Source organism: Phyllostomus hastatus, unplaced genomic scaffold (genome assembly GCF_019186645.2).
Source record: "Phyllostomus hastatus isolate PE091 unplaced genomic scaffold, TTU_PhHast_1.1 phas_scaffold_1066, whole genome shotgun sequence".
NCBI classification, from domain to species: domain Eukaryota; kingdom Metazoa; phylum Chordata; class Mammalia; order Chiroptera; family Phyllostomidae; genus Phyllostomus; species Phyllostomus hastatus.
In genome coordinates, this window is record NW_025334004.1 from 2028810 (window position 1) to 2163158 (window position 134349).

General features: G+C 37.9%; 1 protein-coding gene and 2 pseudogenes across 3 annotated transcripts; all 3 read left to right on the plus strand.

Annotated features, from left to right (window-relative positions):
* The first annotated feature begins 34914 nt into the window (after positions 1-34914).
* Positions 34915-118379, plus strand: A1CF (APOBEC1 complementation factor). 3 transcript variants are annotated; one of them, XM_045854292.1, is made up of 12 exons: positions 34915-35003; positions 62993-63136; positions 80335-80469; positions 82255-82385; positions 87890-88128; positions 93668-93832; positions 97878-97975; positions 101239-101509; positions 103455-103660; positions 107149-107285; positions 108004-108155; positions 113893-118379. In XM_045854292.1, the coding sequence occupies exons 2-12, from the start codon at positions 63038-63040 to the stop codon at positions 114042-114044; spliced, it is 1785 nt and encodes a 594-aa protein (XP_045710248.1). In that variant the 5' UTR covers positions 34915-35003; positions 62993-63037; the 3' UTR covers positions 114045-118379. The 3 variants fall into 3 exon arrangements, with proteins under 3 accessions (XP_045710248.1, XP_045710249.1, XP_045710250.1); XM_045854293.1 differs by having other exon boundaries at positions 103479-103660; XM_045854294.1 differs by lacking the exon at positions 62993-63136 and having other exon boundaries at positions 34920-35003.
* Positions 108200-109395, plus strand: LOC123828987 (annotated as a pseudogene).
* A 10032-nt stretch (positions 118380-128411) lies between the features above and the next one.
* On the plus strand, positions 128412-130314 carry LOC123829003 (annotated as a pseudogene).
* Positions 130315-134349: the final 4035 nt, after the last annotated feature.

Below are 134349 nucleotides of genomic sequence, written 5' to 3' on the forward strand. Positions count from 1 at the left end.
TTCTATTTATGACCATGTGTTAAGTACCTTAAAATTTTTCTACCCTATGACAGATAACTTTGATTTCTGGGAGTTTACACTAAACAAAAAAAATACAAGAAACTCATCTCAGTAATATAGCATAGTGACAAATTAGAAATTACCTAAATTACCAAAAATAGAAGGTTGGTTATGAACCATTCATGCAATGGAATACTATGCAGCCATTTAAAATGATGTAGCAAAAGATTTATTTAATTTTTATTGTATTTTCTTCCATTACCATTTATCCCTCTTCTACCCCCTCCTCCCCCCCTCACAATCACCACACTGTTGTCCATGTCCATGAGTCCTTTTTTCCTTTTTGTTCAATCTCTCCATTCCCTTTGGCAAATAGCTATAATGTCAAATTAATGGGAAATTCTTTTGACAATTCTAATTGCTTCCAGAAAGATAATGTTATATTTTAATGCAGAATATTGTCTATGTGGCCAAAAATTCTATATTTCATAGTGAAAGTATCTAAAAACCATAAGATCTATTGCTTCCCTATATAATTGCTTTCAACTTACTAGGAATTTGTCTTTATAAACATTTTTGTTTCATTTTCATGCCTTAAATGTAGAGTGAGTTTGACCAATCCTATAAAGTCAACTTCCTTTCTGTGAAACCCATTTCACATCATTTCACCTTAGGGTAAATTGCTACCCTGTGAAGAAACTACCATATTTAAACAGATCAACATTTCAACAACGTGAGTATTCTTTTAAGGGAAAAGATACACATTATTCCTTCAAATGATCTCAATAATGTCAGGAGAAAAATTAACTTATTATTGGGTGATCAGTGTGAACGTTAACTGCAGCAGTTTAATAAATTCTGGAGTCCATAATACATACTTATTAAACTAGACTTTGTATAGACAGTGAAAACATTTCTGGAGAATTTAATTGCAGGATGAAAAATAAAAATCTAAATTGAAATGCTAGGAGAAAAATACAGAGACATAACTACTACTTAAAAAAGAATTCGATAGCCTAAATGTCTGTACTGTAAAGTCCAAGTTTAAATCATTTTGAAAAAATTTATAATAAAAATTGTTTTAATTTCTTTAAATATTAATTTTATGCTATCTATAATACTCACTTAATTATTAAATATATAAATATATAATTTTAAATCTGTTTAAGTGTATTAATATATAAATATGTGCATAACTTATTAATATATCTAAATATATTACATTATATCTGTAATGGAATATTACTCAGTCTTAAAAAAAGAAAATTCTGCCATTTGCAACAACACGGATATACCTGGAGAACATTATGCAGTATAATCAGCCAGACAGAAAAAGACAAATACTGCTTGGCTGCTGAAGGCTATCACATGTGGAATCTTAAAAAAATAATTAAAAATCACAGAAACAGAGAGCAGAATGGTGGTTGCCAGGGTTGGTTGCATAGAGAGAGACTGGTAAAAGGGGAAAGACTCTCAGTTATAAAACTAACAAAATATCAGGATCTAATGCATTATATGGGGGTTATTGTTAATATTGTATTATACAATTGAAATTTCCCAAGAAAGTAGAGCTTAAGTGTCTTCACAAAAAAAAGGGTAAATATGTCAGCTGATGGATGTGTTAATTAACTCAGTGGTGGGAATCGTTTTACTGTTTATATGTATCAAATCCTTACATTGTACCCTTTAAATATATTACAGTTTTGTCAATTATAACCCAATAAATGTGAAAAAAATGTAAAAGGGTTAAATACTACTAAGACTTATTCAACTTCTCTGTGGAGAACCATTTTAAGTCTCAATTTTAAAATCATATTTAATCTTCAAATGTGTATTGCAAATTAGTAATGATTATTTTGAGAAGAAATAACAGTCTATTTAAAAGTTTCTATCAAAAGTTGTAAGCTAAGTTGAGAAAGTCACAGAGGAAAAAAATGATTGAGCCCACATTTTTGGTAAATTTTCTTAAGAAAACATCCAAAATATTTTTAAAGTTTCATTATAAGCCATATAAAAATACTTTCCCAGGCCACAAATAACCTTTTGTGGAAGACTTGAAGCTACCCATTAAGAAAATTCTAGTTGCAGATAACAGTCTCCAAAAACTCTGCACAGATGATGACAACGTAAAAAGTAGGTGGCACCCTTGGCTGGTGTGGCTCTGAGGATTGAATCCTGGCCTTTGAATGGGAAGGGCCCCCAGCCAGGGTACCTGCATGGGGTGCAGAGGCATCTCTCACATAGCGATGTTTCTCTCCCTCTCTCCCTACCTCCTTTCCCCTCTCTCTAAAAATAATTAATCTTTTCTAAAAAGTACGTGGCTTTGCTATTCAGTATAATAATAACAGCAAAGTTTTTATACTTTGAAATATAATTTTACAAAACAGTTTAAAAGAACTGATGTGCTGCTATCTCAACAATTTGCCACGGCTCTATCAGCACACTAAAATACACTAAGAGACAGCCTTTTGCTGCAATACTACACATGCTATATTACTTCTTGCTACTAAGGTTGAACAAGTATTTACCTCTGTTCATGACTCTGCCTATCAAGATATCTTTTAGTTTTTAACTTTAAAAAAATCACTATTAGCAAACTGAAAAGAACTTGATAGAGAGTTACAGAAAGCAGAGGAGTCTAAATCATGGGTTATTTTCTGTTGCTGCTGCTGTTGCTACTATTTGAGAATTGAGTTCACTTTTTAAAAAAGTATCCATTCTCCTATGTTTTATAGAGGGATTAACAAAATTCAAAATATATTAGCTACACCACTAAAAACAAATAGTTAAAAAGGAAAATAAAGTGAAAAATATGAACAGACAATTCACACACAGAAAAAACATAACAATCAACAAAATGTCAATCAATTTTAGCCTCATTCATAATTAGGAAAACATGATTCTAACCAACTGCTTGCATACCAATAGGCAAACATTTAAGCTGCATAATATAGAGGATATAGCAAACCAGCACTCTCATACACTATTGATAAGAATATACAATTAGGGGAATCATTTTGGACGACACATTCTTGGATCGGGTAATTCCATGATATTAGAAATTTCCTTTTGGAAATACCCACAAAACTATTCCAGGATATATATGTACAAGAATATTTACCAAAGCACTGCATGTGCTAGGAAAACTAGCTATATCCTGAAAGCTCCATAAGAGGGAACTGGCTATCCAGGTTAGTGTCCACCCAACCAATGTACTAGTTTATGGCCATGTCGTTGATGTCCCTGGGAAAAGTCATCCTTTTAAGGGATGTAGCCACTTCAAACAAATGCCTACTTTATAACAAGTCTTTCTGACTTTGGTCAACAGGCTACTCCAATACTAGTGAGTCTTTTGGAAGAAATTGAAATTCAGGCGGAAGTCAGTGATACTTAATTTATTTAAATATTCATGCAAATGATATACTCAAAATGTCTTCTTATGGAACTAAACATGTAAAGATAGTTGGTTAATTGTTCTAAGGTCATGAAAGTGAAAAAAAGGATGAGAAATTTCCAATCACCATTTTTTACTATGATTGGGTTTACTTTTTCTATTTCATCTGAATAGAGAGGAATTGAGAAAAATCAAACAGTACTGGGGGTAGGTTTGCCATTGCTTTAAAAAAAAAAGAAGCCATAATTGTTAATTGCCTTGGTCAAAATAAACACTCTCTTGATTGGTGGGTCACTACATCTGATTGAATGGTGGTGACAGTGATGGTAAAACTATCTCCAGAGGAGCTGCTTCCTGGAAGATGTAGTCTGTGTCTACGTGTTTCTAACCTAACTGTTAAATTTATCTTTGAAATTGAGTAGGTTGAATTCAAAATAGACAACACTAAGAGACCAATTGTGAAGTTTTCTTTTTAGACTCAATTTGGGACCCCCTGGTTCCAGTTCCTTTGAACTTCGATCTTCACTCCCAATATCCACGTCCATCCATTTTCCATGTGCAACATGGCAGCATGTAGGGTGACCAATTTTTCCATCATCCCAGACACAGGACTTTCAGTATGAAAACCAGGATAATTCCAGGCAAACCAGGAGAGTCGGTCATACTCCCTGTTTACTGTTCATTGAGGAAAAGGCTGGGAGTAATGTGGCCACAGACAAGGGTCTGCTCCCCAGGAAGCTGGATGCACTTAGGTTGGTCTCATTGCTGAGTACTGGGTAGACCTGCAGTGAAAAGCTGTGATCGGAAAAGGACAAAAAAAAACAACTGCCTGGCTCCCTGTTGGTTTCCTGATTCCAGACTGCAGTGGTAAACAAGGACCAGCTGCAATCTATACTTTTAGTTACATAAAAATACTCTTGTATAACAAATTGCTTGGGTTTTATTAATTTATTTATTGTTTTGGTTTAAATTAGTGGTGGTAGGTTCCCATTACTCAGAAACAAAGTAACTTGATTAATATAATATCCATCACCAGCACTATCCAAACAATTAAAACCTTTTTTTAATCTCATGCCCTACTCATGGTGGGTCAGTAGTATCATATTTGAGCACCAAAGGGAGAATTATTAATAGTTTCTGGAGCTGGAGCAAGGTCTGTCCATTAATGCTTCAGAAGGCAGAGCACTAATGGAAAAGTGCTGCCTGGTTTCCCATTTTCTTTGTTAATGAGCACATTTCATTCTCAGGCCAACAATGACTCGTTCAGATTCCCTGGTGCCGGGAAAGTTCTAATCTAAGTGCTATCTTGGTCAGCTTTGAAATCACACTGCAGAAAAAGGCTTAGATGTCCAGGGTTGAAAACAGATTTGGAAATGAAAACTACAAAAAAAATGAAATGTTTAAAAAGTATTATCTGCTCAAGTTTCAAATCCAGGGTACAGTGATATCTGATGTGAGATAAGATGACAATTTATGAAAATGTCAAGTCTGCTTGGGCCCTGAGTTGCCTCATACTCAAGAGGGATGAGGAAAGTTTTCATCCTCGTCCCTGTTCCCTGCGTTGGACCGGTTGGTCTCCTGCTTTGGTCTTTCCCACGAGGTCTGAGGACAGAAGAGCATGAGTCACAAGAAGACAAAGAGAAGGCCGGAAGTGAGAGCTTCCCCCTTCCTGGAATAATAAAATAATGAAAGCAACACAGTTTTACAGTAATGATCGATCATGAGTCTCACCACTTTTCATCACTTTCCCAATACCAACCTAGTTTACACCACTATCATGCCTAATTTTTACAGCCATGTGCCTCCTAGCGAGTCCTCCATTTTCTCTTTGGTTTCTCTAAAGTCAGCTCCTTACCACTTGCCTGAATATGATTGTTGACACCAGAAGTCAGACTGTGTCACTCTATGCTTGCTTTCCTATCGTACTCAGAATAAAATCCAAACTCCTTACAGTAATTTATAAAGTTCTACATACTCTGGTCCCTGCTTCCCTCTCCTCACCCCATCTCTGACCACTTTCCTCCTGGCTCATTCTGCTTTAACACCAGCTTTGACTGTACTTTAACACACTATACTCATTTTCTTTAGGACCTTTGCAGGAGCTGTCTCTTCTGCCTAAAATGCTCTTACTTCAAATCTTTGCAAAAATCTTCAGAGAGGGCTCAACTCAGCTGTCACTTCCTCAGAGAGAACTTTCCTGCCCTCCTATCTAAAACAGCACATGGGCCCTGACCCAGTCACTCTATTCCCTGTACGCTTATATTTTTATATATAGCATGTGTTTTCTGACTACCTACATGTATACATGTGCATATGTACCATCTATGACTCTCTCTCTCTCTCTCTCTCTCTCCAGATCTGACAAGATCAGTCACTATTCTATGTCATGGGGAAAAAGCAGAGTGTCAAAAAGATGTCTGTTTGAATTTAAGTTTTTGCTGACATTGTCTGTTTCCTTCACTAGAATATAAAGTCCATGAGGGCAAAGCTTTGTTTTCTCAAACACTGCTGTACTTCCAGTTCCTGGCACACAGCGAGTCAGTAAGTCAGTAGGTAAATGAATGAGTGAACAGATGAATGAGGCAAGAAAGAAAGCAGACCTAGGTTTAATTCCCAGCTCTTCCACTTCCAGGAAGTGTTACCTTCAGCAATTGCCTAATTCCCTGAACCCTGATTTTGTTCATCTCTAAAGTGAGCATGTTTACTACCTCCTCCAAAAGTTGTCATGAGGAGTAATTAAAATAATTTATGTAAATCTGCTGGAGAGAAGGCTAGAACTTAGTAGGTCTTCGACAAAGTTTCTTTTCCCCTCAGTCATTCCTCCACCTTCCAGGGATACCTAAAAAAGTGTAAAGTGGAGCTTTACAAGTCAGCAGGGAAGCCACTGGGTTATGTGCCATGAATTCACAAGTCCAGAGCACTGAAATCCTACCATGTATTCAGTTAGAGTTCTCTGTCTCTGTATAGTCCTGAAGATGCAAATATTCCTGGAAGAAAATATTCATAGTCATCTTTGTCTTTTAAAAAATCACTTTCAGTGACTTTTTCTCTATGACTAAAAGTCCTATAAAAGACATAGAAATCAAAAACCAACAATGCCAAAGATCAACTTCCCAGATGTCAGAGAGTTTGTTTAATCTAAAATCATAACTTGAAACCAGAGTCAGAGCTAAACTATCAGAGATAAAACAACTGGTTCTTGAAAAGGAATGACTTAGGAGATTTGTCTGAAGCATGGGTATTGCTCAAGGTTGGCGGGTGTGTTGCTACCAGACCAGTGGGTACTCATGGGAGAAAATTCCCGAGTGGCTGAGCCAGAAGCAAACTGTGCACTGTCTCACTGGCTAGAAGAAAGATCACGTTAAATGAAGCTAGTGATATGATGGTTCACAAAGACCTTAAGATTTCTTTATGATTTAGCTAAGATAGTCCTAGCCTCACTATGATTCAACCTAATACCTATGCCTTTCATTCTTCTTTTACTCCTAGAGGTAGAAGGGAGAGGAACTGGCCACAATCGGCTACTCTCTTCTCCTTTCCAATATCCCTTCCACAAGGATGCATGGAAACAAGCTCATCTAAGCTGCTCATAATACCAACATAGCCTCTGATGTAGTCTGAGTCTCTGGTGTAGGTACCCTCTCATTTAACAACTCTTTACTGGTGCTGAAATACCTCAGCAACCCTGTCTCTCCTGGCCTTAGAGAGTCTGTAGCTCAAAAACACCAGGGCTGCCATGATCACAGAGAATTTAGAATCAGGAAAAAGTCCCTGGAAGCCTATTAGCTTGTGGATCTGTAACATTGGAGAATTTCAAAGACTTTCCTTTTATTCATTTAATCTTCCTCAATGATATGCTTCCCTTCCTCATCTCCATCTGCCACCCCCAGCCCAGACAAGCTTTTGAAGTTTAAAGCCCTTTTGAGAATAAATAAAATTCTATCCTTTTATAAAATGTATTCTCTCCTATTAAAAAATATATGCCAACATACATTTTTTAAGAAGCTATCATACCCAAGTGTTTGTAATTATGGGTAGATTTTTGCTAATCAACCTGGTTTGGCTGAGATATTGTAGCTTTTATTTCCTCACACATTCCCTAGTGCAGTTTTGAACCCACATTCCTAAAGTGAATGGCTCTTGATTCAATAAACAGGCATAAATATGACTGATCTCTAGATAAACATAAGCTATTATTTTTAGAGAGAGTGGCACTCATTTTTCACACACCCACACCTGAAGTCCAGCCAAAACTGTCTTCTTTCTTACAGAAATCGGTGCTGCTAATATTTCCTAGAGAAAGAATTCTCAATCAGGGAGGGAGGAATGACCTAAAATCACATCAGTGTCCTAAATTCTGTACTAGTAATTTTAGAACCATAATTTTAGAGTATGAGATTGCACTGAGGAGCTAATAATACTACTAAAACTTGTTGCTATCTTTTCTAAACCTAGATCAAAGGTTTTATAAGCAAAGAACATCAGAGCTCTAAAAAAAAATCCTAATCATTACTATGCCATCTGCAGGACAACCCAAATTAATCTTTTGTTTTTAGGGACTACCTTGCCCTCTCTATATACTAAAAGTAGAAGTGGCAACAAATGACAAAGTCTTATTTAATCAGCTTACTTCAGTGGTTTACAGAATGATTTTCAAGTAAAAAGTACCTGACCTGTAGCTTAACATTTTATAAATATCTCCCCTGCTATTTAAACTTTGCTGATGATGAAGAGGAGGAGAAAAACATCAGACAGCTTCTGGAGTCATTGTTCACTTAAAGATCTTCCTGGGGACTCGTATGATGCATCAGAGACAACTAACTCTGCCCCATGCATTGTCTTCTCCAGTTTCAATTAATGTTTTTAAACTATTGAGTATTTGCTAAAGGCCAAGCACTTTGCTAGAATCTGAGAGTAAAAAAGTTGACTCCATTCCTATTTTCAAGACAATAGCTCAGTGTGAATGCTCACTTGTCCCCAGTAAGTGCCCCTACTTAGAATAATGAAGTTATCCTTCTTTGTTTCTGGAAGCCTCAACCCTTTTTTTCACTTTCAGTGGTTTGCTCTCTCCCAAAATTCTGCTCTATAATGGCGCTTGAAAAATAATTCGAATTGATGTGAGTAAATAATATCCAACCCCTCTTTCCTTCTCTTTATCTTTACCTACAATCTGTCTACCTTAAAACACTAAGAATGTACCATTACAGAAGATACACAATTACATATGTAAGTGTTGGCTTTCAAGATACAATATTTTTTAAAGAGGATGGGAAAGGATAACTTTTATCTCAACATAGAAAGCCTCCAGCCATGAAGTATCATGCTATCAGGCATCTTAGCTACCTAGTGTCTTATATTTCTTTTGTTTACAGAAGCAGAAGTATACTAACATCATCAATAAAAAAGAGTAGGGTTAATGATGTGAGTACAGATATTTCCTGGACCAGGACAGGAATTGAGACTAGAAAGTGTTCAGTGGCATTTGAACTGGAAACCAGAATGCTCAAAGAGAGTTATTATTCTCCATGCCTTCCTCTTCAGGCACTATAAGATTTTTAACTTCCGTTCCTTTATCTGAGTTTGGTCCATCTTCCTTTCTCAACCAGTGCCTTCTCCTACTTAACCTTGCACATGGTTCAGTGTGGCCAGCAGTCCCAACTCTATACTGGAGTGTCAGCCCTCTACCAACTAGTACCAGTCCTAGTTCCTCAGTTCAAATATGAGGAAGGGAAATAGGGAGAGAGGTTATGAGTCAGATTCTGATCAGCTCAGTTCACCTTTTTAAAGCTAAACCAACAAATTTGCTGACAAATCAGTACACAGGCAGGTACTGGGTAAGGTATTCACTCCTGGCCCAATTATTTGGGTCCAGAGAGTGTCAAAATTTCAGAGTATATAGGGCTGTCAACATAGGGTCTGGATAAGACAGAATGTTTCAGAATGACTGTGGATAGGGGCAGCAAGGAAACATTTTTAGTAGACCTGGCCTCTGTATACTTACCATGCAATATCTGTAGATTTTATGATCAGCCCCTTCTCTCTTCCTTCTCTTAGTTCAAATGCATTTCACTTTCTGCTTGCCTCCCACATCATGTTTATTCTCTTTCACTTTAAGCCCTCAATATTCAGAACCCAGTTAGTATTGAAACAAAATAAAATACACATGGATTGTCCAGTGACTATGATTGCCCACTTCTATAGCAATCATGATAAGAGGGTGCTCAATTTCCATCTGCCATGGCACACCGTGACCGAGACACTGAGTACCATAGAGACAAGAGGGCAAAGAGGATGGAATGTTCATAAACACCCTTCACAACAGATCCAGAGAGGAGCCAAGGGGCCTCTACACTGCCCTCTTTTCAACTCATAAGATCCGACTGGCCTCAGCTCATAAAAATATAATTTGGTTTCTTTTCTACACCTACCTGGTCTCTTTAAAATCTCTGTCTCCCTTTGTCTTTCTCTCCATCTCCCTCTTCCCAGTATGTTAGCCCTAATCTTGGCTATAGGCCAAAAAAAATTTGTCAACTTTTGCACAACAGACAGTGTTCCAAGAAACTATGCTAATGGAAGATAGAAACAAAAATCTTCCCTGATATAAAATTCCCTTATAAATTACCCCACTATGCCACAAATTCAACTATCCTGTGCAACTTTTTGAAGAATAGAAACCTATTGCATGTTAGAGAAATGGTAAACAGGAGTAGGAGTATTATTCAACTAAATCTGCTGGCTCTATTATTGGGTTTGTGATTGACTGATCTCGTGACTTGGGACAAATTGTTTAACCCTGCTGGGACACAGTTTCCTCAAAAGTTAAGTGCTGAGTTAGATGCCTAAGCAATCCCTTTTGGTTTCCAGGAGTCATTATCTCCCCTCCTTCCTTACTTGTAGAGCTTATTTCCCAGGATAGAAGCTAAAATTGACCATTCTCACTCCTCCAACCCCCTATGCAGCTAGCACATGGGCCCCTACTAGTGTTGGCCTATGGGAACTGCCTCAGGTCTCAGGTCTCAGGGAAATGTGTTCCTTGTTATTGAAAATAAGATTCCCTCCAACATACCTTTGGAGCTGTGGTAGCCATCACGCAACTGTGACATGGAAGGAAGCTAAGAGGACTCTACAGAATCTGACCCAGAGCCCTGCCACTTTTAAGCTATTGAAGTACCAACCTTAGAAGTCATTAAACAATTTTTCATTCTATAATCAATTTTTATTTGAGTAGTCCATCATTGGTAGTCAAAAACTTCCTTATTGAATAAATGTCATGATCTCTAAGATTTCTTCCAGCTTTAAGAATATATGATCCAATAAGAAGGAAAAGAAGAAGAAAGTTGTCCCCTTGATAAATTAATTGCAAATCTTGATTTAAAGGATCAGTAGCTAAGAGACTTCAAAAAAGAGATGCTCCAGTAAGTCAGACTTATAGTGAGAGTAGAGAGCTTCTGATACAACAATGTGACTTGAAAAGCACAGAAAAGAACCTACTCCAAACATCTCCTACTGCCTTTATTCTTGATGAGGAAAAAGAGTATCTATAGTACATATCTGTAATATTTTGACTGCCCATCATTGGAACAACCTTCCTATTTTAGGAATCTGCTTCCCACTTTACAAGTCAAAAGGAGATTTGACCTCTTCCTATCTATGGCAACCAGAGTAAGTCCTGACCAGTTGAATGTTTCTCCACAGGTTTTGAAATCTTGGGAGGGGAAATAAGGAACACTAAGGACACTCTGAAGTTGTTGGTAGCAGAATCCTTGACCTTGACAGGGCTGTGAAGATATGACTAGTGGTTGCTCCCCATTCAGACTGCTTCTCAGTTACGAACATGCCTAATAATTCCTGACCCCCACTCAGCCTCGGTGCTGCCTTTGTTTTGAGCCTGGTTCTCCTACCTTCCAAAAGATTCTGGGAGCTATCCCCAACACATTTCAAATAAATTATTTTCTGGTTTTGGTTAATCAAAGCCTGTTTTTGTTTATCACACTCACAAAACCTGACTGACACAAAGCCAACGTCATAAATGTGAAGAAGTGTATTCTCAAAAGTCTAGATTTAAAATTTGGAAGAACAGCAACCCTAAGCATCTCCACTTTTCACCCTCCTGAGAACAGCTATCCCCAAAGATTTTCAAACTAGTGGTCATTCAGGACATCTGCAAACACCTTCATTTCTCACTTCCATCTTTCAGGGAGAGCCATGATTGCCCTTTGGAAGTGTTCCTGACATATACTTAGAGCGATGAGTGTTTGAGAAACAACACTGAGTAGAATATGACTTTTATTAAAAGTAACACTTGCAAAATTGGCTGGAAAGAAAGAGACCTACAAATTTCCATTTGTAGTGGAGTTGTTTCCCTGTCCTCCAAAGACCAGACTTCCTGTCACAGTTATAAAAACAACAAAATTAAAATAAATAAAATTAAAGGACAACATAAATGAGAGCAATATCAAAACAAAGATAATATGTTCAGTGTTGCCTAAAAACACACATGAAATGAATGAAACAAGAGGAAAATATCATTAAAAAGAAAACAGGAATCAGGAAAGTTAAATAATAATACAGTGAAAAATACAAGATTCAAAGAGATAAAGGATAAAAAGAAAACAAAAGATCCAATTGAAATGGTAGGAAAATTTCAGATATTCCATGCAACAATATTTTTACCAATATGTCCGCTAGAGTAAGGGGTATAAAGGAAAGAATAAACAAATGGGACTACATTAAATTAAAAATCTGCACAGCTAAAGAAAACATCAGCAAAATGAAAAGGGAACCAACCATATGGGAAAATATATTTGCCAGTGATACCTCAGACAAGGGTTTGATCTCTAAAATAGATAAAAACTCATGCAACTCCAAACCAGGAAGACAAACAATCCAATTAAAAAATAGGCAAAGGACCTGAAAAGATACTTCTCTGAGGAGGACATACAGAGGGCCCAGAGACATATGAAAGGATGCTCAGCATCACTACCCATCAGAGAGATGCAAATTAAAACCAAAATGAGATACCACTTCTCACCAGTCAGAATGGCCATCATAACCAAATCAACAAAAACAAGTGCTGGGGAGATTGTGGAGAAAAGGAAACCCTAGTGCACTGTAGGGGGGAATGCATATTGGCGTAGCTGCTGTGGAAAACAGAATGGAATTTCTTTAAAAAACTAAAAATGGAACTGCCTTTTGACCCAGTGATTCCACTTCTGGGATTATGCCCTAAGAATCTTGACACACCAAATTCAAAAGAACATATGCACCCCAATGTTCATAGCAGCAAAATTTACAATAGCCAAGTACTGGAAACAGCCTAAGTACCCATCAGTAAATGAGTGGATCAAAAAACTATGGTACATTTACACGATGGAATACTACACAGCAGAAGGAAAGAAGGAACTCCTACTCATTGCAACAGCATGGATGGATCTGGAGAGCATTATGCTAAGTGAAATAAGCCAGGTGGTGAAAGACAAATACTGTATGATCTCACCTATAAGTGGAACCTATTCAATAAGACAAGCAAGCAAAATTGAACCAGAGACTTGGAAATAAGGAGCAAACTGACAGTGACCAGAGGGGAGGGGCGGATAATGGGGGAAAGAAGAGGAAGGTTCAAGTCCAGGAACACGTATAAAGGACCCATGGACAAAGACAACTCAGGGTGGGGGGAGGATTGAATGTGGGAGGTAGGGGATGGGTAAGGCAGGGGAGAGTAATGGAAAAATGGAGACAACTGTAACTGAACAACAATTAAAAAAAGAAATGAATAATGAAAATAAAAAGAAACTCACAAATAAAAATTGAAAAGATAATATGAATCCAAAAAGAAACACTATTTTGAAAAACTCCAATTCAAAATAAGAAAGTCTACTCACTACTGCAAAGTTCTAAATGGTGTGTTTATGTGTATGTATGTGTTTTAAATAAAATTCCACTCTCAGTAAAGATAAGGAAAACATGAACAACTGAAGCAGGCAGCAACAATCAAACCAGTCATAAACAGAGGACAAAGCAACAGAAAGCAAAGCAACAATGATCTATAACTTCCCATGATAATTATCTTCTTTTAATGTTACCGAATTAAAATTATATTCTGTCTCAGAAAACATACACTCAACAATTAGCAAGCATATAACTGTCTTGATGTTTGCTTTGGTTGTGTCTGGTAACCAAATGTCCTTTAGTGAGGCTCTCCCCTATGAATGTCACTGTGAAGCCAGTCACTTTCATATTAGTTATCTTATTTCATTCTCTCAACAACGCTGGTGAGAGGTCCAGTGATTCTCAAACACTATCCATACACTGTGCTAGTTCCCTATGGCTTCTGGAATGAGTTATCTCAAACTTAGTGGCTCAAAATAGTACAAATTTATTCTTATAGTTTTGAAGACCAGAAATCCAAAATGAGTCTTACAAGGGTAAAATCAAGGTGTTGAGGCAGGCTGGTTCTTTCTGGAGGATCTGGGGGGGAATCCATTTCCTTGCCATTACAGATTTTGGAAGGAATTTAAAAATAGCCCCCCAAAAGAAAGAATTTTCTCCCACTGGCCTCAAGAAGAGTAGTTAATAGAGAGCCTGTGGAGTGGGAGTTGTGAGCAGCGCTCACTTGCTAGGGAGCACAAGTGGATGAGAACACCAGAGCCACTTACACACTCTGCCCCACCTGTGGATCCCATGTAAGTGATAAACTACAAACCAAACCTGGGTTATATTTTTCTGGACTCGGGTGTGCAGGACCAGCTGTTAGTAAGGATGTCTAATGATGAGCTGAGCCCTTATCCTATCCACAGGTCCACAGGCAAAGGTAGAACTCTGAGTGAACATGGGAGTGGGGTTAAAGGCCTGAAGGAAGTTTAGTGGGAGGAGAAAATCAACTTCACATAAGCCTAAGAGGGCTCAAAAGGTGAGCTCAAACCCACCACGTGGGCCTCGGGGCCAGGCCATCCTTGCTCCAGATGCCAGAAGTTGCCTCTGTGTTTTCTCTGTGAGGCTCATCTACCTCCTGCTCCAAGCACTTCCAAATACTAAGGATCCTACAAGGCTTGCTTATTTCAGATCCACATTTTTCCAGCCAATTAGCTTTTGAAGGGACAAAGGTGAGAAAAATAAATCAGAAATCGCTCTGGGCCCTCATTGCCTCTGGTTCAACAACTTCTATCATAACCACTAACATCCTGATTGGAATTAATTTTAAAGTGCTTTGTAAAGCACTCAAGTACTCAGCAGCTCTTGTTGAGAAATGCAGGCTAAAAGCCTGCACCAGACTGCTAGGAAGGGAGAAACATGCTCCATCCGCTATCTGAGCTGTCCTGACATGCTGGCTGCCTTCCAGACTACCTGATTACATCAGGACCTAAATTTGTCAGTGACCTGTTTTAGAATCTCTGGTATAGGCAGTGAGTGTAAGCCCAGAGTTCTGAAATTCAGTGTGAAACTTAGCTTTAACCTATTCTGTTTTTCATATCTGAATTTCATAAAAATTAGCATGTCTTCCTAGGTATTGTCAGAAGTGGGTAATGGTGTGGGGGCAAGAGAAGTTTGGGAAAATCTGACCAAGGAAGACAAAATACACCTCCATGAATGAACTCACACACATGCATGCTACTACCAGACTCCTGCTGAAGGCACACAGCAAGGGGAAATCAGAAATCATTGAAATGACCTTATTTCAATCACAACACTTTTGAAAGCCATAGCTCTGCACTGATAGTGAGAACAATATCATCCTGCCCCCACCCTGTGGTTGAGAAGCTCTTCAGTGAGGTATTCAATGGCTAGAATTCTAGAGTAGGGCATACAAAAATAAAATACACAGCACCTGGGCCCAAAGAATACACAGTCTAGTGGAGGAAAGACAAGCAAGAATATTTACAAGAGAGTGTGATAAGTGCTATGATAAAACTATATCCTGGTGTTGGAGCAAAGAAGTTAGGCAGCTGATACAGAATGATATGGTGGAAGAGCTGGGGAGAAGGTCAGGGATAGAAGGATATTTCAAAAAAGTAGAGAGGAGAGTGGGAGGGAGACGAGGAGGGAAAAAAAAGGAGAGAAATTCTACATTATTAAGGCACTGACTCCCAAACTTTGTGACCAGAAGAATCACCAGCACTTTTGTTACAATGCACACTCCCAGGCCACTCCTCTTCACCTGTCCCTGCCTGAGTTTATTTGTACCTGGGGCCTAGGTGGATGCCAGGAATCTGATTTTTCACAAGGATTCACAGATCATTCTGTTTCACGTGATCCTAAACCCCATTTTGAGAAACACTTCACCCAAGTCAACCCAAAATCATCCTTGCTTTCTTGAGTGTGCTATCCCTGGCCTGAAGAAGGCAGTATTGCCATGTCAGAGGAGTGATAGCTACTTTGTCCATCTTTTCTGCGCCCTTTCAACTGCAGTCAGCTCAGATCTCGCTCCTCCTCCCCGTGGCCACTCATGTGCCCTCCTCTGCAGACACATGTCCTCTGGGAAGTGTACCTTTTGCATTCCGATGTGAAGTGGGGGTCTTGGATTACCGTGACCAGGATGAATTTGCTTTTTGATCCTGACCTCTGAAAAACAAAAAGCTTTGTCTTAATTGAAGGAAAGTGAAGCATCCTCAGGGAGGTAGAATTATTTGTGGAAGTGCCAGGGAACCTTTCCTAGTGACCACTTTGAAAGTGGCCATTTTTTCAGCTTATGGGAAGAGGAAACCCTGAGCTCAGGACAGACCTACCCTTTGGACTGCCCACTCCATCCACGCTTCCTGTCTCTTACATGGGATGCACAATGAATGAGTCTTCACTTTTTTGTGGTGGTCCAATGAGTTTTATCCTTTACTCTGTATTTTCAGATGCCAAGCACTGAGAATAACCTCTGATAATGCCCCAGATGTCCCACCAAATCCATGGTCTTGAGAAGGCCTATCCTACCCTGAGGCAATAAGAGGAAAAAAGAGCTTTAAAGGGATGCTGGCAATAGGAGCTTCCCCAAAGGAATGGAATTTTGCAAGACAATTTACACTTATCTCCAAATACCAAAGGAAAAACGACTTGAAGCACACAACCAGGCACTACTTTTCCTAACTGAATAATCCTATTTCTTCAGAGCCTCCAGTGGCCCTTTTCTTTATTGCTTCCCTCTGTACCCTAAAGTATCCTCTGGCCCTAATGTGTTCATCTTTCCAATTGCTCCCATTCCCATCTTTTTCCTTCTGCTCTTTCTTGCGTTAACACCACCCAGGTCCTCATTCTAGCTCTCCTGGCGGTCCAAAGTAACTGACTCAGGACTAGCCTACCGACCCCAATCCATCCCAACAATGATTTCTGCAAAACGTTGCTCTGTCAGGTGGGTCCTCTGCTCAGCAGCTCCCCAACACCTGCACAAGAAAGCTTCTTCAACGTTGGGACCCACCTTCACTGTCTGCAGTAGTCAAACAAATCTCCATGTTGTTTTAAGGCCTGACTCAGATGTTCTTCTTTGATTGGTTGCTATTGCTTTTGACATTATTTTCAAAACTGTTATAAGTGTTCATGGTAAATATTCAAACAGTACAAAAAATATCAGGTAAAAAATGCTTCTTTTACTGCTGATTCTCCACCTCATAGCCTTTTGGAGAAGCAACAGTGCTACTGATGGCATTTATAAGCATATCTCTGGGTATAAACGTCCCCCTTTTTTAAATAAATAGTAGAATACTATGCCATTTTGCACATGGCTTTTGTCACCTATCTCTGAGGTTGTTCTGTATCAGTACATAGAGGTCGCCTTCATCCTTTTTAGCAGCTGTATGATATCCCATTATAAAATGCATCAACTTATTTAACCAGTACTCTCCTAACAAACAGTTGAATTAGTCCAGACTTTTGCCACTAAAATGAGGCTACATTATACTAGCTCTAGTCAGAGATCAATTTATGATGGCACTAATAAAGTTCATCATTGTCCCTCATTTCAGTGTCCCTCATTTGTATGAGTCCTTCAGCATATTTTTCCCATAAAAAGGAAACCAAAATGTTATATATTCTTCAAGAGCCACAGAACCAGAATCAGAACCTGGAGGTAGTATATATTTGCTAGGACAGCACAAAGTGTGTAAGTACTTTAGGTTTTGAGTATTGTGGCTGAATTCCCAAATCAAGTCTGTAATCCATGCTGATGGCACTTCCTACCACCTTCTTACCATCCCCATGCGCTTCATTGGCACTTCTGGTGAGATGTATCCCTTTGTACTTTGCTTCTGTTATTCAGGTAATTGTCTTTTCTCCTTCCTAAAGCTGTAAGCACCTTGAAGTCATCACTGAAGAGTCTTCTGTGTCTGTTGTGCCCAGACCCTAGCACAGGGCTTCCTCCACTCAGCAGCACTCAAAAAAGTTGATTCTATTTGAAGTCTGTTTTGGATGCGATGTGTATATAATCAGTCAGTCAAAAAAATACTTATCGAGTGAATAATAAAATGCTTCTTCAGCATCTTAAATACAATTTGAGTTTAGATTCCATTCATGAGATACGAGCTCTGCCAGCTTTGCAGATCTAATGACTATGTTCTCCTTTCCATGATTAAAGTCAGGTAACAAATAGTATATGGAGGTATCCTGAGGCCAAAGACTTACACCACATGACTTAATACATTCTTGCCCCCTCTTTAATATCAGTGTAAAGCCACTGGTATCACAGTCTAAATAAAACCTTGCAAATAAAATTAACTCACAAATATAAAGTTTATTAAAGCTGAGACATATACTGGATACTGTTTCTTATTCTTTTCAATAAGGGTTCTACTACTTTGCCATAGAGGCAAATTGCATTTGTTAGACATAGTTGGTTCTTCATAAAACAGCACCAGGTTCTGGAAAAGTTTTCTGTTTCTTTGCAGTGCTTGACAAACAGTTCAGAGGCATTCGAGTTAAGATGACCAGAGAGTATGTAGGCATTAAATTGGATGGGGTCTATAATTTCTCATTGTAAGCAATATGAAGTTTGGCAATGTTGGAATCAGTGCTAAAGGCATCGTTTTTTTCTTCTTCTAATGAAAACTTAAAATAGAGGATCCCAGAACTCCATTTAAACATTACCATACATTAATCTTAGCCTCTTGGACTGTCAATTAGATATTCATTTGCTCCCAACTTGGCTAGTCCCTCCATGCTTCCTAAAATCTCTTTTTCTTCTTTCATTAACCTCAATAGTTCTCCAACTTTGATATGCATCTTAATCACTGGGAAGTTTATGCGAAGCCCAGTTCTTTAGTCCCATCTCTGTAGTGTCTGACTCAAAAATTTCTCTAGGCCTTACTCCTCAAAGTTTAGTCCCTACAACACAGTCTTGATATTACCTGTGAGCTCCTTAGAGATGCAGAATCTCAGACCCTAGCTCAGCCCTACTGAATTTGAATCTGCATTTTTACCAAGATCCCTAGGATGTTCATACACACATTGAAGTTGGAGAAGCACTGAGCTGTACCTCTCTTCCTTCCAGTCATTCCCAAGTTTATCTCCTTGACTCCATCCCCTCTTGTCTATTCAAAGACACATAGCAGTGGATGAGTCAAAGTTCCTGCCACCATGGAGCTGATGTTATCTCCTGGAAGACAGACAATAAATAAGCCAACAAATGAAATAAAATAAGTAATGACTGAGATAGGTTAAGAAAAAAATAAACGCAGTAGAAGGACAATGAGGGAGGCCAATGAGGTATTCTTATCCTTGTTTTACAGATGAGGAAACTGAGGTTGTAGGTTACCCAGCTAGGTGAGGGTCATATAGTTAGCAAATGGCAGAGCCTACTGTCTTAGCCACTCTGGTAAATTCCCCCACTGAAAGCCCAGATGGGGTTTATCCACACACCCCTTCTGGTCACCTATGAGAACTTTGCTCTTCTTTTCCCAGGATTTCTGACCCCTCTGCACCCAATTCCAGACTCTTGCTCAGATACATTTGGACATATTTTTCAAGTTCTAACCCTGACAATCCATCCTCTCACTTCTAATACTAAAACGTGGAGAACACAATCCAACATTTTATTCCAACCCTAAAAGGCCCAATTGCCCCTCCCTTGCTAAGGAAAGGACACCACTGGTCATTTTTTCCCCATAATTTAAGAATTTTTTAAATGACCTGCTTCTCTGTACCTACAAATCACCAATATTTAATGTCTTCTTGATTCTTTTCTCAAAGTAAAACAGGTAAGTTAAAACACAAACCTACGGTGTAGAAGAGACCTCATTTCTTTTTTCAAACCCAGATAATGGCAATCCCTCTTCCTCCCAGACCCCAGGTTACTGACACTAAGCTGATACCAGTCAACTTTAGGCAAATACCTTCCCAAAGAACAGTGCTTAATTTTCACATGTACTATGCTAAAATATCCACACCCAACATTCTCTGACATATTGAAACCATTTATGATTCAGTAGAAATAGTTAAGTGCAAGAATATTCTGACAACTATTCTGAAATACAATACATGTTTGTTCCAAGAAGATATTTTACAACTCTGCACATATTTAAATATGACAACTGCAAATATATTGCAGTTTGTGCAAATAGGTGCCAGGAAATTTGATGCTGATTGAATCAGGTAAATTTGTGTTGAAACACAAATCTCTCTTTTTAAGCTATAAAAGTATATCTTGGCAGGGGGTGGGGGATAGTTCCTTGACACTATTAGTTTAAGCAAAAAGAAAAAAAGCTTTGTAATGCATAGTGTGTGGTTGCCTTTCAACAATCTTCCCACCTTTCCCTACTATGTGCCAGCCCATGTGGTTTTCATATTTGACCCCGATTAATCTTAATCATGAAAATGCAACTTTCCTTTGCCAATATATGGCTTAGGGAAAAACAAGAAATGTATATAGCTCTTCTCCTGCAGATATAGGTTAATTGAAAAATGGGCTTGTGCAGATTTTTCTCTTTCTCTGGATTTTTCTGTGTGAAGATGAGAGGCCTGAGCCAACCTATGCATAAGGCTGACATATTAAACCAAGAATGTTATCTGGGAAATGAAGCCAAAAGCTCTAGAACAAACCTAAAGCCTGTGTTACCTGAGGACATCCAGTTGCCATATTTTATCAAATCTAATATGCCATCCATTGCAACATACAACATTATTTTAGGTACCATTCAGAAAAGAAAAATACAGTCCCTATGATATAATGCTTTCTTATCACTTGGATTTTCTTCAAAAATTTCTAATTTGAAGTAGCACTTTTAGACTTATTTTGGGCATGCAGTTTTTATTCTACCTCCTCTTTACTCGTAATGCTAAGGGATGCATGGAAAACAAATCTAGGTTCATCTCAAAACTTCATCACACTCAGTCTAGCTGAGTCACATCAATGGGTTGGTCTAGGTTTTCCATACACTATCCTTCTCTGTGCAGTTAAGACCACCAGTGATACATTTTTTTAAAATAATGATCAACTACTATCTTCAGGACTTCCTTCCAACCCAATGACATCCTTCTTCAAATATTGATATGCATGTGGAGGCAATGACAATATCATACCCTCTGTCTGGCCGACAGTGATTGTAAGACATAATGAGTTATTTTTTTCTATTTGAATCATTTATAACTTTTTAACTTTTGCTATTGTTCAAGTACAGTTGTCTCCATTCCCCCTTCACTGCTCCCCCCATCCCAGCCATCCCCACTTCCCACCCTTGAGTTATTAAAACAGGGACAATGTGCACCTTAGAATCACTAAAGTACAGTATGTGTGCCAACTAATGTCCTTGCTGCTACTGGGGACCCTAATGTCGACATGAGAACATGTCTCCTGAGAGGCCACCCCACCTCCTGCTATCACTGACTGCTAATTTGAACTCTAGAATCAGGTCAAACCACTGAAAAGGTGCAGCCAAGAAGAGGGTTCAGGCTGAAGGATTCTGTAAGTCAACAAGTGATTTACTGGAAGAATGACGAATCATTGGTGAAACTCTGCACAGTATTAGAAAGCAGTTCTTAAAGGGCATTGAGGCTGGCTGGTGGTATTAGAACCTCATTACAATTCATTGCCCAACACATCCAACCTGAGTGGTGTTTGACATTGTTTCTCATAACACGAAGGGGAATTTAGCGTCAGTGGTTTAGAAAAAGACGATGTTCTATGTAAGTTCAATAAGTGATGATGGTCTGTCCACGCTTAGGTCATTCAAGGGGAAGGGAGTGGGCATGTTTTTTCAGAGTAAGACACATGGCAATTGAACAGAGCCTGGGAGCTACCTTTATAAATTAGGATACAATTTAAGAGTAAATATATTCACGTCAATTATATTTGTGTAAGAAAAATAGAGCCTTCCTCTTAACATTAAATACCACAGTCTCCACAATCAAGCATCTGCAGTTAACGAGTTCCCAGACATGTCTCCATGTATTCCATGTCAGTCCCCCATCCGCCCAAAACCATTTAAAAACTTCAAATACATTTTGATCTACAGAAAAGAAACAGAATAACAGCAATAATGAAAACAAAACAATACCTATCGTGTATTGAGTTATTTGTATATGGTGGGCAAAATATACACAATTATATTATACACACTTAACACATAATGCCTCATTTTATCTTCACTTATGGAGTGGATACTTTTAATATCATCATTTTTTCCTAGGAGAAAACTGAGGCTTGGAAGTGCAGGAAACTTGACTGAGGACCCCAGCTGCAAAATGCCAGAGCCATGAGTCAAACCTGGTCTTTTTTTTTTCAAGATTTTATTTATTTATTTTTAGAGAGAGGGAAAGGGAGGGAGAAAGAGAGGGAGAGAAGCATCAGTGTGTGGTTCCCTCTCACATACCCCCTACTGAAGACCTGGCCTGCAACCCAGGCATGTGCCCTGACTGGGAATCAAACCAGGGACCCTTTGGTTCACAAGCCAGCGCTCAGTCCACTGAGGCACATCAGCCACAGCAAACCTGGTCTTTTGATTGACCCCCCCCCCCCACCTAAATCTATTGCTTTCCATTATACCTCACTGCCCCGCCACCACAAATTTCTAAGATGATAAAATAAAACCAGGAGTTTCTTCTGAGAATTTCCACACAGATCAGAATGGTCCTTTATTCAATTTTCATCGGTGTGTTGGATTGACCTACATTAATTTAAATATATAGCCTACAATTTTGGAATTATTCTTGCAAACTGGGATGTGAGAAGTGGTTAGAAGATGTATAATTTAGACATTGAGTAAAGGAGTGGGAGATTTTAAATATTTTCTTCAAATTTATACTGAATTTTTAAATTTAATTTTCAAAAATAGATAATATCTGGTTGCATATAAGTAGGGATAAAGAGAAAGAAACAAATAGTAATTCTGGTGATTATACACACATGGATATAACCTTACAACTAGACTTTTGAGGACCTTTAACATGTCTCACAATAGCAATATTCAAGGCTGCCTATGTGCATAAAGTCAGGCAATTTAGGGTTCAAGTTGTCACTATGTGACCTTGGTCACATAATTTACCTTCTCTAACTCCTCCATCTATAAAACAGGAGAATAATGCCTTCCCTTCAGTATTGTTTTGAAGATTAGAAATCATATATGTGCTGTGCCTTATACAGTACCTAAGTCATCCTGTTATTTATTCATATATTTATGCACTCAATATTCATTGAGCCCTACTATAGGAGTGGGGATCCAAAAAATCTGGAATTATCTTCTGAAGGGCAGATCCCTTGTAGTACAGACTTCCCTCACTAGATGAGGGTTTTAGGAACCAATCTGTAGGAGTGTACCAGCTGATGTTGTTGTGTGAGGCTCTATTCAAGCTCAGTGAATTTTTTTAAGACACTTGTGACATGTTTGCCCATTTCATGATGGGTGAATTACAAGTGCACTTGCCCTCACTATGCTGAGTGTTCAGCAGTTTTTGACCAAAAAAACATGCCCCCTCCCTTTGACCCGTGCCCCACCCTGCCTATTCTCCGGATCTCTCCCTGAGAAACTTTTTTTTGTTTCTCCGTATTAGGAAAGTCCTCAAAAGGAAACATTTTGGCAATGTGGAAGAGGTTAAACAAAAAATGATAGAACCACTAAAAGGCATCAAAACCTACCAGTTCAAAAACTGTTTTAAGCAGTTTTTAAGCAGTGGAAAAAGTCTTGATATGTGGATTGCATCGAACAGAGAGAGTACTTTGAAGGCAAATGAAGTTTAAACATGTGAGAATACACAATTTTTCATAAATAAATTCCAGTGTTTTGGTCCCCCTCACGTTTCTAAGTATTAAGGATACAGTAGTAAACAATAAAATAAAATAAGACACATACCCTGCTCCCACAAAGTACATAATTTTATGAGGGAAATTAAATAAAATCAAAAATCATAGAAATATCTGTAAACTTACAACTGAAAGTGTGCTTGGACAGAGCAACTAACTGACAGAACTCCCAGCAGCCAAAGCTAGATCAAGATGAGAAAAAAAAGTCATATTGTATTTTAACCCAATATAAGAATAAATACCCATGGATCCTTAGTGATTCAAACAGAAGATTAAAAAATAAATAATTAACTAGGGGAGAAGAGACAAATTTGCCCTGTAGAATTCCACATTTATTATGTGTGGGCTGTGCACAGTAACTTCCTTCCAAAAGGTGCAGCATGGTAAGAGAAAAATAAAGAGTAACTTTACAGTAGAGAAACCTTATAAACACTACTTACTTCAGCCAGAGGATCAAGGCCAACATCAACAGTCTTAAATCATATTGATAGTATGCACCCTTGTATGATGTGATCAAAATAGCACTTTACCTCTGTTATCTTCATAAAAATCCACAACCCCAACCTAATCATGAGGAAAATATCAGATAAATCACAATTAAGGGACATTTTACAGAACACTTGATCAGTACTCCTCAAGACTATTAAGGTCATCAAAACAAGCAAAACCTGAAAAACTACCACAGCCAAGAGTAACCTAAGGAGACATAATGACTAAATATAATATGGCATCCTAGATAAGATCCTGTAATAGAGAGAGAATACTAGGTAAAATTTAAGGAAATCTGAATGAAGTATGTAAGTTAGAAATAATATACTGATTTTTGTTCATTAATTGCAACCAATGTATCATGCCAATATGAGACATTAATTATAAGGGAAATGTGGTGTTGGATATGTGGGAACTCTATGTATTTGTCTTCACAATTTTTCTATAAATTTAAAACTATTATAAAAATAAAGTTTATTTTAAAGGAACATTTATAAAATAATGTACAATAAATTTATTGTAAATATTGATAAATATTTACAAAAGCATTTTAAAAATGCTTCTAAAGAACAGCATATGGAATGAGTAGAACAGGCAATTGCTAGATTTGACTTGAACTCCGTACATATATAAATTATTTTCTTGAAGAAGGACTAGAGGCACTAAATTTAGACTCATTAAAGAGTAGCTAATGTTTCTATTCTGATAAAGTGTGCTTGGTTTTAGGAAAGAAAAAAAAAGGATCCCAATCCTCAGCCAGAAATCTATACTACTGGATGAACTAATTTGAGTTAGACTGGCCAAGGACCATTAGCCCTTTGGAGGACACTAATAGGTATTAAACGCTGGTGCTCTCAGCACAGTAGCAAGCTCTTTAAGCAGAGAATCCATCTCACCCTTCATAGAATTTCTGAAGATAAGTTATGGAACTCCCATTTTGTAGATGATGACACTAAAGTTCAGAAATTGTGTGGCAGACCTACCAGAGCTCAGATTTAAACTGAAAGCTGACTCCCTGCTTTTTCCATCTAACCTGGAATAATTGCGTATTTTTGGATGATAGCCATGATAAGATGAAATCATTTAGAGGGTCTGTCCTAGCCACAGTTATACGAGAAGACATAAAGTTTACAGAATGGTGAAAACGTCAATCTACCTCCCTGCTAAACATTTTTTAAAAAGAAAAACAACTTCTCTGGCATAAAGTCAGCAGTCAGATGTTTGAACTCAAAGGAACTCAGCAAAGTAGGTCTTGTGAATTAAATGCGTCTTTAATTGATGTTTTGGTTGAATGTCCCCTTGGCAATAAACAAATCCACAATAACTGCCATTAACATGGAACTCGTTTTCCAACTGAGTGAACAGAATTGGGTGAGGTTGTAAAGTCTGGTTGTTTTAAAAAAAAAAATCAGTGGTGCTCTGTTGTGTGAAGGTAATGAGTTAAAAGTAATTTCTGTGGACAGGCCAGACTATTTCCAGAAACAAAATCCAGAAATATTTTAGTTGGCCAAAGCAAACACAACCTGGGATGCATTTTATATCGAGCTGCCTTCCCCTCCAATTCTCTCACCCCACGACTCAGGGATAATAGTTCAAAACCTGAGTGCCAAGTACACGTTTCAGTTCATGTTTTGACACAAACTGAATATACTATGGGCCCTTACACTCTCGCCTTTATATTTCTGTCAAATAGCAATATGAAGAAGCTCTTCTCTCCTCCTTTACTAGTAAATCTTCTGGATATGGAACTCATCATATCATTGGAACTCAGGATTACTTCAGAAGTCTATCGCTAAGGTTTACTGAGTACTTAGGGTACACCAAACAACGGGCTAAGCACTTTTAAAACATTCCATTACAGAGATCTAGGCAAGGCCATATGACCAACTTTTGGCCAATGAATTGTAAGCAGAAGTGTTGAGTGGGATTTGGGAGTTTCCATAAAAAGAGGAGCACAACTTTAAAGCCATTTCTGTATTGTGCAGTCTGGATTTTACATGTGATATTGAGATCAGTCAGGTTCCAAGTATACAAAGATGAAGCTAACATCCTAGCTGAGAGCAGGTCCCTGATATTAAGTCGGCCAAAAAGTTCATAGAGTGTTTTTTCTGTATGGCTCTAGCACTGTTTAATTGTCTTTAACTTCATTTGAAACAATTTTGTTAGATTGTATTTTGACAGCTGTCATATCAGTGTACCTTTTAAAAAAACTTACCAAAATTGGTGAATTTTTGTGCAGCCATTTTAATATTGAAGATGGAAGAAATATGTGACTTTTTTGGCATATTATGCTTTATTATTTCAAGAAAGGTAAAAATGCAACTGAAACACAAAAAAAGATTTGTGCAGTGTATGGACAAGGTGCTGTGACTGAATGTGGTAAAAATGGTATGTGAAGTTTCTTGGTACTATCGACATTTTGGTCAAATAATTCTTTGCTGTGGGGCTGTCTTATGCATTGGAAGATGTTTAGCAGCACCCTGGCCTCTATCCGTTAAAAACCAATAGCAGGAGCTAGCCAACATACTCAAAATACCCAAATCAATAAACTTATTGGTGAAAATAAAAAAAAAGTCTTTCATTTTATGGAAAAAATGTAACAGACTTTTTGGCTCCACTAAATAAAATCCTATAGCTAGCCAGCCAGCTCTTACTGCCTCCTTTGGAATTATTTTATATAAGAAAGAAATAAACTTCTATCTTGTTTAAATCATTGCTATTTTGGGTTTCATATTGTATAATACAAAACTAATTCAAATGTATATGATGTCCACAAAAAGACCTAGAAATGTGCACAGAACATAGCACATTAGTATAAAAGCATAGCTGATCTCACAAGAAGGAATGGAAATCCAAAGCAGGTAAAAATAATAAGGAAAACAGAAACTGGCAGGAGCTGATATTAGTAACCAAGTAGAATGGATCTGAGAAACCATGTGGGGACCTTGGCCCTAAAAGAAACATGGTATTGCTATTGCTATTGCTGTTGGTATTGGTATTGGTATTGAGCCCCTTCACAAAGTCAGGTCTCTTAAATGGAACTGCACCACCCAAAATGAAATGCAGGATAGAAAATATTTGCTCACTGGCAAAGGAAAATGAAAATGAAATTTGTCTTAACCTTTGATCTAGATAACACAAAATTTCTCCTGATATTTATAACCACTGATCTATACCTTATATGATGCATATACCTTATATGTGTATATATATGTATGTGTATATATGCATACATATATGTGTGTGTATATGTGTGTATATATGATGTCTGTCTGAAAACAGTTCAGCCATTGTTAATAGAATGAGAACAGTTTGAGTGACATCCATGTAACCTGGCAGCCAAGGACAGTGGACTGAAATGTGCATGTGTGAACAATGATGACTTCACTGTACTAGTCAGTGGGGGTGGTAGACACTGTTAAGTGAGCATGAGTACTGTGTGGCCTTCACATTCAAAATGACTGAGTGAGTAGAGCAACAAATCTGCATCAAATTTTGCATTAAGCTTGAACATTTCTCTGCAGAAATTATTTGGATGATTCAGAAGGCCACAGCTATAGGTAACTGGTGACTGGAAGCTTCATCATGACAATGCATCTGCTCATGCATCACATCTTATGCAGAGATTTTTGGCAAAACATTAAATCACCCAGGTGACTCAACCACCCTTTAGCCCAAATTTGGCACCTTGGACTTCAGGCTTTTCTCAACACTAAAATCACCTTTGAAAAGGAAGAGACTTCAGACTGTCAGTATGATTCAGGAAACTATGACGGGGCAGCTGATGGCAACTGGGAGAACTGTGTGAGGTCCCAAGGTGCCTACTCTGAAGGGGACTGAACATCATTGTCTTATGTACAATGTTTCTTATATCTTGTACCTTCTTCAATAAGTGTGTCTGTTTTCCATATTATATGGCTGGATACCCTCTGGATAGACCTCATACATATAAACAAAAGATTGTGTGTGTATGTATGTATAAAAAATCTCCTACATAGTCTTATAAATCCCAACATACGAAATTATATAGAAATGTGTCCTGAAAACGCAAATTTAAAACCTCTCTGGAGGTGTACTCCCTCAACCCAATTAGCAAACTCAGGTGGTCTAGGATCCCCACATATAAAAACATTATTAAATATAACCTCACAGCCTAAAAAGATAAAGCTGCAAGGTCATAAAACATCTAAAAAGAGAGTTGACAAAAAATGAAAAGAAGAATTTGACCACTAATTACTGTATATATAGTGATTGTCATATACGTACTATAAAAGTGTTTATTATGATTCATGAATTAAAAGATAAAACCTAAAACAAAGAAAAATAAGCAAGAATGTACAGTTCTGTTAAAAATAGAACTTCTAATACATACATGCACATATACATATATACACATACATGTGTGTATGCATATGCATATAAATATATATATATTTGGTGAAATTTAAAAGCTTAATAGATGGCTTAAAATGGATTGACCAGCAGATTACATAGTATGAGAAGGAAATTAGTGAACTGAATGGTGTATCTGAAGAAATTATCAAAATGTATGTAATCAGAGGTAAAGAGATTAAAGAGAATGGATTCAGGGACAACATTTGAAGAAACAATGACAAGAATTTTATAGAACTGAAGACAGATTCACGTCCTTAGATTGCAGAAGCAGAAGGTGTATTAAAAAGACAGATGTGTTAGTGGAAGAAGCAGGATAAGAACCCTGGTCTGTTTACTGTGAATGGATCATGATGTAATAGAAACCTAGAGATGAGACAGAAATTTATGGTGTGTTAGGCACAATACAAACATATACTTTATTTAATCATAACAAAATATGATAAATCAGAAATTATCAGTCCTAATTTACAGAGAAGAAAATTGATGTTCAAAGACATTACAAAACCTTCTAAAGTCGCTCAGGAAATAAATGGCAAAAGCCTGCTTTCTTTGCTGCGCCTCAATGCTGTTTCCTGCCGTAAGACCACTTGCACAAACATTTAATCTATTACCTCATCTTCTCTTCAATTGTTAATCCTATAGTGATCTATGATCCTCCAAGCACGTTCACATTGTTTACCCCCCAATGTAAATACATGGTGTTGTTAAGAAAACCATGCAGGTGATCTTGGTTGACCTTCTCACAGGACACACTGATTTTCAGAGCAGTACATTTTACAGCACATGGAATGGGTGTTCTGTCTGCTGAGATACTGGAAGAAGGAAAATTAATCCTCAGGACTCCTTTGAAGCCTGATTAATGTGAAATTAATATAGACAAATATTTACTAAGAATTGGGCTAAGCACTGTCCATGCCTTCTCTCCTTTGTGTCTCCTAGGGACTGTGTGGGGTGGGCGTTGTCATCATCTTCATCTCCAGATGTGGTCAGAGAGGGTAAAAGACTTGCTGAGGTTAGGTAGTGACTGAGTGGTTAGCTGAGGTTTCAATCCAAGCAACAGAACTGCAAACCCATGCATTTAGCATTATACTCTACCAACTCCTAATACCAGTACAGTTGTTGTGAAGACCCAACAAAAGTGTTTTGGAAACTGCAAAGCACATTTGAAAGGTAAATTCCCATTGTGTCTAAGTCACAATGAACAGATTAGGAATTAGGCCCAGCAAACAGCAGCCTCAGTTTTATATCAAAAGTTAACACTCTCTTCACAAAAATCTTGCCATTAATTTCAACTTTCTTTTTTCATTTTCATTTAAAAATGTATTCATGCATATGCAATTAGCATTTTATTATTCTATTTCTGTTATTCTTAACCCCTGAGTTATTTTAGCATTTATTAAGAGAATTTTTAAAAGTACCCTTTTTAGTGCATTAATCAATGGTTTCTTACCTGGATGTAGAAAGTCTAGATTTGCTAAATTAAAACTGATTTAATTGCAGGCTATTACAATGGCCAGATCTAGTTTTACTGGAAAAAAAATTAAGATGCTGCCTAATTTGCTAGAAATTGCTGACTTCTCAGATTCTTCATTAACCTGAAGGATTTAAGATATCGGCTGGACACGAAGAGTGGTCCAATTGTGTGAAAGGGGGAAAAGATTATGGCGATTTCATATCCGTGTCTGGTGTGCTTGTGTGTATGGTATGGTACACACATGTGTATATGCATGTATGTGTTTTAACTTTGGTTCCAAAATGCTTACCTTCAAAAAAGAACATACTTTTGTCAAAACTTAGTAACATGACCTCAAGGAAACAGGTTGTGATATGATCAGTAAAAGAAATTATATGATAACAATCTCAAGCAGTTATCTGAAAGTTAGTGGAAATTTGTCTGTGAGAATTCTTTTCTTCATGCAATAGAGCACAGTGCAAATTAAAGACCTACTGATATGTATTTTCTAGTATTTATAAAGGAAAAAACTAGATTTGGTAAGTTTTTCTAAAATTGTTCTTTTTCAAAAATCAATGTTTGTTTCGGGGATGGCTGAGCTAAATAACATTGCTTTTAAAATACAAGAAGATATTCAATAACTCTGACCGCAGGAACCTTCAGGAAACATGGGCATGACTATGAAAAAGAGGGCAGGAGAAGTGAGAGACACATCTTGCCTTTGAAGGGCAGGCCCAGAGTGGCATCCCGCTGGCTGTCATGGTTTTTAGTCTAGACTTTAGATAAATTCTCAAGTACTCATTTAATCCTGCAATTGCATGATATGGAAAATGTCATGCAGGAGACCCAAGTGCAATTTCCTGGAACACCAAGCAAAAGGTGTGTGTGTGTGTATATGTGTGTGTGTGTGTGTGTGTGTGTGTGTGTGTGTGTGTATGTATCAGTTCAACACTAGATGGCTCTAGTTACAAAACCAATCCTTTTTTAAAAGTCTAAAATCCTGGGATATGACATTCCAAGAACAGATGGATTTTAACCCACTGAATCACATTCTGCTATCTTTCAGAGTCTTATAGGCATTAAGAATAGCATTCAGCTTTTAGCTTTGAAATGCTATGAATCTCTAAAAGAGCAGGCATAAATCCTAGAAGTCCTTGTTTCATGGTTTAAAACAAAAACTGGCACTCATGCAGGCTGAAGCATGCAGATTTAATTTGCTCTATAATTACTCCACACTGTACTCTTACGGTACTCCATTATTTTCAAATTACTGTCACATATACCAACTCATTTGACCCTCTCAATTGTCAATGAGGTAGATGAGGGAGGAAGATGTTTTCCTTATTAAAGGCAAAGACACTGAGACACAGACAAGAAGCAGGAGCTTGCTCAAGCTCACATAGCTCATAAGTGAGGTCTTCAAGACTAGATTCCTGAGTGCCAGGTTCGGAATCAAAGCTCTTTCTACCCAATTAGCAAAAAAAAGGGAATTGGGCTTTTGTCCTATATGGTGTGTCTGACATGGCTCTTTCATTCTTTAGAATATTCCCTTCAAGTTAACTAAATACCTCTACCCAACCACCCAACATCTAAAATGAATTTTGAATTCCTAGGAAACTGAAAACAGTAAATAAATCTTTTCTTGAGATAGAAAGAGGAGGATGATGGCTGGGAGGTTACACTTAGTAACCTCTGGCTTTGAATTATATTTTAGTTTAAGTTTTATGTTTTCCCTAAGCCAGCAATAACCAATGATTTTTGCCTAAATATGCCAGCTCTGCTGGGTGGCAATGTCAGTCTGATATTAAAGACAAGATTAAAATCCATCAGCCAAAAATAGTTCACATGCAAATGATTTGTGATAGCTACCATTTAATGAGCACCTATTATGCACCTGCATATGGTCCACTTTGCAAACTTCTTCTTTTGACCCTTTTTCCTTGCGCTAATGCCACCACCCTAATCTCAACCACCATCACCTGCCACCTCCTCTCTAACTGGTCTGTCATATGCTTTGCCCCTCTCAAATACAAATCACTAACTCTTAATACATACATGAATTAAGTAATTCTAACACAAGCATATTTTGATTTTAAAAAGGAGTAACTAATATAATGTTACATGTGAATTATAATTCAGTAAAAAAGGAGAGAGACAGACAATGTCATCTATGACAATCTACTCTCAACTCTACACCCAGAAAATATTGAAGTAGATTGTGTTGCTCTCCTTAAAGCCCTTTAGGGACTTCCCACTATGCCAGGACAACATTGGGAACCTGTATGAGTAGACCTCCATGCTTTCCCCCACATCTCCCTCTTACCCCTCAACTGGACTTCTCAACCGCTTCTTTGAATGTGCCAAACTCATTCAACCTCAGGGCATCCACATGTGCTATGTCCACCTACTAAAATGCCCACCCCACTACCCCATGCATCCCTCAGTCCTCAGTTTAAATGTCTGATGTTCTAGAAGACTTTCCTCAACTCACCCCTAGTCCCACACTAGATTAGGTCCATGCATCTTAGCATCCTGTACTCTCCTTAGTAGTATTTGTTATGACATCACTCTTTGGGGGCAGTATTTGGTTAATGCATATACCCTGTATCTGGCTTGTTAACCATTAAATTCCTAGAGACTAACACAGGATTTTGCAACCTTTTCAAATTGTGCTTCCCAATTAAAAAAAATTAAAATTACATCATAACCAGTACACATATACAGGTAACTGAAAGAGAAGTTTCATGAACACTTCATACACATGGTAGGGGCAATTCACTTGATATTTTCTATTCTGTTGTATTCAACCTGGTTTATGGATTTTTACAACCTGCTAATAGATTCTACTTTCACTTTAAATCATCACCCATCTAACACAATGCTTAGCAGACAGAAGGTCCTCGGTAATTGCTTGTAGAACAAACAAATGAAAAAATATTTACCAGTCACTCTTTAAACCAGGTTTATTTGTTTATTGCTTTGTCCCTTCCAGGAGGAGGAGGCCCCAGGAGGACGAAACCGGGTGTATTTTTACAAAATAAAAGCAAGCCTTGCCATTCTAGACACAGCTATTTCCCTTGATTAGACTGATGAGATCAAGGTCATGAATTTGATCTCATTATCAGTTGGTTTCTCTTTGTTCTGAGGCGGAAAGCTGTCTCCTGAGTAACCTTCAGAAAGAGGGTTGATCCGGTATTGTTTCTTTTTATTGCTGATCAACATATCCCTATTGTTCCAACAAAATATGGCTAAGAAATAAAAAGGAACAAAGCTTTGTGGTAATAGCCTAATAATACCACAACTGCCAATGTGCTTTTACGAGTAATACATGAATTTTCCTGCTTGAATTGCCAGATTTTAGGACTGCTTTAACTGATTTCCAAACACTTTGGTTTAACGTAATTGTAGGCCTGTTCTCTTGAATGCCAGGCCCCATAAAATACTGATATAATTTTTATGAACTAGTAAATATAATTCATTCTTAGAACTGTTGTATGTTGTTGTCATCACCAGCTACCTAGAAAACACTGGCTTTCCTTTCTTCATCTGCACTCCTCCCCATCCAGGCACCTTCCACACAAAATAATTAAGGAAACCCTTTTAAGACTGACTGTCTTACATCAACAATTCTTTGTAGGACCAGGCAGACTCAAGGTGAGAATTCCTCACTTATTTGGGAACCAGAAGCCAGGACTGAGTTTTCACAGAGAAAACCTGATTAACACTGCTTGACGCGGGGAGGGGGCGGTATCCATTTCCAGGGAGGTTGTAGAAGCGCTTGCCCCTCCCACAGCTGTCTGGCTCAGTGGGACATAAATGCTTCCCTTATGTCCCACTGCAGGAGGACAATTCCAGGGCAAAACAATTGTTCCTGGGGTGTTTTATTAAAACCTTGCTGCACATTGCTTTAGGGGGGGTTGCAGGCGGGCCTACAAATCTGACAGTGTTGTGTTTGTTTGGTTGGTTGGTTTTGCCTGTTTTACATCCCCAGATGTGTTTTATTGATTTATCTTCCTCTATGTCTATATTATGGAATCACAGCTCACTCTGTGCTTTTCTATAGCCAAAGTACTTCTGTGAATAGTTAGGTCCTGGAAAATTAAGACTTCTCTTCATAGCACTGAAGCCAAGTGAGTGTCCTCTAATTCTAGTTTGGGGGCCTGTGGTTTTATCAACCCTTAAAATTTACTCCAAATTAGAAGGGTTTTAGTTTGTCTGTATGTTTATTTGTTTAAGTGGGCTCTATTACCCTTAGGAATTTCCTCCATAGACTAGAGCTCTTCCTAGTAAATTTAGAATGTAGAATTTATAACCTTAAAAATACTATTTCTCGATTCTTCAAGAAAAACAGTTGCCACTGGGATTTCAAGCAATCAACAACAGCCTTGCCTCTCATATAACCTGCTAAATAGCTGATTACTGTGCTTTCACAGTGATGGCCTTCTCCTAAAATCTGAATGAGCATCTTGTATAAAAAGCACACTTACCCCAACCTGATCTGACCCTATTTACTTGCTTATATAAATGTTTTGTATATTTTGATTTTGTAAGCTAGCATTTAGCTACATACTTCACCTAAACTCCACTCTGTACTCCATGCAATACAGTGATATGAAAAGTGCAAACAAATATTCTCCTAAATTATCTTAGGCTTAATTTCATTTTGGCATAAGTAGAAAACAGGGAGCTAATGTAAAAAAAAAAAAATTTGGTTTACACAAATTGCCCTGAGTTCTGCTTTGAAATATATGTGGCTGAAACAGTTTCAAAATAATATTAATGTCAATATTTTAATGCAAAAATTCATTTTCCTCTTGCAAACAAATGACAACAGTAGTTTTGTAGATTCTCTTTGGGCTCTAGTGACCCAATTGTCTGGTCAAAGGGCTGCATGGATGCAAGAGACAGGGTGAGTTAAAGTTTAACTCCCAGGAATTGTAAACCAAACCTAAAGCCACTGAACCTTTGGAGTTTGATATGATGATTAGCGCATAACCAGAGTGACACGTTGAATTCGCCATAATCAAGGAAACCTTTTCCGGGTGGGGATCTCTGAAATCACTCAGGTATGGTCCATGTGTTTTGCTTTTTCTCTTTCAAATCTGTCAAATCGTGCAGTGTGGATCCGTGGAAATGCAGTGAAAACAGCGTCTACCCTCTTCTGTTCTAGATCCTAAGTCAGGGATTTTTCTGGTTTGTTTTTACACTGTGAAGCAACCTGAAAAACCAAGAAAATGTTGGAATGATCATACAAAAGATGATCATCTTTTGTTCCTTGATATAATCATTTCCTGAGATTTCAAAAAGTGCAGACTTATCATTTCGGGGTCAAGAGCAAGTTTCTGAAATGGTTATTTAGCAGTAGCTAGACAACAGGGAGAGTTGTGGGTTTGCCACCTGTCCTGGTCCCAGGACACTGGGAAACAAAAAAATGTATGGACAAGAGAAGGAGTATCACCATCACTGGTAGACTCTGAGTTCTCTGTATGGGCCATAATGCCTATCATATTTAAACTTCATATATTCAATTATCTTTTTCTCTCCTTCAACCTGAAAATAACCCCCCAAAACCACAACAAAAATACCAGCTTGGTGAATTCTTGCTATTTCCTCTGCCATTACTGTACTAACCAAAGGAGTTCCCTAAGCTATTCACCTTTCATTCTAGAAGAAAAAAAACAGTCATAGAAAATGGTTGGCTTTGAGTGTGTTAAATTTCCTTGTGATGGCTAATTATTAGATCTTTCCCTTTCAGAATGGGTTGGGCAATTGTGCTGCAGTGGATACATTTTCACATAATCTTTTTGTTCACTCCAAAAAGATGATTTGCAATGAGAATATGCTAGTACTTTAATTAAAGAAATAAATTAATCAGGGCGCTTGTCAGTAATATCCCATTCCTAGCAGAAAGCCCTGTATGTTTATTTTACACAAAAGACTTTTGTTCCATGATTGTCAAAGTCAGTCCCAAAGAGAATGGGTTTCAGCTAAATATGTTGATTTACCATAGAACTTTTCAGATGTGTGTTGTGTGTCTCCAAGAAGATGAAGAACATTTTATTTGTGCTGGATTAGTGTTTTGCAAAATATACATTGACAAATTCTACTCTAATTATATTGTAATTTAGGAGCAAAGATGTGTTGGTCTGGTCTGAAACATTCTTTATAGTAGGTGCCAAGACACATACTATAGGTCTGAAAATAAAAGTGAAATCACATATTTGCCAAGGCACTGAGGCCCTGCCCTACTAAATACAGAGTAATAAACAAATGATTTATAGGTTCATTTGTAAGAGCCATATTTTCTGGAATCATGTTGATACTGCCCATTTGAGATAACTTCTCAATTTTACTGTTCTAATTTATTACTTATCAAGTGTAAGCACACAGGAAAGATAGTTGGAAAGAAAAAAAATTAGTTGTTATAGGCAAATATAAAATGACACAATGGATATAAAAACACTGAGTAGTCAGTTATTTCCAACTGGGTTAATACCACATTGGTTTTGTGTCATTTCAGATATATTTTCTATATTGTATTCAGTACAGATTAATAAATGTGACTCCAAAAGTGACTCTATTATCAACTAAGTTGAGGAAATGGTGGCTACCTAGGTCTTGTTACTACATGAGTATTTTGAGTAATAATAACAACAGGCACACATTAGAACTATAAGCACTATATTGCCAAGTACATTTCTTAGCACCTTCCACGCATTTATTTCATGTTATTCTTAGAACAGGTATATATAAGGTAGATACTATTATAACATTTTACAAGTGAGAAAACTAAGTCTCAAATAAGTAACCTATCAGGCTCAACAATGCCCAGCTGAAAAGTGGCAGAACCAGGTTTCTCAGACAGGGGCTGGGACTCCAGAGCCCAGGCGTGTCGCCATCACACTGCACTCACGACTGAGGATTTACACTGCATATAAATATGTTCATTTGTTGTGAATGTCTAGGTGAGTAGGCAATGTTTTGTTTTCTAAGCTTAATTTACAACAGAACATCTTCCAGGAACACCTATAAACATCTCTGAGAAATGGTATTCCTCAAAACACAGGTTAGAAAAGGACAAGTCATTTTTATAGCCCATCTCCAACATTCATAATAACAATTGGCTGAAATCATCACTACTGGAATCATGACAACTGAATAGGGACCTCACAAATCCAGCCATCTCCCATCACACAGGACCATCCCTGTGTCTATTACAGACTTACGGTCCTGTGTGTTCTGGATTAATTATAGAATGAACACTGGACTTTTTTCCGGACAGAGCTGGGTTGGAATGCCTGCACCAAAACTCCCTAGGTTTGTGACCTTGGGCATAATATTTAACTTCTCTGAATCTCAGATTCCTCAAATACAAAACAGGGGTAAAATCTACCCCATAGAATTTAGTGAAGATTGAATGAGAGGATGTAGTGAACAGTTAAGCACAGTTCCTAGCACACAAGGAGTTCAGCAAAATTATCTTCCCTTTTCATTCTCCCATGTGTCACAACCTCCAGAAAAGTTTCCTAAACTTTCTGAACCCATCCACTAGCACCTGTTTGTCAAAACATTACCAACATAATTTAAATTAAAAATTATACAAAAATAATGAAGTTTTAATAAGACACAAAGAGTAACCCTATTCCATTTATTCAGAGAAAGAGACAACCTATACCCTTTTATTATAAACAACAACAACAAAAAACAGTATATTTTAGAGAATGTTGCTCAAGAAAACTCTTAGTTAAAAACCCAACTCCCCTTCCACAGAAACACACAGGACATCTGTCACAGTCTGTGTTCATTTCGTCACATGGCTGGTTGATATTAAAAATGTTTCAGCAATATCTAAAATATTGCCACCTCTCAGAAAGTGGAGTAGCACGTTGGGTACTATTGCACAATGGCTGTCATTGCCTTATGTGTCTCCAAATGACTCAATAAGTTCAAACAAGACAATATTGATCAACAGAGGATAAACACCATTTTATCTTACTCATAGAAACAGTAACCAGACTCCCCTAAAGTGCAGTTCTAGCAGCCCAACCAACGCCCCACCCCCCAGGAAAAGCATCTGCAAAAGGACCAACGCTACTGCCAGGCATTCTATATTAAAAATCTCTGTTCCTTCTGCTCCTGGGCCCACTGTTTGCTATACAATCCAGGCCTCTCTTAACAAATGTTTATTGCTGTTTGGACCAGGAAAGCTGGTTTATCAGTTTAGTCCATCAAACCTAGTTCAACTAGATTATCAGCATTTAAAAACTATTTAGAATTTTCAGTGAAAATTTTGTGTTTAATATTTTTGTATATCTTTTTTATTGTTTATGCAATTGCAGTTATTCTCGATTTTTCTCCCCTTCCCCACCTCCATCCATCCCCACACTCTCCCCTCCCTCAGTCAATCCCCATATCCAGTCTGTGTCCATGGGTTGTACATAAGTGTTCTTTGGTTAATCCCTTCACCATCTTTCATCTAGTTTCCCCCTACTTCCCCTTTGGACACACAGTCTGTTCTATGTACTTATGCTTCTGTTTCTATTCTGTTAGTTTATTATGTTCATTAGATTCCACATATAAGCAAGATCATGTGGTATTTATCTTTCACTGACTGAACTATCAGTAAGAAGAATTGGGAACTCAGTGCATGGGAGAACATTTTTGCCAAGGATACATCTGATAAGGGTTTAATCTCCAAAATGTACAAAGAACTAATACAATGCAATGCCAGGAAGATAGACAGCCCAATTAAGACAGGGGCAAAGGACCTGAATAGACAATTATTTAAAGAGGACATACAATGGCCCATAGGCAAATTTAAAAATCCTCATTATCACTAATCATCAAAGAGATGCAGATTAAAACCACAATGAGATAACATCTTATACCTGTCAGAATGGCTACCATCAATAAATCAACAAACAAGTGTTGACGAGGATGTGAAGAACAGGGAACCCAGTTCACTGTCGATGGGAATGCAGTCTGGTCCAGCCACTGTGGAAAACAATATGGAGCTACCTCAAAAAATTAAAAATGGAAGTCCTTTTTGACCTAGCAGTTCCACTCCTGGGAATATATACTAAGTATCCCAAAACACCAACACAAAAAAATACATGTACCCCTGTGTTCACAGAAGCATTATTTGTAATAGCCAAGATCTGGAAACAGCCTAAGTGCCCATCAGTAGATGAGTAGATTAAAAAGCTGTGTACTTTTACACAATGGAATACTACACAGCAGTAAAAAAGTAGAAACTCTTACCTTTTGTGACAGCATGGATGGACCTGGAGAATTATTGTGCTAAATGAAATAAGCCATGTCAGTGAAAGATAAATACTACAAATATTAAATATTTTTGATGGACTCAAACCAAAAATTAAAATATTTTCTTTTATAAAAATGGTTGTCTTGACTAAAATATGCTGGTATCTTAAGCTCCCTGATTTGATTTTTTAAAGATATATAAGCCGTTTTGTTTCTTCATACAGATATGTACATGTCATTCTTTTATATAAAGGTGTTAACGGTCATATGAAAAACATTTCTCAGGTTTTGCTTATTTCAATAGGGTTTGGTCCCTGGTAACATTAAGAGGGAAATAATAACAAGGATTAAGATAACTCCCTCTAGTTTGCAAGGTTATGTATGATATTCTGTGCACTGGTCAATAACATAGCTAAAGGGAACAAGTACATTGTAATTTGGCCAGATGAAATGACTAAGTGAACAAATTGGTTTGCAAAATACCACCTTCAGTGATGTAGTAATGTCTTATCTTCTTCTCTTCCTCTAGAAGTTAAAAAATTATCATTGTTTTGGGATGCCAATTCATTTAAAAACACCAGATTTACATAGCAGAATTAACTACCATAATACCTTATTTCTATAGAATATTCTACTCTACAAAGCATTTTATACAGAAGAATTTAGTTGGTTTTTTTAATGCCAAATTTCTTCATAGTCAATTTAGTATGCCTAGTTTCTTCAAGGGAATTGAGTCACTATTCATCAATCCAATTGCCCCAAGCTAGTTAACTGAAAGATGTTCTCACCCAGCGTGTACAGGCCTAGCTCTCTTTGTGTAGCAAAGTGCTGAGTATGTAGGGAGCCTCCAACTACTGTTCTAGACATTAACTAATCTGTTGATAAATTAAGAGGCCAGATGAAACTATGAAGGGAGGTCTTAAGGATCCACATGGAAGGTGAGCAGAAAACCAGTCCCATGCAGGTCTTGGAAGAAAACAACCTAAAAAGGTTTAAACCAGTACAGATGCTGTAACTGACATAGAGAAAGAAGGGAAGGAAGATTCTATAGTATCTTCTAAAAGACTGGCAGGGCATTATGTATAAATGCAATTGCTGTTCATTTCTATTAATTCTTTAATATTCTACCCACTCTTCTATTAAAATTGTATTTAGTTCACATCTTTTCAGATGGAGCATTCTGCCTAAAGTAAATTGGCTTATTAGATGTTCTTAAATCCTACAGCCTCTGATTTCTTGCCATGGAAGTCAGAAATCAGAATCTGAGACATGGAGGGGAAACTGTGTTGGCACATATAAGTGCTTACCTCAGGGTTTCAGTGACTCACATTTTGGGCATTTATTACCAACCAGTTAGAACTGACATCCAGTGATGATGTTATTAGTAATATTAATAATAGCTCTTATGTCCTTATATAGCTCTTGCCATGTGCCAGGCACACAGATTAACTTGTTGAATCCTATGGAATCCTATGGAATAGGACTATTGCTATGCCATTTTTCCAATGCAGAGGTTAAGTCTTAGGGACACAGCTAATAAGTGGTAGAAACAGGAGCAAACTCCAGCAGCCTGGCACACACCACTCTGTAAACAGAGTATAAATGGAACACTGAGAAGCACTGAATCCTAGAACTAGAAAGAAACTTTGAGGTTTTTTAATTTGACAGAGAAAAGCTAAATGATTTTCCCAAAGATGAAAGGCACTTTTTGTCATGGGTAAGAGCCCAAGTGCAGGACCCCCACCCTCGAGCAGGCCCTTTGCATGATGTCACCTCCCAGTATACAGTATTTCTAATTCAGCCTGAATTACGCAATTCTGGGAAGCAGATTAAAAGACCCCCAATGGGTAAGAGGACTACTCCCTTCACTCTGCGTTCTGCCCTTCTTGCTATGCCCAGACTCACAGATGGAACAAGCCAGAGTCTCAGTTAAAGGAGACGCACCCATTTGGTTACTCTGAGAACCTCCCAGGCCCAAGTCACAGAGGAAATATGTGTAGGCGCAGGTACCATGAACATAGTAAATCACCAAAAACACACAGTGATTGTCCTAAATGCTTTGGTTGCCTTACGCCGAAGTCCTGCTAGTGTCTGAGAGGACACACCCTCCCCCCCAGAGAAAGAATAATTGGGCTGGTAGGTCTCTGAATGCTGAGGGAGCCCCATATTTAAACTGACCTAATTTGTAGCTTTAAATTAAGATCCAAATGTTCCCAAATAGAAGCTCTGCCATCCTCAGTAGAGTTGTTCATTTGGGATAATAAGAGTATGTTTTCAGAAGTTCCTTGTTAAAATACAAATTAGTTGGGATGCAGAGTGTGAGGGGTAGGGGCACTCAGGAACACTTTAGCCTAAAATCACTTAGCAGATCAGCCTGGTAAAGCTCTGTGGCAATGGTACTCAGGACAAGTAAAGTTTTGATGGTGGCGAAGTGAACATGTAGAAAAGAGATGGCCCAGTGTGGAAGTGTCATGGGTAATGAGAGGATAATATAGGGTATTTGAATGGCGGGTATTTGAATGGCACATATTTGTCTGATGTTTGAGAAAGAATTGATTAAAGTTAGTAAATAATGTTGATTTGTGATCAAAGTCATTTAAGCACCACCCTTAGCAGACATTAATTCCTCCACATCTCTGACACATTGTATGAATTACTTAATACAAGTGTATTGACTTAAATCGGAATCATCTAGGGAATGCCATTGTATGGCTCCTTAAGGTATTTTAAGAGGAAAATCCTATAATGTCTAGAAACTCTTATTTTAACTGGCCTTTCGAATAACCTCTAGCGCTAAATATTTCTCATAATATTAATTCCATATCTCAAGATGTCAAAAGATTTCCTGAAGTCCAATGAACTGAAGCTGATTCATAGTTTTAGCATGGCAAAGAGGGAGGCAATTATAATGCTAAGGCAGGTGGCTCTGGGCCCAGAATAGCTGGCTGAAATCTTGGCTACACCACTTACTACTATGCAAACTTTATCAACAATTTGACTTCTCTGTGTCTGTCTCCTCTTCTGTAAAATCAAAGTTGTTGTCAGAGTCAGATCACAAGCCACACTTTAAGTGCTTACAACACCACCAAGTAAGTGTGCATAAACCTTAGCTACTGCAGCTATAATTCTCTTATTTCTGTGTCAATTACACAATGCCTACTATCAATAGAAGAAAGACAGGCTCTGAGGTCAACATGTAGAAAGCTCTTTTTGGACTGGACATCAGGTGGCTTAGAAAGTCACTATCTCCACCACTGGGTTGCAGTGAACATGAGGAACAATTTCTCCTCGACTCTGTAGCTGTCTTTCCAAGGCAGAGATGTTCCCTATCACAGGCAGGTCATCCTAATTACATTACTCTAGAATGATTTAAAGGAACCTGGGTAATTTGCAAGGGAAGCAGAGTAGACATTGGAATCCTCACACCAGAGTGCAAACCTCTCAGGCTCTGTTATTTTCATAGGTACAACAAAAAACTCATCAAAGGACACAAAGCCATTTACAAAGATGCCACCTCATCAAAGAATAGCAAGCCCGAAGTAATGCATCCTGCCCCCACCCAGTCCCTACACAGGCAAGACAGCAGACCCCTTCAAAGAGGATTATGTGGGGAAGGGCTAAATAGGGCAGCAGAACCCCTATGGAGGGGACTGGTGTCAGGTCCATTTTAAGGGAAGTGACTAGATGAAACGGCTCCAAGAAGATCCCTCAAAATTATTGTTAACTTACCCATTAAGTATTTATTTTTTAATTCTTTTTTATTTTAATCATTGTTCAAGTACAGTTTTCTCCCTTTTACTCCCAATCCAGCCCACCCACCCAACCCTCCCCACTTCCCTCCCATTACCACCCTCCCCCTAGTTTTTGTCCATGTATCCTTTAAATTTGTTCCTGTAAACCCTTCACATTCTCCCCTGCAATTTCCTCTTCTCTCCCCTCTGGTCACTGTCAGTCTGTCCTCTTTTTCAGTGTCTTTGGTTATATTTTGCTTGTTTCTTTGTTTTGTTGTTTAGGTTCCTGTTCAAGGTGAGATCATATGGTATTTGTCTTTCATTGCCTGGCTTGTTTCACTTAGCATAATGCTTTCCAGCTCCATCCAAGCTGTTGCAAAGGGTAGGAGCTCCTTCTTTCCTTCTGCTGCATAGAATTCCATTGTGTAAATGTACCCTAGTTTTTTTGATCCATTCATTTACTGGTGAGCATCTTGGTTGCTTCCAGCATCTAGCTATTGTAAATTGTGCTGCTATGAACATTGGGATGCATAGGTTCTTTTGGATTGGTGTTTTAGTATTCTTAGGATAGAGTCCCAGCAGTGGAATTGCAGGGTCAAAAGGCAGATCCATTTTGAGTTTTCTGAGGAAATTCCATACTGCTTTCCATAGTGGTTGTACCAGTCTGCAGTCCCACCAACAGTGCACTAGGGTCTCCTTTTCTCCACAACCTCTCCAACACTTGTTTGTTGCTTTGTTTATGATGGCCATTCTGACTGGTGTGAAGTGGTATCTCATTGTGGTTTTAATTTGCATCTCTCTGATAGCTAGCGATATTGAACATTATTTCATGTGTCTTTGGATTTTCTGTATGTCCTTCTTGGAGAAGTGTCTGTTCAAGTCCTTTGCCCATTTTTTAATTGTGTTCCTCGTCTTCTTAGAATGTAGTCATGTAAGTTCTTTATATATTTTGGAGATTAAACCCTTGTCTGAGATATCATTAGCAAATGTGTTTTCCCATACAGTTGGTTGTCTTTTTATTTTGATACTGTTTTCTTTAGCTGTGCAGAAGCTTTTTATTTTGATGAGGTCCCCTTTGTTTATTCTTTCCTTTATGTCCCTTGCTCTAGGGGACATGTCAGTAAAAAAGTTTCTGCGTGAAATATCTTGAGATTTTCCTACCTACATTCTCCTCTAGGATTTTAATGGTGTCACATTTTATATTTAAGTCTTTTATCCACCTTGAATTTATTTTTGTATAAGATGTATGTTGGTGCTCAAGTTTCATTTTTTTGCATGTGGCTGTCCAGTTCTCCCAACACCATTTGTTGAAGAGGCTATTTTTACTCCATTTTATGTTGCTGCCTCCTTTGTCAAATATTAATTGACCGTAGAGACTTGGGTTTATTTCTGGGCTCTCTGTGCTGTTCCATTGGTCCTGTTTTTATGCCAGTACCAGGCCATTTTGATTACAGTGGCCTTGTAGTATAGTTTAGTGTCAGGTATTGTGATCCTTCCTACTTTACTCTTCTTTCTCAAAACTGCAGCAGCTATTCAAGGTCGTTTATAATTCCATATAAATTTTTGAAGTGTTTGTTCTATGTCTGTGAAATAAGCCATTGGTACTTTAATAGGAATTGCATTGAATGTGTAAATTGCTTTGGGTAGTATGGACATTTTGATGATATTAATTCTTCCAATCCATGAACATGGTATATGTTTCCATTTGTTTGTGTCTTCCTTGATTTCTTTCCTCAGTGTTTTTGTAGTTTTCTGAATACAGGTCTTTTACCTCTTTGGTTAGGTTTATTCCTAGGTATTTTATTTTTCTTTCTGCTACTTCAAATGGGATTTTTTTCTTGGTTTCTGCTTCTGCTGTTTCATTGTTAGTGTACAGAAATGCCTTTGATTTCTGGATATTGACTTTGTATCCCTCTGTTTTGCCAAATTCATTTATTAGGTCAAGCAGTTCTTTGGTGGAATCTATAGGATTTTCTATGTACACTATCATGTCATCTGCAAACAATGACAATTTTGTTTCCTCCTTTCCGATTTGGATGCCTTTTACTTCCTTTTCTTGTCTGATTGCTGTGGCTAAAACTTCCAATACCATATTGAATAAAAGTGGTGAAAGTGGACAACCTTGTCTTGTTCCTGATCTTAGTGGAAAAGATTTTAATTTTTGCCCGTTGACTATGGTGTTGACTGTAGGTCTCTCATATATGGCCTTTATTATGTTGAGGAATGCTCTCTCTATTCCCACTTTGCCAAGTGTTTTTATCATAAATGGATGCTGTACCTTATCAAATGCTTTTTCTACATCTATTGATATGATCATGTGGTTTTTGCCTTTGCTTTTGTTTATGTGATGTATTACATTTACTGATTTGCAAATATTGTACCATCCTTGCATCCCTGGAATGAATTCCACTTGGTCATGGTGTATGATCTTTTTAATGTATTGTTGGATGCGGTTTGCCAGTATTTTGTTGAGGATTTTAGTGTCAATGTTCATCAGCGATATTGGCCTGAAGTTTTCTTTCTTTGTTGTGTCTTTATCTGGTTTTGAATTAGGATGATATTAGCCTCATAAAGAGTTTGGGAGTCTCCCATCTTTTTTGATTTTTTGGAATAGTCTGTGAAGGATAGGGGTTAGCTCTTCCTTAAATGCTTTGTAGAGTTTTCCTGTGAAACAGAATTTATTTCTTTATTCAGTGTTTAAGTTCCGTGTTGTTCTAGCTGTTGTGTTACATGCAAGGATATATTGTACATTTGTCCTTAATATCAAGAAACCCATGAAGGATTCTCTAGAGCTGCCAGTCCCAGATTAACTGACCACTCCTTTCTTGACGGACTCTTACTTTGCTAGAAAATGAATATAATTTACAATACTAAATTAAGAGTTCCTGAAGGGCAAGAAAGTTATTCTATTTATTTTTCAATTCCCAGACCAAACAGTGTTATGCATATGACCGATACACAATACTATTTGTTAATTAAAAGAACTACCTAACTGGAGAAAGACGAGGAGAGGCAGAAGAAAGATAAACACTATTAAGTACCATGTACTAAACACTGAGCTGTGCACTTATTCTACCTTTTTTGGATGACTAGAACCACACTAATGAGGCAGGCATTATTATCCCCAATTCCAAAATAAAGAAATTGCATGTGGTTAAATAATGGCCCAAGTTTGCAAAGTTCTTATCAGGTAGAGCCCTGACATTCGAACCTATGTCAGTTTGCATCCATGATTCCATGGTTTTCCTCCCAGTTATGTATTGATAATGAACAACACAGAGCAAAATGTTGTGTATTTTAATATCATTTGGTGAAACTGGAAGATTGGGACCAAAAAAGTCTATAGTAGTCAGAGCAGCTATGACATTTCCATTCCATTCAGCAACACTTATGAAGCATCTACTAAGCACAAGGCTCAGAACTAAAAGCTGGAGCTAAAACAATGAGTACACACAGTTGGGGAGGTAATGCCCCACCCTATCCTCATCTTCACTTGCTCTTTTTATTTCCCCACCTGTCCCTAAACTAGGATATCTTCCTCTAATCTACTCTCAATAAAACTCAGAGTCATTTTTTTAAAGTACACCAGGTTCTATTAGAACTTGTCCATGCTGATTCCAGTGACTTCATAATAAAATGAGATGTTCTATCATGCCAATACTGATGTAATTCTTGCCTACCTAATAAGCTTTATCTGTTACCACTTCCTCCTGATGTCCCCTCCCAACTTTCATTCAACATTCTAACCATACTCAATTTGTCAGCCATGCATCCATGCTGTTTTCGGCCTCATCTTTCTCCTAGAGTCCCTTCCTTCTCCCTTCTTTTCTTAACTCCTAGCCAACTTTCAAGCTGACCTGAGATAAAGTATACATTGAAAATTAGTATGCAGTACAAAGTTGGGTAATTTTGATAGGTGATGAAATGGAAAGTTGATATTAATTAATAGTTATAGAATATGGAGTCACTGAAATTCTCTTAGTAGAAAAGTAATATTGAATAGATATTTTCAAAAATTAACCAGTTTAGCCATGGTTGGGTGGGGGGTGGTCAGTAGGTGGGAGCATCGTCCTATAGACCAAAAGGTTGTGGTTTGATTCCTAGTCAAAGCACATACCTAGGTTGTGGGTTTGATCCCTGGTTAGGGCAGACATGGGAAGCAACCAATTGATGTTTCTCTCTCATATCAATGTTTTTCTTTCTCTCCTTCCCCCTTTATTTCTCTAAAAACAATAAAAACATTCTCTGTTGAGGATTTTAAAAAAATCACCAGTGTTATACACACGGTATTTAGAAATAGAAAAGACTAAACAGAAAAGACTAAAGGTTGAATTAAGACAATAATCTAGTATTAAATGATGGTTGCATAGACCATAATTAATGGCAGTGGGGATCCAAAGAAGGGCAGATGTCAGGACTCAGAGGCTGAATAGAAATAGAGTGCAAGAATTTAGTAATGACAGTTTATGCCAATGCATGTAAATTAGCATAAAATCAGAATGTAGATAATCTGATGTTTTTAAAGGAAACATAAGGCTGTCTTTCATTACAAGTGTCAGATTGCCTCAGGGCCACTGTAATACAGAACTTTAGATGGATTTAGTAAACTTTACTCAATGATCAAATATATTCCATTAATTTGTGATTGGGAGTCTTGGTGAGAATGAAGTTTTCAATTTAGGTTCTACAAATTGATCTGTAGAAAACAGATCCAGCAACTAAGTCCAAAAGGAAAATCTCAACAGGAAAAAAAAAAAAGACATAATAACATGAGACTAAGAATGACTGAAATACATACAGCTTAAGTCTCTGTAATCTGTCACATAAATAATTGGCCCCAGGACTATTGCATAAACATCTGTGTTTGAGCTGAAGGATATCTATATCTAAGTTGCATGCTGTAATTACCACTTTACCAATTTGTAAGTCAACTCAGAAATTAAATACATTATGCAAAGACATTTTCCTCTCATTGGTCTATGCAATACTAGAATTTCTAAATGCTGCCAGTTCCCTTTCCCAGGTATCGTTGAGAAAGGCAGCCATAGTGGGAACAGTTGGGTGTCATAACTGAGTGAAGACAACACAACAGTCACCTGTAGCCTGATTGTAGAGGTACTGGACAATAACACAAAACTATCCATTCACCTGCATTAGCCAGAGTGCTCCAGAGAATCAGAACTAAGAACTTCAACTGGCTAAGATGTATACGTGTTTTTTGGTGTTGTCATTGTGCTGATACCTTTAAGATAATAGTACTGTTTACTGGTATCTCTAAGGTATATACCTATATCTATTTATCTATCAAAAGAGATTTATTCTAAGTTGGCTATGTAATTGTTGAAGTCTTTAGTCAGCAAGCTGGAGACTCAGGAAAGCCAATATATAGTTTCTGACTGAAAGCCAGTAGGCTTGAGACCCAAGAAGAGCCATATTTCAGTTCAGGTCTGAAGGCCAAAAAAGAGGTGGAGTTCCCTCTTACTCAACATTTTTGTTCTTTTCAGGTCTTCAGTTGATTGAATGAGGTCTATCCACATTGGGGAGGGCAATCTGCTTTATTCAGTCTGTTAATTAAAATGTTAGTCTCATCCTGAAACATCCTCACAGACACTTTCATAATAATGTTTGGCCAAATGTCTGGTCACTCTATGGACCAGTCAAGTTGACATATAAAATTACCCATCACAGCATAAGCCTAATAAGTAGAAAGCTCCTCAGATTGTCGATTGAAAGCCTTTCCATTTCCTCCCCGGCTCCCTCTCCCTCTTCCAACACATGCAGTTTCCATCCGCTACTAAAATTTTCTGAAATCTTTTTAGATTAAAATATCAGTACTTATCTCTCAATCTTCAATGTCACCAAAGAACAGGTCATTCATTAGAATCTCTGTTTCAGAGTCTCTGACATTCGTATCCAAGCTGAGAGCAGAGACTGAAGGGTTTGTAAAGGGTAGTGGTGTCAGAGCTAGTTACAGAAGGAGAGGGGAGTATTATCAGGAGGTCACTTGTGGGATGTGCTCACCACACTGGCCGCCAGGACTTCATTCATCCTGTGAACACCTGTGTGTTCATGCATATATATCCATAAAACCACACACAACCTGGTGGAGCAAGCATGAGTTTTTCCCAGCCAGGAAGACTGTGGAAAGAAGGATGGGAACTCTAGTCACAGGGCAAATGGGGAACAAGGGAACCAAAGGTGTAACTGGAAACCTGATGGGCTCACTAGACTCGCACTGAGAGATAATCAGGAAGGCAGAGTTAGGGCCCGATCATGGCACACACTCAATGTCAGGCTGAGGAAGCAGGCTGTTTCTTTACTGTTGGTGATGAGGCCAATGAAGGTATTGAACAGGAGAATACTAAAGGGACACTGTAGGGAGATTGGTCTAGCAGTGGTATGCAAAACAGAGAGGCAGTGCTCAGAAGGTAGAAAACAGTGAAGTTCTATTCAGTACCTTGGCTGAGCTCAAATTAACTCCAGAAATGGAAGAGGAGGTAGGGATGGGGGCAGGACTGTAAGAGGAGCAACAAGTAAGAGTACATAAGTACAGAAAGCAGGAAAATGTCAAGATCCAGACTTCATGAGGGGCCCATATTGGAGTCTGCTTTGGAGAAGGACGCTATACAGACCTCAGCAGTGCAGATTCACAGATTTGCTAAGGCACTTCTTTGTTAACTTGACTCAGCCATGCACTTCCTGCATCTGTTCCTCTCTCTCCTAAAAGCCATCCTTATTTTCTACTCTCTGTGCTTTGTCTACCTTGCAGCTTTTGCTTCCTCTTCATACACAAACCACAATAAATCACAGTTTTATGCACACAGTACCAATATGAATATCTTATTGGTTGGTCCTCGCAGAAACTTAATTGAAAACAAATCCCTTCAGCCAGAATCTAGGAAGGATGCATACTTTTAAAAAATATGTATTTCAAGGTCAGTATTTCTAAATACTAGCAATTAGGAAAACATTTATTCACTAGAAATGATGAAAATCTAGACAATTATTACAGAATCATTTTATTATCCCCCTTTTTCTCTTGTAATCCAATCTCTACCTTTCTTTTATAGACTCTTTCTTCCTTTTACTAGAAGTTTTAATGTATCCATCCTGTCCTTTTGGCAGATAAAATAGTTTAATTACTTCATTGCTTCATTCTGTTTGACATTTAACATGTACAGACTGGAGCTTAATTTGGCAGTTCTTAACTCAGCTGCACACTATCAGCTGAGGAGGGGATCACATACAATGTCGTAGGCCCCACTCCAGACTAGTTGAACTAGAACCTCTCTAGGGGTGGGAAGGGTGATGCCCGAGTAGAGATGATTATAATGTGAGGCCAGGTAGGGAGTCTGCTCTTTTTCTATACCTCCTGCATCTCAAATCTGCTGTCAGCTGGCTTTGACAAAGACCGTTCTTAAATCTTTTAGTGCCAATTTGAAGTACGTTTCAACAGTGGTCCAAAATTTTAAGGTTAAGGCCTTGCTTAGCAAGGTGTTGCAAGTCACAGTTAAGGAATTCACCCCAAGTAGACATACTCTGAGGAGGAGACTACAGTGAACTTGTTTATAGAGCATGACAAAAATAGAGGAAGGAGAGATTTAATGCAGTGAATATTACTTGCTAAAATTTAGGAATGCTTATAGTCAAATCTCAAAGTCCTATTTTTCACAAGATGTGCACAGGTTAATGCTTCTTTGATATCTTTTCTTGTGTAATTTGCCATTTCAAGCTAAATTTCAGGGATTTAAAGGCTCTTTGTTGATATTTAAAGGGTGTTCTAAGCAAATAAATGGTAAAATGTCTTTTGAGGCAGATAAAATGTACCTCTATAATATTCACTTCATGAGAATATACTAAATGTCTGGAACTATTTCTACTAACTGAACTATAAATTCCGCAATTTTAAACAGACTTTTAAAGTGATAATTAGTTTATTTTTGTATTCTACTTAAGATTACTTATTCCTCAAAAAAACAAAAAGGACTTCTAGCTGTCAGCATTGTTTTGCGGAAATGAAAATCTCTGAGCCAGATGAATGCACTTAACTTTCCCAAGAGTTTGCATGTCTCTCTCTTAATATCAGGTTGTGTATGGTTCCTGATATAAATTAGGAAAAAAGTTGGGAAAATGTGGTTCCCCTGTACATTTCTAATGGGCTGATTTAATGCAAGTGCATGCTTGTGTGTATACATATTATAACGACATTACACAAGAATTATAACACATTTTGTCTATTCATTTTGTCATTTGTATATTACACATCTGCTTATCCTTGTTCTCTGGTAAATTCTAAGTCAGTAGCTCCAACAGTTTTTGTTCTCTGTAGAACAAAACCTTTACTATGGTGCAATTTCCTCAGTATCTTAGGTTTTGCTGCTTTAGGTTACCTTATTTAGGACTTTGGGGGACTCCAAGTAGGATAGTATATGGACTGAAAACATCAACAAACAGTGATCAAGTATTGGCTTGCCCTACACATCTTGGCAAAAGTAACCATCTCTTTAGAAAGTTGGTCAGCACTTCCTAAACCACATTGTTTCCCTACAACAGGTAATAACTTGTCTTAAAAGGAAATACACCTTCTAGATGGAAACAGCCACTTCTTTAGCCAGGGGTGTCACCAAAGGAGCAGGAGAAAGAAGAAAATACAGGATTAAAGAATAGAAGAGAGTAAGAAACAGGAGGAGAAAAAAGGAAATTACAGACATTTGAAGGTGGAGGTAAAGAGGGGCAGAGAGGACCTGCTCTCGAAACAGCTGTGTTTGGCGTCCAACAGAAGTACTTGTGGCCTTGTACAATTCCTGCAGATATTTGGTCCATAGTTGAATTCTTCCTCTTGGCTATCTACAATGCAGAAGATCTAGAGATCAATGGGAGGAAGGAACCAATGTTTTAATTTAAATATCATAATAGAAATTCATGTGAAATCCAAGTCAAGAACCTGGCAAATGATATATCACTTAGTCATCCACGAAGACACTGGCTGTACTCTGCCGAGCAGTAATGTCTCAGGGAGGTACAACCAAGTATGTAACCAAGGCTTTCAATGACCATGCGTCTAGTTTGGACCATGTCCAAAGGGAGTCAGACCCTAAATGTGTCCAAATGAACCATCAGACAGTCTAACCACAACACCACTCACAAGAGCTGTTACAATAGTCCATTTTCATTCCAGCAAACAAGCTAAGTTACCAGAGTGGTTTAAACAGCCAAGGCCAACGGCCTATGGAGGAGAACACAGACTCACCATATCACCCTCATGCATTTCATTCTGGTGTATGTTCCTCCCAGGAGCACTTTCAGGGAAGCTAAGTAGATATCACCTTCCTCCTCACCCTGCCCTGCCACCACTTGTCTCTTTTCTTTTTAGGGGAAAAAATTTGAGTTACTAAATTTGAAATTTAGTAACTAAGAACACGGACTTGGCCCCAAACTACCTGGGTTCAAATCATGTGTCTGCCACTTACTGTATGAATAACCTCAGGTACATTAACCTCTTCAACTTGGTGTATTACCTATGTCACAGGAATGATAATACCTACCCTACTGAATTTTAATAAGAATTAAATGTTTAAAGTTAAATTGTGTTTAAAGTTTTTAGAACATAGCATAAAGTGTTTAGTAAATGTTAGCTACATTTTATTCTTATTTGAAACCTTTACAAATTTTGCCACATAACAGACAAAAATCAAAATATCTTGCTTTGTTTTAATTTGCTTTTTTCTGATCACTAAAGATGGTGACCATACATATTTAGGTGGTACATTTACAAACCATATTATTTTTCTGTGAATTGACCGCTCATGTCCTTTGCTGTTTTGTTCACTGATTTGTGAGTCTCCATATCATTGATTTGAAAGTACTCTCTGTGCATTACAGATAGTAATTCTCTGTATTTATGTAAACAGCAATCACTTTCTTCCAGTCTGTGGCTTCTTTTTAACTTTGTTTTGCTACTACAGATGTTTGCAACTGTTACACAGTCAAATCTGGTAGTCTGTTTTTATTTATGGCTCTTAATATGCTTGGTTAGGAAGACAACCTGCATCACAAGATTATAAAAATACTCTTCCATAGTTTATTCTGGTAGTTATACAATGATTTTAGAGATTATTTCTTTAATCTACTTAGACTTTTGGTATACATTGTGAGATGGTGTGCCAAGTGTATCTTTGTCGCAAATTGCCTAAGATATTCCTGTGATTTGAAATACTACCTATTGGCAAATTGCAATATACGGTAATCAAAACAATGGGTCTAAACTTTTTTATTCCATTAATCTATTTGTCTATTCCTGTGCCCATTTTAATTAACTTCTGATTAGGCTGGTTTCAATAATTCTACACTTTCAATATATTGTGGCATTTATTGTACATTTTTCCTCCCAGATAAACTTTAGAATCAACTTTTCAAATTTCAAAATAATTTCATTAGAATTTAAATCAGTATTGTAATAGAATAACTTGGGAAGAACTAACATATTTATGATTGGACTTCCATATCCAGGCTTTCATGTCCTTTAGTAAAATTTTATCATTTTCTTCATATATATTTTGGATATTTTTCATTAAATTTATTATTTATGTTTTGTTTATACTGTTCAGATTTCTCATTGCATTTATCATTCCTGTTTAAATAAGGAATATTAAATTTTTAACTATTCTTTTGTTGTATTCTTTTATTAATCCTAATGGTTTGTAGAATTGGTTTACTTTTTTAAGATTTTGTTTATTTTTTAGAGAGGGGAAAAGGGAGAGAGAAAGAGGGAAAGAAACATTAATATGTGGTTGCCTCTCACGCACCCCATAATGGGGACCTGGTCTGCAATCCAGGCACGTGCCCTGACTGGGAATTGAACTTGCAATCCTTTGCTTCACAGTCCAGCACTCAATACACTGAACCACACCAGCCAGGGCCGGTTTACTTGTTTTTCATGAAAAATGCATGATTGCAGTGTTTGACAAGCGTAATATTTGCTTCATATTTGACAGATGTTCTTTAACAACTTAGGAATGTTTTATCTTATTTTTAACTTACTAAGGGTATTTTTTTAAAGCAATAGTGGGTGTTGAATTTTATTAAGTGCCACTTTTACATTTACTGGGTGACCATATATGTCTTCTTCCATATCATGAATAAATTAAACTAAACTAATGGTATCACTAAGGTTGAATAATCTTTGTATTCTTGTATTAAGCCCATAATGTTTATTGTAGATGAGTATTTTGCTACTTTGCTATATACAGGTCATAGCTATAGTTACATGTGATAATGGTCAATAGATTAATGTCTGTGATATATTTGTCTGGCCTTGTATCAGACATATGATAAACAAGCCTGTAGATAGTTTCATAAGCTTCCTGTTTTTTCTATACTTTAAAAAGTTTTACATAACCAAAGAAATATTTGTTTCTTAAATGATTTGTACAACTTGCCTAATAAAACCATCTGGAGCTTGTGTTATTTGAGAGGAGAGCATTGAATTTTTCAATGTAGTTTATTATTCAAATTTTTAACTTACCATTGAGGTAATTTTGAGAATTCATACCTTTTAGATAATTGTATACTGCATCTATATTTTTCAATTTATTTATAAAAACATGTCTTTCTATCAAAGTGTCCAGTCTGTGCTTATATTCATTTATCCCTCATTTGAAAAATAGGTTTTCTCCTTTATACCATGTCAAGAGTGCCAGAGGTATACTAAGTTGCCAATCTCTTTTCAATCATCTTACATTTATTTATGAAGTCTACAGATTTTTCTTTTACTAATTTTATCTTTGATTTATTCTAATTTCATTAGTCTATTTTGTTCTTAGCTTCTTTGATGTAATGCTTAGTTATATTATTTTCAGCATTTTTTTGTTTTCTAATAAATAATAGTTTTCTCATAAAAGAACCTTGGTCACTTATCATTTTTTATATAGCTTGTTTTCATTAACATTTATTAATGTAATTTAACTTATTTTTTTAATTATTAGAGGAGTGGTATATTTTTAAAAGCTGAAAGTTGCCAAATAATCAAGAATGAGAAATATAATTTGTTATATCACCCAGATATAACTAGTTAGCCTTTTATACTCAGTCTTTATGAATATAAAAATTAACACAAAACAGACTATGTATTTTCTCTTATAGCATTCTTTTCTACTTGATTTTATTTCATGAATTATCTAAACCATTATATATTCTACTATAACATCAATTTTATTAGCTGCACTGTACCACTTCTTACTCAAATATTTCTTCAGCATTGAATATTTACGTTGTGTCTACTTTTCATTATAACACTAAGATGCTCCATGAGACACAGACACAAACAGACTGAGGGTCTTAGGGATATTTCTGGTCAAAAAAATGAAAACATAAATAACTAGATCAATTATTAAAGTCATATGAAAGAGGTTAAGATAATGCATTCAAAACTACATTTCTCTTCATCTCAGACATTGCAAGAAGTGAGAATAGCCATTCAGAGAACCACAGGTGATGGCTAAGGTGAGTCAACCACAGAAACAGATAAAGTACAAAAAGGGAGTATTCATTGAGCACTTTCTGTATGCCAAGCACCATGTTAGGTGCTCTTATGTCCAATATCCATTATCTGATTTATTAAATCCTTTGTTTTAAAAAAATCAAGTTAGGTATTAGTGTTCCTATTCTTTTCTTAGAAAACAGGGTCTCAGAAAACAGGATAGAAAAAGTTCAAACCCTGGTAGCAGAACTGAAATTTAAATGTAAGCCTGTCCTTCCCTAAAACTGTGTAATCTTCTAAAGTAAGATAAATATATCTACTATGGACAACTTTAATTTCTTTATTTTGCGCCTTAACTAGGCCCAATTGACCAGAGCCAAATTAATGCACGATTCATCACTAGTGCTTTAGTAACATGAAAGGGATTCTGATTAATTATTTTTTTGTTGTTGATGATATATATATTGCTTTGAAACAAATAATCCACACATTGGGACTTTTTGTGATGTTTTTATGGCTATATTTTGGAAATTTATGTATGCACATATTCTATTAATTTTGTTATGGTTCATGATGTATGGTCAAATAAAAATTATCACAATAATTCATTTCCAAAATAAGCCTAAGACCAATCACAAACATTTTTCCAAGGAGAATAATTGGGCTATTTCATATTTCTTCATCAAGTAATGCAAAGTAATACTTAGCACCATTAGGCAAATGCATTTGGTTATAAATCCTTCATAAACCATTTCAATACAATCTGGAACTCCTTTCATATAAAATGTCCAGGAGGTTCTAGAAGGCTGAAATTGATAATAAAACCACTTGTTGGTTTATGCATGTCTCATGAAAGTTATGCTACATCATTCGACGTCAGTGCACCGTAACACATTGGGAAAAACTGGCTTTGGTTTGGCGAGGTCCCAATGGCAGGGGAAAATCGTCAGTTCACAGTGTATACGGGGCGCATTGCTAGTACAAGCAGTAAAGTCTCCCGCTCAATTACAAAAGAACACCTCTCCTCTGCTTATGGAGTCAGAAACAGTCTTTCTTCTCATTCAGTTTCCCTATCTATGCTCTTCAGGAAAAAATAAAAGATCAACTGAAATTAATAATATAGAAACTATGATGTTAACAAGACAACTTCATTTCCTAACTCTAAGTTGTATAGTGTAGTACCTGGTATGCCATGGGTATTAAATTAATATTTGTTGACATTTTGGTTAAAGTTAAGAATAATTACTTCATTTAATTTTTAACCACTAAAACCTCTCATTTAATTTTGTCTTTGTCTTTCAGCTTCTTTGTGTTCTCCTCTGCCTGTCATTCATGACTACCATTTCTGCTTTGGCTTTTCCAACCCATTCTTTCTTCACTCTTTAAGTGTGTTTTTGTACCATGTACTTCTCTTAGCTTTGTCTCATGTCTTGCCCACTTTATTGTGTTGAAATATGTTAACAAATTTGTTTTCCCACTTATTTTTGTTTCCCTATCTGCCAACTTAGGTCCCACTAGGACATAAAAATCTGCCAGTGTTGTCATACCTTCAAGCAAATCTAAATAACAAATAGTCACTTAAAATCCTCTGTTTCTCTCCCACAACTTGGTTCTCTATGTGGGACCAATTGTTATGGACAAATAAATGCTCTTCCTCCTCAGAGACCAGGGTTATAATTAAAGAGCAGCATGCAGTCTCCTCCCTGAGGGTCTAGATTTGGAAATGTCAGATTTAAAAGCCACCCATCTGTTTCTCTCTTCCAGCTTCCTTCTTATCTGTTTCCCTGACACCTTCCCTGATCCAGGACCCACTAGTACCTGAGGGCCACTGCAGTCAAAGGTCAGAAACAGTAGCTCTGACCTTGCCCAACAGTGAACTCTGGAAATTTCTATCAAGCAGTCTCATCCAAGTGATGAGGTGAACTGTTTACCCACTCCACCTGTGATTTCAGGAAGGCAGAAATCACCAACTCTCAATCACTTCTATGTCCTTCTTCCTCTTGACCAAATAGGCACTGAAGTTGCAACTCTAAAACCAGAAAGCCACTAAGAAGAAAAGTAAATGCAAATGTCAACACTATTTTTCAACCCCTTTGCATTCTAAAAATCTTACACTCCTGTCTCTCACACAGATGTGACAAACACATTCATAAGCACAGAGAAGCCACTCAAGTCACTTTCTCACATAAACCAAGTTCATTCCAGGATAGAACTTTCAGGAAGTGACTGAAACAAGAATACTAAGTATTAGGAGACTGGATGCAGATTCATTTTACTGTACTTTCTAAAATGCTGATCCAAAGTCTTCCATTTCTTCCACAAATATTTATTGAGCACTTAACATATGTCAGACTAAGCCTTCTAAGCAAACGGACCAGTATAGTAAGTCCTCACTTAACACTGTGTGAAGGTTCTTGGAAACTGACTTTAATCAAAATGACTTATAATGGCATCAATTTTACCATGGGTTAATTGATACAAACAAGAGTTAAGTTCCTACAGCATATTTCTGTTTGCAAAAAATATCACCAAACTTCTAAACAAAGACCCCAAACCCTTCTAAAATAAATGTAAGTTACACATACATTTAAGAAGTAAATACAAAGTAAGAGAATTCTTTTCTAACTCACTATTCCAGTTCAGGGTCTTGGGCTCCAGAACCCACCCAGCAGCTTAGGGCTCAAGCATGGGATGCTGTCACCTCCAGTGGGCCCTTTCTGGAGTCACTTTGCTGTTCCTCCACCCTGCTTTCCCCTCCAACCTGAGTTTTAACTATCACAGTAGTAAGTCACGTTGACATGCTTGCTGTGTGCTAGCCCTAAGCTTAACCCTTCATGGGGGTTTTCTCATTTGATCTTCACAGCAGCATTGTTCACAGCCTGCTTGTTACCCCAATTCACAAATGAGGAAACTGATACTTATGTGGGGGTTGGGGGTACCCATGATTCTTTCCTATAATACTGCCTGTAACCTTTCTCCCTCCAACTTTCATTCCTTTGCCCCTTTCTTCTCTTAGCCACTCTCATCTACATAACAGTACTGTTCCAGCAACCTGTGGGATTTCTTACTGCAGAAACTCTGAATCGAGAAGCTCAAGTGCTTAGTGATTGTACTGCCTCTCCCTATATACTGAGAAATCTTCCAAAGCCCATTCGACATATTTACTCATGTAATACAATGACCCTGAGAGAAATACTATTACCTCCTCAGCAGGAGATAGACACCAAGAGGTAAAGGAACTTCCCCAGAACACAGAGTAAGAGTCAGAATGAGGATGTGAACCCAAAATGTCCAGCTCTGGGACCTGCATTCCTATTCAGGCTTCATCTTACATGACTTAGCAGGATTAGCACAATTGATCCCTCAGCTGTTCTCAAAATCCTTTCCTCAGTTGGTTTCCAATCCATCTTACCTGGTTCTTGTCCTACTTTTCTGACTGCCCCATCCCATTCTCCTTTGCTAGTTTCTCCTTGTCTCCCTGACTTCCGAAAGTCAGAGTGCCCTAGAGATCAATCTTTGGACATGTTTTCTATACTCAGTCCCTAGATGACCTCATCCAATTTTACAGCTTAAATAGCTCTATGTAAATAGCTTACCAATCAATATGTCCTGTCTGGAACTCTCTGGTAAAACTCAGACTCATATATCTAACTGTCCACTCAACCTCTCTCCTATTGACTATCTATGGCGTCTCAAAACCAACATGCCAACGGCTGAGCTCCTGCTCTTCTTCCACAAACTTGCTACTCCCTAACTCAGTTAATGACAAGTCTGTTCTTCCAGTAGCTCAGGCCAGAGCCCTGGATGTCATTCTTTTTTTTTTTATTTTAATCATTGTTCAAATACAGTTTTCTCCTTTTTACTTCCAATCCAGTCCCCCCTCCCATGGATGTCATTCTTAACTCATCATTTTTTCTCTTACAACATACTCAATTCACCTGTAAAATATAGCCAAGATTGGACAACTTTTCATCACCCCCTCACTATCACCACTCTAGTCCGAGTGGCTATTACCTCTTGCCTAGATGTTGCAGTGGCTTTTCATTGGTCTCCCCTCGACTTCTCGTAACTCCCCTCAACTCCCCTCAACTCCCCTGCCAACTTGAGTGAAGGGAATGAGGCACCACCTTAAATGCAAAATTTAAGAAACATCAAAACTCTGTAATCATGAAAAATGGTATTTTAATGTAATATTTTTTAAAACCTCATCATTTAAGATATCAAGATTTTAAATAAAAACTAGACCAGGCCCTGTCTTTGCATTACTCACCTCCTTTCTTCAAATACTCCCAGTCCCAATCCCACTTGACTTGCTTCAAGTGTGCTCAACAGTTACAGTAATTGTTAAAATTTAAGTAAAATCTTGTTAATCCTCTGGTTTCACATCTCAGAGCAAAAGCCAAAGCCCTTTTCACAAACTACAAGATCCTACGTGACCTGGTCGACCATTATCTCCCTCACCCCAACTCCCATTTCTCTCCTCATTCACTCAGCTCAACCTCTCCACACGGGCCACCTCACTATTCCATCAACAAGCTTGCACCTTAGGGCCCCTACACTGGTCATGCCTTCTTCCTAGAATCCTCTCCCTCAAACACACCCCTCGCTTCATCCAGTTCTCCACACAAATTCACTGTGTAGACCACACTACCTAAAATTTCATCCCCCCACACAATTTATTTCACTTCATATTCCTCTTCCATTCTTAATTTTTTTCTCCCCAGAAATTATCATAAGCACTCTGTATATATTACTAATGTGTTTTATTGTTTTACCCACTATATAACTCCATAAAATAATTCAAAGCTGAGATTTTGGGAAGAGAAGGGGTTGTTTTGTTCTCTTTATATCTCCATGTTTCAAAAAATTTGTGAATGATAGTAAGCACTCAGTAGATATTATAGTGCTTGAATGAAGATTGATAAGTGCACATGAGTGCTTTCCTTTAGCTCCAATAGTCTTGATGCCAGCTATGGATAGACTTTGAATTCTATTACCTCAATAAATTACATCAGGGACTATGCTTTCAAAATGCAGTTGCCTAAGATCTGAAGAATTCACAGGATGCTAACTTAGATAATGTATTGCAAAACCTTTATTTCAAATTGACCAATTTTTGAAACAAAAGTTTGACTTGCTTAAAAAATATTTATCTGGGATTCAAGTTCATGCCTTAGATTATCAAAGTGGGGAGATCAAGTTGCTTTTGAGAAATAAACATTGAATAACAAGTTTCTCTTATGGCAAATCCTGAATTTTATTTCCATGTTCTGATTTCTAATGATATTATATTAAGATGTTATACAGATTTTCTTAATTTCACAGTGAAGCTGTGTATAATCAAAAGATCTTTCTGTTGTAAAATATCTTTGATTCTCTTTACTAATTATTAACCAAAACTAAAGATAGGTTTTGTAAATAAAACTTGTTTCACCATGAACTGTTATCTTTTGATAGAAAAGATGAAGTTCAGCAAAGAGCAAATCTTCAGGTTGGCCAAAAGACCACAGACTTTGCCTGCAAACACCTGTAGGACACTTGTGGCTAACATCACAGACTCCACGTCCAGTCATGGCCTCCTGGCTCATGCAGGTTAAATTCGGCGCTGTGGCAGAGTTTGAGAGTGTCCTGATGAAAAGACAATTAATTTAGTAACATCTGTGAACAGGGCAAAAGTTAGATTTTGTCTTAAAGTCTAATTTTCTTTGTAAATCTTCAAAATGCCTTTTGTAGTTTTATGTTTTTAAAATGATTTATATATACTTTTATAGATGTTTCTATGACTGTATTCACCAGCAGGTTAGGATTATAAAGTGAAAACAGGCCTTGTTTCCATCTCCCCACCTTGTAGTGTTGAGAGAAAGAGCATTTACACTATAAATGTGTCAATAAGGTACAAGTTCCACCCTGGATTTTGACACATATATCAGATCACCACTATCATAAAGACGCTTTTTAATTTCTTAGCCAAAACATGAAGTTAGGATTTTTGTTTTCTTTTTAAATCACTGCCTTTGGAAAAGTACAGACACAGAAACTGGTATGTTAACTGGGTTAGCTTATGCCCATAAAACACACTGCCCTAAAGCTGGGCGGGGGATGGAGCTGACATACCGACAGCACTAACTAACTACTCCCAGAGAGAAAGAATGAGTGACAACTGAATTGATCTGGGTCAGAAGTGAGCAAGAATTATTAGAAAGGTCAAGGGCAAGAATGGGCATGCTTAATATGAAGAGCATAAAACTGTTCTGTCCCTATAACAGCTAACTGGTATTATCTTTCTGGAATCTCATTATTTTAGTTTTTAAAATTATATTGAAAATATTACTTTGTAAATGATGTTTGCCTATTAGTTTGGGAACTTTTTAATTCTATTATTTTAATAATACTTTGAAGCTATGTTTTACTGAAATAACCACCTCACCGTCTTCATTTTATTTGGTCACCCAAATTTTGGCCCAGTGTCCTATATTATTAATTCATTCTGAATCTTTAAATGACAATGAAAATCAGTACAGGAAATCTCAATACACAGGACAGAAAAGTTTTTAAAGGGCCTATCATCAAATGCGTTAGATTTGCATTTGATTCATAAAACACGTTTCCTCAGTCTTGGCTGGCAGAGCTCATGAAGCACAGTGAAAACCAGCACAGAACCTTCGTTGCACCATCACACTCAAACCCAGGAGTACACTCCCACCATGCACACAGGAGACTGCAGAGCCACACTCCACCATAGCCTCGCTCCACCATAGCCTAGGACATTCAGCATGGCCATTGCCTTTCCCTGGGAACCTGTGCATTTGAACAATCATCACATTTGGAATGGGTTTCAAATCATGTTCCCAAATAGAATGCATAAACAATAAAATGCGGAAATTGCATATTCATATCAACATATGTAAACATAGACATATATAAACTTTCATAATTTCTTAGATTTTTACAAAGGGCCTCATGTCCTCTATTGAGTCCTCTGTGTGGTATGTGAGCCAGATGTTAGTAAGCCCTTCCAACACCACTCACAAGGATCCACTGTTCTTGTTTTGTTAAAACCCAGGTGACATTTTTATTACATCAGGTAGTTTGTGTGATGACCCCTGTATATCTGCCACCAGCACACTGTTTTAGAAATTTATCTTTGGTTAACACAGAACAGGTAACTGAAGCTAAAACTCTCAGGATTTTGGTAGCTTGTACTAGTTGATTTAGTAACAGTGCCCTCTTCCCACATCTGCAAGGACCACTCTGCATATTCTTCTAATTGACAAGAGCTAATTTGTGTTTAAGCATTTGGTAACATTCTGAGATCACTGGATTGAGAATTATTGACCTGCATTCTAACTGAAAATGAAATATTACTCATTTTTGACTTCTAAATTTCAACTGAAATCAAACATTTTTAAAAAGTCTTCCTTAATAAGGATATTTAACTGGCCTAGTTTGTGTGTGGCTGTTAGTTGCTTTAACCTTGATGACTCCATTTGCAGAGAATGTTCCTAAAGATGTCCCTCATGAAAAGGACAAGTTTGGACTTGGCAACAGCAATTTACTTAATTTATCTTAAATTTGGTTTCAGTGAGCAACCCTAATTAACCTGATTTTTTGCTGATAATCACTCTCAATGGAATCAAATCACAAATCCGGGGATGGATTGAGCGGCAGCCAGAAGGAAGCAGCCCTTCGCGCACTGGTCCAGCGCACAGGATATAGCTTGGTCCAGGTAGGCACTTCTTATGACATGTGCTGAGACCCACAGAACTCAGTGCTGAGACACTGAGTTCCCAGTGAGACTATTAGTGGTCTTAAGATGCAAAATGGGAATGGTCAGTCATATAACTCTTCAGGTGGGTGTTCCTTTCCAATGGGGGAGGAAGTTGCATCATTTCAGTTGTGCATGCGCCCCTGCTGGTGACGTTCTTTCTACTCTTGGTTATCAACTCAACTTTAACTTGTCATTTGCAAATGAAATCAGTGTCCACAGTCACAGAGACTATCACAGTTTTTAAAGGCAATGTTAATACATGGAAAGACAGCTGGAATTTATGATCCAAAGATGTTGGTGAAGTAGAACCAAGCCATCGTTTCAAGAATCATCAGAGAACAAACTGTCCAGGCACGAGCTTTGGTTTCCAAAGAGATCATGGCAGATGTAGGAGGACTGCTGAGATCCAAGGATCTCACCATCTAACTATTCCAGTTATTTCTCATAACATCGACTCAATAGTTTAGGATAAGGCAATACTTTTTCTATTATGTTCACCGCTTTTTAAAACAATCCTAAATTGTCTATTCACAGATGTTAGTTGTTAAGAATCATCTGCATTATTATTGTCTTTATAATAACTTCCTTTACAGAGCTTTTCACATATTAAAAAGCAAACTACTATCAGACATACAAATAATCTTATTTGAAAAAAATAACATTGCTCTTATTTCAGTAAGACTAAGTATTATAATTCTCAGCAATTTGATTGTCCTGCCCCCACATAGTTTTCCAACTTAACCAAATCTCTGTGTTGTTGTGAATACCAATGTCATATGGGGATAACAATAAAATAGGCAGCAGTGTCCCTTTATCCCATGGTCCTCCGTCAGATTGTTGCAAAATGTACTACATTTAGTTTTCAACTAACGTCATAAGTCATGGCGTGCCTTTGCAGAGACAATGCTCAGCATTGTTTCTAATTCCTCATCCTAATGAGAAGCTTTTAGTTATACTTCAAGATTTCAGAAAATATTATTTCATTATAGAGTTTTCAAAGTTTCATTTATGTCAAGGGCAAGGGAGGTACTAATAGATTACTAGTTTTTTTAACAGTTAATAAAAGTTAAATTATTCTAGAAGTTTTTATCTCCAAATTTAGTGTACTTCAAAATTAATGAATGAAAATTTTTGTGCAGCCTTCTACCACATAAAGTGGAATTTTATAATTCATAGAAATTTGACCAGGTACAGTTGAATAGTAGGAACTTTTTCCTTTTATATTCAATACTTCCATAGATGTTATAATATTGAGTATTATTTTTAAGTCAGTATATTTAAAAAAGGTCTCTGTATTTGAAACATTCATGCAAAGATGATGGTATTAGAAAGCATTTAAACCCTTTTGAAATGTAATTTGTCGATATTTATAAGAACACTCCCCTTCTGTGAACAAATCTCTGATGTTCCAAAATATAATGATAGAAATACATGTAAACCTGTCTAGTATGGTGTTATTTATAATACTTCAATCTATCAAACCTAAATGTATAGAAGCAAGGAGATTATTAAGTTATGAAAATACATTCAAGAAACATAATTTTATAAGAAATAATCCTAAAACAATATAAATTGTCTGTTTAATTTTATTCTGGGCTTCGGGGCTTCCTTTTCCCCCAGATAAAACTCAGGGGAAGTGTGATGACTTTTCTGATAACCTTCAGGTAATAAAAAAAAGATCTCCACTTTTTTTTAGTCCAGTATAGTAAAAACGACTTCAAAGTTACAGCTTATTTCCCCTTTCCCAACTATGTCAAGGCAGAGTGCGATTTCTTTTCCATTTTCCTCCTTTATACTTTCAGAAGCATAGTTTCTACGCCAGTTCACTAACTGTAATTCCTGACTCAGAGCTAGAGCTAGAGCAGAAAACAGGAGTGAGAGCAAAGGAAAAAAGACAAGGGAGTTCTTACTTGACTGATATTGGCCTTAGGCTCTCTGAGCCTGGCAGGTATGTAATGCTCATGGGATACATTGTAGGACCATCAGAGCCATCCTTAATTCCATGGCTGGGGATCTCTCACCTGGCTACACTCTCCTCTGGCTGGCCACTCTCCTGAGCCTGGGCCTCCTTGTGCAGAGATTTTTAAACTCAAAGCAGCTCTCTTGGAAAAGGTGAAACATAACCCCAGATTCCAACACATGGTCAAACTCTGTTCCTCTGGAAACACTCACGTACTCTCTGACCCCAGCAAACTCTGGAAGCACAGGTGACACAAAGAAACCAGCTCCCCTGCTCACCAAAATCAAAGCAGCAGGCCAATCTGCTGCTCACAGGCAGGATCCCAGCAATGAATTAGACTCCTCAGCCTAGGGTGTTCCCTAATGCAGAGAACACCTATGAAGCTCCCTGAGTGCTTTCCTACAGCCCCTCTCCCCTGCCTTAGGTAAATTGAGAAGCACCTTGCAATTCCTTCCATTAAGGGGTAAGTAGGAGTCACAACACACCAGATGGTGGTCTCCAAATATCTTTGAATAAATTCCTAAAGCTCCTTTCACACTCTTCAATCTCATGTCTAAACTGCAGTGTAGAAGAGGGGTGGGGTGTTCGGTTAAGAATCTAAAACAGTTAAACAATTTTCTCTACCTCTTTGTCCTGCTTGGTGGTCCAGTGACTTGGTTTCCTATTCAAACCAGAGGCCAGAGGAGACCCACTCTATCTTAAAATCCTGTTACAAATGAAATTGTATTCCGTCTTGAAATGATCATTTAAAATATTCTGCAGGACAGAAAATTGTAATGTTATTATCACAGCTATGTAAGAAACTTGTAAATAACAATATTTTTAAAAGAGACTCAAGCAACAAAGGAGATCATTTTACAAACCTAATGTTAGGTTTTAAGGACATTTGCATCATAAAGGAAAAGAGCAAGAGGGCTATGTGACTTTATAACAAAATGTTTTCAAGTAAAATACCCTTAAAAATACATGGCCAAACTGTATATTACTTTGATCTTACACATTCAATTACATTGAGAAAATGTTAATAAGAATTTAGAACACATGTTAATAACAAAATAACAGTGAATGTTTATCAGGCACTTATATTCTAACTGCTTTATGTATAGTAATTCATTTAACCCTTAAAACAACACTATGAGGTAACTGCTATGTCAGAGTTGTCCAACCTGCAGCCCACAGGCTGCATGCAGCCCACGATGGCTATGAGTGTGGCCCAACACAAAATTGTGAATTTACTTAAAACATGAGATTTTTGTGTGATTATGTGTCACATTGTATTTAATGTGTGGCCAAAGACAACTCTTCTGCTTCCAATGTGACCAAGAGATGCCAAGAGGTTGGACACACCTGTTATGGTCATCTTCAGTTTCCGGGTGAGGAAAACGAGGCACAACGATGTTAGGTCACTTGCTGGAGACATAAAGGCTGTAATTCCAGTGTTATTGGCCAAAATGCCTGACAAGATTTACAAAACTGAGAGCTACTACAATGTTATCTTTAAGACTGCAATTTTAGAGGTTAGCCTGTTAGGGCATTCTAACAATATTTTCTTGAGCCTGAACTTTGTAACGTAAGTCACTTACAATAACACTTATTCATTAGCAGAATGACCATTAGATCAGAAACTGTCCAATCATGTACAAAGCTAAAACTCTAAAACCTAGTTACCTAGATCTAAAGCCTCTAATGAAGATGTAAATGTTTACATGGCTCAGTTCAATCATTTTGAATTCATTAGAAACTCCCTACTGATTTTGGCTGCAAAGGCCTGAAAATCACCCAAGACTTCAAATTAGAGATGGTAGAGATTGCTCTCTATCACATGCAAGGTGCATAATTTTGAGCACAGCCTTTAACCACTCTAGGGCTTAACTTTCCACCAGATTGACTAGGGCATCCCCCACTCTATCCCCCATCATTTTGTGATTCTAGTATCTGCACAGTCTGATCATTGGTCAGCAAACTGCACTGATGAGTTGGAAGAAGCATATACTGAAACACAGCCTCCAAGTCTTTATAATTTAGAGAAGATTCTTTAGCCTTCTCAATACTTCAGTCTTCCTATCTGGATTGGAGGAAAGGTTAACATTGTTATTTAAAAAACAGGGTAACATCAGGTTTACAATGAAAATAAATAACTTAATACAATTCAGGATGTACACCTATAAAATGATCATTTCAAATTTTATGATAATTACTAAACTAGGGTTTGAAAGATTTACTTCTGTTGTAACTTTGCAGTTCGATATTGAATGTTGAATACCTGCAAAACAAGAATTAAAAAAACAGGGTGATTAATTTGTGTTCTCTTATCACTCACAGGACAAATACAGCTGTTAAAAATAGAGTTTTGCAGGTTACTTAATAACGTGAGCCAGTAAGTTATATGGCAACCGATGTACCAATACCTGCTTGTTTGCAAATATACTTTGTGATATCATTTTTAAATAATTGGATATTTTTGGATATTGATAGCTAAAAATTTTTTATCAAATTACTTCAGGGAATAAAAAATGCAATTCCCTGCAAATAGCAGACATTTAATAAATATTGATGAAAAATGTGTAATATTGACAAGTTAAACCTGCAAATTCATAACCACCTTATGCCACATAGAAATATTTTGGAAGTAAGTATGCTGCAGTGTTAACTCGTAAAAAGTCTTTGTGTCCAGGCAATGGACTTTGTGTGGTGCTCTCTTTCCTTACTTTTTAACTTTTAACTGTACTTTCCAGATTTTCTAAAACTAGCATATATTTGGGAGTCAAAGTAAAAAATCCCATTGTGATGATTCTTTCCTCAAGAATTCATCAATGACAGGGGTCATAAACTCTGTGCCATGTGATGCTCCTTCCATCTGAAATCTTCTCCTTAAAACTAGGCAAAAAGCAGGGGGTAGGGGCTAGGGAGGTGAGCAAAAGGGAGAACAATGGGGACATAGAGACTCCACGTGGAGTGATGGGCACACGATGCAGTTTGCAGATGATGTTTCATCGAGTTGTACACTTGAAACCTGTATGGTTTTGCAAGCCAATGTCACCCAATCAGTTTAATTTTTTTTAAAGGCAAAATATACTTTTTATAGATGAATATTTTCAGAAAACTTTCTACCCTGTGTCGGGTTAGTTTACATTAACTTTAAATCTACTACAACTAAAGCTAAATATATATTAAATAAAGATCACCCTAAAGTAGATAGAATATTTTTAAAAGTAGACATAGGATATTTATATATAACTTTTAATTATTTAACATATGGTATATATTAGCATTCCCTTTCCAGTTATCCTATTGATAACCTATTTTCTAAAAATCATTACAACACAATGCATTTATGTAAGTTATGATAGTACCATTGCTTTCTGTCTCTCTTTTTTTAAAGATTTTATTTATTTTTAGACAGAGGGGAAGGGAGGGAGAAAGGGAGAGAAACATCATTATAGATACTGAAGACTGACAGAGATCAGATGGGATGGGTTTGAAAAGCTACTTATAAACAGTAAAATTCAGCAGGAAAATACTCACGAACAAAGACAAAAATATGGTTATCAAAGCAATGAAGAAGAGTGGGGCAAAGTTAGATGAGAGTAAAAATAATTAGTTGTTGATAAAAAAAGACTTGACTTTGTATGATGAACACAATAATACATTCAGATAATGTATCAAAATTGTACATTTGAAATCTATATAAAATCACTGACTATCAACCATATATCATTCAATACTAGATAAATAAATACTCAAAAAAAAAAAAAAGGACCTGGCTGGCATAGCTCAGTGGATTGAGCGCGGGCTGTGAACCAAAGTGTCGCAGGTTTGATTCCCAGTCAGGGTGCATGCCTGGGTTGCAGGCCACGGCCCCCAGCAACCGCACATTGATGTTTCTCTCTTTCTCCCTCCCTTCCCTCTCTAAAAATAAATAAAATCTAAAAAAAAAAAAAAAGACTCTCTACTCTTAAAAAAAGAAAGAAAGAGAAAGAAACATCAATGTGTATTTGCCTCTCATACCCCCACTACTGGGGATGGCCCGCAACCCAGCTGTGTACCCTGTCTGGGAATTGAACCGGCAACCCTTTTGTTTGCAGACCGGTGCTCAATCCACTGAGCTACCCCTGCCAGGGAAGTATCTTTAATTTCTTAATGCAATGGTTGTCCTTGGTAAACTTAGAGTTGTTTTTTTCTGTTTTGTTTCTTTACTTCCTATTACTGAACACAATGTATTGATGATGTTAGGTCTTGACATTACAGGTGTAAAAGACATACAAGGGGGGACCCAAAAAACCCTAAATTTATTTATAAAAATTGTGTTATTCTTACATGTTTAAACTTCAGTCACCTTTAAAGTATTCTCCATTGGACGCAATACACCTATCAAGATTTTTTTCTACTGCTCAAAACAGTTTTTAAACTTGTTGATTTTGATGCCTTTTAATGCTTCTACCATTTTTTTTTCACCTCTTCCACATGAGCAAAATGTTTCCTTTTAAGGACTTTTTTCACCCAGGGAAACGACAAAATGCCACTTTAGGTCAGATGGGCTGAATAGAAGGGATGGGGCATGAGGGTCATGCTGCTTTTCATAAAAAATGGCTGACAGTGCAGTGTGGAAGGGTGCTCATAAATCGCCCATCATGAAATGGGCCAATACATTAAAAGAGTCTGCAGAAAAAAAAATTCACTGAAGCCAAACACAGTGTCTCACAACAATGCCAGCTGGTACACTGATACAGATGGATTCCTAGAACACTCACCTAGTTAGGGAATCCTGTACTACAAAAGACCACCCTCCCAAAGGTAATTCTGGTTTTGGGGTCCCCTCTCATACAGCCTAACCTAAAATGCATGTAAGGTAGTTACAATGAGAATGACTTTATTCAAAATTTAAAATGATAACATAAGACTGCATTAAACACATGTGGATGCTGTCTTTCTGTCAGAGGCTTAAAACTGACAATAACCTTTGACCTAAGGTATAAGGATAAATATTTAGATATAAGGATGTTTATAATAGAAAAATTTATAATATTTAAAAATTAAGCATATGCTAAATCTCCAAAAAAATACCGGTTATATAAACTATGATCACCCTTATATTTCCAAATTATACAGCCATGTATAGCTCTGATTTCAAACAAAGACATGGAGAAATGTCTAAATTTTAATATTTACTTAAAAATCAGAATATAAAACATATATGCTTCCAAATAATATTTTAAGAAATTATTCATACAATATAAACTATTGGAAAATAACAAAATATAAATATCTGATTGGGGTAATATTTTGCTTTATATTCTTTATTTTCCAAACTTTAATAATGTGGATTATTTTTATAAGGAAAAATCTCATAAAGAAAAAAATTCTAAGGAGCATTCAATTATGAGGAGAAAATTGGGAAATTTTTATGCAGAAAACTATTATTACAATTGGATAATAGGAACCTGTGTCCATTAAGCTATTCTTTCTAATTCTTTGTGTGTTTGAATTTAATATGAATATAGCCCAATTCTTTAATTCAATATTTCATAGTTTAAAAAGCCCCAGAGTTATATAGTTCAATAGAGACATAAATCAGAGGTCTGCAAACTGTGATCCCTGACTCAGATGTGGCTACAGCCTGTTTTTGTAATGACTGCAGGCTGTGAATGTTTTTCACATTTTTAAGGGGTTATTTTTTTTAAGCCCAAAATATCAACTATATGGCCTTTTACAGAAAAAAAGTTTGCTCATTCACCTCTAATCTTTAATCTGTTACTCTATGTTAGAAGCTAATCCACAATTTTAAAAGAAAATTCCTTATTACTACTTAACCAAAATATTTGTAAAATACACAATACCCTTGAGCAGTGAAGACACTGTGTGTGAATTTCAAAGATCCAGTAAGATTACAGCAGATAAATAAGAAAAATAAATGGGCTTTCTCCTTCTCTTCCTTTTTCAATTGGCCTTCAACCTCAATTCTCTTAAACTAGGAAGAAAATATGTCTTTAATTCCCACCCCTTAAATTTTGCTTTCTACATATGTTCTCTTAAATGGAGTTTTAATGCAACCACATATTTTATTCCAATGTGTTGAATTTGTCTATGACTATGGGCAAGCCATAGGTACAAAGTGTGGTGCTAGATACACATAAATCTGATGTGGATACACTACCTCTTGTAAGGGGGCCCCAAATTAAGTTAAACCCCACATCTCTCTGGCTTGCTACTCTAGTAATGTTATGTAGGCATTTCTCAAATTGCAATTTTCCCCCCACAAGTAATGCAATAAAAATAAGTAACTTAGGACCTCATAAGTTCCTTTAAGAAAATAAATCAATACAAAGTGTTTACAGTGGACTTCACCTAGATAAGCTCAGCAAGATGCAGAAGGGAGAACACTGTGGCATTGACATTCTTTTCCAAGCACCACATGAAAACTCTAGGGATAGAAATAGGAATTTGACCTCATGGTAAAATTTAGATCCTGGGACCTATGTTTTCTCCTATTGCCTGTTCTCACCACCTGCTCATGTCCCTGATGTCCAAGGACTTAGGTCATTCACCAAGTGCATGAAAACTAATTCTTTAAATAGGTAGACAAGGCAGGCGAACAGGATGGGATCAGCAAGTCATTGTAGGCACGTGTTTCCCTTAGCTTATCATCCCAGCCACGCGCAGGCCAACTTTATTTTAAAACTCTTTTGAGGCTTTACTTCTACTAGCCAGAAATGCCACAGCATTGGGTGTGAGACTCCAAATGAAGGAACAGTCCTGTGAATGCTTTTGTGGAAAATGTGTGTGCTGACCTGTGATGGGAACTGAGCATCCCAAGAAATAGACACATTCCAGAAGTCATTTCCCAACAGCAATGAATTTCTCCTCATATAGCCTAACAGACAGAGATGGTTTTATATGAGGTCTTCAATATAAAGTCCAAAATCTTTGCAAACTATGTGGTTTCCCTAAAAACCAGAAACACATGAGGTTTTCCATTTTACCAGCTTAAAAATCAATGTGAACTCCATCTTCTGGACTTTATACTTTGCAGACAACTTCAGGATTTTTTAAATTGTTACCTGTTGGTGTAATATAGATCAGCAACCAAATTAAGTGGCTCTTCATCTGCAGAACCTACAAGGTTACCATTATGAGATGCAAGGTACATAGACTAAGAAGGAAACAAGGGAGACTGGAAAGCCAGACCATTAAGAATTTGCAAGGACTTCGACTCTGATCTTTTTCAACATTGTTTCAGAGGTGCCTGGAGAGAGCTGAGATGAAGTTAAACAGTACATTGACAGAGCATTAGATAACTTTAAAGTTCATCCTGAGAAAATTACTCCCCTTCCAATTCTGTTTCAGACACTCAGATAAGGAAAGTCAGTGGTTAAAGGTATGCCTTAAACACCTCTCCAGCCCCTGCTAAGTTTTTTAAAATCTGTATTGCATTTTTCTATTACCATTTAGTCCCTTTATACTCACCTCCCCACAGCAATCTCCACACTGTTGTCCATGACCATGAGTCTGCTAAGCTTTTAAACATAAAGATCAGCACTAGGGCTCAGCTTGCAATGGACAACAATGTCCAGCTAGAATTCAATCATGATTTCCCTCCTTTGTAATTGCTTTTATAATTACCTTTCATTTGTGGGAAGTGATATGGATGTTCCAGTTACAAGAATGATATATATTTTCTTTTCTGCATAAGTTCCTTTAAGAAAATAAATCAATACAAAGGTAGTCATTAAGTAGTTAATGAAGTAGATGTTAATTGGACGTGCAATTGGAGAAACACTGATTTTTAAAATCCCCAAAGCATTCCCTTTAAGGATCCTAGTGACCAACTCACAAAACATCGAATGAATATTTTACCACATTTTAATATGGTGTCAAAGTATGCCTCTCTTTTACAAGCATCCTAACACCCTCACAAGACCTTTGCGATCATCTAGTCAACCCTATTTCTTTATAAATGAAGAATTTAAAGTCAGGGAAGATTTAGTGTCTTGCCAAGTCTCTAAGCTTCTCAGAAATTTAAATTCATGGGAGTGTGGTAAAAAGAATAATGACTGTATAAAATTTCTCACTGTAGATTATGTTTCTCACATAAAAAAAAATGAGTGCATTAGATAGAACTCTCCTTGGCATATGTTGAACTAGGGAAGGACAGAAATGCAATTACCCAAACTGCACATTCTTTATCTGCACATGGACAAATGTCTATCTGCATGTGGACAGCTTTCTATAATTTAACCAGATATTTGAGTGCTATATTAGTCAATTCAAAAGGCAAGTGAAAAGTAAATTAGGTAAATAGGTAAATAAAAATTTGGATGTGTCTATTGAATAAATTATGTGTTCCCAAAAGATAGAAAGTCTAAAATACACAAAGCAGTTGCCAAAGGTTTTCCCTAGTTATTTCTTGGATGGAATTTCAAGGTTCCTATAGGATGGAGCAGTGTGTCAAGATGCACAGCCAGAGCCAGAAGTGAGCATGAATGCAGCAAATCCTGGGATCAAAAAAGTAAACATATTCTTTGCAGTCCATCATTACATGAACTTGATTGCAAAATGTGAACAGAGGGTCTTAGAAGTGAGTTGGCATTTTACTTGCTCTCTTCTGTAGGAACACACACACACAAACAAAAAAAAGGTTTCTGACTTTTAATTCTATGTGAGGATATTCTTGAATTTAATATTCCCACAATTGGCCAAAAATTTATAAAAAGCTTTACAAAATAGAAGTTATGTTTAAAAGCCTGTTTTCTTATGAAATATTGAGATACTGAATTTCTAAAGTGTGGTTTGACGCACATAATCCTTAAAGGTAAAGAGAAAGTATTAAAGATGATATTAAATGCTTCCTTGGATAAATTAGTTCTGCCTTCATAAGACAACTAATCATTTGAAATCAAATTAGGACTATTTTCCTAGGCAATAACCCTTTGTCAGCCTTCCAAAATGATAGAGAAACAGGATTCATAATTTGCTAATAGTTGTTTCCATGGGTGAACCTTATCATACATTTTTAAAGATCAAGTGCAAGGGCTTTAGGGAAAGTGAAATAAATAGATAAATTGCCAAGGACCCAAAGCCATTTGCATTTTTCTTTGTGCATTTTGCCATAAATACCTCCAAAAATATTATTTATTTAGAATTAATTTACTTCACTATTTCCATTTAGGTTGATTTTAAAAGTAAACTTTTTCTCACTTATGTAAATGAAAAAGCCACAGGTTTTATGTGATAATTATAATTTTCCAATATGCAATAAAACAAACATGTAACTCCTAAAACAAAACATTGGCCTATAAACAACCTAATGTCATCTCACACACTGCATTTTGAGAAACGCTAAGCTATATGGTGACAAAGCTAAATTTCTGTTTGTGTGTTATGTCTATGCCCTGGCTTGGTTTCTAACTGTGGCTCCACATTTCTACAAACTGCACCACCCCATTTTATTGCAATTGCTATTGCTCTATTTTTAGAAAAATAATACCTGGCATCCATATTGCACATGCCTTGCAAATACTGTTAAAAAAAAAAGCTAATAATGCCAACTTCCAAAGTATATAAATTAAATAAATTCTGCTTTCTAAAAAGTCCCAGTCTAAAGTACATTTACCAACATGAAGCCAGTAATCTCAACAGGATGTGAAAGTGAACACAGTGAACACACAAAACAGATCATTATCTTTCACAGAAAATCAACCAAGTGAATATTCCCCAAAGTCCTGTCTATTGTACTCAGACCAACAACAATGGCATAAGCAGAGCCAAGGGAAAAATCACATCTAAGAACCCTTTGGGGACATCTTATTTAAAGCCCCTCAGATTTGCTTTGAACCCTATCCAATGATGAGATATGTACGTGCTATGCAGGTGGAAAGCCATAAAAATAATGTCTAATAAAGACTATTATTCACCGTTCCAAATCAACAATGGGAAAACAACACTCCTAATCCATGAACTACAATAGACACAATCCAGAGAAACATTCCCAATGCATCAGCCTCAAGTGTGACAAGAGTCCACGGGAGTTTCCCACAGAACCACTGTTCCAGGTATGGCCCTTGTGACTGGCATACTAATGAAGACTAGAAGTGCCACCTAGTCTGGGTATATTGTCCAGCACCTGAGTGAACAGGAGCTGAAATAAGTACATAGCCATTGGAAAATGGATAGGAGAGCATCTGAAAGCAGTTTAGGAAGGGAATATGCACAAGTTCTTTCCTCTTGGCAAGAAAAAAACAAAGAACCAAAGAGAACCACAAAGATGATTACAGATTTAGAATGCTGAATTTTCAAAGAGCCAATAAAGGAATTGAAATTACTAATTATGAAGTTAAAAACATGCAGAATGTCCTTCCAGTTTATGAATGGGCTCATTCATGGGAGACAACAAACCATCTGGTCTCCACACTTGGTGAAGTAGAACAAGAAAGTAGATGTAACACAACATGCAGAATTACAAGGCTGGTAAGCGTGAAAAGTCATCATAACTTTTGAACAGTATACATGGCACGCAGTTTACCAGATCAAGAATCACAGGACCTTTGTTCTAGTGTCATCTGCAATAAATTAAACCAGTGTGACTTCAGACAACTCACATGATTTCTCTGGACTCAGTTTCCTCATCCATACAATGAGCATATTGGGTTAGCCAAAAAGTCCATTACGTTTTTTCCATAAAATAAAAGACACATTTTCTGTTTTCACCAGTAACTTTATTGATTTGGATATTTTGAGTATGTCGGCTGTCTCCCACTATTGGCTTCTAGTGGGTAGAGGACAGGGCTGCTGCTGAACATCTTCCAATGCATAAGACAGCCCCACAGCAAAGAATTATTTGGCCAAAATGTCAACAGAACCAAGAAATTTTGCAAACCACTTTTGATATGTTCCATCAGTCACAGCACCTTCTCCATACACTGCACAAATCTTTTATTCCATTTCAGTTGCATTTTTACCTTTCTTGAAATAATAAAGCATAATATACCAGACATGTTGCATATTTGTTTCCATCTTCAATATAAAATTGATACACAAAAATTCACCAATTTTGGTAAGTTTTAAAGTGCATGCTGATATGACAACTGTCACAATACAATCTAACAAAATTGTTTTAAATGAAGTTAAAGACAACCAAGCACTACTAGAGCCATCATATGGAAAAACTAAAACTTTTTGGACAACCCAATAAAAACAAGGAAGAATAATGTCATGACTACAAGCATGAGCTCAGGATTCAAAAGACTGTCTTTGTCACTTACTGTCTGTGTGAATCTGGACACATTCTGTGCCTTGGAGTCCTCATCCATAAATTGAAAATAAGTAGTATCATCCACATAGTTTTATTGAGAAGATTAAATGTATTAATACATGTAAAGCACTTAGTACAGTGCCCAACTTAATCAGGGCTAGCTGTTATTTTAGGATTTTTTTTTTGCTGCTGCTGTTACTAGTATATATATGTAATAGAAAATAATTTTTATTAAATAGAAAAGGAGTTTATTGAAAGAATATTGGTTCACAGAAACTTTTGATTTGGAGGACCAGACTCAAGGGCAGGCTTTTAGGAATGAACCCAAAAACTATCACAACTCTGGAATGATATGAAAATGCATCCACCATCACAGAATGCTCAAATCTCAAGTCTATACCATTACAATTCTGCACCAGAACTCAATGTTTCTTTATTATAACTGTGATTGTTCCAAAGCAAGGGAAGCTGGAAAAGCAAGTATGGGGCCTTTTAAAATCCTGTAGGAGAAGGCTATTTTGCCCAGATTCCCTAGATGTATAAAAAGTTCAGATGCCAGGTGGCTAAAATGAGCTCAGTGTGTTCAACTTTCATGCTAACATTTATTGCTTAGAATCATTTGTTAAAGGTTGTGTGGTTTTATTCAAGGTCAAGAAGATGGTATACACAGTCCCTTAAAGACGCTATGTTTCTATCATGAAAGGTTTAAAATATCTGTGACAGAAAAAACTTCCAAATACTATTCACATGTAAACAGTTACTGGATAGGCTTGGACTCCAATATTTATGGTACAGCTACTGGATTTATCTTCAGTTAATTGAAGATCTAAAAATTAGATCTTAAATAGTTGAAAATTTTCACCTCTTCACATGTGACTGGAGAGCGTGAATGGTTTCCAAGTCTTTGATTGGGAAACTAAAAATTCCCAGAGTTGAATGAACATTCTCCCATGGAAAAAAGTCCTATATTCTTTCTCTCGAAACTATTAATATATTTGTGCTCCTGGGGGGAATGCATTCCACGAGGAGGACCTCAGCCAGGAGGGGAAAGAGCAGTTATAACTGGGCTTTATTTTAAACACAACTATAAAAAATAGTGCCTAAAATACCAACAATCTAGCTCCCAACTGTCCTTTCCCAGTAACGGACAGCTATTCTGACCCCATGACTAATGCCCAGGGCCTGTCTGAAACTGGCCTGGTTCTCCGTCACGGGTGCATTCCAGGCCTGGTGGGTGGTTCTTGAAGCCAATCCCCCCACTGGGTGAACTCTGTGGCATCTCTGCACCAGTCAGACCTTTCGTGATCCCAAAAGATATTCTTGGAGAATTTATTTTAAGGGTTTATAGAAACCACAAGAAGACCATGAATAAGATTTCCTGACCAATCATTTTGGCTCAGAAGCAGAAGAATTCTCCTATACACATGAATGGCTTGCACAAAATACTTGGGTCACATTTTTAGCAATTGTAGCAAGAAAGAAAGTTGAAGAAAAAATTTCAAAATGTCAGTATGCTCATTGCCTACTTATTATCAAACTATCAACCAAAGCTTGTCAAATTGGAAATTCTGGAATAGCCACTTTTCTGGGATGAAAATTTGCTTTCTTCAACCTGAAGGGTAAAAATACTACCAAATTCTTTCTAAACTTTTCCCCCCAATAATTCACCAAATAGTATGTTTCTAGACATTTAAAACATACACACAATGGCCTCAGAGGGATCACCATCAACCACATGGTTCCAGCTGCCCCGGAGGCGGGCTCTGGTTTGGCCATGGAAGTGACACAGATATGAGATGTTCTCCTCCTCCCCCAAAAACTGTATGATAAAATGATTGGAAACTGAAAAAGGATTTAATGCAATGGGGACTTGGCAATCTAATGGCATGATAAACTTTTTTTCATAGATAAGTATTTAAATGTGTAGATCTGTTACAAGTGATTAGGCTTCCATATAACAAGGCAACAAAATGTAGCTGAGGGACACTGACACCAGACTGCCTGACTTCAGCTCCCAGCCAGGCAACTCAGCAAATTATACATTTAAATCTCTCTGGGCTTCTACCATTTGTAAATTGGGATGGTGGCAGTCGATAACCCACGTTGATGTTTAAGGATTATTAGACAGTGTGTGGCAGTAGGGGCTATGTAGGCAATTGTTAGAAGGTAAGTAAATAAAATCTTTAACATGTCTCCGAAAGTATGTAACTTATACTTGTCAGGGAATTCTTAGTTGAGATATAGCTCACTGGGTTCTTAACTTTTTAAAATAAAAATATGAAACAGATTATTTCTTAGATTTCTCAGTGATAATAAATTTGTGCTACCAGATAATCCTGCAAGAATATATGGTGAGAAAAAATACAAAAAATCTTGAGGGAAATATTTAAATATTTAGTAAAATGAAAAACATGCAGTCAATTAAAACAAAAAATAATCAAGGCAAGGCAGAAGACTCATCTAACTTTTTTTTTAATTTAAAGCAACATAATATCTATCATTAGGATTAAAAAGTGATCACAACCACAGACATCATTTAAATACTGTGGTCCCAAAAGCCTTTGTGCTAACATGTAGAATAATTGAGAAAGACTCAAGTTAGTACGTATAAAATTTACCAATCCATCTAGAAGCTGCTTTACTTTTATTTTAACCAACTATTTTACAAACAATGCTTTAAATAACTAACATGTCTTTTTCAAATACACATAAAAAGTACTTGAAAAGGCAGTGAAATTTTTAATAGTAACTACTTCTACAGATGGGTAGGCTGATATATTTGGGGATTTTTCTTTTTACTTCACACATTATTACTATGGTTTTTTTCCAGCATGTATCATTTTACATTATAGAACTTCTTAAAGTGTTAATTGTAGAAATTAGCAATACTTACTGATATTTGGTCCCTTATAGTTTCCTTTCTTCAAAAAAATCACAAAAGGACAATGACAAGAGCCCTGGTGGTGCCTAAGTGGAAAGTAGATTCACATTGCCCCAGCAGACCAACAGTGGTGGACCAGGCCTACATCTCCCTTTGGGGCCCCTGAGTTACGTTAAGATCTTTAACATCCAGAAAAATATAGTTAGCATTGCAGAGATGCACCTCTACTAATCCTCCTCAAATAATGACATTAAATTAACCAAGCATTTATTAGGACAAAATAAAAAATAAAAGCTAATTTTCTTTGGACAGAGAACAGTGTTATTACCTACCAAGACATCCAATACTAGTAAACACCTCTCACCATTTTGTCAGGCTTGAAAATAGGTTTAAGTTCCCCACCAGCTACCCTCCAAGTTAACGAGCCACTCCTCCCAATGGTAATCTTCACATTGTTTCTATTTAGGGTTTTGTGTCACCTTACTTGGCATATGAAACAACCTAAATTCAGGGAGGCAAGAAGAGAATTAATAACCAATAAATAAATATCACATACCAAGAGCTATGCCATGCATATCTGATGCATTATCTCCTTTAATCAAAAGCTGATATTATCCTCACTTTGCATATGAGAAAATTGAGGTTCTGGGAAGTCATTTGTCCAAGGACCCACAGCTTGAGAGTCACAGAGCCAAGAAGCCAGCTCCAGAATACTACCCACCACACCACACAGCCTTCAGAGTGGGTCCAAATTATAGTCAAATCCTTCAACGATCAGGCTCCAGTGATTTTGAATGACAACAGAAAAAAAATAACCCCTTATGTTTTTCAATACTTTATAAGTTTTCCCATGCTCATCTCAAGCAAGTCACTGCAGCATAGAACACGGTATTCAAATTCACACAAAAGAGAATTTTATGTGTTTTACCTGCTGACCAGTCAACTGTTATTTGCCAATGATAAATATGTTTCTGACTGTGAAATAATTCTGAACAATAATTGAGAAATTTAAGCTAAAGATCTCTTGTTTTCTTCTCTCCCTCATACAACCTACCCTGGATTTGCAGGAAAATGGACAAAGAAAATACGGTGGCCCCCCCCCTGGCTGGGATGCTGCACCCCCAGAAAGGGGCTGTGAAATTTTTATTGGAAAACTTCCCCGAGATCTTTTTGAGGATGAACTTATACCATTATGTGAAAAGGTGAGTCCGAGTTTAAATTTTCTTATCTTTCAAAGGAAAAGTAGTACTCTCTTCGCTTTGCTTTACTGCTCGTTTTTCCCAGTCACTGATGGTGTCTCTTCTGGTTGCTATTCCTTAAGCAATGAACACCTTCCCACCTGTTAGTGATGGTCTCCACTCATTCACCTGCTCCTGACATCTTTGCTGATGACTTTCAAATCTGCCTCTCAGCCCCCATCTCCACTGGCACACCCTCTCACCACAAACCAAATGTGTTTATCAGTACACAGTAACACAACAACCACCTGTCTAGAAGGAGATATTGCTCCAACTTGACATTTTAATGTGTGCAACATTTTTACCTAAAAAGAAGGGGTAGATGTGTCATAGCTCAAACATGTGTCTATCCCCCGTATTCATCTGGAATAAAATGTTTTTCTACAAGTTTGAATTTCTTGTCTATCCTAATGTTTTCACAAAATTAATTCTATAATTATGATGGTTCTCAGAGTAATTATATAATTATTAAGTTATAAAATTCCTCAGTTCTAATTCCTAATGATATTTTGTTACTAAACCCCAAATTAAAGGCATAATATAAAATCAACTGTTGTTTTCAATAATTTACCATGCGGTATTTTAAAAACCACATTCTTCAAAAGTTTAGCAAAAATGGGATTTTAGCTATTTCTTTTTGTAAATGCCAAAGTCATTTGTGCATGTGTGTGTGCATGTGTGTGACTCACCTTCAGATTCAGAACTGCTCCTAATTTTATACACACAATCCCACTTGGCATGTGGGCAATTTATGAGGACTTAATCCTGTAAGAACCTTATAGTGAACCTGAAAATGAGCACCAAGAGCCACCTGGAACACAACGCTGGAATATGCTTGAACTCTTTCCTAATGAGCCCAGAAAACAATTGGTGTCCCTCACTGAATACCTTTGGGTGAGCTGGGGTGGGATGAGATGAGGGGTAACCAGCCAGTGCGGTAATAGCATAGGCTTAATGATGCCTCTTCTTACCACATATGCTCCTCATACCTATTTAGGTCTCCCTTGTTATAGCAGCCAGCAATAATGAATTGCTGAGTCTGTATTTCTGGGGAGCATTCGGAGTACCAGGAGGGAGTGGTATATAAGTAAACAGAGTAGCTATAGGTACAGGTTAGTGAGTAGTACCTTTCAATGGTGGAGGTGTTGGCCCTGGGTCCACTGTATTAAGATGAGCGCTTACCTTCAGCCTACAAATTGTGAGAATAGCAGGGCTCTCCAGACCATTCTCTGAAACACAGCCTCTGTATTCTCTCTGGTGGTATCATGGGGAAAAGGCAGCTAAAAAGGTTTAGCAAGGTTCCAAATTAGTGTTCCTCGTTTTTCCTTCAATACCAGAGTATTACCAAGTAAAGATAAAATTAAGACTACTTCAGAGGCCCATGGAAAGGAAAAGGACAAATCTATCAAGAAATTGTTCTCCTGATGACAAATGTGTTTTCAGGTCCCCAGGACATTGTATAAATCCCCAGATAGTTTTGCGCTTGAAAGGTCATTTGCCTTGCTCTGTCAAAAACATATTCTGTTAACTTAGGCTGAAATGCCATTTATACAAAAAAATTTTTAACTTGACTTTGCCCATGAGTCAGATAATGGGCCTGAACCCAGCGTGAAAACATGCAGACCATTTCAGCGGGGATGCACATGCCGAAGATGGCAGTGACAGACTCCAGAAAACTGTGTGCGTGTGTGTGTTCATTAGGAGGTACAAATGCAGAAATGTGAACTTCTCTTTTTCTAACATTTACAGATTGGTAAAATTTATGAAATGAGAATGATGATGGATTTCAATGGCAACAATAGAGGGTATGCCTTTGTAACATTCTCAAATAAACAAGAAGCCAAGAATGCAATCAAGCAACTTAATAATTATGAAATCAGGTAAGATCCACCTTTTCTAGACAAAAGTGAATCAGATAATGCACCTGTATCTGTTCTTCTATCAAGTTTATCTAATACAGTATATGTAAAGATAACAAAGCCAGAATTAAAAAGGTTAGTTCTTTTCCTTGGGAAAAATCAGTTTAATGAAATATTTGTTTAATATCAACATGGTATTAGGTGCCAAACTAAGTTCTGAGAAATGTTTAAAGAAACAAAATTTATAATGTATTCATTTCATAAATATGCACTGGGCATAGCTTAAAATATTAGAAATATATCAAGGTATATACTTCCCTATCCTCAAAGTGGGAAAATAGATGTATAAGATTATTTATAAGAGTATGAAAAAATAATACCAGGAAATGGGATAAAGTTGTGGCAGGAGGTGGATTCTCTAACTCAGTGATTATGAGAAAATATTCCCCGGAAAAATACAATTTCACCTGAGGCTTGAATTAAGAAAACCAGCCACGACAGTCACACCTGGAGAAAGGTTAGTCTGGAGAAGGCAGAGCCAGTGCAGAGATTCTGAACCGAGAGCACGGCTGGCGTGTTAGAGGACAGCAACAGGAAAGCCGACACAGTAGAACCGAGTGGAGAGGAGGGTTGGCATCAGTACAGTGGGAGACCCTTCTAGTCTGTGTTCGAGAATGTGGATTATGTTTTAATGAAAAGAGGAACTCACAGAAGGGTTTTAATGAGCTTTATGCTTTTTAATACATTACTCTGTCTGTTTTAGAAACAAAGAGGGAAACCAGTGAGAAGGCCGCTGCAGTGGTGTTGACTTCAACAAGACAAGCCCGGGGGCTGCAAGGAGGTCGCGGTTGGGGGCGTGGTTAGTAATGAAGGTGGTGAAAAGGATCAGGTCTGGGATACACCAGGAATTTGGATAGATCAGACTGGCTAAATATTGGGTTAGGAGTGTGAGTGATTTAGGATTCAGGGAGGAGAACTAGGATGTTGGTCCAAGTATCTGCGGGCCTGACAGTGTCATGGAGATGGAAGAAACTGGAGAACAGCAGGAAACAGGAAGACCTCTGTTTGGGGCGTTTACATTTGAGATGCACAGGATACATCCTGGGGGAGACGGTGGAGAGGTGAACGCCTGATACCAGAGTCATAAGAGCGGTCAAGGCGGGAATACAGATGTGGAAGTCAGCCAAACAGAGAACATTTCAAACCATGGGTCTGTGGAGGGTTCCAGGACATAACTGACCCCGTGCAATCAACAACTGGTTTTCATAAACTGGTCATAGGACTACTTCATGAACTCTAATGTTCTAAAACCCTCACTTGCAGAGGGCACTGACATAAATCTTTGTGAAAGGAAGCCCTGGGCTAGCTGGAAGGAAGCTTTGTGCAGCCGCTGAAGGGCCACCGCTGTGGCATCAGACAGGCTTCACAGGAATGCCAACAAGTAGCTTAACCTCTCTGAGCCTCACGTTCCTCACCTGTAAAGTAGAGATAATAATACTTATTTCATAAGTTTTATTGTGGGGCTACCATAGAGATTTTTTGAAATGTTTAGCCCAGTGTTTGAAACACAGTAATAGATCAATAAATTATCAATAGTAGTATTCTATATTAGTATATATCATCAATCCTAACATATAGGTTTTCACATATATTTTCCTTTCTGAAATAGACAGGTACCTTAATACTGATGGAATCCTAAAATTGATGAATACAGAGAGAGAGAATTTCCTACCATTATTTTCCTGTCACCTTCTAGAAACCCAAAAAAAAGTCATGTATTATCCTTATAATTATGTAATTCAATCAGCTATTGGGTCACTTTTCTTGAACTCGTTGGCCACCAAAAGATTAATTGGATTTGAAAACTACTAATAGCCTGACCATTCAGTCCCAAGGTTGGATTCTGGAACAGAGTCTGAGAGAAAACATGAAGGAGGCTCTCCTCCAACACATGCCTCCATGCCTCCAAAAGGGCTGCCCGATGTGTGGAGGTGGCTCTGGAGTAGGAATCAGGAACTCTGCACTAGTGTACTTTCCTGTGGACACACCCTTAGACCTCACTCAGCATCAGTTTTACATTAGAACCTATGTTTTCTGAGCATCCATCACATGAAATTCAGATGCTCTTCAACTTACGATGGGGTTATGTCCCAATAAACCCATCATAACTTATTAAAAAGGCATTTAATCTACTGAATGACACAGTTTAGCCCAGCCAGTTTCTACTGAATGAATATGGCTTGTCCACCATTGTAAAGTCAAAATATTGTAAGCTGAACCATGATAAGTTGGGGACCACCTGGATAGTAATGTGTTTTGGAAAGAGTTACAGAAATTTAACATTACAGTTATGTGGTTTCAGGGATTAGAAGATGCCCCATTTGTTAGATTTCATGGAACCTGGACATCCTAACAGTAAGAGTTATTCTCAAAGTGGTTTCTGAGTGGATGTAGAACTGGCTATGTAGGGAATCAGCAAGGTATGCTGTATCCACTTAACACACAGTTACCCATTGGGGTCTGTCAACAGCCAGGGTATAAATAATGAATACAATAGACACCCTGGTCATTTGTGGTGAATACATTCCAAGGCCCCCAGTGGATGCCTGAAATCACAGACAGTACTAAACCCTATACACACTATTTTTTCCTATACATGCATAACTAAATTTACAAATTAGGCCCAGTAAGAAAGTAACAGCAATAATAATAAAATCAAACAATTATAACAATGTACTATAATCAAAGTTATGTGAATGGCTTTGGGTTCATTAAGTAAAACATAGGTTACTTGAACACAAGCACCACTAACAGAACAGTTTTTCTGACCCAGACCACTATCAACTGACCTATAGGCAAGTCACATATACAGTGCCGGTACGCCGGACAAAGGGATGGTTCACATTCAGCAGGGTGAAGAGACACAGCACGAGATTTTATCACTATTCAGAGGGGCACACAATCTAAAATTAATTAACTATTGCTTTCTGGGATTTTCCATTTAATATTTTCAGACTGTGGTTGACTGTGGGTAACTGAAACCATGCAAAGTAAAATCACAGGTAAGGGGGGACTACTGTATGATCAATCCACTACGGTCACTGATAAGGAATAGTATTCTCTGAATGTCAGTGTCTTTGTCTATTACATAGAAATAAAAATCTACCTACATCATGGGGGTGTTATGAGATAATGCATGTAAAGCTGACAGTATCTGATGTTCTGTAAGTGTTTGCTGATAGTGATGGTGATAAAGGAGGAGGGAGAGAAGGAAGAGGAGAAATATGAGAAAGCCTTTAGATGAAGTTGGGGGCAAAACTGCAGTCAAAGTTCAGGTTGGATATTAATTGCCAGGGGAAGGAATAGGGTAAATGGAATGTGAAGTAGCAGAATAGACACCCCAGAGCCAACCTCACCTGCTTCTACTCTGCCTTCAGTCAGTGGGACCCGCCTGAGAACCTTTCTTGTAGAGAAGACAATACCTTTGATTTGCTTTTACCAGGTTATAGGCAAGGTTCTTATCCAGAAATAATTCTGGGTTCTTATCCAGACCCACAATTGTCAGAGCATCCTCCTCACCATAAAATATTCACTGAGCATCATCTAAATGCCCAGCTTCTGGAGACATTAAAGTCATGCCCTCCGCTTTTGAGAGATGGCTTTTCTTCTCCAAGCACTTCTGGGAAAGGTGCCTAACCACACAGATTGAGAAACAGGATATAGAGCCTCTGGACTCCCCCTGCTGGTAGTCAACACCTGACCGTCCCCTATCAAAAATAACAGTGTCTCAAAAAATAATATCTAGGAAGAGAGCATTTATTAAGTGAAGTTTCTAAAATGAAAGATTACGTTTATCAGCCTTTCCCTTCCCCTCCCACCCCACCCCCCCAAAAAAACCAGCACATTCCTAGCACAATGGAAATGGACCTGTCACAGATCTGATATGGTCTTCGGTTCTTCTGGAAAGCATAGAAGGCAACCAGGACAGTAGCCCCACCCTGCTCAGAATCCCTGCCACAGATCCAAAAGCCACGAGTTCCAAAAACCCAGCAGTCTCCCACTCACCTGGACGTGCATTTTATATCATAACACACAAGTAGTTTCTGTGAAGGGAATTTTATCCAATTCTAATAACTCTGTGTCATTACAAAACTCACACAGCCTAATTTGTAACACACACACACACACACACACACACTGCAACAAAACTACAAAGTAATAAAAGCTAAACCATTCCGCCCTAACTCCACTGCCCAAAGATAATCACTACGTTAATTTGTCTTTCTAGATTTTCTATATAGTTGTAATTAAAATGGCCTCCTCACACACTTATTTTGTTGCCTTTTTTGTAACCCAGCAGCATATTGTGAACTGCTTTTATTTAACCAGTAAACATGCTTCTACAATACTGTGTTCAGTGACTGTGGCACATAGTGTAGAATACTATGAATGCCTGTCTTTTGTTAACTAGTGATTCTCAGCCAGCGGCAAATTGTTCACAATAGGGAACATCTAAAAAAGTGAGGAGTCATTTTTCAATGACCTAATGGATAGCTACTGGCATTTGGTGGGCGAGAATGAGGGTGACAAATATACTTTGCCACACAGTGAGGACACATCAAGCCCCAAGTCAGTAACATTTCAATTGAGATGCATTAAACTAGCCCTGTATGTTGGGATATTTTGCTCATTTGCCATTTGGAGGCACACTCTTTTAAATAACAATGATGAATATCCTTACACATAATACGTGGTGCTTATCTGTTTCCTAAGGTCACTTTCATAAGGGGCATTATTTGGTCAAAGGTTATGCACACTTGAGACTTTTCGTACATTCTGCCAAATGTTTCCCAGAAAAGTTTAATCAATCTACACTCTGCCAAGGAAAGTGCACTTCGACTTGCTATTAAGCAACACTGTTCAGTGGAAGAAACAGAAACTCGACTGAGAATCCAGCAAGTCACTTAATTTCTTGGAGCCTCGAGTTCTTCAGGTGTAAAATGGAAATAATACCTCCTCCTACCTACAGGCAACCTGTAGGAGCCAAGTAAGATAATATGTAAAAATCTGTTCAAGCGTAAGGGACTATTTGTAACAGCAATTATGTCTGAGTAGCTTCCCAATTTGGATGGAAAAGAAAGGGAGCACCAGGAGTTGCAAACTCAAATACCTCCAGGGCCAGGCAGGCACCTGTACTGCGGGCAGGAATAAGGGCCTCAGCACTGGGGATATTTTAGGGAGGGGTGAGAATTGACAACTGGCGAATCCACATCTACTCTAAAGACAGCTGATACTACTCGGCTTCAAATAACTTCTTTTTGTTTAAAAATATAGAACAAATGCTGACAGATTTCCCAATTTCTCAAAAGCAGCCACTGCTTTCCAAAAATAGTTTAATGATGATCAAGACCAAACACCCCATGTCTATAGGCCATTTCAGGTACAGGGTCATACTGCACTTCAACTTGTTTTAAACTTTCATCACACATGGATTCTCACCAATCAAAGCTCTGCTCTTTTTGCAGAAATGGGCGTCTCTTAGGGGTTTGTGCCAGTGTGGATAACTGCCGATTATTTGTTGGGGGAATTCCAAAAACCAAAAAGAGGGAAGAAATCTTATCAGAGATGAAGAAGGTAACCGAAGGCGTTGTCGATGTCATTGTCTACCCGAGTGCTGCAGATAAAACCAAAAACCGAGGCTTCGCCTTCGTGGAATACCAGAGCCATCGGGCAGCTGCCATGGCCCGGAGGAAGCTGCTGCCAGGTCAGCCACCCCCTGCTCAAAGCTGAGCCTCCCCCACCCCACCCTGCCCGCTGCAGGCTGCTGTGCTCCTCCGCAAAGGAGACAAATGCTTGCTGTTGCCCTGTTGGGTGTTGTTGTTGTTCTGTATCTTTGCTTGTGTTATGTTCTAAACTCTTTATGCTTCTTATCTATCTCAGAATAAATTACATCTTCTAAAGTTTTCACAGACTAGGCTCTGAAAAAATACTCATTCTATGTATTAAGTCTAATTTGCATGCACTGAAGAAATTTAGAACTTCAAGCTCCAGCAATCCAGTCATGAATATTTAAAGAATTTTCTTAAAATTAAATATATCAACCAAGTTCCTTTTATATAGAGACTTTGTTATCTGGTTTATTAGAAATTGGGTATGTTATCCATTATAATGTAGAAATAATAAATCTTCAGAAGATACATTATCCCAAAGACAATTAAGTGAGATACTTTTATCATGACTCCCTGGTGTCTAGTAACTTCTGCATAACCGGCGGGGAACAGAAATAATGGCTCTTTGTAGAAAGGCACCTTTGTTAGGTGCTGCAGCCCCAGGAAAGATCCCATCTGGGCAATAACCATCAATTCCCAAATTTAAAAAACTCCACACCAAGATTGCCTCCATCAGAGCAACTTAGGAAAAATTGTTGAAAGTCTTCACTCTAAAGTATTTGCTAAAACTGACATAAAATAAGGTATTACAGTGAATTACTATGAAAATAAGAGGATTTCCTTAATTACAGAATGGGCAGACCTGAATCAACTCTTTTCATGGTTATTAAGGGAGAGCCACCAGAATTGAAAACAACACAACAAAAAAACATCTGAATTTATGTTGCCATTGTACATATTCTTAAAGACAAAATAAACCACTAGTAGGATTAACCCACTAGATATTTTCAAAATTGGAAGATGGCTTCTGAGCTTGGAAAAAAGATTTTAACAATATTTTCATAAAGGCATCTAAAGTAAAAAATATGTATATATGGTCTAGCCCCCAAATTGCTGAATCTGCTAGAGAGGAGCATAAATTTAACGTTGAAGCTTCCATTTACTGTTTAGTCAAGTCAGCTGACTCACAGCTACGTAACACCCTGCCTCACTGGTTAGCACAGCTAACCTTTCAGTGACCTGAACTTAGTCTGTTGCTACCCTCTTCAACTCTTCTCTCTTCTGCAACACTAATGATTCTACCATTGAAAAGTCCCTCATTTCCATCCTGTTCTCAGGACACTATTATAATCTAACACAGACACTTCCTCCCCTTACAGACAATTTTTTTTTCAAGACCTCCTAATTATTCTCCCAGTTCTGCTCTCCCTGGGATGCACCCCAACCTCTGCCTATTCCATCCTCAATATTACTGTGAGATTAGTGTTCCCCAACTACCATGTCATCCTTCCAACAAGTTTTGGCAAACAGTAGGAATTCGATCTCTGCCTGTTGATAGGTTGAATGGTGTCACTCTCTCATCAGTTCAAAAGTATGCGCCGACCCCTTGCTGCATATGAGATAAGGAGTAAACCTCTGAGCCTGCCACTCAAGGCCTTTCATTCACTGCCCTAGTCCTTTACAAGTATATTTTCTGCCTTCTCTCTCCCAATAAAATCCCTTTCTATCAGGGCAAACCCCTCAGTGTCCTAGACAACACCATGCTATTTTTTGGTCTCCTCCATTCCGAAGGCTACATCCCCTTCCCCTCTGCTGGCTAATGATGCTCACAGCCCCAGCTCAGCCACCACTTCCTTGAGAAACTGGCCACCCTGCTCCAGCCCCCGTGAATCACTCTCTTCCCTCTGCCTGTAAAAGGAGACACGTGCAATGGTTCTGGGGTTGGGGGAGGAAGAGAGTGAAAGAGACTCCAGAATGGGGGAAAAAGGGCAGACAACCAGTGTTCCTAGAGAGTCAGAACTTCTCATTCATCAGCTTCCCCTCTCTTCAAAAACAATACAGCATATTGACTTCCCTCCCCCCAGAAAGAGCTTCCATCTTTACCTGAGTTGAGCAGACAAGGTGGGCATAGCTGAGCTGCCAGGCTTCAGGAATCTCAAGCACTTTGTTATGCTTCCACCCAAAGTCCCGACTTTTCCCTCTGCAGTCTCTGTCCAGAACCCAGGAGTATGGACGCTGCCTCGCTCTCCCTATCCGCTAAGCATCTTCATCCTGACCCAGGCAGCACCCCTTGCCCATGGCCTTTATATTGGCCTCAGCTGAGCTAAATTTCATTCAGCTGGATTTTAGTCAACCTGCCTCATCAGCAGATTACCAAGATGAGGCCCAGTGGTGAATAAGCCAGCCTCAGCAAACGGTTTCATTTCTACTGAGGCCTGAGAGTAACATCTATTATCCATTTGGACATTCTACCTATTACCCCATTATATATTCAACATCAACAAAGGATTTCTGGACAGCCTCGTTTTAAAGAATAAAGAGGTCCTTGAGGAACACGATAAGCAAGGCCTACAAGAAGCTTTTCCCTCTGAACTGATCCAGACATGGAAACAAAGGAAATTGCAGACTAAAGTGATACAGTCCCCAACCACCTACCTCCTGCTAATAGTGGCAGCCTTCATTTGACAAGATGCATCTTTGCTGAGATACATACAGAGCAGAGTTGTTGCATTCTACTCAGAGATTATCAAAGAATACTAAGAATGCTCATGAAAAATTCTCACAGGGGTCAGCCTCCATCAGAATCACGTAGAGGGCTTGCTACAGCAAATGGCAGAGCTCACTACCAGCATTCCAGATTCAGAGGGTCTGCTGTGGGGTCTGATAGTTTGCATTTATAGCAAGGTCCCAGGATGCTGCTACTCATGAGACTGCAAGTCTGAAGCAGTGATTGCCCATGATGCACTGCAAATTTGAAACACCGAGGAGGTTTTTAAATAATATCAGTACCCAAATCAACCTCTAATCAAGTGAGCCTGCTTCTTTGGGTTAGGGAGTCTGGGCACTGGTGTTTTAAGTTTTCCAGATGATTCTATTGTGCAGCCAAATTTGTTGATCCACTGCTAAATCTATCAACTAATACTGGACATTCAGTTGCAAGGGAGGTAAATAGAACCACTTGGGGACTACTCACTATGGAAACATTTATTGAGCATCTACAACATAACTTGCTCTCTTCTAAATAACATGACAGATTCTTAAAAAATGATACCCAGCTACTAGACTCACAGCACCCATTCCAAGGCAACTATATGTACATGAATATACATATATACATTTATGTAACAATTCAATAATATATAACTCAGTAATATATATTAGTAATAATATATGTTCAGTAATAATATATATATTACTGAATTATAATTTCAGAATGATCAGTTAAGTCCCTTATGTGCATTATCTTCCTTTGTTGTCTTCACAACAAACCTAATAAGGAAATACTTTTATTATCCCAGTTTCACAGATGAGGAAATTGGTGCTCAGAGAGGTTAAGCTTCCTAGGTGGGACCACAGATCTGATATGTGACCTTGTCAGATTTCAAAGCCTATGTTCCCAAATCACTCTGCAGCACTGACTTCCACAGGGATGTTTATGGAAATGACTTCTTCCCAAACATCCTCTCCCTTCTGTCCGTTTTAGCCTTTTGCAAATATTTAGGCTCAGGGATAACTTAACCATGGCCCTAGTCTGAGAAGGCAAAAGCCAGTGTGCACAACAGTGGTTCTCAACCTTGTCTGCATGTCAGAATGAACTGAGGTGCTTGTAAGAGTCCTGAGGCCCAGACCACTTATATCAGAGTTGGTCAGGAAAGTCCAAGGGTCAGTGATGAGCAGGTAAATCTTTAACAGCCAACCCCCAGGAGAAAACCAAAAGACATGACTTGCCAATTTCCATGGTATTAACACTCCCACTGTGGCTGATTTCAAGCTACCAACATAATAACAACTGGCTCACACAATTCTGAAAATTTAACAATCTATTCTTGCAAGTAAGGGGGAAATGGATCCAGCACACCACTGAGTGGAACCCAGGTTTCAGTATTTTTTAAAACTCTTCCCAGGCTGAGGACCACTGGGCTACAGAAATCAGAGTCACCTGAGAGCCCTAGGAATCCTGGGATAATGCAAACAGCAAAGTCTATGTAAAGCATGGAACAGGAAGGGAGGGAAAGCACAAGAATGGAAGGGAAAGAAAGGAAGGAGTAGGAGGGAAGAGGAGGAAAGTGAAGGAAGAAAGTAATTTTTAAAAAATCTATTCTATGGGAAGCAATGCAGGACAAGTTACCTAGCTAGCTTGAGTAGCAAGAGCCAGGATCTCCAGGATCAGCTAATTTATTACAATAAGCCCATCTGGGGGGGTTTAGAATGTCAACACCACCACTGCTTTCACTGACTACATTTTAAAGAATAAAAAGATGCATTTTGATGGAAAATAACTGCTTCTCATATGTACCAATTAAACAACAAAACCTTTACCAATACTGAAAATTTCTGATTTTGTTCCCTCAGGCTTTTTATTGTTTCCAGGATATAGCCTGTTCCATAACAATATAAAACAAACGAGATTTTTTATCAGATTTGAAACTGAACTGACCCTTACACTCCTCTCATTGTTTCAACATGGATCCATGCTGTCGAAGAGCGGGTGACAGGGGCTGAGTAATAAATAACAGAAGCGGTGGGGAAGTGAAATAGGTCTGAGCAAGCTATCTTCTTGAAAGCTCATTTCCTCTTCTATAAAATTGAGAAAGGCATTCCCCTCCCCACAGAGCAGCCCTGAGATAGCATATGGGAAACATAAGTACAGTGCAAGACACTGAGTAAACTGCAAGTTTTAGAAATAGAAAAATATATGTGGTCATGGGTAACAATTAATTTTTTAAGAAGAGTCCAGTTTCTCATCATAGACTCTTCCATTGCTCTCTGGCTTCTTAATTTGGATTAAAAAATTGTTTTTCTCTGGATTCCCAAATTGTCCATGTTCCGAAAGAGAGAGAAGTAGGAGGGAAGACAGTGGATGGGAGCCCTGACCGAGTGAAACAGAGAGCAAGCTAGGCAAGCCTGAGCCTGACCTGCTGTGCCCAGGTGCCATACAGGACAGCTCCGTGGTGGCACCTGGCCACACAGATTCCAACAGCAGCAGAAACACTTCCTAGTGACCGTTCTAATGCTTTGTGAAGTCAGGTTTGATGTGTGGGCCTTAAATCCATTCTTTCCCTTTCTCCCCTTTGCCCTCTCATCTCCAACAACTACCTTCACCCAGTAGGAGCCGCTGTAAGACCCGAACATGCCCATTGCTGCCTTATTTCTGTCTGGCTTCAAACCACATTCTAGTTCCCTTTATACATGGTCATTACAATAAGCCACTTACCATACAGAAGTTCCCTCTAGCCAGCTCCTACGTTTATTTGGAATGTCTCTTAAAGTCACTAATCATCTCTTTTAATATTGTTCTTCTCATTCAATTAAGACCTCAAAGATCAGTTTAATTTAAAAGGCCATCAGTCTGAACCGAGGTAATGTTGTCCTGATTTCCACCTAATTCACCATACTTGTGATTCTTTTCAACAGGAAGGATCCAACTATGGGGACACCCTATTGCAGTAGACTGGGCAGAGCCAGAAGTAGAAGTTGATGAAGACACAATGTCTTCGGTGAAAATCCTATATGTAAGAAACCTAATGCTGTCTACCTCTGAAGAAATGATTGAAAAAGAATTCAACAATATTAAACCAGGTAAGGCATATCACAGAAGATTACTCCTTCAAAATGTACTTGAAAAACACTTATACTTATGATGACTTTCATAACTTTAAATAGGATATCTTTCATTTATCATTCTCACCATTGCATGCAAACTATAAAAACTATATTCCCACCTTTTGATTAGAAAATAGGGACATGTGGTCCTATATTTATCAATATTATAATTTTACATTTATTTGTGTGATTACTTAATGAATACACATTTCCTTCACTAAACTATAAATTTTATGATTTTTTTTTTGCTCTTATTGTGTCTTCAGCCCCTGCCTCCATGCCTGGCATGTAGTAGATGCTCAATAAATATTTATTGTGTTAAGGAATATGTGGCCATATCTACAGACTAATGTAGGGTTTCTCAACTTCAGTATTCTTGATATTTGGGACCAGATAACTTTTGGTTGTCGAAGTCTGTCCTATGCATTATAGGATATTTAACAGCATCCAGGCCTCTGCCCACTAGATGCCACTTAGCAACCCCCCAAGATGTAATAATCAAAACTGTCTCCAGACATTGCCAACTTAATCATAGAGAGCAAAAGTGCTGCACTCTGGAACCACTGTTTTCATGGAATATGATTGTGACTTCAAGTACATAAGTAAGTGGGTGACAATTAATTCTAGGAAACTCATTCGGATGAAGAGGAAGGGAAAGGAATAGAGGGAAGGTGGAGGGGGATCATTAGTCATTGCTCATCATGTCCACACTTTTCAGTATCACTCTGAAGTCCTAAGATAGACTCCCCAGCCTTTTTCTCTCATACAGGAACGACAACACAAAGACAGATGAAGATACAATGTCCAAAAAGCATTTCCCAAAGCCAGTTCTGTAGAACATTATTTCTACAAACTGTGAGAAGTTTGTTATTGCTTAAAGGGGTCCATAGTCAAATGTTTGCAAACACCAGATTCAGCAAAATTAAACAGATTTTTTTCTGTAGTGGAAGTTACAAGGTCCTTAACATTCTAATAGACTTTGACAGTCTCCGAAAGAAGAAATGATGGATGCTGGATTTCCTAAATATTTGGACCGTGAATCCCATTTTTTGGCAGACCATCTCATGGGATTAGTGTCTTGGAACACACTCTAGCCTAAGTTTATCACTGTGGTAACACCTTTCCACGAGTGAGAATTTTTCTGTCTCTGGGCAGCAACTCTCTAGGTGGTTGATAAACATGGGCCATGGTGCCATCATGTTAAAACTGCCTAAGAATATTCACTTCACACAGTCTTGTTCCCTGTTTCCATCTCTGGTGCTGAGTCAGGTCTAACAGGATAAGCTAATTTGTTTTAAACATAATTGGTAAGAAGGTCATTTCTCCCTTTTCAAAAACTCACCAGAGATTTATCTGTTTCCAGCCTTCAGGAACTCTGCCTTCCTGCCATGTTAGTATATGGGGTGGGTCCATGCCATGAGCTAGAAATCCATAACTAATGCAGAGACTACAAATAACTGACTGCTTCACTATGCACCAGGCATTGCGGGGGGGCGGGGGGGGGACACTTTCACAGCATGTGTCATTCATTCATCACCACAACCCTATGAAGTAGGTTACTTTATTATTTAAATGATTTCCTAGGTTAGAAAGCTAGGACCCAGAGCAATTAATTAAGTTGCCCAGGATCATACAGTTAACAAGGGGCAAATATCAAATTTGAGTCTAGGTCTGGTTAAGAGCTTGTTCTTAACAGCTCTATGACCCACATGCCCCATCCTTACTCCCTTCACTCATTCATTCAACTGTCATTACTTTAGCAGCTCCTTTATGCCAGGCACTGTGGGAGGTGCTAACAAGCATGAAATGCTTGTGAAAGGAGTTTAAGATGCTCCAGAAAAATAGTAGAAATGACAATCTACCCTTGGGGTACAGAGAAGACTCCTGTTTAGGAGACATCTGAAGGTTGATGCAATTGTAGGGACAGAAACGAATGTGTGTATAAGTAATGCTTCGTCACCACCTCTCCCCACTTTGTGCTGACTTTTCTACTTTCCCAGAGTGAATAATACTTCTTATTTTTATATACTTGAAACATTACCTTTTTTGGGAAAGGGCTGGAGTGAGAAACTACTAAACGGCTGCTTCCTTTCATAGTTACTGGTTATCAGCTTTCCCATCTGCATGTTGAAGAGAAACACATGCCCAGGCCTCATTAATTATATGACAATAATACATGAATTACAGAGAGTGGATGAATAGCAGACACCTGCCGTATTGGAAAGAAAAAGAGCCAACCAGCTTGTTTTCTAGTGGAAAAGATGTGTTTAGATCCCTCAGAGAAATCAGAGCATTCCCAGTAAATATTTGATCATATATTATTTTAACCCTGATTAGCCTGAAAGTAGTACAATGCCACTCAGAAAAATAAATGACAATCAGAGCAGAAACCAGGGCCAAAAAATGTATGTTCTCCCCCTTCATAGCCTTAGGGTATCTGCTGAGATTCTAATTATAGTTATTCTACAGAATCTGATTTTCCTAAAACAGTTCAGCATCAGAATCACCTGGAGGGCTTGTTAAAATAGACTGCTAGCCCTGCCCCCAGAGTTGTTGATTGAGTAGTTGGGGGGCAGGGCAAGCTCAAGTGTCTGCATTTCTATGAAGTTGCAGACTAGAGCTCTCATTGCTGCTCTGAGGACCTCACTTTGAGAACCTTGGTCCTCTGATAATCTTCCCTTTGGACTGCAGGTGTGTTTCTCTTCAGGCGACTGTTGTCTGCTGGCAAACTGATAATGAACAAAGTAATATTTTTCAAGTTACAATTTCAGAGATTCAGAGAGTCTTTTTCATCATGGCTGATGGATTACCACTGATATTTATTTTATTGCCTCACTTTCTGCCAAATGTTGATTAATCAGTAAACAAATTCCTATACACTAAAGAAGGAAAACATCAATATGAGACATGTGGTGAACGTTATTGTAGAGAAAAACAGCTTTTATGACACAAACTCTCACTTTCTCATTTGCCTGTAGTATGAGGCTGAATTTCATATATCTAAATGTCCAAAATGAGGTCTAGCTGGACATTGCTGCTCAAAAATGCAAGTCAACTTCGATATCTGAAAGATGAATTTTAGAACATCTTAATCATTATCACCTGAAAGGTCACCCAACTAATGTGGATGACAGAGGCTGGAGTGTGAATTGACTGAGAATACTCTCTCATTCCACATACATTTACTGATCAGCCCTGTGCACACGGCTCTAGTCAGGAACTGGGTGGAAACTAGACCAAGGTGCCTCCAAAGCAGATCCTGTTCTCGGGGTGCTAACAGTCCAGGAGAGACGGAGGATGGCACCGAAGAATAAATGCAGCAAAGACAAGAAGGATAAAGGTCCTCATGACCCGCCTCTTACTTCTCAATCATCAAGACAAGCCATGGGGTAGAGTCAGGAGAATTAGCCCACCCAACACTGAAGGAATAAAGAGGCTATATTGGAATTCAGTTAAGTATATGTCTCATGTTTCATGGTCTCGGACACTATTTATTTTCTCAGCTTGGTGAGGCCATTATGCTCTGTACAAACACTGTCGTAAGAAGTCAAGGATTGAATGCCAAGAGGAGAGAGAAGTGAAGAACCGCAGTGTTTTAAAATTATCCTTACATTACAGCACTATCATCATTCCAAAGGAAGACAGTTTATAACTACAGAACCATGTGGTAGTGTAGGAAACTCTAATGGCTTTGTGGCCATGGATCTAAGAGGATAACTGAACTTTGATGGGGACGGATGAAAGGAGAACCTATCTCTTCTCCTGATTCTCCCTGGCATCGGGTCCCATGCTTTATTGTCTCCAGAAACTAAGCATAGGAAAAGAAAACCTGGTCTCTCAAGTTGCCCTCAAGTGAGTAAACCTACATTGGGTAGTGTCATGCTAAGCTGCTGCTAACAAGTTCATGTTAAATAAGTTTCCATCTTAACTTCACTCTAGGCAAAATTTTATTTTTAAAATCAAGTAATCAACAATACTCTTTAGCAACATTTTAATAATACTGCTTTCACTCTATTTACAGGTGCTGTGGAGAGGGTGAAGAAAATCCGGGACTATGCTTTTGTGCACTTCAGTAACCGAGAAGACGCAATTGAGGCTATGAAAGCTTTAAATGGGAAGGTAATGTAGGACAAAGCAAATATACGTCCAGATTCCACCTGAGTTTAATGTGGAGATTTTGTCAAAAGAACAATCCTGCAAGTCTACCTCATTCAGGCTCTCTTCATCACTGACATGGCTGCCTCTGTCCATTTAAGATGAACAAAAGAAAGATGATAGAAAGTAACAATGGACACATGGTCCATTTGTCCAACCTAGGGCTCGTGGCATTCCTGGAGTTAAAATGACAAGGGGCTGGAGAAGTAACAGGAAACCTGAAGGAGAGAGGATTGTACAGAATAGGTCTCTGTGAGGGAACTAGTGATCTTTGGTCAAGAAGTACATCCAGGCTAAGGTAACCTCTCAGAGGGAGGCAGAAAAAATAGTCCAAACTCACCGTTCACTCTCCTGCCAGGACTCCCCATGGGCCAAATCCAACCATAACCCAGAAGGCGTAGGAGCCCTGAAGAGGACTCCATGTAGAGCACCCAGCCCAGGGCAAAGAGGGTGGAGACCAGGAGCCAGGGGTGGGGTGGAAGGAGGTGGGGGCTGAGGGAGCAGATCTGGAGAGCAAACGGAGGCTCTCCCACAATAGGCCCTTCAGCTGCAGTGAGGCCCAGGAGTAAGAGCTTCTCCAGCACCTACAGAAATGTTCGAGTCCTGAGGGAAAGAGTACAAACTTCAAAATACAAAAATAAAACTGCAGAGCAAAAATTAATGCATATTTAATATGTCTATAAAGCAAAACATTGTTTTATCATTATTACACTTAATAATATCCTGAGAATGTTATTATTTTGTAAACAACATGCACATTAGACTTTTTCAATTTGAAAACATTCCTAAGTCTACATAATAATTGCTGAAAAGGGATAATCTGAATTAAATGCTAATTCATAATTATATGATTATTAAATAAACTACCAATTTATGATTAATTTATAAAGAACCAAAAACACTGGAATAATTACAATGAAAAACTATTCAAATTTTTCCCAATATTTAAGGCTATATATATGTTTATAGCTATAGTTTTTGTATAACAATGGATACACATAGTAACAATTAAAATATATTCAATATTATTAAGTATAAACTAAATATTATAATTGTATTTCACTATAATGTGGTATGGGAAAATCAAAAGTAAGTTTGCTTAGGAACTTTGAAGTCTTTTAAGTATGCATACGGATATTTGTATTTAACTTGTTAAACAACACGAGACAAGTTTTTTGCAGTGGAATAAGGATCATATTTATCATGTAAGGAAATGAACTAAGAGTTGAAATTTTACAGAGTAGGAAGAGAGATGTAATTGGAACTAGTTAAAAAGTTACTATAGTCACCCAAATGGAAAAAAATAGGGCTTGAACTAGGGTGGGAATGGAATGTAGAAGAAAGCTCTACGGATGACAGAGGGGTGGGGTAGGGGGCCCAGGAACTAACTGGCTATAGGGGTAAGGAACCAGGATGAGTCATTACAGGTTTTTAATATGGGAAACGAGGGTAATACTGTTAGGGAAGCCTGGAGGAAAGCCTATTTGAATAGAAAAGTGATGAATTAAGCTTTGGATGTAATTCTCCATATATTCTATAGATATTATGGATGTCTATAATATACAAGAAATTTTTCTAGGCTTGGGCTATACAGATCAATGAGATATTGTCTTAGCTCTTGAAAGGTCTAAACCAACTAACTAAAATACAAAGCTGAGTTTAAAACACTGTTGGGGTGGCAGAGGAACGCAAAACAAAATCTATTACAATAAGAAACCTGACTTTAGAGAATGCAATCATTTTTTTTTACAAACATCTCTTGATATGAGTGCCTATAAGCAGAGACCTATTTTGGTTTCTCATCTTCTTCAAGAAAGGACTGATATAAAGAATAATATATCCCATTCATTTGATTCCTTCAATACTCCATTTCTTCTAAATACATCAATGGTAAAACAACACAGTTGAATACCAGCTGGATGCTCTCTCTCGGTGTGTTTCATCTAACATATTTGACATCAGCTCCTGTGACTAAAAAGTAGGGTAGATGTATAGAAGCAAGGCTAAGTTGCTCCAGAGGCGGAACAAAATGCTCAGAATCCCTATGAAGCACAAGCTTCACCCAGCAGACTTCAGTGATCCAGGAACCACTGAATCAATTGCTCATGACATCAGGTAATAAGGTTGCTTCAGCTACTTTATCAACATCTTTATAGAATCAGCTACTATAAAAGGGAATTTTTGCAGAAACACTTGACATCATTTCTTTTCTATATATAAAATAGAAGTCCATCTTATTCTTACTAGAAAGAAGCCACAAAAGCTTTTTCACAATACCTTGTCCCTTTGATAAGAAATACATTAAACTATCAAGTATTTGTTGAGAGCCACCTTTTTCTCTTATGTATGCCAGTGATACATAGAAGTGAGTGAGACATATAGATCTACACACAGCTATTCTTTTAAACTATTACCTTCAGCTGTTATCTGGAGCTGTTTGCCATGTCAAAAATTTGTGTCAGACTAGAACCACTTCAGTAACTCTTGAGGACACATTTTAAGGAGTGCCTGATTTGAGAAACCTCAACACTGTCCCACCTTCTCTGTTTGTTAGTTCCCAACTCTTCCAAAAGGCTGCCTCACAAGGAAGTACAAATGGGAGACAATGTAATAGCCTCACAGCTTCTTCCTCCTTGAGTTAGGCCCCACTTTCAGGCTCTCCTCCTTCCCAGTGAAAACTTACTTATTTCGTAGCTATCCAAAGGAGCAAGACATTTAGCTGTCTGGCAGCCAGAAAGGCCTAACTGGGCAGCCCATTACAAAATGCTAATAATTGTAAGATCTCTTTACTGGTTTCCTTTCACCTTCATTGTACTCTTGTAGGTAGTGGAGATGATATTCCACCCATATAACCTAAAATGTCTTAGAATTATATAATTATGTAAATATGTCATTTAAAACGTGTGTCACATTAAAAGTATTACATAATTCTCTGTCATGGTGACTGTATTCAGATAATTATCACCAATATGTTAATGGACAGTGGTCACTTTATCCCTGTGAAACCCTGTTGGCAGCTGATATGCAACTTATGAATGGAACTATCTAGGGAAAACTTAACTTACGTACAAAGACCAAGCTATAAAGAGACAAGATATATACAATTGAAAGAGTCAGTACATGCACGCAAATGGGCTAACACAGAAGGAGATGCATTACAAGGGCTCAACCACACTTCTTTGTCTTTATGTCTTCTTGTTTTGCTTTTTTCTTGCTCCCTACTGCAGGTGCTGGATGGTTCCCCCATTGAAGTGACCCTAGCCAAACCAGTGGACAAAGACAGTTATGTTAGATATACCCGAGGCACAGGTGGAAGGGGTACCATGCTGCAAGGAGAGTACACCTACTCTTTAGGCCATGTTTATGACCCTACCACAGCCTACCTCGGAGCCCCTGTCTTCTATGCACCCCAGGCCTATACAATTCCCAGCCTTCATTTCCCAGCCACCAAAGGGCATCTTGGCAATAGGGCCATTATCCGAGCCCCTTCTGTAAGAGGTAATACTAATCAGTTCTTGCCTTAGAATAACTCCGTGATTTCAAATGATTTGTATTGCAATAGCCTTCGACAAATTGGATGGGTCCACTGGGAGAAAAGGACTTGAAAACTGTTTGTTAAAAATCAAATATTATATCAGTAGTTTTCCTTCCATAGGAATCTTTTTTCACATTACAACTGGTTATTGAGAAAAAAACTTGGTCACAGCATAGTACAAATGAGTCTATGCACACATTTGATCTTTGCATGGACCCATAAAATTTGCACAAACTAAATCTCAGGTCCACAATTGTTCATTTTTCTCTTATGATTGAATCACCACATTGCATTCAATTGTGACTTATCACAAAACTTCCAAGTGAAAGCGGCATGGTCCAATGGAAACCAATTACCTCAAATAGCAAAAACATGTTAAGGCACTTACTTGATAGTGACTTGGTAGAATCATCTTTGTACATAAATCATAAATTATCATAAATTTATTCTAACATATGTAAGATGTTCTCATCTACTTCTCCAAGAAATGTGTGTTATGCCTTCTAAAAAGCCACACTATTCAGGAACTCAACATTTCTTTACTGATTACTACATAGTAAAGCACAAATAGAAGAGAAAAAAAACTCAGTCTACTAAACCATAAATCTTTCCTTTTGAATCCTGCAAAAACTGCAAATGTTCAAGCAGTTTTCTGAACTCAGGCAGTTCAAGCAATATTGAAGATAAGGGAAACAATCTTCTTTATTCCCAAGAAACCAGTTTGTCTCTGCCTAGTGGGATCCTTCAGATTAGTTGTGCTAGAATGTGGCTAGTACAGACAGAATCCCAGTTCTACCTTCTAAATATGACACCCGACTAGGCAATTCAACAACAAACTGTGCATTTAAATCCATTCTTGGGTTTGACTTAGAGGCAAACAGGCATGTCCAGATTACTGTGGAAACATTTATTTTACTGTGTTTTACTATTTTTCAGGAGAACTGAATTGACCATCCAAGGAGTGCTAGTCTTCAACAGCCTTAAAAGTCCCACACTCCTAGTACACACACTTCCCCCCAAATTCCAATGCGAAAGAAGTCATTAGGATTTCCATCAGAATAATCAGTCTATATGGTGACAAATCATGTCACTGAAACATTATGCATTTATAATCTAAAATCACATCATTAAACATTTCATATATGAAATGTAAGTTGTCAACCAGTTGTAATGTAAGATCAAAACAAACTCTACTCAAGGGGGAAAAATACCTGTCTGATAACAAGAAAAAAATCAATGAATGATATTCATGGATGAAGGGTAATCATTTTAACATTTTTATCTTTATGTTACCAATGAGAAATCAAAGTAGCAATGTGAAAAATAAAAATCAAAAGGAATCTATTAATGAAACTCAATGGAAATTTAAGCCTCACATTGACAGAACATAAGGTAGAAGATGGTGAACATAAAATGCTTTCTAAATGTTCGTTTTCCAGCAGATCATTGGGAATGGAATTATTGGAAAAGCTACAATTCATTTCTGATTTACTGATCAATGACAAAATGCAAGACAGATTTTAATGCATTTGGTCATTTCATGTTGTAATGTTTCTAAAAATCACCTTCCCAACGTTTATTATTCTATAGAAAAATGTCAACAAAAGGTTAACTAAAGACAGAAACTGCAAAATTTTTCTCTGTACCCAAGTTTTTAAGTTGCCCATGCACTTACCAATAACTTCAATAGTATTCTTTTCTTCCACAGACAGTTAAAAAAACAAATGAACAAAGACACCTCTGGTGAACTCTGCTTTATGTTGAGTTTCATTACATTAGAATCCTACAGTTTTCTACCCATCTTCAGGGAAGTAATCAATGTGACTTGGGCTAACTTTTCCATTACAGTAAGATTCAGGGTGATTTTCTGGTGGTTTGATTCAGTTTAATGCCTTCTTACATTCCTAGACATTTACATGAATGTACCTGTAGGGGCTGCGGGAGTGAGAGGACTGGGCGGCCGTGGCTATTTGGCATACACAGGCCTGGGCCGTGGATATCAGGTCAAAGGAGACAAGAAAGAAGACAAACTCTATGATCTTTTACCCGGGATGGAACTCACCCCCATGAATCCTGTTACCTTAAAACCCCAAGGAATTAAACTTGCTCCCCAGGTAGGTGATGTTATTCCAGAGATAGTTTCTTTAAGTTGAGCCAAAGTCCACTATTCACCCTTCATCAACTGATGTGACTTGATCCCTACTTGGGTTATGGTGTTGTTTTATTTTGTCTTGTTTTTCTTTTACATAGATAAAGTGCCCAATCCACATAATGTGCTGTCAGAGACACTGAGTGCTGAAGGCCATTATTCCATCATAGACTGTCTTTTTTTAGAACTATAAAATGTGGCACCTTAAATAATCTTGCACTGAAATGAAAAGATCCTGAGAGCTATTGAGAATTATCAACCAATACCTTAAATAAGATAATATGAAGCAAAGACCACAGTTCAAAATAAATGCCAGTTGTGTGTGAGCCAGGTTAGTTAGCAAATGCAGGATGTTCGTGACAGTGAATGAACAGACTATTTAGAACAACTTTTCTTGGAAACATCGTGTTTAAGAGAAAACACCATGCTATCTATGATGATATTATGACTCATTAACTATAAGACGCCATCAGTCATGCCAAATTAAGTTTTCTACTGTGATTTTATTTAGGCAGCAGCATTATAGTGAGTTTTCATTGCTTCCTTTTTGCAGTTCTAAGTTTCCAGGTTTCTGCAGGAGGCTGTGGTTTTTATTATGGGAAAGTTAAAAGTGATAAGAGTTGTTTTAGTATGGAAACTGAGTAACAAACATGGTTAAAAATAGCACAAAACTGGTTCTACGTTAACCCTTAGATTCTTCCCTGTGTAGTACTACCAATCTCTCTGCAGAGGCACTTTCGCTGAGTCATCAATAACCAGTTGTTAACCGTTATAGTCTGTATGCTCTGAAGAAAATTTTCCTGCTCTCACCACAAAGGCATGAGCCTCAAATGCATGGAAGTAGCCTATGACTGCAATCAAGTAGAAAACTTGGTTTTCTAAAAGCTCATCTTGAGTATTTGTGTGTGTGTGTGTGTGTGAAATTACTGGCTTTCTTATAAATACAAATTAGTATACCTAAGGTTTCTGTTACCTCTACCCAATTGAAAAAAAACAGTGCCAGCCCTGGCTGGCATAGCTCAGTGGATTGAGTGCAGGCTGCGAACCAAAGTGTCGCAGGTTCGATTCCCAGTCAGGGTACATGCCTGGGTTGCAGGTCATGACCCCCAGCAACCGCACACTGATGTTTCTCTCTCTCTCTCTTTCTCCCTCCCTTCCCTCTCTAAAAAAATAAATAAATAAAATCTTTTTAAAAAAACAGTGCCTATCAGAATGGTAAACAGCAATCATTTGTTTTTTTTTTTCAAAAACCATTTATTAGGCATCCTTTATGTACAAGTATTTTGCTGGTTTCTGGGGATAGACAATTGAATATAACACAATCGTTGCCATTGAAAATTGTATGACATAGAAAAAGTAATCCAATTAAAAATAGTCAAAAGACCTGAATAGACATTTTCCCAATTGCAATATTAAATAGTCAATAGATTTTTAAAAATGAAGGAAACCTGTCATTTGCAACATGGATGGACCTTGAGTACACTAAGTCAGTCAGACAGAGAAAGAAAATACTGTATGATAACATGTGTGGAATCTTAAAAAATAAAATATCCAAACTCAAAAAAAGAGATCAAGTTTGTGGTCACCAGAGGTGGATAGATGGTGAGATTGGGGGAGTTAGGGGGAGGTGGTCAAAAGATACAAGCTTTTCATTATAAGATACATAAGTACCAGGGATGTAATGCACAACATGATGACTATAATTAATGCCACCATATGATAGTTAAGAGAGTAAATTCTAAGAGTTCTTATCACAAGGAAAATATTTTTTCTTTTTTATTCTTTTTCTTGTTTTTGATTCTAAATGAGATGATGCATGCTAACTAAACTTAGGGCAATTGTTTTATAATATATGTAAGTCAAACCATTATGCTGTACAATGGAAACTCAGTGATGTATGTCAGTTATATCTCAATAAAACTTGGGGAAAAAATTACACGGCCAGTCAGTGAGAGGATACTGACAAGTACACAGATAATTATAATACAAACTAGCAAGTGCCATGAGTTTAGACTCAGAGCTTTGCTTAGAAAGCACAAAGCTAGTCATCCAATCTCCCTCGGCTTAAAACTGAAAATAATTAAAATCCTGCAAAAACTAAAAATCTTCTAAGATAATAAAAAATGACGATCATGATAAATTCTGTGTAATCATTCTAAGAGCTGCTATAGATGAGTAGTGACCTCTGCTTTTGATATCAAACCCAGGTTAAAAATTGGTCAAGCTTTTTATTAAAATATGAGTATCCATACCTATTAACTAATGAAAATTCTTCAATTAACTTGTCCCCGAATTTTTTCAACTATGGCTTAGAAACTGAAAATCATGGCACGCCACCAGCCAACATGGATGGAGCCCTAACAATTCCATAGTGGAGGTACAAGCTTCCAACAAGGAAAGCAGAGGATCAAGTTCTGCCCTGCAGGGCCTGTAGTTAGAGCTGGGGCTGCTCCCTCAGTGTGTATTTACCCAAAGGGCATAAATGCAATATCTGCCAGCCAAAGCAATTTACAATTGCCTAGGTACTTTAGAGAATGCTTTGTAGATAACAAGAGTTGCAACAAAACTGAAAATAGTAAGAGCAAAATGTAATAAAGAAGACATGAGCAATCTAGAAATTTAGTAAACTGGAAAATGTTATACTAGTGTAGCCGTACTGGTGTTAGAACACAGGAGATAAGCTCCACAGAGTCATCCTGGGACATTGTTTGTCCCAAAGAGTTTTTTCTTTGTCAGATGAATGCCGTATTTTGCACACTTTACTGGATCTGCTAACTACTGGGAGCCTTGGGGCTTGCGGGCCACCAAAAATGGCTTCAGGATGCAGAAAATATGTGCCTTTAGACATGATTCAGTTTGGAATAATGATAGGGGAAAAATCATGCGGAAGGATGCTATAAATCAGATTATTGTAAAAACAACCAGAAGTGTTTTGCCAAACACATTGCAACTGTCAATACTTGTCTATTAATGCTCATCAACAAAGACTAACTCATTGAACTTTAAAACTTTATAAAAATGTGAAGATGAACCTATGATAAATAACATGAATAAGAATATACTGTATTCTTAGGTTATTTTCTCTAGACCATTATAAGCAGAAGGATTGAGGATAATTATGAGTAAACCCAGCCACACAGTGCTGGTATATCAATTTTCTTAAATGATAAAACTAAACTACTGGTAAAAGTTATAGCTAATGGGCTAAACTAAAAGCATATTAGAATAAATGATGTGAAGATGGTTTTTATAAATTAATAAACCTAACATTTTAAATGGAGTTCAAATTGAGCTCATCTTAAATTTTAAGGGTCATTAAACCATGTGGCATTTTATATCTTCTCGTATTAGCTGAAACTCTCTCTGAAGGGCGGAGCTGAAAAAACTGAAAGCTGGATAAATAATGCCAATGTGACATTTTAAAGGGAAATCTTTTCTTTTTAACTCTTGTAGATATTAGAAGAAATCTGTCAGAAAAATAACTGGGGACAGCCAGTATATCAGCTACACTCTGCCATCGGACAAGATCAAAGACAACTCTTCCTATACAAAATAACCATTCCTGCCCTGGCCAGCCAGAATCCTGCCATGTGGGTAACTTCTCCAGATTCCTAATCATGTAAATTTTAGAGTAAGAAACTCTCATAAGTTAAGTGCATTTTATCACCATCTAAATAAGATAAATATTCAAGTCTACTACCCACTCATTTTTCATTAAACAGAAACGTTGAGATGTAGAGTTGGGGTGTGTGTGCCAGCTGTGAGACTGAATCTCAGAGGCCCCAGATTTTGTATAGACAATGAAGATGGGGTGGTATAACCAACCAATGGAAAACTGCAGATGTTACATTTAATAGAAATGAAAATTATAACCCGTTCTTTTATCTCTGTGGTATTTAAGTTGAGTCGTATGAAATAGCCATTTTATATGAAATAACACCATACCCTGTCATTTAAATTTTGGATCAAAGATACAGCCTCTCTGTTATAGGATATTAACTCCTGAGTTTTACCTTGAGTCTGCATTTCTACATCAATTTAGGAACCATAGTGTTTCACATGCATCTTAGACAATCCACATAAGAGTTGTAAGTATGCTACAGGAAATGACATCAGCCACCAATGTTCTAGGTCAATTTACAGATATTTCTACATGCATATATATTTAGAAGGTTTAATAGCAAATGGAATACAAATAGACACACAAAATTCTATCATCCTATCATCTTCAAAAGCTAGCAGCAGCTTAGATTTTTACCTGTCTCAGTAGCACAAGTTTAAAATGCCTACGCTGACTGTGCTTTCCAGCCACCCCTTCACACCTCCGAAGCTAAGTGCCTATGTGGATGAAGCAAAGACATACGCAGCCGAGTATACCCTGCAGACCCTGGGCATTCCCACTGATGGAGCCACCGCTCCAGCTGCAGTGGCTACTGCCGCTTCTGCTACTGCTTTTCCAGGTATGAAAATACTGGGCCAGGTTGGAAGAGGCAAGTAAGTGTCAAAAGTGGAGGTAAAACCTCCCCTCACCCCGTCACCCCTATCCCAACTCTGGCTGTCACTGTAATCAGGGGAAGGAGAGCCATAATCCAAGGGAGCCAGAGCAATTGAAATAACTGCTCATTGGTGGTTTCAGCTTTGAAACTACAGATGATAAAGAGAACATTTTGAGAAATGGGCACACTCACAGATTGTGTGGTGACGGAAGACCCCCCCCCCCCAAACAAAACGTCCCTGGGGCTTTGGTCGTGTGACTTGCTCAGGTGTTAAAGAGGTGGAGGCAGCAATTTGTGCAAGACCACACAAGGCTAATTAATGGGCAGGTAGTGGAACCAAAGAGAGCTGTTTCTAGAGGGGATTCTGTAACCTGGTGCCCATCTAACAGCCAAGAAAAGTTTTGTTGATGGTATTAAGAAGACACAAACGAATATAACTTGAGAGACTCCATTGAAAAGTATGACAAGATTAAAACCATAGAAGTCATGGAAGATAGGCACAATGGGAATAAAAGAGGATTAGCTTTTGTAACTTTTGATGATCATGAGTCAGTTGATAAAATTGTTGTGCAGAAATACCATACTACTAATGGGCGTAATTGTGAAGTGAAAAAGGCCCTTTCCAAACAAGAAATGCAGTCTGCTGGGTCACCAAGAGGCCGCGGAGGTGGATCTGGCAACTTCATGGGTGGTGGAGGAAACTCTGGAGGTGGCGGAGGTAACTTCGGCCGTGGTGGCAACTTTGGTGGAAGAGGAGGCTGTGGTGGAGGTGGCAGCAGAGGTAGTTATGGAGGGGGTGATGGTGGGTATAATGGATTTGGAGGTGATGGTGGCAACTATGGTGGTGGTCCTGGCTGTAGTAGTAGAGGAGGCTATGCGGGTGGTGGAAGACCAGGATATGGAGACCAAGGTGCCGGAAATGGTGGCAGTGGTGGAGGATATGATGGTTCCAATGAAAGAGGAAATTTTGGTGGTAACTATGGTGGTGGTGGGAACCATCATTTTGGAAATCACAGTAGACAACAGCGATCAAATTATGGACCCATGAAGGGGGGGCGGTTTTGGTGGAAAAAGCTTGGACAGCCCCTAGGGTGGCGGTTATGGGTCTGGGGGTAGAAGTGGTGGATATGGTAGCAGAGAAGGGCTACAGTTCTTAGCAGGAGAGAGAGCAAGGAGTTGTCAGGAAAGCTGCAGGTTACTTTGAAACAGTTATCACAGGTGCATTAGAAGAACTGTAAAAATCTGCCAGAGAAGGCACTGTGATCCCTAGTCAGAAAAGTTACTGCAGCTTAAACAGGAAACCCTTCTTGTTCAGGGCTGACATGGCCACAGTTTGCAAAAAGTGCAGCTATGGATTAATGCAATGTAGTGTCAATTAGATGTACATTCCTGAGGGCTTTTATCTGTTGTAGGTTTTTCTTTTTATTACATTGGGTATATTGCCCTATAAATTGTGGTAGTGGAACCAAGAATAAAAAAATAAGGAATTTTTAATTTTTCATTCTTTGTCAGGTTCAGTTTTTCTACATTTTAAGTATATTTTATTGATTATCCTATAACAGTTTTCCCAAATTTTCCGCCTTTATTCTCCCTCTGCCCTGTACCCCTGAGCCCTCCAGCACCCCCCGCCTTAGTTCATTTCCATGTGTTGTACATATAAGCTCTTGACTTCTCTGTTTCCTGTACCATTTTTTGTCTCTCCCCATCTATTTTATGCCTACCAACTATGCTTCTTCTTCCCTGTACTTTCCTCTCCTATTCCCCGCTTCCCCCTCCCCACTGAACCCCTCCCCCCATGATGTCCATTTCTCTGATTCTTTTTCTGTTCTAGTTGTTTCCTTAGTTTTTGTTTTCATTATTTTTCTTTTCTTTTAGGTTCATTTGTTGATAGCTATGAGTTTGCCGTCATTTTATTGTCATAGTTTTGATATTCTTCTTTTTCTAAGATAAGTCCCTTTAACATTTCATATAATAATGGCTTGGTGATGATGAACTCCTTTAACTTGACCTTATCTGGGAAGAACTTTATCTGTCCTTCCATTCTGAATGATAGCTTTGCTGGATAGAGTAATCTTGGATGTAGGTCCCTGCCTTTCATGACTTCAAATACTTCTTTCTAGCCCCTTCATGCCTGCAAGATTTCCTTAAGAAATCAGCTGATAGCCTCATGGAAACTTTTTTGTAGGTAACTCTCTCCTTTCCTCTTGCTGCTTTTAAGATTCTCTCCTTATCTTAATCTTGGGTAACTTAATAATGATGTGCCCTGGTGCATTCCTTTTTGTGTCCAACTTCTTTGGGACTCTCTGGGCTTCCTGGACTTCCTAGAAATCTATTTCCTTCACCAGATTGGGGAAGTTTTCCTTCATTATTTCAGCTTTTCTACATTTTAGTATGAAACTTTAACAACATGCAGGCTTGGTATTTCCTTATGAGTTAACAAAAAGACCATTGTTAGTTGCTATTTTGTATGAATTTTGCTAAAGTTAGTTATAAAGAAACACCTGCTGACTGGCAGTTTAAGGGGAATCTGTTCTCCCCATGTCCAAACCGTGAAATGAATGGGCTTTGACATGTAGAAAGAACAGATATTTGTACGTTTGCATTGTGTGTTTTAGAGAAATAGAATTGGGTATTTAAATTAGCATATTTGTGACTTTAATAGCATTAAGATTTACCTTCAAATGAAAAAAATTCAAAATTTCTAAAAAAGTAAGGAAGGAAGGGAGAGAGAAAAGAAAAAAGAAAAGAGAAGGGAAGGGAAGTGAAGGGGAGAGGAGAGAAGGGAGAGGGCAGAGGAGAGGAGAGGAGAGGAGAGGAGAGGAGAGGAGAGGAGAGGAGAAGAGAAGAGAAGAGAAATGCTGGGCCAGAAACTGCACCCTGCAGAGAGTGTTTGGGAAACCTGTGGTATCATGGACTCATAGAGTTGTTTGTAAGCTCCACCTATGCCATCTGTGGCCAAAATGAATTACCAGATGAGTGAACCATTAAAGTATGAGGCCAGAGAATGGAGCTGGGCAGCAAAAGTGGGGTCTGTCTGGTCTTGGCTCAGCTTCAGCACCTGTGTGATCTTGAATGAATCAGTCTCTCTACATTTGATTTGCTTTGGTTTGATTTGGTTTTTATTTTTAGTAAGAGAGTTTGAAACTACCTATTACTAGATGATGCCTATTTGAGCTCCTATTATGTGCTATATACTCACCTAAACCCCCAGCATGTTACCTCAGCAATGCTCATGATGCCATGAGGGGTAGGTCCTGTCATAACAGCCATCACACAGCTGAAGAAACCCAGTACTGGGAAGATGAAGTCATTGAGCAGTGCTCAGTCAGCTTTGAAGAAATCCTTGCATGCCGTCCCCAAACCCAATCTTCAATTTTACTTCTATTGCTTTGATTTTTTAGAGCTGTGTAGATCACATTTTTAAAAATTATTTTAAATCAATGTGTGTGTGTGTGTGTGTGTGAGAGAGAGAGAGAGAGACAGACTCAGCATGCGCACAATCAAGCCTCATTTTATGTGTCCTATAATTTTGTATGCTGATTGCCTAAAACAAAGTCTACCTCTAGATCAACAAGCCTTCAGGGTCACATTTAAAAGACTTTTCCATATTTATTGTATACCTATAATAAATGCTGATAATTTTTTAAAAATTAATCCTCTAGAGAGGGGACCTTTTGGAAATTTTTTCTCACCATTTAGTTTGAGTTAACTCCATTCCTCCTTTAGTAATAAACATTTATTTCTTTTAAAGAAATTTGTCATTCTGATGCATAATGTTCATATATCCTCATAAGCTCAAATCAGAGAGTTCTGACTCGACCTAGAAATATGACATTCCCACTGATTGATGAGTAATATCTTGGTTATATTAAGGTGTGGGAACTCCATAACCCTCACATTCATAACAACTAGTGTTCACTCTCATTTTCTTTATTTCTCAACATTTGTGGATATATCCTGCACTCTGGCAGGTGAGGATGAAAGTAATGTTTCACATGTAAATGTGACCTCAATTCCAGCTTTGCTCTGTAGAAAGAGAAGATACGTGGAGTGCCCCTGAGCGGTAACCAAGGCAACAGCTGCCACCACAGAGGGCAAGGTCTCCCCTGGGCAGTACTGGGGCCATCAACCCTTTGCTTGCATTCCATAAAATAGGGTGTTGACATGTCTGTCCACAGGGGATGTGTACCAGGACTTCTCATTTCTTGCCTTCAGTTGAACCCCTCTCCTGCAGAACGCTGTACCCCAAAGACCCTTAACGAATGTACTATAAAAATAAATGACCCACTGTCAGGAGAATTTTAAAGTTCATTCTCACATTGGAAAGGATTTTCTTTTTCCCAAGGTGTTATATCTTACCCTCACTTTTGTTTGCTCCTACAAGAAATTAAAAAAAAAGGGAAGGGGGGCATAACAGTTGTCTTGGGAATACGTAAGAATTTGAGAACCTCTCAGAACTTGAGTGTTGAATCAAGCAGAGAATAATAAGCTTCCAGGAAGAAACTTTTTGAAGCACAAATGCTCTTACACCTAAGAAATTTGCCAAATTGCAAAAGAAAATTCAAAACCCCTAAAGATAAAGTCTATGCTACACACACACATTACTTACTCATTTACTTACATTAGATACAGTTTCCAAAATCATGAAAGTAATTGTTAACACATTTCTGATATCCTTGGGAACTGTACCAAACTTCACTAGTGCATTACTCAGCATTAACTGCCCCAAGTGCACAAGCCAAGGAGTGGATTCAATTTTTAAAAAAACAGTCCAGCCAGCTTCCTGCCACCACTTCCTGGGAAGCCACCAGAAAGAAATCAATGTGTCTGGGGTTGGGCTTCCACAGCACATAGACCAGATGGGTGTGTGTGTGTGTGTGTGTGTGTGTGTGTGTGTGTGTTTTAATAAAATTTCTGTTCATTGCTTAAGTATACGTTCCCCTTTTCCTTGTCATCTTTTACAATTTTTGGATCATCTCAGCAATACCCAGGTTTTGGTCCAAAACAACCAAGTAATACTGTTTTTAGATAAGAGTTGCTATGGTCTCATCTTCAAAAGTGGATATTAATCAACTACACACAATACTAAGGCGAGAGCACGTGATGATTCCTTATTAGTCAAACCCCTCGGTTCCCGGAGGGCAAGGACTAGCATCCAAACACTCCAAGACGGGCGTCATTTGCCTTTGAAGGTTAGGTCTACATGTGGTCAGGCTAGATGTTTGCTTTCATGGTGCTTTAGTATAAAAACATGCTAAAACCTTAAATTTTTCTTCTGCTGGCAGCCCAGTCCCTACACATACTTCTTGGGCAAAGGCCATGTTTTTTCACATTTCATTTCGGTGGGGCAGGGACGCAGCAGAAGCAGACCCACAAAGCCCCATCGCCCATCCCTGCCTCCTTTGCAAATTCTCTGTACCTCCGAAAGAGCTCTGAACCTCATGCTTTAGTCAACTCAGCATCCTGTTAAGTTTCTGTTTCTTGGAATCATTTCCCAGTGTTTCTAATTCTCCAAGAGCGAAGTGGTTCAGCTACAGGCACTTGACCTCCCTCAGAGGAATGCTGCCCCCTAGTGAATGAGTCTCTTGAGAGCACCTTCTAAAATGTACAGTTGAGAATAGGTACCTATTCCAAACAGAAGACAATAAGCCCAAAGGAAGTGGAATCCGTCTCATGAAGTTTTCTCTGCCTCCCCCTCCAGGATATGCTGTCCCTAACGCTGCCGCACCCGTGTCCGCAGCCCAGCTCAAGCAAGCAGTGACCCTCGGACAAGACTTAGCAGCATACGCAACATATGAGGTCTACCCCACTTTTGCAATGACTGCCCGAGGGGATGGATATGGAGCCTTCTGAAGATATCTTTTTTTATTTTAAAAGTAAGACACAAAACTCTATATAGAAAAAACAAACCTCTAACTCAGTCCCCTCGTGATCACACATAATACTTTTCCTCACGTGATGCCTTTGATGAGACTGTATGGCTTATACTAACTGTAGAATCATGACAAGAGAACATTGTTCCTAATTCAATCAACTGTTAAGGAGCCTTTTCTCTACAGAAAGGAGCCACTGACCTGAAAAGTTGTTCTTCCAAGGTTGCTGAGTGTCTTGGGAATGTATTTACAAACCCTGACAGAGTGGAGGGAGGTCTCTTAGCCAACACGAGTTCGAGGGCAGAGCAGACTTCAGCAGTCAGTAACAACAAAGAGCCAAGTAAGTTCCAGAGTGTTAACTCTGGCTTGCAGCTGCAGAGGAAGGTGAGAGGGTGCTTTTCAAACAGGTTCCCCATCACCATGGGGCAGGTTCACAGCCTGGAGCTTAGGAAAGACTGTCTGAGGTTTGATGAAGTCAGCATCACTGCAGTTGGAAAACTCCATCCAGTCAGTTTGTCACAGGTCAGGATCTCCTGTCCCCTGCAATCCCAGGGGACTTCCTGCAAATTGATGTGGTATCTTGCAGGCACGGTTAATGCAATCTAGGCCTATTGTTTATTCAACTCATTAGCCCACTTCTTTTTCCCTAGAAGTCCTTCCCTTCCCAAGGATCCCTACAAAACAATAATCATTCCAATTTGAAATGACATTTTCTCATATTAAGCATTTGACATGTCCATATAGATTTATTTTCATTTCAGTCTCACTTTGCTCCTCTCTAATATCTTTAAAAAGCAAATCACATGTACAGGCTATCCCCTATGATACTTCTGGGTATTCAGCAAATTAGCTGAAATGTCATTTGAAACAAAGAGAGAAGTGAAGATTTACTCTTGCATCTTTGGTCTTTTTGCAATACCCAGACTACCATCCAGCATTCAGAGAAAGTCATGTTAACTTGGTTCATCTTTGGACTATCTAACCTGCTTATATCAAACCTGCCAAGAAATCTTCTACCTTCCCTTCGTTTTACTTCCCATAAGTACCAGACAGCTTCAGCATACCTGAGTGCTTTGGCCTTGGAGCCCTCACAGGAAAACCTTACCACCGTTACTTTTGATTAGAAGCTGATTCTTCAGACACTCAGCAAGGACGTTATTTACCAAAAGCCCCTCAACTTGGGGTCCTCTTCTCCAGGAACACCTGACAGGGGTAAGGGTGCTACAGAACTTGGAATGGAGGGGAGTAAAAGGCACTATACTTGCTTGCCATACTTGCACATGATTGCTTTTTGTTCAAAACAGAAATAATCAAATTCTGACAACCAAATACCTGTTACTACTGCACAAGTCTCATTAGCGGTTTAAGACACAGCATTACCACAATTTCCCTTTTTAAAAAATCCCTTTGCCCTTGTGAAAGTCTACAGGACTGAAGGGAAAACTTAAGTACAAAGGCATTAAAAGTGTGAAAACTCTTCAGTGTAATGCTGTGAACCAAAATCAAGCCAGATTCCAATCAACATCAGACAGATTCCAATAACAAAACCCCCATCACCTTTCAGTTTCACTAACTCAAATCAGACATGAAAGGCCTCAGTGCTGGAGCTGAAACTCCGACCGGCCTTGTGCTTTCAGTTTTGTGTTTTCCTTCTCAGATTCCCTGGGACAGTGTTTCCCAAACCTGACTGCACATTAGAAACACCTGGAGATCTTTCCTTCCCAAGATCACGCCTTACACCAATTACATCGGAATGTTCGTATTCTGGGTGTCAGTATTTTTTAAAGACCCTTAGCTGATTCCAACGTGCAGCTAAATTTGGGAAATGCTATATTCTTTGTATTTTCACTCTATCATTAATTTTTCCTTTCTATTTGACTTTTTTAAAATAGAAGAATGCAAAAAAATATTTGTCTAAGTTAAAACAAATAGCCAAATCACATTTTTACATACATTCATCTTATTGAAATATCAATTTGAATATAATTCACATTGGCTTCAAACTAATTCTAAAAATGAGAAAGTGAGAAATTCCTCCTTAAGCAATTCATAGGTCCAAATTTACACTTCCCCACAGACCAGCTTTCATACTCAGCAAGAATGATTACACTGGGGAGCCCATAAATTCCTACTCAGTCCCCCAAACATTCCAAATTCCAAGAGTAAAAGTTTTAATGCTCTTTAAAGTCTTTAAAAGTAAATGGAAAAGGCAGTCTCTATGTCTAACCAATGCAGAATGGAAGGTTTCATCCCGATGAAGTTTCAATTTAATCAAATGAACAATTAGTAAATATCAGAATCTCTTTATGCTGAAAATCATTATTCCAGACTAAATCATAATCACCTTTTGAAAGCATTAAGAGCAAAGACTTAAGCTTACCATCATGCAAAGGGATCGAGAAAATCACCACTGGAACCCCATCTCGTTACTTGCTCGAGGGGAAACACAAGCATTCACTACATTTACATCCTGAGGAATGATTTCATTCAAGTGAGTAGATGTGGTTTTACTTTTTGCTGAAATGTGACTTCATTCCAGTAAAATTTAGAGAATACTTGGAAATCTACAAGAACACATTCAGAGAATGTGTCTAGCGTGTCACATGTTTGCATCACGTTGCCCAAGGTAATCGTTGTAGAATGAGTCCTGCTGTAATGGGTTTGAAACGTTAACAAACAGGATTTGAAAAGCAAGCGCAGAACCAAAGTTTACCTTGCATGATGGCCATATATTTTGGACTTCAGAAATTAGCACCAATGTGGTACCTATCGTACTTTGTGTAATGGATCACTATCCATTTTTTAGTTTTTCTTAGTTTATTGCTTCCTAGAAAAAATTCACCACAGAAAAAAGTTAAAATGGGTCAACGAACCAAGCAATAATAACAAAATATTTAGCCAACCATTTAGAAACAGCTAGTAAATTAGAACAAGGTTTCTAAATTTTGGTACTTAACAGCTCACTGAGGATTAAAATCAACAAATATCACTGAGGAGGAAATGGAACAGCAGTGAGAGTAGATATCGGTTTTCTCACCTGTAAAAATGCTGCCCCTTCCCAAGTTGCTGTACTTCTCCACCACCCCATTAGTATAGCAGAAGACTACCTTTAACTGCAGCAAGTTGCAGTTCTCCTGGGTACTAGTGTTGCCCTCCCACCCCTGCCCACAGTGACAGCACCTAAAATGCTGCTAGAAAGCTACCTCATGTTAAGATAATGTGGAATTCAAAAATATTTAACAACAGAGGACTTATTTCCAAATCACAGTTCCTTCGCTTTCTGATAATGGATGGAGATTAACTGTAGTTATGTATTGATGATTGCTGTATAGGAAAGTAGTTTTAGTTTGCCTTAAGTGCTTTTTTGTTAAATACATTCTTTCAATTACATAGATTAGCTTTTTACAAATATTGTTTCAATATAATTTTCAATTTATGTTCATTTTCCCTTTATTTTTAAAGGACTATTTTCTAGTTCTGTCTTGGACAACTGGGTCATGATTTAAATCCATGGGGACAGGGAAATTCTTCAGGGCAACTTTTGCAGAATAAGGGTCAATAAGGAAAGTTAGTATTTTGAATAGTATTTACATTCAAAGCTACAAAGATGGATAAAATTTATTACTGTTGTACAACTCCAGTCCTATCCAAGATTTTCCAACAGTAACTTATAACTAAAAGTGAAAATATGTCTTAGTATTCACATAAGGTCATGGTCATTTGTCCCCTCCTTGGACTCATATAAAAGTTCCCAGCAGGTGAAAATGTACCTACAACTTAAACCAGAGACTTGGTAATTTTTATACTTTGTAGATACATTTGTTAAAGACAAAACTAAGTTTTGAATACAATACCATGAGTGATCTTTGCGTTAAATACTTTTAAAAAAATATTACAACAGGTGAAAAAATGGAGACAACTATAACTGAATAAAAAAAGAAAATATTAAGAGCATAATTTAAGAATTTTAACATATGTATTGGAAGACAGAGACAATAGACCACAAACTTTGTTACCTGACATGCAACAGTTAACTCTTGGGCTTTATTAAACTGATTGTCAAATTTGCTGTTGAAATTTTACTCTACACTAGTGACATCTTGAAAATGCTCTGAGTTTTATGGAATGTATCCATAGAAAATACTATGTATCCACCAGGTTATAACTTTGTATTTACCAGTGTCAGAACAAAGCACAGCAAGTCCTACTATAATATTAGGAAAATGATATTTTTTCTGAACCCATAGCCTATCTGTTTACTTATGGAGTAAAACATTTTTATATGTATTATTCAATAAAAAATAGGTGTAAAATATTCTACCACTCTCAAAGTGTCCCACTTTTTATTGTATTTTTCCATTACCATTTAGTCCCTTTATTCCCCCCTCCACAATCACCACACTGTTGTCCTTGTCCATGAGTCCTTTTTCCTTTTTTGCTTAATCCCTCCACCCTCTAACTCTCCCTACCCATCTTAGCTGTCTTTACAGTCAATTAATATTTGACAGAGGAAGCAAGCACATATAATGGGCTAAATATAGTTTATTCAATAAATGGTGTTAGGAAAATTAGACAGATACACGCAGAAAAATGAAACTAGACCACCTTCTTACACCACACACGAGAATAAATTCAAAATGGATTAAAGACAAGTCTTAGACCCAAAACCATAAAAATCCTAGAAGAAAACATAGGCAGCAAAATCTCAGACATTGCTCATAGAAATGTCCCACATTTTGAAGGGTAGCTTCTCCTTACAATATTTATATGGAATGTAGAATGCATAGGTTAAAGAGAGACAGCATAGATTCATTTATGAGAGACTGAACTTCACATATCCCCAGTTCTCAGTTTTGCATTAATTCAAAAGTGCCTAGAATAAAACATGAATGTTCTGCACCTACCTCTTCCTCACAAACTTTTCTCTTTCTTCCTTCATGTATATTACTTTCCCTGAGGGGAGGGGGAGATATCAAGAAATAGCACTTTAAAGAAAGTAAGCTGCCTACAGGAGCTTCTTAGAGACTGAAGGGTGTCAGCTCCCCTCGGGATTTAGCAATGTCACTCTGGTGTGACAATACATCTGGTGTCCCAGGACAGTGCTGGCTCACATCTTTGTCCCAGTTTATAAATATTTACAATAGCTCCCCTTACTCTCAAATATGTCCCAGTTTAGACAAGAAATTACACAGTGTCCCCTTCTTTATGGCCCTTCTTTTTTAAAAAATTGTTGTAGAATGGGCTTTATTCTCCCCAGAGCAGATATAGCTTCATCTCAAGGGCCCAACAACTTCTTTCTGGTCTGAGCAGGAGCATCTCAAATGGAAAGAAATGTTTCATCTTCTCCCCCATGGTTACCTTAATCCACTCCCCATGTAGCTGCTCCTCTACCCAGCCCTTTGCTGGTACAATCTTTCCTCCCACTGCCCCCCGGGCTGTGGGTCCTGAGTTCTGCCTTCAGGGACATAGCTAGCAGCCACTAAATCAGATTAGGCAGGGGACAAGATGAAAGACAGCTCTCAGGGAAATGTCCTTGGCCTGTCAAGATCCAAAGGGCATTAGTAAGTTCATACAGCATTTGCTGGTGACTTTCTTCCTTGAATGAAGCTACGTATACCACACACCAGAAACCCCTGCCTATGAAAACCTCCACCTTAGAAAGAAATATAAAAGACTATGCAAAAATAGAAAGAAGAAAAAAATGGAAAGATCCAGAGAAGCTTTCAAACATGGATTTGTCATATTCATAAACTAGTATGATGTTAATGAGTGGGTACCCATGCTTTTTATTTCCTTGAAAACATCGTGGTCATTAACTATCTCTGTTTCCTAACTACACTTGTGTTTATAAAATTCAAACACAATTTCTATTTCACAAGCCTTATCTATACCTATATGTTTGGTAATAAATGATTTGCAATGAAATATACATACTTTTTTCAAATGTTCATTTTATTTTGAAACTTGACCTTTGCTACTATAATTCTTAAAAGATCTTTGGGCTCACAGGTGACAGATGAGTCTATTTGAATCAGTCCATCATTATCAGTGCTTTAAATATTTATTGTAATTATTATGATTTTATTGCTCTTCCTTTATGAGTTCTGTTCTCCTTTTCTGACTGGATATAATATTTGGCTATATTATTATCCCCTACCTTTTCATGAAAAGCAAACTGTCAGCAAAATGCCTTTCTAGTTTCTAGGTGTTAGTTTACTGCTTGTTTTCCTTTTTGTTGTTATTGACTTTATTTATGTAAAGTTAGTTAGCTGAGCTACCAAAAGAGACAAAAACAGTATTAAAGAGTGTGCATAAAGCACTTATTTTTGTACTTTGAGTAAAATGTTTTATAGAACTCTGTGCTCCATCTAAATATACTAAGTAAAATTACAAGATTCATTCACTGGGAAAATCATAATTAGTTTGAAAGATATAAACATAATGGGTACTATGGAATCATAAATCCCATGAAATGGGAAATAATGTAATATTGTAATGGGCAGTATAATTCCAGGATGGCAAAATGATTTTAATTGAATTTTCAACTACCATTATAAAATTTTAAAAACTGACAACATGCATTGCTGACTTATTTTTTTCTTTCCTAAAAACCAAATTTGTACTCTTTTTGAATAAATACTACATATTAATGACCCATCATTGTGATGACCTTTTGGTAATTTCTTTACATTTGCATCTTTTATAAAAGTCCACTCTGGTATACCTTCTGAGAGTAAATGTAATGACAATTAGCTGCATTTTTTCCTAATCAATAAAGAAAACAAGAGGAATACTCAGAAACTCAAAATAATAAAAAATCATGACTCCAGAAAAGTAAGTGGGCTCTGAAATCAACATTTGCCCTGGAGCAGTAGCTGGGGTCATGGGCTGACCTTGATAGGCTAAGCAGAGGTCAACGAGCTATCCCTCGCACACCAAATTCAGCCAAATGTGTTCTGTTGGCCCTTGAGCTAAGAATGGTTGTTACAATCTTAAAGAACTGAGCTAAGATTATTTTACATTTTCAAAGTTGTTAAAAAAATAATAGGAAGAATTTGTGACAAAGACCATAGGTGTCCCAAAAGCCTAAACATGTGCCATCTGACTCTTTACAAAAAGTTTGCCAGCCCTGCACCAAGCCAACACCACATATTTTGACTTCTGTTACAGGTAGCACCCCACCTGTAAATGCCAAATTCTGCATTAGCTAGGATTAGGGTAGCTGCCAGTGACAATACCCAAAATAGCAGCAGTTTAAATAAGATAGTATTGTCAGTAAATGAGTGGATCAAAAACTGTGGTACATTTACACAATGGAATACTACGCAGCAGAGAGAAAGAAGGAACTTCCATGCTTCACAACAGCATGGATGGAACTGGAGAGCATTATGCTAAGTGAAATAAGCCAGGTAGTGAAAGACAAATACCATATGATCTCACCTATAAATGGAACTTAATGAACAAAACAAATAAGCAAGCAAACTATAACCAGAGACTGAAATTAAGAACAAACTGACAGTGACCAGAGGGGAAGGGGGAGGGGGATAATGCGGGAAAGAAGGGGAAGGGTCAAGGAACATGTATAAAGGACCCAGGGACAAAGACAACTCAGGGTCGGGGGAGGACTGATTATGGGAGGTAGGGGATGGGTAGGGCAGGGAAGAGTAATGGGGGGGCATGGGGACAACTGTAATTGAACAACAATAAAAAATAAAACAAGATAGCATTGTATTGTCCCTTGCCCAAAAGTCCAAAAAGCAGAACAGTGCCAATTCTGTGCTTCACAGTGTTGTGAGCAGGTCTTTCTTCTTGTCACTCTACTTGCATCATCTCAATCACAAAGTAAGAAGATGGCATTTACATTCTGAAAAGAAGGATAGAAGAAGGACAATGAAGAGAAGCAGCCAACTAGCTTTCCATTAAGGAGAGTTCTTGGAAGCTGCCTTACAACACTATGCTGTATATTCCATTGGTCAGAACTTAGGTACATGGCCATACCTAGATGCAAGAGAGAATGGAAAATGTAGTCTTTATGTGAGCAACCATAAAAAAAGTATTTTACTATGAGAATATGGAAGAATGACTATTGGGGGAAACTAGCAGACTCTGGCACAAATGCCTACATCACAGGAAAAATGTGAGGGTCCAATGAAGTAAGGCATGTGAGCTCACCCGGCACTGGGCTTCACCCATGCTCCATGCCTACAAATCTTGGCTTCACTTTACCAACTGAAAGGAAACTCTCAATTTACCTTATTCTTGAAGTACTGTCACCCAGTGAAAGCACAAGGATGGTAAAGATCTGCTCCACTGATCCCACCTCCTGGTATTCATACCATTATATTGTTTAATCCCCTCCCCTTGAGTGCAGGCTGGACCTAGTGGCTCACTTGTAATGAATAAAGTATGGGATATCACATCTGAGATTAAGTTATAAGAGGTTATTATTCCCATTGTCTTGGGTCTTCTTGCTTGCTCACTCTGATGAAGCCAGCTGCCAGCTGTGAGCTGTGCTATGGAAAGGGCCATATGGCAAGGAACTGAAGGCAGCTGCCAGCCAATGGCACGTGAGAACCAGAGTCCTGCCAACAACTGCGTGATTGGGCTTGGAGGCAGAATCCTCCTTAACAGAGCCTTGCCAGAGCTGCAGCCTGGACTAGCACATGATTGCAGATTACGGGAGATTCCAAAGCAGAAAACCCAGTGAAATTTTGCCTGGATGTTTGCCCCACTGAAACTGTGACATAAGAAGTATTATTTTCATGTGCTATGTTTCAGGATAATTTGTCATGAAACAATTGATAACTAATAGAACAGTGAAAAGTCATATAGTTACAGTAAATGCAAATATGTTTATCATCTCAGAGGTACTGAAGCTGATACAAAATCAGAAAAACCAAGTTCAACTTTTGAGTTCATAAATAACTTGCTGTTGTCAGTATGCAAGATCACATGCCCAATGCTAAGGAGGATAAAAACTAAGGAAGTTGGATATCCTCATGGAAATTGTTCAAAAATGCTGATTAGGTGGAAAGAAAGGAACAGAGGGATGGATGAAGGGAAAGAGTGAAGGATGAAGGGGAGCAAAATGAGAGTGAAGAAGGGTGGAGTAAAAGAGGAAAGATAAGGGGAGGGAACAGAAGGGAAGATATGAACAGAACTTCTATTTTCAATGTATTTTCCCCCTTTTTAAGCAGGTCCATCTCTCTATGATTGCTTCAGTAAAGGTACTTGGCCAGACATCAAAAAGAGGTTTCATGCCAGCCTTTCTGTCTGTGGTTTTCCAAAAACTTTAGCAATTTAAAGAATTTAAGGAGGCCCTAGCTGGGTAGCACAATTGGTACAAGAATCAACCAATGAATACATAAGTAGATGGAACAACAAATCTATGTTTCTCTCCCCTCACTCTCTCTCTCTCCTCCTTCTACTCCTCCTCTTCCTCTTCCTCCTCCCCCTCCCTCTATCTGTGAAAAAAAATCAATCAATAATTTTTTTTAATTTATAGGGTTTTTGGAGAAGTGAAAGAGTGAGAGAAAGTGACCCAATAGTGTAGAACTTCATGAGAACACAAGAAGCAAAAACATTTTTTGCCAGAGGAACTAGAAAAAGAATTCCCTGGAGTCAGAGCATAAGAGAAATTCCAGAAAGAAGAGAGCTGAGGAGGGGAAATCCTAAATCTGTATAATAATGGACATAAATTTCAGGATCATCCTAGGCTATACACACTCAGACAAAAGGTCAAGAAAGTATGACAGCATTATTGCCAGGGATAAGAAAGTCTATTTCATGATGATAAAGAAATTAACTTGAAAGAAGGCATAAAAATTCTAAATGTTTATGTGCCCAATCATAGAACTTCAAAATATATGAATAAAGCACAAACTAATGAAATTGAAAGGATAAATAGAGAAATGCATAATTATCATTAGAGATTGAAATACCACTCAATAATTTATAGGATGAATAGAGAAAAAGTCAGCAAAATTATGGAAGATTTGAAAACTAATGTCAGCTATCATTTAGAATGGAAGGGCAGATAAAATGCTTCCAAGATAAGGTCAAGTTAAAGGAGTTCATCATCACCAAACCCTTATTATATGAAATGTTAAAGGGACTTATCTAAGAAAAAGAAGAAGATCAAAAATACAAACAGTAAAATGACAACAAACTCAAAACTATCAACAACCATACCTATAAAAACAAAAACAAAAACGAACTAAGCAAACAACTAGAACAGGAACAGAATCACAGAAATGGAGACCACATGGAGGGTTATCAGCAAGGGGGAGGGGGGAGAATGGGTAAAAAGGTCCAGGAATAAGAAGTATAAATGGTAGGTACAAAATAAATAGGGGGAGGTTAAGAATAGTATTGGAAATGGAGAAGCTAAAGAATTTATATGTATGAGCCATGGACATGAACAAAGGGAGGGGGGTGGAATGATGATGGGAGGGGAGTACAGGGAAGAGGGAAATAAAGGGGAGAAAAAAATGGGACAGCTATAATAGCACAATCAATAAAATATATTAAAAAATAAAATAAAATAATCAACATTTATGGACTATACCAACCAACCACAGCAGAATATATATTCTTTTCAAGTGCAAGTTTAATATTTACCAACAGAGACCACATTCTAGTCTATTAAACAAATCCCAATAAATTTAAAAGAATTAAAGTCATACAGAGCATATTCTCTGACCAAAGTGGAATCAAATTGAAAATCAATAACAGAAAGATAGATATGAAATAATATGCTTCCCAAAATAATCACTCAAAAAATATTAGAACATATTTTTAAGGAAAACTCAACATAAAATATATAAAATACCGTGAAAAAATCCTTAGAAATTTATAGTACTAAAAATATATTAAAAATAAGGTCTCAAATTATCTTTTTAAATATAGAAGAAATGCAAAATAAAACATGCAGAAGAAAAGATGATAATAAAAATGAAATGAAAAACAGGAAAACAATAAAGAAAATCAGTGAAATCAAAAGTGAGTTTTTTGATAAAATCAATAATATTAGTAAGCCTCTAGACAACTGATTAGAATAAAGGAGAAAGGCCAAAAAAGTGCTATTATAACACAGATTTTACAGATACTAAAAGGTTGAGTATATTATGAACAAATTTATGAAAATAATTTCAGCAGTTTAGATGAAATGAACAAATTCCTTGAAAGAGACAAACTATCAAAGCTTAATCAAGAAGAAATAGATAACTTGAATAGTCAATAGCTACCTAAAAAATTGAAAGTGCAGGTAAAATCTTCCTCACAAAGAAAACTCCACATCTAGATGGTTTCACTCATGAATTCCATCAAACATTTAAAGAAGTAATACAAAGTCTATATAAGCACTTACAGAACATTAAAAAGGAGGAATATTTTCCTGCCTATTATATGAGGCTAGCTTTACCCCAAAACCAAAATCAGACAAAGAAACTTAAAAAAAAAAAAGGTATGCTCAACCCACTAGGAACTAAAGGGAATTTCTCAAAAAGATAATGGGCATTTACAAAAAGCCTACAGCTAACATTATGCAAAAGGTGAAAAACTCTAGGCTTTCTTCCTGAGATAAGGAATAAGACTGAGATGTCCAACTCTCCCACACAGCAGTAAGCTGAAGGTTCTTGCCAGTGCAATAAGAAATGAAAAGAATCCAGACTGAACAGGAAGAAGTAACATCACCTTTATTCATAAACAACACAGTAATCTATACAGAAAAGCTGAGGGACTCTACAAAAAAGCTATAAGAACTAATCGAGTTTAGTGGGGTTGCAGAATGTAAGATCAATACTCAAAAATCAATTCTATTTCTATATAGAAACAATAAATAATCCAACGTTGAAATTTAAAAGGCAATCCAATTTGCAATACCATGAAAAAATACAAAATGCTTAAAGATAAGTCTGACAAAAAGATGTGATAGGCTTGCAAATCTTTTGAGGGACTGAGCAAAAAGGAAAAAGGACTCATGGACATGGGCTACAGTGTGGTGATTGCTGGGGGCAGGGGAGTATAAGAGGACTAAATGATAATGGAAAAAAATATAATAAAATTTAAATTTAAAAAACCTACAAAATATTTCTGAGAGTAATTAGAGAAAGTAATTAAAGAAAACATAAGTAAATGGAGAAAAATACCATGTTATTGGGTCAGAATACTCAGTGTTATTAAAATGTCAATTCTCTTAAATTAATCTATAGTTTCAATGCATTCCAAATCAGAATCTCTGAGTCTTACTTAGATGTTGACAAAATGATTTTAAAATTTAAACAGAAATGAATATAGAATATGCTAACACAATTTTGAAAAGAAGAACAAAGTTTGAGGTCTTACTCTACCTGACTTCTAGACTTATTATAAAGCTAATGTACCCTGGCTGGTGTAGCTCAGTGGACTGAGCGCGGGCTGCGAACCAAAGTGTCTCAGGTTCGATTCCCAGTCAGGGCACATGCCTGGGTTACAGGCCACGGCCCCCAGCAACCCCACATTGACGTTTCTCTCTCTCTCTCTTTCTCCCTCCCTTCCCTCTCTGAAAATTAATAAATAAAATCTTTTTAAAAAAGCTTTAAAAAAAATAAAGCTAATGTAGCCAATACATAGTGGCATTGGAATCAGGATAGTAAAATAGATCCATGTAACAAAAAAGAGGCAAAAATATGCCCCCACATACATATAAAACTGAGTTTTGACAGCAGTTAAAAGTTAATTCAGTGGAAAAGGATAGTCTTTTTCAACAAATGATGGTGCAACAATGGGATATTTATATGTTAAACAATAGACTTTGATCCATATATCACACCTTATACAACTAACTCAGAAGGATCATAGAATAAAATTTAAAATCTAAAACAATTAACCTTTCAGAAGAAAAAATAAGAAAATGTTTATGACCTTAGGATAGGCAAAGATTTCTTAGATACACCAAAAGAATAGTCTGTAAAAGAACAAATTGATAAACTCAACCGTGTCAAAATTAAAAACTCATCTTCAAAAGATAATAAGTCACAGATTTGAAGAATATCTTTGCAAAGTATATACCTCACGAAGACATGCATCCAGAATATGTAAAGAAGCCTCAACATTTAACACTAAGTAAACAACTTGATAAAAAAAAATAGGCAAAAGATTTGAATGAACACTTCGCCAAACTTGATATACAGATGGCAAATAAGCACATTAAAAATGCTCAACATCCTTAATCACTATAGAAATGCAGATTAAGACCACAGTGAGCTACCTCTGTACACCTATTAGAATACCTAAAATTAAATAGACAATCCAACTGATGGAAAGGATGTGGAGAAATTGAACTTCTTATACACTGCTGTTGGGAATATAAAACAGCACAGTCACTCTGGAAAACAGTTTGGTAGCATTTTAGAAAGGTTGTACACTCACTATATGATTTGTCCATTCTACCTATATATTTACCCAAGACAAATGAAAGCATGTTTCCATATAAAATTTGTACAGAAATGTTTTTATCAGCTTTATCTGCAATAACTCAAAATCTATAAATCCATAATATGGAACACTACTCATCAAGAAAAAGGAATAAACTATGAATACACTATACTATAGATTAATTTGAAAATAACTATGATAAGTAAAAGAAACCAAGCATAAAATATACCATAAAACAGCTTATACTGTATAATTCCACTTTATAAAATTCTAGAAAACACAAAACCTGTAGAGAGAGTAAACAGATCAGAGCTTGCCTGAGTTTGGGGCTAGGAGCAGCAAATGGATTACAAAGGAACACCAGGAAATATCTCTGAGTGATGGATACGTTCACTATCTTGAATGCAGTGATGTTTTCATAGGCGAGTAAATATGTCAAAACTAATCAATTTGTATAATTTAAATATATAAAGTGAATTATATGTCAAAAATTTATAAAGCTCAACAAAGCCATTCTTTAAGCCGTTAAACATATGCCTATTGTATGATATAGCCATCCTATTTCTAGGTGCTGACCCAAGAGAAACAAAGGCATACATCCACACAAAGACCTGTACATGAATGTTCATAGCAGCTTTATTTGTAATAGATAATGACTGGAAAAAGCCCAATCATCGATCAACAGATGGATGAATGGATAAACAAACTGTAGTGTGTTCATACTAGGAATGTTGTTTAGCAATAAAGAGAATGAACTATTGATGTATGTTACAACATGAATGAATCTCAGATTAAGTAGCTTAAGTGAAAGAAGCCAGACAAAAGAGAGTGTATACTGTATGATTTCATTTCTCTAAAATTCCAGAGTATGCAAACTCATCTAGAGTGAGAGGAAGTAGGTTGGAGGTTGCCGGCGGGAGGAGCAGGCGGGATGGGTGAGCCTGCAGCAGCAGGAAACCTGTGAGGATGATGGGTATGTTCACCACCTCGGCTGAGATGATGTGTTTGTGAGTGCATACATATGTCAAAACTTATCAAATTGTATAATTTTATTGCATGGGTAGTTTATTCTATGTCAGCAGGACCTCAATATAAAAACAAAAACAAAAAATTAGTGTAAAATAGTAAAAGCAGTAGAGTAGAGAAATCAAAGGAATGAGAATGTCAGTGACCTGGATTAGAAGGTATTGGCAAAAAACAGTGCTGGCTCAGGTAAATTGCTGTGTAACCACCAGCGCCTTCTCTTTCTGAGGCCCCGTTTCTGGTTCTGTGACTGCAAGTGGTTGGACTTGATCCTCTTTAATATTTGTCCCACTTCTAACAGTCTATGCTGCAATCCTTTAATTGTTGTCATCAGGTTTCTTCAAAATAGACTTTAAAGAAATGAAATCTTACCATTTGCAACAACATGGATGGACCTAGAGGATATTATGCTAACGAAATAAGCCAGAAAAAAGACAAATACTACATGATTTCACTTATTTGTGAAATCTAAAAAAAAAAAAACACACACACAAAATAAATGAACAAACAAAACAGAAACAAACTCCTAAATACAGAGAACATTTTCATGGTTGCCAGGAGGGTAAGTTTCCTTAAGGATCTTCAAAATTTATATCAACTGAAGAGGTAAGAGTTGGAAGAAGCGAGTCCGGTCTCAAAATGGAGGTAAAACGGCCACAGGTCGCCCCCAGCAGGACTCCGTTCGCTACCGGGTGAGGAGGGCCACGATCCCACGGAGCCAGGGAAGTTGAGAAAACTGTTTATTGGTGGTTTGAGCTTTGGAACTACACATGATAGTTTAAGAGAACATTAGAAGGGGTACGCTCACAGATCGTGTGGTGACTAGAGACCCCCCCAAAAAATGTCCCCGGGGCTTTGGCTTTGTCACTTACTCTTGTGTCGAGGAGGCGGAGGCAGCAACGCGCGCTGGCCCGCGCGAGGCTGACGGGCGGGCAGCGGAGCCAAAGAGAGCTGTTTGTAGAGGGGATTCTCTAAACCCTGGGGCCCATCTAACAGCCAAGAAAAGTTTTGTTGATGGTATTAAGAAGACACAAACGAATATAACTTGAGAGACTCCGTTGAAAAGTATGACAAGATTAAAACCATAGAAGTCATGGAAGATAGGCACAATGGGAATAAAAGAGGATTAGCTTTTGTAACTTTTTGATGATCATGAGTCAGTTGATAAAATTGTTGTGCAGAAATACCATACTACTAATGGGCGTAATTGTGAAGTGAAAAAGGCCCTTTCCAAACAAGAAATGCAGTCTGCTGGGTCGCCAAGAGGCCGCGGAGGTGGATCTGGCAACTTCATGGGTGGTGGAGGAAACCCTGGAGGTGGCGGAGGTAACTTCGGCCGTGGTGGCAACTTTGGTGGGAGAGGAGGCTGTGGTGGAGGTGGCAGCAGAGGTAGTTATGGAGGGGGTGATGGTGGGTGTAATGGATTTGGAGGTGATGGTGGCAACTATGGTGGTGGTCCTGGCTGTAGTAGTAGAGGAGGCTATGCGGGTGGTGGAAGACCAGGATATGGAGACCAAGGTGCCGGAAATGGTGGCAGTGGTGGAGGATATGATGGTTCCAATGAAAGAGGAAATTTTGGTGGTAACTATGGTGGTGGTGGGAACCATCATTTTGGAAATCACAGTAGACAACAGCGATCAAATTATGGACCCATGAAGGGGGGCGGTTTTGGTGGAAAAAGCTTGGACAGCCCCTAGGGTGGCGGTTATGGGTCTGGGGGTAGAAGTGGTGGATATGGTAGCAGAGAAGGGCTACAGTTCTTAGCAGGAGAGAGAGCAAGGAGTTGTCAGGAAAGCTGCAGGTTACTTTGAAACAGTTATCACAGGTGCATTAGAAGAACCGTAAAAATCTGCCAGAGAAGGCACTCTGATCCCTAGTCAGAAAAGTTACTGCAGCTTAAACAGGAAACCCTTCTTGTTCAGGGCTGACATGGCCACAGTTTGCAAAAAGTGCAGCTATGGATTAATGCAATGTAGTGTCAATTAGATGTACATTCCTGAGGGCTTTTATCTGTTGTAGCTTTGTCTTTTTCTTTTTCTTTTTTTTTTCATTACATCAGGTATGTTACCCTGTAAATTGTAGTACTGGTACCAGGAATAAAAAATTAAGGAATTTTTAACTTTTCAATGTTTGTGTAGTTCAGTTTTTCTACATTTTAGTACAGAAACTTTAACAAAATGCAGGTTTGGTGTTTCCTTGTGAGTTAACAAGTAAGGAAGACCATTGTTAATCACTATTTTGTATGAACTTGGCTAAAGTTAGCAGTAAAGAAACACCTGCTGAGTTGCAGTTTAAGGGGAATCTATTCTCTCCATTTCCAAACCATGAAATGAATGGGCTCTGACATGTGGAGAGAACAGATATTTGTATGTTTGCATTGTGTGTTTTAGAGAAATAGAATTGAGTATTTAAATTAGCATATTTGTGACTTCAATAGCATTAAGATTTACCTTCAAATGAAAAAATCTCAAAATTCCTCAAAAAATAGAGATAAGCACAGCTCACTCTCCACATTTCTGATCCCCAAGAAGGGACTACATCTTCCCCAAAATGTGCAGGATCTCAGAACAAGTGCCCCAGGCAGTAAAACGTTTTTTAAGGGAAATCTGGCTAACTCTTATCTTGGCAGGTCCCACAGCCTGCACATCTGCCAACCTAGTCCCAGAAAAATAACCTTCTGCTGTTCTAATAAGAACACAACCAGGGAAATCTGAATTTGAGAGCTAATCACCCTCTCCGACTCATTCTTTCCGAAGGCAGTATATAGCATGTGAGCAATAATAGCTACATCCTCCATCTGGCAGCTATGAAAATTTAAACTCCTGTGTGTGTGTGTGTAGCTACATTATAACCTATTAGTACTCAGAGTGAGCTGTCTTGACTTGCTTCTTCTGATAAGAGCTGGTATAAATCATGACCCTTGGTTTGTCTCACCACTTTCCTGTTAGAGGTTGTGGACTTTATCGTTGGTCTAATGTGTCTCTGCTAAGTGCCTTGGGAAACACGCCCCAGGGTTCAAACATAGTCTCATCCCCCCAACCAAATTCACATGATGAAGCATGGATGAGGGTAAACACCCAACCTAGTGTTGATGTGAAAGTAACAGCCTGAGGCCAGTGATTGCACAGAGCTCAGGGTCAGATGTGAGCCTTCTCATCTGTTTCTGCATAGAAGACATTTCCTAAAGGTGCATAAGCTTCATGTATCTCTGAAGTTCATGGCTCAATGCCAGGGGCCCACCTGGGAGTCAAGTGACCTGAATTCTAGTCCCAGGTTTACTCCCAACTTGACCTGTGTCCTTGGCCAAACCACTTAAGGTGTCTGGGTGGTCAGTCTCCTCCTCTGTAAATGAAATCGGGTGCTCCACATTCTACCGTCTACCAGGCGAGGAACCCACATGAGTCAAAGGCCCACGTAGGGCTCCACAGAGTGGGACACAGAGTAGGACTCCCCCTGCCTACATGCATTCAAATTCCATTCTAACTGAAAAATGAAATTAATAGTAATAAAACATGTGCAAAACAAATTTGACCAGGGCCAAACTCTGGTTCAAACTCTGGTTCAAACTCTGGTTCAAAGATCACTAAGGTCCAGTCCAGCTCTAAAGGCCAAGGCTGTCCACACCAAGTGCACTGGACAATGAAATGTATGGTAGCTTAGATCAAGTGTGACATCCAGTGGCCTATTTGTCTAATGACACTTTGAGACTTTCAAATAGCCTGAGCCATTCTGACCTCTTGCGCTTAATCCTGCTGAAAAGGTTTCTGTTGAGGATAGAGAGCTGGAACTAACAAGTATTCTCCACCAGGCTGTGGGCCCTATGAGGGGAACTTGCTCTGTATTTCCTACCCACACTCCACAGTAACTGTCAGACAAACATTATTATGGAACAAAATGGATAAGAAAACAGAAAGAGGTGTAGAGATTAAGTAATTTAACCCAGCTAATTTGCCAGGCTCGCAAGTAAGAAACTAAATACAGTCTGACCCCTTAACCCATTCTGGGACTTCGGATATCATGTTTCTAATTTTTTTTTCCAAATGTGGAAATTGGTCTGAAGAAGGTTAAGTGATACCAAAAAATGGACAAAACCAAAGGGGGTTAGGATCAAGGGTGGGAACCAGGGATGGCTAGGGTCGGGGCAGGGAGTGGTGGTGATAAAATGGAGACAACTGTACTTGAATGACAATAAAATAAAATAAAATAAATTAAGTAGCTACTTAGAGAAAGGACTGAGGCTGAAATTCAACTCTTGATAAAGACCCACCAATTATTTTTTCCATAATTAACTTTCCATAATATAAATACCCTTTACCTTTACCAAGGCCTCTGAAACACAAACTCTGCTAACAAAGACTCTTTGCTTTACTTCAAAGAAAAGCTCTACTCTGACAATTGGGAGATTAGAAACGAGTTTACTGCTTGATACAAGAGTTGGAAGCTGAAAGGAGGCCAAGAAAACAATAATAATGTGAATGTGTAGGTAGTACCATTAGTACACAGGAAAAAACTCTGACACATTTTGACCTCCCAAAGGTTTCACTCTGTACAACCTGACATAATAATTAATGTCCATGATGATGACCTGGAGTCATTAGAACAATTAAATTAATTATTCGCATACTATATTTAATCAAGTAAGGAAATACATATTCTAATGCAGAAAGATTTAACATCCTAAATAATATGAGGCAATCTTTTCTGAGCAGTTAAACAGCTGATTTCAAAGACTGGCTTTGGTTTGTCGCATTCTAAACCCTTAAGCACTGGGCTTAGTCAGATGACATCTCCCACCTGGCCAGAGATTCTTCTGTCGTTAACCTCTGGTTTATGCTACACACAGGTGGAGGCACTGCTCTCAGATAAGAACTATTTCCAATACCCTTTGCCTGTTGTGTCCCTTTCAAAACAGAGTCACAGTCCAGAAACAATTTACAAGGAACTCCATTCTTTGTTTCCCAAATGACTTTTGAAGGAAACTCAAATATAAAATTCACTGTGACCTTGGTAAAAAATATTACCTATCCTCTCTATTTATTTTCCTCACACACCGCACCTTCCCTGGGACCTACTTCTTTAAAAATCTAAAAACAAACAAATAACCTTTCTCTGCTTCTCTACTAATCACACCTTGTCTTCTGCCTCAAATTTCTCTCCCACATCTACCTCCTTTCCCATCTCCTTTATCTTCTTTGCCATTCCCACTTGTCAAAGTTAAATTCTGCCTTCAGGTTCAACCCAAAAGCAGTAAAAGCTTCTCTTCAAAGAACTTCTTGATCTTCACATTGAAAATAAATTCCTTCTTCTACTGCGTTACAATTGCATTTTTAGTTCACACCTCATTCATACTCTCATGTTGCTTTCTCTGAATTGTGCATCACATTTCAATTATTCTTCCTACAATTCAATCTCCGTTTATAATCTGAGTTCCTTGAGAGAAAGGACTATATCTCTTGTTCTGTTTTGCATGTAAACAAGAAATGCTGATGACTTACTGAATATTGATAAATTGCTGAATTAAATTAAGCATTTCAGAGAAATGCTCTACAAAGTAAGTATGACTTACAATGACTTACGATATCATTGAACTCCTAAAGATGCTCTGAGGATTCCTGGGCCCTTATTCCTGCAACAAATAATCACTAAGCACCTACTCTGTACCAGATAATCCTAAGTGCTAGAGATTCCATGGTAAACTGAAGTAATTTTTTGTCATCACATAAGTTTAGAGTGTATAAAATTGGACTTCACGTTTATGAACTAACGTTAACACTACACCAGCTCTTGTATAAATGCAGAGAGAAGATTGTCATTAATTGAGATTTCTGGGAAGTTAGATGTTAACC

What these genes read in the sequence shown, in the direction of transcription:
- A1CF (XM_045854292.1), top strand. Translation starts at nt 63,038, where the DNA reads ATGGAATCAAATCACAAATCCGGGGATGGATTGAGCGGCAGCCAGAAG. An exon ending in CAGGATATAGCTTGGTCCAG is followed by an intron (nt 63,137 to 80,334) that starts GTAGGCACTTCT and finishes CTGGATTTGCAG; the next exon opens with GAAAATGGACAAAGAAAATA. An exon ending in TTCTGCTACTGCTTTTCCAG is followed by an intron (nt 108,156 to 113,892) that starts GTATGAAAATAC and finishes CTCCCCCTCCAG; the next exon opens with GATATGCTGTCCCTAACGCT.